Genomic DNA, 144,179 nt, shown 5'->3' with positions numbered 1-144,179 from the left:
AGCGTGGCCCCCCGGACTGCCCCCTTGCCCCACGGAGGGACCCACCACCTGCACCATGACCCCCACCACACCCTGGCCTTCAGCGGGGGCTCCCAGATGCGAGTACAGTATGCAGGCTCCGGCTCCGAGGGGCCCCTGACTAAGAGAGAGGAGGGCCGGCCCAGAGAGCTGCACAATGGAGAGCTGGAGAAGAGGGGCCGCTTTGAGAGGAAGGAAAGCAAAGGAGCCCCATCCTCATCCTCCTCTTCTTCCTCCTCTTCCTCTCATCACCAGCTCCACCAGCAGCAGAGCTCCCACCATCACTATGAGACCTATACCTCCCATGATGCCTCAGGGCTACGGACCTCTCTCATGCTCGTCCCCAACAGTCACGGAGGACAAGACCACCAGAGTCCCGAAAGACTACCCCTCTCCTCTGCCTTGCACCCAGAGAAAGGCAGCCTCCTCCTGGGTAAACCTGTGTACCGCACCTCTTCCTCCACCTCCTCCACGTTCACCTTTCCCTCTGCGCTCAATGTGGAGAGTCTTAAGGCAGCCGTCAGCTCCCTGTCCCCCCACACTCACACAGTCATCCAGCCCACACACAACGCCAGCGATGCATCGCCCCTCTCCCTAGGCCAACTCTCCGCCAACTTCTACCAGGCTGGCCCAGGTGGGCAGCCCATCATCGGCTATCTGTCTGGGGGTGCAGGGGGGCAACAGTACCACACCAGTCTGTCCCAGCACCTGCTCATCCCAGGGGCCTCAGGGTCTCAACCTATCATCATCCCCGTCAGTGGGGCCGGGGTCACCAGCCTGGAGGCTGGCCATACTGCCCACATAGCCACCACAAGCCAACCACAGCCCTTCCCTGCCACACTCCCCCACGCCTACGTCGCCGCCACCACTAACCCCAGAGAGGAGCATCTATTTGAGGTCCCGGCCCCCTATCCTCCTCTGTCCCACCCTGCTGGTGCAGGGGGGAGCATGGTCCAGGCCCAGCTACACCTCCCGGTGGTCCCAACCCCCCAGGCCCCCTCCTCAGCCACCTCCTCGGCCCCCTCAGGCTCCTCGCTGCCCGCCTACTTTATCAAGGGCTCCATCATCCAGCTGGCGGACGGGGAGCTGAAGCATGTGGAGGACCTGAAGACGGACGACTTCATCCAGAGCGCTGAGATCAGCAGCGAGCTGAAGATAGACTCGTCCACCGTAGAACGCATCGACGACAGCCACACCTCCAACTTCGCCATCGTACAGTTCTCCGTGGGCGAGCACCGCGCTCAGGTAAGAGAACGCTTTTGTTTATATAACTTCATAAATAACAAACAAACTCTAATCATGTTTGTGCATCAATATAACATTGATATTCACAAGTGGGCAGAGGTGATAACCAGTGCCTGCGCACGTCAATCGATTATTGAATAACTCCCTGTGTGTTTATACTAGAGACTTACTGTGTCTTGTAGTGGCTGCAACTCAAGCCTCTCTTTCCACCGATATAAAGCCTGCAACTGTGTCTTGTAGTGGCTGCCTGCACCTGTGTCTTGTAGTGGCTGCCTGCACCTGTGTCTTGTAGTGGCTGCCTGCACCTGTGTCTTGTAGTGGCTGCCTGCACCTGTGTCTTGTAGTGGCTGCCTGCACCTGTGTCTTGTAGTGGCTGCCTGCACCTGGGGCTTGTAGTGGCTGCCTGCACCTGGGGCTTGTAGTGGCTGCCTGCACCTGTGTCTTGTAGTGGCTGCCTGCACCTGTGTCTTGTAGTGGCTGCCTGCACCTGTGTCTTGTAGTGGCTGCCTGCACCTGTGTCTTGTAGTGGCTGCCTGCACCTGGGGCTTGTAGTGGCTGCCTGCACCTGGGGCTTGTAGTGGCTGCCTGCACCTGTGTCTTGTAGTGGCTGCCTGCACCTGTGTCTTGTAGTGGCTGCCTGCACCTGTGTCTTGTAGTGGCTGCCTGCACCTGTGTCTTGTAGTGGCTGCCTGCACCTGTGTCTTGTAGTGGCTGCCTGCACCTGTGTCTTGTAGTGGCTGCCTGCACCTGTGTCTTGTAGTGGCTGCCTGCACCCGGGGCTTGTAGTGGCTGCCTGCACCCGGGGCTTGTAGTGGCTGCCTGCACCTGTGTCTTGTAGTGGCTGCCTGCACCTGGGGCTTGTAGTGGCTGCCTGCACCTGTGTCTTGTAGTGGCTGCCTGCACCTGTGTCTTGTAGTGGCTGCCTGCACCCGGGGCTTGTAGTTGCTGCCTGCACCCGGGGCTTGTAGTGGCTGCCTGCACCAGGGGCTTGTAGTGGCTGCCTGCACCTGTGGCTTGTAGTGGCTGCCTGCACCTGGGGCTTGTAGTGGCTGCCTGCACCCGGGGCTTGTAGTGGCTGCCTGCACCTGTGTCTTGTAGTGGCTGCCTGCACCCGGGGCTTGTAGTTGCTGCCTGCACCTGGGGCTTGTAGTGGCTGCCTGCACCTGGGGCTTGTAGTGGCTGCCTGCACCTGTGGCTTGTAGTGGCTGCCTGCACCAGGGGCTTGTAGTGGCTGCCTGCACCTGGGGTTTGTAGTGGCTGCCTGCACCTGGGGCTTGTAGTGGCTGCCTGCACCTGGGGCTTGTAGTGGCTGCCTGCACCTGGGGCTTGTAGTGGCTGCCTGCACCTGTGTCTTGTAGTGGCTGCCTGCACCCGGGGCTTGTAGTGGCTGCCTGCACCTGTGGCTTGTGAAGGCGCTGTTTGTCAACACATGAGAGGATCCGGACAAGAAATCAAATCAAATCAAATCATCTGTAAAACCCAAACTGTTTGAGCGACAAACTAATAAGCATTGAAAGGGGAGACTCACACAAACAACACAAAGGTGTTGGTTATTTTGCTCTATGACCCATACAAGTTTCAGAGGAGTCGTCACCTTTTTGGGGGTGGGGGGGGGGGGGGGGGGTACCATACCTCAAACTGTTTTTAATTACAACAGATTCTGTTCCAACAACCCTGGGCCCAACTCATTGGAATGTCCCCACCCCATGGCCCAAATATAGGATGGTATCCGTGATTGGGCGTTGCATACTGTCGGCCTATCATATGGGCTGGAATTAGGCACCTTTTTACCATGAATCTGGGAGAGAACAGGCCATGGTGATGGTTCGGTGATGTGTTCAGGACAGAGGCTGAATGGTTTAGTCTACTGGAATAGATGAAGGGGGCTGTCAGCTGGGAGAGACAGACATTCACATCCACATATTTTAGATCTCCCCTCTTTATGAATCTTTTCACAATGAATGAATTACATTTCATATTCGTGTCAAATCACCAATTGGCAACTGTAAAGGGTTGCATCAATCGAATCTGGTATCAGGATAAAATGTGATTCAAAGTCACCGAATATACTTTAAATATTTTTATTTAACATAAGTGATAAATGGTAAATGCAATTCTCGTATATACGGGTTCACTGTATCACCACGCAGGGTAAAGCAGAGAACTGACTGAAATAGTACAGACATCTTCTTTTATACTGTGACAGATGTAGTTCCAACTTTAGAGTTGGCCTGTCACAGTAGAGGCTTAGCGTGGTTTAAACTTGCTAGCCTATCGGTGGTGCCCAGGCTGGTCCCAGCCTCACAGCACACAGGATCCAGATATCCGGAAGTGTTTGTTGTGAAGTTTGAGCTAAGTTGCCGGTGGCTACACTGCTCAGTTCCTGTTTTCTTGTTATTCAGCAGTCACGCTATGTTTTGTGATTAACATGTCCTATTTCTATAAGGCCTATATTTTTGTTAAAAGGAGAACAAAACCATCCTTCACACAACCCATCTCATATGGGATTTATTGACACATAAACATTTATTATTTGTATGTATTTCCATCTCTGTCATATGAAACCGCTGGCATGTGTGGTGCGCATTAGACTGGTGTTTTCCCGCTACTGTAACGCTCGTCTTCCTCCTCGTCTGAAGAGGAGCAAGGATCGGACCAAAATGCAGTGTGGGTTGAATACATAATAATTTGAATAATAATAACGAAGACGAAAAAACACTTGAACAAACTACAAAATAATAAACAACGTTAACAGACCTGAACTTGAGAATACATAAAACATGAACGCACGAACAGGTAGGAAAAAACGAACGAAACGAAACGAAACAGTACCGTGTGGTGAAACAGACACAGCAACAATCACCCACAAACAAACAATGAGAACAGCCTACCTTAATATGGTTCTCAATCAGAGGAAACGTAAAACACCTGCCCCTGATTGAGAACCATATCAGGCTAGATAACAATGAACCCAGCATAGAAGCACATAACATAGAATGCCCACCCAGCTCACGTCCTGACCAACTAAACAAGACTCAACAAAGGAAATAAGGCCCAAATCAGCTCATCAACTCAGCCAGGGAAACACAAACAGTAGCCTATGATGCGTTTCCACACCTTTCATTATGTGACAATGGATAGGCTAACGGGTAGCAGAATGTAGCCTATTGGATTATCATCAGATAACATGGGGCCTATAATTGTAACCATCGATGGGCACTAGATTATCACCAGTTGATGTCTCGTTAAACCATCAATACAAACTACATTCACCCGCACAGCTCATCTCCATAGCAACCATTATTGTTCCCACTAATAACCGCACCTTAGTCCCACCTGCAACCAAAGTCTTTCAATATGTGTTCCCCTCTGATTGCTATTGTCATGGGAACAACGTAGTCCTTTTTGAACAGGTTGATTTATCTTTTTCATTCAGTAAAATTGAAATAAAGTATTTTCTTGTTTACCACAGCAACTCTACTGTGGCAATTTACCCGACACTTTGTATAAATGGAAAATAATGTTATTTTTTTCATTAGTTTCCCATTTATGTAATCCATTAAATACAACTGTATATGAAATTGTCTGGTATGGTCATATATTTTCAAGATCGGGGATAAAATATACCTGGACTGTCCATATTGTAAATGTGCCATTCATGCGCCATTTGCACTCAATTCTATAGTCTACCTCACTATTCTCAATTTAATATTGTCTTTACATCTGATTATGATTAGTGTTGATAGGTGACAGTAGGCTATAGTTTAGGTGTTGTCTCCTATATGATTAGTGTTGATAGGTGACAGTAGGCTATAGTTAGCACCTTTTAACCTGTGTTATTAAGTGTTGATGTGTATGGCTGCATTTCAGATCCATTTTGTACGAGGGGGAGGGGAGCGAGAGAGCGAGAGAGAGAGAGAAAGTGAGAGAGAGAAAGTGAGAGAGAGAAAGAGAGAGAGAGAGAGAGTGTGAGATAGAGAGAGAGAGATAAAGAGAATGATTTTGATAGAAAGCTCTGATCCCAATGACTCGACTGCCCCCGCAACGCACGGAGAGAAAGAGAACTGCACATTTTGATGCAGCAGGAAAAAATCTCTGCGACAAAAGAGTGATCAAGTTAAGATCCGACATCTGTATCTCTCAGATATAGGACAGACATACCTTATTCCTTATTATTCCTTTTTTGACTGTCTGTTTTGCCATGTACAAATGTGTTATTCAATGCCTTTCTATGGGCTAAAGCAGTAAGACCAAATGTTTCATCAAATAATTGTATATACCTACAGGGGTCCAAAAATGCTTAATCAAATGGCTAAATGATCCATTTTATGCCCATCTTATAACAATTCCATGTTAGCTTAGTAGATATTGCGATCTAAGGGCTTAGACCTGTGCCTAGAATGAAATGAAATGTTTACATCAAGAACACAATGTATTTATATCACGTTTAATCCATATTATGGATCAGCTTTTTCCATTTTGGGGGTTTTGTTTGAGCCCTCTCTCTCTCTCTCTCTCTCTCTCTCTCTCTCTCTCTCTCTCTCTCTCTCTCTTTCTCTCTCTCTCTCTCTCTCTCTGTCTCTCTCTCTCTCTCACTCTCTCTCTCTCTGTCTCTCTCTCTGTCTCGTTATCTCCCTCCCCTCTCTCTCTCCCCCTCACCCCCCCTGTCCCTCTCTGTCTCTCTCTCTCTCTCTCTGCCTCTCTCGATCTCTCTGTCTGTCTGTCTGTCTGTCTGTCTGTCTGTCTCTTTCTCTCTCTCTCTCTCTTTCTCTCTTTCTCTCGTTCTCTCTCTCTCTTTCTCTCTTTCTCTCGTTCTCTCGTTCTTTCTCTCTCCTTATGTCTCTCTCTCGTTCTCTGGCCTAACTCCATTCCTCCTGTCTCTGTCTCTGAAACAAGGTCAGCATCTGAGCATTGCTGTCTTTTCACTCTTCTCGTCTTCTGTGGTTTACTGATGTTTCCTTGAGATGGTTTCTTCTCTGAGTTTATGTATATGATGTCTGATGTTTAACTTGTTTTTCTCCTGTCTGTTCTCTCTCTCTCCATCTCACCCCCCTCTCCTCTTGTCGTGGAAAATCGTATTACAAATATAACACTTACAAGAACTTGTGAATTCAATATAGGCTTTTAATACAAAATATCAGAAGCCATGTCAGTCCGCGGAAAAGACCAACTTCCATAAGCACTGGCTCTGTTCTTATACACATACATCAAATGAGTCCATCCCACATGCAAATGAAGTTCCTTCCCTTAGTCCATCTGCCACCATTATCTTTTAGTTTAAGCTTCCTGCTTGTTCTCGCCCAATAACGCCCATATCTGCTTTCAGTTAGGTTATAATAGTGGCAGGACCCCTTCTTGTCCTAAAAATAATATATGTCTATCTATCCTATGGGCCTATGTCTTTGGCCTTCGTACTTATGTTTAGCTTGGTGTGCTCTTCGGTATGTTTGCCCTTATTAGGATCAGCAGACTATGTGTCCCTCTAACATTAGTGTGTCCAGCTGTCCTATGCCCCTATGTGTCGCCTTCTCCTCCTGTGGTCTGATGTACAAATTTATATCTGTCCCTATATGTACCATTTACTCCCACACTCTCAATCTCTTTTATTATCTCTCCCCTCTCTCCCCCAGGTGAGTGTGGAGGTGCAGGTGGAGTATCCCTTCTTCGTATTCGGCCAGGGCTGGTCGTCGTGCTGCCCGGACCGGACCACTCAGCTGTTAGAACTACCCTGCACCAAGCTCTCAGTGGGGGACGTCTGCATCTCCCTCACCCTGAAGAACCTGAGGAACGGTTCACTGAAGAAGACCCAGCAGACCCAGAACCAGGCCATGGAAATCACTACTAGCTGCAACATGGGCTCCATCCACGGGCCCCTCAAACCCTCCAGGTCGTCCCGGGGTGGAAGGGGGTTAGCCAGGCACGGGGAGCAGGAGAACGGGGTGGGCCATAGAGGCTCCAGTGGGGGAATGGTGGTTGAAGGTGTTCAGTTCGCCTCAGAGAATGGGGAACGGAGGTTCGGCGTCGGGGGGGAGGCCAACTTGAAAGGAGGCCAGCCTGGAGATTCAGAATCCAGCAGGGGTGCATCCAAGCCGGCGAGCCGCAAGAGGAGGTGGTCGGCCCCCGAGGGCCGTCAGGTGGAGAGGAGCGAAGAGGTGCCCCAGTTGACTCTACCCAAACCTTCCTTTATCACTCAGGAGGTAAAAATCAGCATCGAAGGCAGGTCAAATATAGGCAAGTAGTGAAGGCAGGAGATTAAAACAAGACTGTAAATTCAAATAGGGATTGGAGGAGAGATGAAAAAAAGAAAGGATGCCCTCATAAATGTTTTATTTGAACTACTTTGTTTTAGATTTGTTTCTTGTTTATATTTTCTATCCGGATTACTGTAGGCTAAATTTGACCCATGTTATCACCTTACATTAATTCCATGTTAAAATAACATTGTAGTAGATGCGTTCGGCATTACGTAAACGAGCAAACGGTGCAATTGCTTAGGGGTTTTTCAACAAATCTCTGGGCAAGGGGTTTTGTGAAGTATAGTACATGTTTTAATGGTGGGTTTGTGGCATGCAAGAGCGCTGCTTGATACCTCTCTGGTCATTTGATGGCTGCAGGTGGACAACTGAATGAAATATGTAAGTTAGCTTTCCTATAGGGCCTAGGACATGACTAAGCTGCCATAATGTAGACCGGTGAGTGAGATCACTTCCTGGTAGAGGGCACTACTGACGAGAGTGTTCAGGATGTCTGGACGGAATCACTCTCCACGCCACCCGTTGCCATGGTGGCAGACTGAGTTGATATGATGTCATGTATCCCGAGCGACTCAATACGTCTTTAGATAAAACACAGTAAAAAAGGACTTTAACAAATTGAAACCCTCATGAACAGAAGAGGATGTATAATAACACCTTTGTGTGTCTCTGACAGAAGGTTAGAACTACACATCTAATCCTAAACAAGGGGTCACCAGATGCCTCGACACTCATCCACCTAGACCACTCAGCTAGGTGATGTCACCCAGCAGGGCCAGACCAGCCAGGCGAGGTCATCAGGCCGCGCCACTAGGCCACCATAAAGAGAGAACTCTTCCTTCCTTTGTTATGTTTGGGTGACAGTGGAGTCATTATGTTATTATTCTTGAAACGTTCTGAGTTGATAATGATATATTTAAATGATTGTCTAAAACTTTGAGGTCAGGGGTCACATACTGTATGTATAATTTGATCCAGGGTGGTTAAGTAAAGTGTTTATGTTATTCCTTTATACATACATTACAATCCCACTGAGTTGATGAACTATGGGATTATTCAAAGGAAGATGATTTTTACTTGGTGCAACCTTTACATTTTTATGGCAGAAAGAAAGAGCTTACGTCTCAAATGGTCCCCTATTCCCTATATAGTGCACTGCTTTTACTAAGGCTCTATCCTTATGGGCCCTAGTCAAAAGTAGTGCACAATATAGGGAATAGGGGCCATTTGGAACGCAGTCAGAGAGTCACTGTAGAGTCTTTAGAGAGAGACAGTATGTTGTCTTGAAGCACTTGCATTTGCACACCTGTCACACTCACCAACTGATAATAACACAACTATTATTATTATTATTATTATTATTGTTATTGTTGGTCTCTCTTCATTAACACAGTACTGTATGTTTTTGATATTTTACCTTGAGGAAGAAGTAGAACTCTGTGACAGCAGCACTTTAGAACAGTGAAGGGGTCATGATGATTTCATAGGGTAATGATGACGTCATGGGGTCACAAAGTCACTTGACCTTTGACAGGGATGAATGTGACAGGTGATGAAGCGAGTGCCAGTTAGGAGAGGGAAAGAAAGTGAGAAAGAAAACAGAGGAATATAGAGGACTATATAATAGCAGAAGAGTTTTTTTTTGTTAAGGCACTTTCCTCCAATCAGAACATGCTCTTCAAAATATGGGTGTGGTCAAAAAATGACACATTACTGCCTTTTCAAGGAACTCAAAATGTCAATCAAGTCCAAAAGGAGATTGGACAAAGGATGGGAATAGGCAGGAACTATGTACAGGTATGCTGTGGACGAGACGGAGAGAGTTATAGACGCTCTAGACACAGAAATGTTGAAGTGTGTCATATACATAATGTATGTACGGGAAGTGTGCATGAATGTAGGTATGTGTAAGTACACACACACCAGAGGAGGCTGGTGGGGGTAGCTACAGGAGGACATGTTCATTGTAATGGCTGGAATGGTATAGATAGAACTGAGTCAAACACACTGTTTCCAGGTGTTTGATGTGTTTGGTAACATTGCATTGTTTCCATTCCAGCCATTACAATGAGCCCGTCCTCCTATAGCTCCTCCCACCAGCCTCCTGTGACACACACGGAATACAGTACCTACACAGACAGGCACTCTCCTGGAGGTGAGGGAGGACTGTATGTATTTCATACTTGTTGATATACGTTTAATATGTATCCAAATACTTTCGTTGCATAGATGTTTCCCCTTGATGATATAGAGAAGCCAATATATTTGAGTAGGAAACTAAGACGATAGTGATTCTCAGTGGTCTGTGCAGCGTGTGTTTCTTTGTGTGTGTGTGTGTGTGTGCGTGTGTGTATGTGTGTGTGTGTGTGTGTGTGTGCGTGCGTGCGTGCGTGTGTGTGTATAGAAATGTCATATAAGTTAATTTGATATATCCCATGTTAAATGTCCAGGGTTCCTGTTTTGGGAGTTCTACTTAAGAGAATCTTGCAATTTGCACATCTGGTGAGGTAGTCAGTTGGGTGACATGACTTTCTAGCTGTGTATGAAATGGCGCCCTCTTCCCTATATAGTGCACTGAGCAAAAGTAGTGCACTATATAGGGAATAGAATGCCATTTCAGATACACCTATGTTTTCAGCCAGGTTGCACACACAAACACACACACTCACACAAACACACAGTGAGCGGAAACCATAGAGATAGGTAGAGGACTCATCTTTGTATCGGTGCCATTATAGTGTCTGTGACAGCCTCAATGGCGCTGTCCATGCTATCTCCATTTTAAAGTAGTCAATTGTCATCTTCACTATTGGCTGGTCCCTCCTGATGACCCAGTTGGACATGACTCCAACAGGGTCACCAGGAGGCATCATCCAATGAAGTTGGAAGTCCCACCCAGTTGACTACATTAAAATGTTGGAATCCCTCAATGGCGCTACCCATGCTAATACGACCTTTTGGCCACTAGAGGCCTCTATCATTCTCTATGGCTGAAACCCCATTTTACTGAAATGTAGCAGTTACTTAACAAGTGCGCTCCCTGCTGATTGGCTCTGATAATCTTGACTCTGCTCCTCATTGGACAACCACACTGTCAATCACATCTGTGGCATGTCCAAGTCCCACCCACTTGTTGGGGGTTTGGTTGAGAGACAGTGTGGAGATGTGTCGGTCGGTCTTGGAGCCGGGGGCGGGGCCACCAGCAGGTACACCTGTTGAGCTCTCTGATTGGACTAGATGTTCAGGTGTGTTTAGGTGGTAGAAGATGTGGCAGAGTAGGAGAAGTATGTAGAAGTTGCTTTTAGCCACTGATGTAGGTTCAGATGATGAGTTGATCCTCCTAAAGGTTCGTGTTAGGTGTGGGTGTAGGGGAATCTGATCCTAGATCTGTGGTTAAGAGGAACTCCTACCTGGAGGGTGCGGGTGATTGCCGTGGTGATGGACAGATGGTTGTGTGACTTGGACGGATGGACGGATGGATGGTAAAGTCAGATGGATGGTGGTGGCGGTGGTGGGGAGTGAGTAGACACCCTGTATAAGATTTGAAAATGCTTTATTGTTTTGAATAAAACAGGGTTTCTCAGATCAACACCACGGCAGTGCATCTTCATTTTTTCTTTTATAACATTCTTTGACTATGTCTTCTAGAGCTAGTTTCTGTGTGTGTGTGTGTGTGTGTGTGTGTGTGTGTGTGTGTGTGTGTGTGTGTGTGTGTGTGTGTGTGTGTGTGTGTGTGTGTGTGTGTGTGTGTGTGTGTGTGTGTGTGTGTGTGTGTGTGTGTGTGAGTGTGTGTGTGTTTGTGTGTGTGTGTGTGTGTGTGTGTGTGTGTGTGTGTGTGTGTGTGTGTGTGTGTGTGTGTGTGTGTGTGTGTGTGTGTGTGTGTGTGTGTGTGTGAGTCTTTTTGCAAGGACTGGATGGATATAATGTTTTTTTTTGCTTCTAGAGCTTCACCTTGGTAAAATAGCAGATATTTAAACCGTTGCATATATGGTTTTGCATTCATACACATTGAACCAAAATGAGACCCTGGTTAAGTCTTGTTCTAACTGACTAACCCCTACCTAAATGGGACAATTCAGTAAAACAACGACACACACTTACACCCCTCACCAATCAAAACCTTTCAGGTAAAGTTTTCTAGTGCAAATGTAAAGCATCACGGCAGGGGTGTGGCGGCTGCTTTCCAATAGTTAGACAACAAGCATCTAGCCAGCATATGTGTAACTGTGGATTTGAGGGGTGAAACTGTGTCTCTAGAGATGGGGGGTGAAGCTGTGTCTCTAGAGATGGGGGGTGAAGCTGTGTCTCTAGAGATGGGGGGTGAAACTGTGTCTCTAGAGATGGGGGGTGAAACTGTGTCTCTAGAGATGGGGGGTGAAACTGTGTCTCTAGAGATGGGGGGTGAAGCTGTGTCTCTAGAGATGGGGGGTGAAGCTGTGTCTATAGAGATGGGGGGGGGAAGCTGTGTCTCTAGAGATGGGGGGTGAAACTGTGTCTCTAGAGATGGGGGGTGAAACTGTGTCTCTAGAGATGGGGGGTGAAACTGTGTCTCTAGAGATGGGGGGTGAAGCTGTGTCTATAGAGATGGGGGGGGAAGCTGTGTCTCTAGAGAGCCATTAACAAACCAGCCTAGTCATTTTAGCACCTTTCACTTCCTATTAAGATGTTGCAGTTGCACAGCCTGCCATTCAGAGAATTCAGGGAGATTCTCACATATGCAGTGACAGACAGTCCAATATGGACTACAGTGCCCATAATGCTACACCCACTAGTGTAGCATTTAACCTCTGACCCCTAGTTCAGGTACCCATGACGACCCCATAGCCATCCAGCCTCTCTCATACACTCACTAGAACCTCAGCAGCAAGTTAGTTAGTGTAACCTCGGCAACCGCTATCTACCTTCTATATGGCATGGCCTTATAGACTGAGTGTTCAAAATATAACATGACTTAGACTGACCAGGTACGGCAGGCAGTAGGTGCAAGGCGCACTGGTTTGTGTGAAGAACTGGAACGCTGCCAGGGTTTTTCATGCTAAACAGTTTCCTGTGTGTGTCAAGAATAGTCCACCACCCAAAGGACATCCAGCCAACTTGACACAACTGTAGGAAGCATTGGAGTCAACATGGGCCAGCATTCCTGTGGAACATTTTTGACACCTTGTAGAGTCTATGGGGGCGCAACTAAGTGTGTGTGTGTATATATATATATATATGTAGAAGGTGTTCTTAATGTTTTGTACACTCAGTGTATGTGCAACTGCCTATTTCTTCCCCCAGCACAGTTTCCTTTCACTCTCTAGTTCCCACACACACAGTCACGCTGTATTTTTGTTTAGAGACATATTAAGTAACAGTGTTCATGCTCCAGTGGAAATTGTTGCGTGTTGAGATCAGTGTGACGGGAACCCAGAGATTCAGCTGGTTAAACACACAGGAATCCACATCCGCCCCATCCTCGATATCAGCTTAGCTCAGCTTCACAATCAAAGCAGTGTGTCAAGTTAGTTGAAGGGGTGAGAGGCCTAGTGGACAGGGTCAGGTTAGTTGGGTTGGTGAAAGGCCTAGTGGACAGGACACGGTCAGGTTAGTCGGAGGGGTGAGAGGACTACTGGACAGGGTCAGAGGCCTAGTGGACAGGGTCAGAGGTCCGAGACCTAGTGGACAGGGTCAGAGGTCCGAGACCTAGTGGACAGGGTCAGAGGTCAGAGGCCTAGTGGACAGGGTCAGAGGTCAGAGGCCTAGTGGACAGGACAGGGTCAGAGGCCTAGTGGACAGGGTCAGAGGCCTAGTGGACAGGGTCAGAGGTCCGAGACCTAGTGGACAGGGTCAGAGGTCAGAGGCCTAGTGGACAGGACAGGGTCAGAGGCCTAGTGGACAGGGTCAGAGGCCTAGTGGACAGGGTCAGAGGTCCGAGACCTAGTGGACAGGGTCAGAGGTCAGAGGCCTAGTGGACAGGGTCAGAGGTCAGAGGCCTAGTGGACAGGGTCAGAGGTCAGAGGCCTAGTGGACAGGACAGGGTCAGGTTTGTCGGAGGGGTGAGAGGACTACTGGACAGGGTCAGAGGTCAGAGGTCAGAGGCCTAGTGGACAGGGTCAGAGGTCCGAGACCTAGTGGACAGGACAGGGTCAGGTTTGTCGGAGGGGTGAGAGGACTACTGGACAGGGTCAGAGGTCAGAGGCCTAGTGGACAGAACAGGTAGATTGTAGAGGGCAGGACTCAAAGTAAGGGCCATGCAGTCAGGAGATTTAGCATAATGTATATTAAATATAGTGGACTGCTATAAGGTTGTAGTAAGGTTGTATTAAAGTTGTACTACGGTTGTGGGAGGATAAAATACAGTTGTAATCAGATGCAGGGGAGAGCAGATCTTGTGGCAACTACACATTGGTAGTCTGCCGTTATTTTTTATTTCTAGTTCAGGAAATCCCAGGTAGTCACCGTTGTTATCAGGATAATGATTCCTGTTGCCTTTGGAATCATACTGTATGTGCAGTAGTTGTCTTTGTTGATCATTTTTCTCTCCAAAGTGTGTGTAGCATTGTCCGTACCCCTTTACTGGGGCCCTAAAATATCTTCAATCTCATTAGACTCACACTAGACTGATTCAGGAAGGATTAGTGCAGAGTAGGTGAATGAAAATGGAGATGGACAGGGCGTGTTGTCTGTGTGTGTAGCTGAAACCAGACAGGATATGCTGGCCTACCGCTATGTAGAAGTCTGTCTCTGACCTCACTGAATGGAATTCTTTGTCAGTCAACGCTCCAGCTAGCAGTTCATTTGTAGTCGGGCTCTCTATTTCAACAAGCTGGATACTGTAAATTCTACATTCTGCAGTCCAGGAAAACTATGTCAGTCCCAAAAAAGTTGTATAAAATAAAAATATGGGGGGGAAAAGGTGGATGTCAGAAAGGAAGACAGAGACAGGCTCTTGGCTAGGGAGAGGTGTACTGTACTTGGGGTTGCAAAGCTACTGGTAATTTAAAAAGGTTACCGGAATCTTCAGTAATTTTGGTAATTAACAGAAAATGTATGTCAATCTATCGTAACTTTGGTAATTTATACTTGAATAACTTTTTAAAAAAGGTATTCATATATAGTATTAATTGTATTTATATCTGTGTCCATATTGTCCATGAGTTTCTGGTAGATAGACCATATGGTTCAAGAAAAAATTGCCTAATTAATGAAGAAAGCGTCTAATCAACAATGGCAGTATTTAAAATGAACTCTGCAACTCTGCCAACTAGTGGCTTTCTTTACAACTGACTCCAGTGTGACACCAAAACATTGACAACAAATACATATTGACATAGTCTACTAAATGAAAGTGTGTAAAAAACAAAATTATAGATATTTCATATTTTCATACTGAAACGCCAATGTTATTCTCTAAATTGATGGTTTATATTTAAGATGATGTTTTACAGCTTTTTCATATTTAAAAAAAATATATATATATTATTATTATTTAATATATTTCACATGTGATAAGGCCAGCGAGAGGGCCAGAGATAATAACAGATGTGATAAGGCCAGCGAGAGGGCCAGAGATAATAACAGACGTGATAAGGCCAGAGATAATAACAGACATGTGATAAGGCCAGAGATAATAACAGACATGTGATAAGGCCAGAGATAATAACAGACATGTGATAAGGCCAGCGAGAGGACCAGAGATAATAACAGACATGTGATAAGGCCAGCGAGAGGCCCAGAGATAATAACAGACATGTGATAAGGCCAGAGATAATAACAGACATGTGATAAGGCCAGAGATAATAACAGACATGTGATAAGGCCAGTGAGAGGACCAGAGATAATAACAGACATGTGATAAGGCCAGAGATAATAACAGACATGTGATAAGGCCAGCGAGAGGGCCAGAGATAATAACAGACACATGTGATAAGGCCAGCGAGAGGGCCAGAGATAATAACAGACACGTGATAATCTGAAATACCCCAAAGGGCCACCAGATGTCTGGTGATAAATGACATAAAATCCTTGAAAGATACCAAAAATCTGGTAGGTTACTGGTAAAATGTGAAAGTTTCCAGTAATATACCCTTCATTTGCAACCTTAACTGTACTTGCTTGGAGAGACATTCTTGGGATGCTTGCGGTGTAGTGTGTAGTGAGAGGTGGTATGATGGTAGTACTATGATAGGTCAGGTGGATTTCTGCTGTTTATAAAGCCTCTGCTGAAATAAGGAACTTGACTGTTTCAGAAGGAAGATGGACGTTGTGTACTGGTACTCTGGCCTGGCCTCAGCCCAGTTTATACTGTCTGGTGTGGTGATTGACATGTTTGACGAAGCATAGTTACATACAGGTACATGGATATATATATATGTGTGTGTGTGTGTGTGTGTGTGTGTGTGTGTGTGTGTGTGTGTGTGTGTGTGTGTGTGTGTGTGTGTGTGTGTGTGTGTGTGTGTGTGTGTGTGTGTGTGTGTGTGTGTGTGTGTGTGTGTGTGTGTGTGATGTTCTCTCCTATGGACTCTGATCACTAGCTCTAACACTCATAAGGTTCACAGAGAAAAGACAGATAACAGTCATTATTACCTCGTGTATTAGTGGGGACCACTTTTGTAAAACCAACCAATAAAGATGCACATAGTCGACTAACAGCGTAGACTTGATACTGTTTCCAGCACTTTCTAAACCCAGAGGAACGGATCTGGTCTAAACCCTCAGACCAAGGCCTTTCCCAGAGGTATAACATTCATTCAATTCAGACAGAGAATGAATGGGAGAGAGAGAGAGAGAGAGAGAGACATGGGAGAGATTGTTCAGATTAATTTCTTTGCACATGGCCTGGTTGAAAAACCGTAGTGTTTCCACTCTTCGCTCCATTTCGCCTAGCGTCCGACACGTTCTTGGGTCCAACGTGTTGAGACGCGAGGCGGTTTCTTGGTTCCGTGTTTCTAAACAGAAGGGCCTTTTTCATGGACACACCCACTTTTCTGTGTTCAATTTGGTCCTATAGTATAAAAGACCTTTGGTTTCTTTATTAATTTACTTTTTTCGGAATAGATGGGTTAGCTGACAACGTCATGAACACTATGGGCATGCTTCAAAGGGGCAGAAGTCCATGTGTTGTGGTTCTGGATGGCCAGATAGCTAGCAACAATGACAAGAAGATTCCATGTGTTGTGGTTCTGGATGGCCAGATAGCTAGCAACAATGACAAGATTCCATGTGTTGTGGTTCTGGATGGCCAGATAGCTAGCAACAATGACAAGAAGATTCCATGTGTTGTGGTTCTGGATGGCCAGATAGCTAGCAACAATAACAAGAAGATTCCATGTGTTGTGGTTCTGGATGGCCAGATAGCTAGCAACAATGACAAGAAGATTCCATGTGTTGTGGTTCTGGATGGCCAGATAGCTAGCAACAATGACAAGAAGATTCCATGTGTTGTGGTTCTGGATGGCCAGATAGCTAGCAACAATGACAAGAAGATGCCATGTGTTGTGGTTCTGGATGGCCAGATAGCTAGCAACAATGACAAGAAGATTCCATGTGTTGTGGTTCTGGATGGCCAGATAGCTAGCAACAATGACAAGAAGATGCCATGTGTTGTGGTTCTGGATGGCCAGATAGCTAGCAACAATGACAAGAAGATTTCATGTGTTGTGGTTCTGGATGGCCAGATAGCTAGCAACAATGACAAGAAGATGCCATGTGGGGAATCGTAGGTGGTTCGTTTCAGCAAGTTTTATCTTGTTCTTGATACAATGTCTTGTTTTGACTGATGTCACATCTATGCTAATATGGCAAAAATTTGCTAGCTAGCTAACCAACAACTGTAACGATGTATTTGAGAGACAACACGTGCTCATTGTGCAAATATATTTAAGTTTTCAAAAAACAATAGGGACAAAATATAGTTTACATGTTATCAACAATCTAAGCCAACCCCGTCTGTTCTGCCCCATAGTTGCGCACGCGCGCGTTTTGTTGCTAAACAACCAACCCGTCTATAGGACCTTTTCCGGTTTCCACTAATTACCAGAGCCACAAAGTAAATATTGGCTATAAAATGCATGTAAACACAAATGACCTTTTTATTCTTAATTTGAGGTTAGGCATAAGGTTAGCAGTGTGATTAAGGTTAGGGTTAGGTTTAAAATCCCATTTTAAGAAGATCATTTGTTGAAATGGGTGGGGCTTATGACTTTGTGACTGTGGTAACTAGTGACAACCACCTTTTCCTTGTGTTGGTCTCCTTTGTAGCACTCGAGACGTGAATGGACGTCTGTTTAGGGAATGTGTCATGTGACTTTCTGATAAGCCTCCTCATTGGAGGAGCACACCCAGCTGACCTTGTCTGTTTTTATTGGCTTATTTACTTCTTGCACAAATATCTAATAAAATGAATGTTGGTTTGAGCTTCAGCGTTTCAAAATGAAAAGTAATGTGTTGTTGTTTTCATTGTTTATTGCCATGTTGTAGTTTTACTTTTGTTTCTTTCTTGGCAAAAAGATTTTTGCACCTTTTTGGTTTTAAATTGAACAGAATTCAATCAGGATTCCTTTGTTGAAACTCGACTGTTGTTTGACGTCTTGTCAATAAATGTCCGTACCGCTGGATAACCAACTCAGGCAGAGAAAACGTAAACACGTCCACAAACCTAATGGTTAAGTTTCACCTCGATTCAATGTGGATGGGCTGTTCGATATGGATTATTACTATTTTGACTGATTATATTTATATAATAAATATATAAATATAATGCATTGTATGGATTATTATTCTGATATTTTTATATGCTGGAGATGGCTGCATGCTCTCAATATGTAGGTTCAGTAAGGATAAACGGGTTGTTCTGGTCCTGCAGTGAAGTAGCATCATCTATCTACAATGACCAGCTGACAGACAAACATACAGTCACTCACTCTGACCTCTCACCTTTGACCCCTACACACTGAAGGCCAGGGATGGGTCGTCGGTCAGCTGGGGTTCATTAAATGTTGTCTGTCTGGTCACAACACACAGCCTAGTGGTTAAAGACACGCCTGGGACTCTGGTCAAACTGGACATGCGGGGACATTCGCATTGCTGACTGCCAGTCACTCGGAGAAAGAACTGAGACACAACACAAGAGCTGTTAAGGCAGGCAAGGAAAGACATGATAGCCATAGCAGGCCAGAACCATCCAACAACCAACTCCTGTTGTTAAGATGCTGTATTAAAACAGCACCAACCTCAGTGTCTGTCACTGTCCTCAATAGCAACACTGTCCTCAATAGCAACACTGTCCTCAATAGCAAACCAAATGGTCAGTGTATTAGAGATCTGTAAGAACACACCTCTTAAGAAGAAAAAAAGAAAAGAAACCTTGAAATTTCTTCAAGAAATGGGCAAATAAATGTGCTTAGATTTTTTTTAAATGTTGCCAATGAATAATCTATCAAATATTGTAGGCTACTTCTGTAATATAATATTTCAAACAAACATACATAGCCCATACATCCCCCACTCCTCAACCCAACTGACAATGTTTAATAAAAGAGGGAGCAAACCAAAAACAAAGACGTTGTCATGGTTTCAGCACCAAGACAGGACATGCTTTCTCCAGGATACACGGCCCCTGTGTTTGTATCGCTGAGTTCTGGAATCATAGAAAACAGGAGCTCCTCCTAGTGTCTGCCCAGTAACATTACACCACACTTCCTGCTTACTGTGGCCTACAACCCTGTTGGACAAGGTGTCTTGTCTTAACTGGTGTCTTGTCTAAACTGGTGTTGAAGGAGGAGAGAAAACAACGGGTGGTACATTACAACTTGTTACGCATGCATTTCAACTTCCTGGTTCTTTTAGCTGTTGTTATTGTTTTTGTTTAGAGTTAAAACCTACAGGACTGTAGCTCTCCAGGAAAAGGGTTGGAGTTTAAACTACAGGACGGTAGCTCTCCAGGAACAGGGTTGGAGTTTAAACTACAGGACGGTAGCTCTCCAGGAACAGGGTTGGAGTTTAAACTACAGGACGGTAGCTCTCCGGGAACAGGGTTGGAGTTTAAAACCTACAGGAGGGTAGCTTTTTAGGAACAGGGATGAAGTTTAAACCTACTGGATGGTAGCTCTCCGGGAACAGGGTTGGGGATTAAACCTACAGGAAGGTAGCTTTCCAGGAACAGGGTTGGAGTTTAAAACCTACAGGAGGATAGCTCTCCAAGAACAGGGTTGGAGTTAAAACCAACAAGACAGTAGCTTTCCAGAAACAGGGTTGGAGTTTAAACTACAGGACGGTAGCTCTCCAGGAACAGGGTTGGAGTTTAAACTACAGGACGGTAGCTCTCCAGGAACAGGGTTGGGGTTTAAACCTACAGGACGGTATCTCTCTAGGAACAGAGTTGGAGTTAAAACCTACAGGACGGTTTCTCTCCAGGAACAGGGCTGGAGTTAAAACCTACAGGAGGGTCTCTCTCCAGGAACAGAGTTGGCGTTTAAAACCTACAGGACGGTAGCTTTCCAGGAACAGGGTTGGAGTTTAAAACCTACATGAGAGTAGCTTTCCAGGAACAGGGTTGGAGTTAAAACCTACAGGAGAGTAGCTTTCCAGGAACAGGGTTGGAGTTAAAACCTACAGGAGAGTAACATTTCAGGAACAGGGTTGGAGTTTAAACCCACTGGACGGTAGCTCTCCAAGAACAGGGTTGGAGTTTAAACCTGCTGGACGGTAGCTATCCAAGAACAGGGTTGGAGTTTAAACCCACTGGACGGTAGCTCTCTAGGAACAGGGTTTGAGAGCCCTGCTCTATTGTATGGAAATATTGTGCAGTATTGGCTAGCCCAGCATTTCCCAAACTAGGTCCTGGGGACCCCAAGGGGTATATATATAAAACCACAGTCAGTAAAATATAAAACCTCAGTCAGTAAAATATAAAACCTTACTCAGTCAGTAAAATATAAAACCTTACTCAGTCAGTAAAATATAAAACCTTACTCAGTCAGTAAAAAATAAAACCTTACTCAGTCAGTAAAATATAAAACCTTACTCAGTCAGTAAATATAAAACCTCAGTCAGTAAAATATAAAACCTTAGTCAGTAAAATATAAAACCTCAGTCAGTAAAATATAAGACCTCAGTCAGTAAATATAAAACCTCAGTCAGTAAATATAAAACCTCAGTCAGTAAAATATAAAACCTTACTCAGTCAGTAAAATATAAAACCTTACTCAGTCAGTAAAATATAAAACCTTACTCAGTCAGTAAAATATAAAACCTTACTCAGTCAGTAAATATAAAACCTCAGTCAGTAAAATATAAAACCTTAGTCAGTAAAATATAAAACCTCAGTCAGTAAAAAATAAGACCTCAGTCAGTAAATATAAAACCTCAGTCAGTAAATATAAAACCTCAGTCAGTAAATATAAAACCTCAGTCAGTAAAATATAAAACCTCAGTCAGTCAGTAAAATATAAGACCTCAGTCAGTAAAATATAAAACCTCAGTCAGTAAAATATAAAACCTCAGTCAATAAAATATAAAACCTCAGTCAGTAAATATAAAACCTCAGTCAGTAAAATATAAAACCTTACTCAGTCAGTAAAATATAAGACCTCAGTCAGTAAAATATAAAACCTCAGTCAGTAAATATAAAACCTCAGTCAGTAAAATATAAAACCTCAGTCAGTAAAACATAAGACCTCAGTCAGTAAAATATAAAACCTCAGTCAGTAAAATATAAAACCTCAGTCAGTAAAATATAAAACCTCAGTCAGTAAAATATAAAACCTCAGTCAGTAAAATATAAAACCTCAGTCAATAAAATATAAAACCTCAGTCAGTAAAATATAAAACCTCAGTCAGTAAAATATAAAACCTCAGTCAATAAAATATAAAACCTCAGTCAGTAAAATATTAAACCTCAGTCAGTAAAATATAAAACCTTACTCAGTCAGTAAAATATAAAACCTTACTCAGTCAGTAAAATATAAAACCTTACTCAGTCAGTAAAATATAAAACCTCATTCAGTAAAATATTAAACCTCAGTCAGTAAAATATAAAACCTCAGTCAGTAAAATATAAAACCTCAGTCAGTAAAATATAAGACCTCAGTCAGTAAAATATAAAACCTCAGTCAGTAAATATAAAACCTCAGTCAGTAAAATATAAAACCTCAGTCAGTAAAATATAAGACCTCAGTCAGTAAAATATAAAACCTCAGTCAGTAAAAAATAAAACCTCAGTCAGTAAAATATAAAACCTCAGTCAGTAAAATATAAAACCTCAGTCAGTAAAATATAAAACCTCAGTCAATAAAATATAAAACCTCAGTCAGTAAAATATAAAACCTCAGTCAGTAAAATATAAAACCTCAGTCAGTAAAATATAAAACCTTACTCAGTCAGTAAATATAATACCTTACTCAGTCAGTAAAATATAAAACCTCAGTCAGTAAAATATAAAACCTCAGTCAGTAAAATATAAAACCTCAGTCAATAAAATATAAAACCTCAGTCAGTAAATATAAAACCTCAGTCAGTAAAATATAAAACCTTACTCAGTCAGTAAAATATAAGACCTCAGTCAGTAAAATATAAAACCTTACTCAGTCAGTAAAATATAAAACCTTACTCAGTCAGTAAAATATAAAACCTCCGTCAGTAAAATATAAAACCTCATTCAGTAAAATATTAAACCTCAGTCAGTAAAATATAAAACCTCATTCAGTAAAATATTAAACCTCAGTCAGTTAAATATAAAACCTCAGTCAGTAAAATATAAAACCTCAGTCAGTAAAATATAAAACCTTACTCAGTCAGTAAAATATTAAACCTCAGTCAGTAAAATATAAAACCTCATTCAGTAAAATATAAAACCTCAGTCAGTAAAATATAAAACCTCAGTCAGTAAAATATAAAACCTCAGTCAGTAAAATATAAAACCTCAGTCAGTAAAATATTAAACCTCAGTCAGTAAAATATAAAACCTCAGTCAGTAAAATATAAAACCTCAGTCAGTAAAATATAAAACCTCAGTCAGTAAAATATAAAACTTCAGTCAGTAAAATATAAAACCTCAGTCAGTAAAATATTAAACCTCAGTCAGTAAAATATAAATCCTCAGTCAGTAAAATATAAAACCTCAGTCAGTAAAATATAAAACCTCATTCAGTAAAATATTAAACCTCAGTCAGTAAAATATAAAACCTCAGTCAGTAAAATATTAAACCTCAGTCAGTAAAATATAAAACCTCAGTCAGTAAAATATAAAACCTCAGTCAGTAAAATATAAAACCTCAGTCAGTAAAATATTAAACCTCAGTCAGTAAAATATAAAACCTCAGTCAGTAAAATATAAAACCTCAGTCAGTAAATATAAAACCTCAGTCAGTAAAATATAAAACCTTACTCAGTCAGTAAAATATAAGACCTCAGTCAGTAAAATATAAAACCTTACTCAGTCAGTAAAATATAAAACCTTACTCAGTCAGTAAAATATAAAACCTCCGTCAGTAAAATATAAAACCTCATTCAGTAAAATATTAAACCTCAGTCAGTAAAATATAAAACCTCATTCAGTAAAATATTAAACCTCAGTCAGTTAAATATAAAACCTCAGTCAGTAAAATATAAAACCTCAGTCAGTAAAATATAAAACCTTACTCAGTCAGTAAAATATTAAACCTCAGTCAGTAAAATATAAAACCTCATTCAGTAAAATATAAAACCTCAGTCAGTAAAATATAAAACCTCAGTCAGTAAAATATAAAACCTCAGTCAGTAAAATATAAAACCTCAGTCAGTAAAATATTAAACCTCAGTCAGTAAAATATAAAACCTCAGTCAGTAAAATATAAAACCTCAGTCAGTAAAATATAAAACCTCAGTCAGTAAAATATAAAACTTCAGTCAGTAAAATATAAAACCTCAGTCAGTAAAATATTAAACCTCAGTCAGTAAAATATAAATCCTCAGTCAGTAAAATATAAAACCTCAGTCAGTAAAATATAAATCCTCAGTCAGTAAAATATAAAACCTTAGTCAGTAAAATATAAAACCTCAGTCAGTAAAAAATAAGACCTCAGTCAGTAAATATAAAACCTCAGTCAGTAAATATAAAACCTCAGTCAGTAAATATAAAACCTCAGTCAGTAAAATATAAAACCTCAGTCAGTCAGTAAAATATAAGACCTCAGTCAGTAAAATATAAAACCTCAGTCAGTAAAATATAAAACCTCAGTCAATAAAATATAAAACCTCAGTCAGTAAATATAAAACCTCAGTCAGTAAAATATAAAACCTTACTCAGTCAGTAAAATATAAGACCTCAGTCAGTAAAATATAAAACCTCAGTCAGTAAATATAAAACCTCAGTCAGTAAAATATAAAACCTCAGTCAGTAAAACATAAGACCTCAGTCAGTAAAATATAAAACCTCAGTCAGTAAAATATAAAACCTCAGTCAGTAAAATATAAAACCTCAGTCAGTAAAATATAAAACCTCAGTCAGTAAAATATAAAACCTCAGTCAATAAAATATAAAACCTCAGTCAGTAAAATATAAAACCTCAGTCAGTAAAATATAAAACCTCAGTCAATAAAATATAAAACCTCAGTCAGTAAAATATTAAACCTCAGTCAGTAAAATATAAAACCTTACTCAGTCAGTAAAATATAAAACCTTACTCAGTCAGTAAAATATAAAACCTTACTCAGTCAGTAAAATATAAAACCTCATTCAGTAAAATATTAAACCTCAGTCAGTAAAATATAAAACCTCAGTCAGTAAAATATAAAACCTCAGTCAGTAAAATATAAGACCTCAGTCAGTAAAATATAAAACCTCAGTCAGTAAATATAAAACCTCAGTCAGTAAAATATAAAACCTCAGTCAGTAAAATATAAGACCTCAGTCAGTAAAATATAAAACCTCAGTCAGTAAAATATAAAACCTCAGTCAGTAAAATATAAAACCTCAGTCAGTAAAATATAAAACCTCAGTCAGTAAAATATAAAACCTCAGTCAATAAAATATAAAACCTCAGTCAGTAAAATATAAAACCTCAGTCAGTAAAATATAAAACCTCAGTCAGTAAAATATAAAACCTTACTCAGTCAGTAAATATAATACCTTACTCAGTCAGTAAAATATAAAACCTCAGTCAGTAAAATATAAAACCTCAGTCAGTAAAATATAAAACCTCAGTCAATAAAATATAAAACCTCAGTCAGTAAATATAAAACCTCAGTCAGTAAAATATAAAACCTTACTCAGTCAGTAAAATATAAGACCTCAGTCAGTAAAATATAAAACCTTACTCAGTCAGTAAAATATAAAACCTTACTCAGTCAGTAAAATATAAAACCTCCGTCAGTAAAATATAAAACCTCATTCAGTAAAATATTAAACCTCAGTCAGTAAAATATAAAACCTCATTCAGTAAAATATTAAACCTCAGTCAGTTAAATATAAAACCTCAGTCAGTAAAATATAAAACCTCAGTCAGTAAAATATAAAACCTTACTCAGTCAGTAAAATATTAAACCTCAGTCAGTAAAATATAAAACCTCATTCAGTAAAATATAAAACCTCAGTCAGTAAAATATAAAACCTCAGTCAGTAAAATATAAAACCTCAGTCAGTAAAATATAAAACCTCAGTCAGTAAAATATTAAACCTCAGTCAGTAAAATATAAAACCTCAGTCAGTAAAATATAAAACCTCAGTCAGTAAAATATAAAACCTCAGTCAGTAAAATATAAAACTTCAGTCAGTAAAATATAAAACCTCAGTCAGTAAAATATTAAACCTCAGTCAGTAAAATATAAATCCTCAGTCAGTAAAATATAAAACCTCAGTCAGTAAAATATAAAACCTCATTCAGTAAAATATTAAACCTCAGTCAGTAAAATATAAAACCTCAGTCAGTAAAATATTAAACCTCAGTCAGTAAAATATAAAACCTCAGTCAGTAAAATATAAAACCTCAGTCAGTAAAATATAAAACCTCAGTCAGTAAAATATTAAACCTCAGTCAGTAAAATATAAAACCTCAGTCAGTAAAATATAAAACTTCAGTCAGTAAAATATAAAAAACCTCATTCAGTAAAATATTAAACCTCAATCAATAAAATATAAAACCTCAGTCAGTAAAATATTAAACCTCAGTCAGTAAAATATAAAACCTCAGTCAGTAAAATATAAAACCTCAGTCAGTAAAATATTAAACCTCAGTCAGTAAAATATAAAACCTCAGTCAGTAAAATATAAAACTTCAGTCAGTAAAATATAAAACCTCATTCAGTAAAATATTAAACCTCAGTCAGTAAAATATAAAACCTTACAAAATGCACAGGCTTTATCTGTTATCTGGAAAAGAGAAAACCGTACTTGTTTTCTTTTGTTTCCATATTCGTGCATTTTGTGTAAAATATTGTACTTGCACTAGCTTTTCATATAAAAATCTTATAAAGGTTACAATTGAAATTGTGGTGTGTCTATTTGTAGGATACACTCGTCTCAAGTTTCTTGGATTCAATGTTTATTTCTTTAATCGTGCTTGCAGGTTTTCTAGTTCAAATGTATTTCATTGTTATAACAAATAATAAAACAATATTTGATCCAGGTTGTGAATACATTTGTTTTTGATAAAATAAGATAGTCTTTATTCCAGTACTACTTTATTGTTTTATTATAAACTGGTTGGTTCGAGCTCTGAATGCTGATTGGCTGACAGCCGTGGTATATCTCACCGTATACCACGGGTATGACAAAACATGTATTTTTACTGCTCTAATTATGTTGGTAACCAGTTTATAATGGCATTAAGGCACCTCGGGGGGTTGTGGTATATGGGCAATATACCACGGCTAAGGGCTGTGTCCTAGCACTCCGCATTGCATCGTGCATAAGAACAGCCCTTAGCCGTGGTATATTCGCCATATACCACACCTCTTCAGGCCTCCTATTGCTTTATTGTACACGTACTAATAAAAGAACAGTGCCAATTGGAAGTTCAGGCCTTTTGATCACAGTCTGCATAACCCAAAACAAATTCTGCAGCACTCATTTTCCAGATGCACTCTTCAGTAACTATGAGAGGAATGTACAGTAGACAACACATCTGTGGCTTGTTTGGTCTACAGAGGTTCTGTGGAAATAATGCTCTCCTGCCAGCAGACATCACTACCATGAACCTCTACATCCAGACACCACCAGATATCTGACACCACCAGACATCACTTCCATGAACCTCTATGTCCAGACACCACCAGAAATCTGACACCACCAGATATCTGACACCACCAGACATCACTTCCATGAACCTCTATGTCCAGACACCACCAGATATCTGACACCACCAGATAGCAGACACCACCAGATATCTGACACCACCAGATAGCAGACACCACCAGATATCTGACACCACCAGATATCTGACACCACAAGATAGCAGACACCACCAGACATCACTACCATGAACCTCTACGTCCAGAAACAACATGAGAACCTTTCCATTTCAACAAAAAAACGTTGTAATCTTGGCTAACTCATTGTAATTCTACTAATGCACACACACATGTGCCAGGTGCACACATGCACACATAAATATACACATACATGCACACATCCATGCTGCATCACATCTGGACATGATTGAAAGTCCCATAGGGCGGCGCACAATTGGCACAGCGTTGGTATGCATCATACCTGGGATCATTCATCTGAGTTAGTGGCAGCTTGAGAGGAGAGAAGAGCAGATATCAAGCACCACCAGATATCAAACACCACCAGATAGCAGACACCACCAGACATCAGACACCACCAGAAGTCTGACACCACTAGATATCAGACACCACCAGATAGCAGCCACCACCAGATATCAGACACCACTAGATATCAGACACCACCAGATATCAGACACCACCAGATATCAGACACCACCAGATATCAAACACCACCAGATAGCAGACACCACCAGATATCAGACACCACCAGATATCAAACACCACCAGATAGCAGACACCACCAGACATCAGACACCACCAGATAGCAGCCACCACCAGATATCAGACACCACCAGATACCATACACCACCAGACATCAGACACCACCAGATATCAGACACCACTAGACATCAGACACCACCAGATACCATACACCACCAGACATCAGACACCACCAGATATCTGACACCACCAGATAGCAGATATCAGACACCACCAGATATCAGACACCACCAGATATCAGACACCACCAGATATCAGACACCACCAGATATCAGACACCACCAGTATCATACACCACCAGACATCAGACACCACCAGATATCAGACACCACCAGATAACAGACACCACCAGATATCAGACACCACCAGTATCAGACACCACCAGATAACAGACACCACCAGATATCAGACACCACCAGTATCAGACACCACCAGATATCAGACACCACCAGATATCAGACACCACCAGATATCAGACACCACCAGTATCAGACACCACCAGATATCAGACACCACCAGATAACATACACCACCAGATATCAGACACCACCAGATATCAGACACCACCAGATATCAGACACCACCAGATATCAGACACCACCAGATATCAGACACCACCAGATAACATACACCACCAGATATCAGACACCACCAGATATCAGACACCACCAGATAGCAGACACCACCAGATATCAGACACCACCAGATATCAGACACCACCAGATAACAGACACCACCAGAAATCAGACACCACCAGATAACAGACACCACCAGATATCAGACACCACCAGTATCAGACACCACCAGATATCAGCGGAGGTCCCCCAGGATATCTCTGATGCTGTTCTCTACGTCTCCTCTGTAGGGAACATCCACCGTCCGACCTTCTGACGCCCCGCAGAGGGAGAGGAGAACATCAGCACCAACTCAGTGTACGTATCTGATGAGACAACATTCAAGGGATGTTACTGATCATGATTACAAATCCTTTTAAGCAGGCCCCCTCACAGTTCCATTCAACAGGTCCATAGCAGGCCCCCTCACAGTTCCATTCAACAGGTCCATAGAAGGCCCCCTCACAGTTCCATTCAACAGGTCCATAGCAGGCCCCCTCACAGTTCCATTCAACAGGTCCATAGCAGGCCCCCTCACAGTTCCATTCAACAGGTTCATAGCAGGCCCCCTCACAGTTCCATTCAACAGGTTCACAGCAGGACCCCTCACAGTTCCATTCAACAGGTTCATAGCAGGACCCCTCACAGTTCCATTCAACTGGTCCATAGCAGGCCCCCTCACAGTTCCATTCAACTGGTCCATAGCAGGCCCCCTCACAGTTCCATTCAACTGGTCCATAGCAGGCCCCCTCACAGTTCCATTCAACAGGTTCATAGCAGGCCCCCTCACAGTTCCATTCAACAGGTTCACAGCAGGCCCCCTCACAGTTCCATTCAACAGGTCCATAGCAGGCCCCCTCACAGTTCCATTCAACAGGTCAATAGCAGGCCCCCTCACAGTTCCATTCAACAGGTCCATAGCAGGACCCCTCACAGTTCCATTCAACAGGTTCACAGCAGGACCCCTCACAGTTCCATTCAACAGGTCCCTAGCAGGCCCCCTCACAGTTCCATTCAACAGGTCAATAGCAGGCCCCCTCACAGTTCCATTCAACAGGTTCATAGCAGGCCCCCTCACAGTTCCATTCAACAGGTTCACAGCAGGCCCCCTCACAGTTCCATTCAACAGGTCCATAGCAGGCCCCCTCACAGTTCCATTCAACAGGTCCATAGCAGGCCCCCTCACAGTTCCATTCAACAGGTCAATAGCAGGCCCCCTCACAGTTCCATTCAACAGGTCCATAGCAGGCCCCCTCACAGTTCCATTCAACAGGTCCATAGCAGGCCCCCTCACAGTTCCATTCAACAGGTCAATAGCAGCCCCCCTCACAGTTCCATTCAACAGGTTCATAGCAGGCCCCCTCACAGTTCCATTCAACAGGTTCACAGCAGGCCCCCTCACAGTTCCATTCAACAGGTCAATAGCAGGCCCCCTCACAGTTCCATTCAACAGGTCAATAGCAGGCCCCCTCACTGTTCCATTCAACAGGTTCACAGCAGGCCCCCTCACAGTTCCATTCAACAGGTTCACAGCAGGCCCCCTCACAGTTCCATTCAACAGGTCCTTTAACAGACAGTCCATATGGACTGACTGTAGGTGACTGTGTACTTGGTCACCCCCTACGTGTTTCTTCATGGCAGTGTCAGAGCTCAACCCATAGAACAGCTTGACCTTTCTTTCCATCCGTCTGGACGACCTCACTCAGGCACCGGTCGTGTCCCGCCTGCATTCCTCCGTCCTCACCATGCCAGCGTAGATGAAGATGGGAAGCCTAACTGCAACAAGCCATGGACAGGTTCATAAACAAATAAATCAATTGGTGTTCTCCAACCTATTAGATTGTAATGTGGTTTTATTACTTTGCAATTTCAATAATGGTTTGTATTTATAGTATCAAATCATGGTGTTTGCTTCGTTCCTTTGCATGGTGACACCCTGCTTCCTACTTTTGCATAGTGACACCATGCTTCCTACTTTTACATAGTGACACCCTGCTTCCTACTTTTGCATGGTGACACCCTGCTTCCTACTTTTGCATAGTGACACCATGCTTCCTACTTTTACATAGTGACACCCTGCTTCCTACTTTTGCATAGTGACACCCTGCTTCCTACCTTTGCATAGTGACACCCTGCTTCCTACTTTTGCATGGCGACACCCTGCTTCCTTCCTATACATAGTGACACCCTGCTTCCTACCTTTGAAAAGTGACACCCTGCTTCCTTCCTATACATGGTGACACCCTGCTTCCTACTTTTACATAGTGACACCCTGCTTCCTACTTTTGCATAGTGACACCCTGCTTCCTACCTTTGCATAGTGACACCCTGCTTCCTACTTTTGCATAGTGACACCCTGCTTCCTACCTTTGCATAGTGACACCCTGCTTCCTACTTTTGCATAGTGACACCCTGCTTCCTACCTTTGCATAGTGACACCCTGCTTCCTACTTTTGCATGGCGACACCCTGCTTCCTTCCTATACATAGTGACACCCTGCTTCCTACCTTTGCATAGTGACACCCTGCTTCCTTCCTTTACATAGTGACACCCTGCTTCCTACCTTTGCATAGTGACACCCTGCTTCCTTCCTTTACATAGTGACACCCTGCTTCCTTCTTTTGCATAGTGACACCCTGCTTCCTTCCTTTGCATAGTGACACCCTGCTTCCTTCCTTTGCATAGTGACACCCTGCTTCCTTCCTTTACATAGTGACACCCTGCTTCCTACTTTTGCATAGTGACACCCTGCTTCCTACCTTTGCATAGTGACACCCTGCTTCCTACTTTTGCATAGTGACACCCTGCTTCCTACCTTTGCATAGTGACACCCTGCTTCCTACTTTTGCATGGCGACACCCTGCTTCCTTCCTATACATAGTGACACCCTGCTTCCTACCTTTGCATAGTGACACCCTGCTTCCTACCTTTGCATAGTGACACCCTGCTTCCTTCCTTTACATAGTGACACCCTGCTTCCTTCCTATACATAGTGACACCCTGCTTCCTTCCTTTGCATAGTGACACCCTGCTTCCTTCCTTTGCATAGTGACACCCTGCTTCCTTCCTTTGCATAGTGACACCCTGCTTCCTTCCTTTGCATAGTGACACCCTGCTTCCTTCCTTTGCATAGTGATACCCTGCTTCCTACCTTTGCATAGTGACACCCTGCTTCCTTCCTTTGCATAGTGACACCCTGCTTCCTTCCTTTGCATAGTGACACCCTGCTTCCTACCTTTGCATAGTGACACCCTGCTTCCTTCCTTTGCATAGTGACACCCTGCTTCCTACTTTTGCATAGTGACACCCTGCTTCCTACTTTTACATAGTGACACCCTGCTTCCTACTTTTGCATGGCGACACCCTGCTTCCTTCCTATACATAGTGACACCCTGCTTCCTACCTTTGCATAGTGACACCCTGCTTCCTTCCTTTACATAGTGACACCCTGCTTCCTTCCTTTGCATAGTGATACCCTGCTTCCTACCTTTACATAGTGACACCCTGCTTCCTTCCTTTACATGGTGATACCCTGCTTCCTACCTTTGCATAGTGACACCCTGCTTCCTTCCTTTACATGGTGACACCCTGCTTCCTTCCTTTGCATAGTGACACCCTGCTTCCTTCCTTTGCATAGTGACACCCTGCTTCCTACCTTTGCATAGTGACACCCTGCTTCCTTCCTTTACATGGTGACACCCTGCTTCCTTCCTATACATAGTGACACCCTGCTTCCTACCTTTGCATAGTGACACCCTGCTTCCTACTTTTGCATGGCGACACCCTGCTTCCTTCCTATACATAGTGACACCCTGCTTCCTACCTTTGCATAGTGACACCCTGCTTCCTTCCTTTACATAGTGACACCCTGCTTCCTTCCTTTGCATAGTGATACCCTGCTTCCTACCTTTACATAGTGACACCCTGCTTCCTACCATTACATGGTGACACCCTGCTTCCTTCCTATACATAGTGACACCCTGCTTCCTACCTTTGCATAGTGACACCCTGCTTCCTACTTTTGCATGGCGACACCCTGCTTCCTTCCTATACATAGTGACACCCTGCTTCCTATCTTTGCATAGTGACACCCTGCTTCCTTCCTTTACATGGTGACACCCTGCTTTCTTCCTTTGCATAGTGACACCCTGCTTCCTTCCTTTGCATAGTGATACCCTGCTTCCTACCTTTACATAGTGACACCCTGCTTCCTACCTTTGCATAGTGACACCCTGCTTCCTTCCTTTACATGGTGATACCCTGCTTCCTTCCTTTGCATAGTGATACCCTGCTTCCTACCTTTACATAGTGACACCCTGCTTCCTACCTATACATAGTGACTCCCTGCTTCCTTCCTATACATAGTGACACCCTGCTTCCTTCCTTTGCATAGTGACACCTTGCTTCCTTCCTTTGCATGGTGACACCCTGCTTCCTTCCTTTGCATAGTGACACCCTGCTTCCTTCCTTTACATAGTGACACCCTGCTTCCTTCCTATACATAGTGACACCCTGCTTCCTACCTTTACATAGTGACACCCTGCTTCCTTCCTTTACATAGTGACACCCTGCTTCCTTCCTTTGCATAGTGACACCCTGCTTCCTACCTTTACATAGTGACACCCTGCTTCCTACCTTTGCATAGTGACACCCTGCTTCCTACCTTTGCATAGTGACACCCTGCTTCCTACCTTTGCGTGGTGACACCCTGCTTCCTTCCTATACATAGTGACACCCTGCTTCCTTCCTATACATAGTGACACCCTGCTTCCTTCCTTTACATGGTGACACCCTGCTTCCTACCTTTGCATAGTGACACCTGCTTCCTTCCTTTACATGGTGACACCCTGCTTCCTTCCTTTGCATGGTGATACCCTGCTTCCTTCCTTTGCATGGTGATACCCTGCTTCCTTCCTTTGCATAGTGACACCCTGCTTCCTTCCTTTGCATGGTGACACCCTGCTTCCTTCCTTTGCATGGTGACACCCTGCTTCCTTCCTTTGCATGGTGACACCCTGCTTCCTTCCTTTGCATGGTGACACCCTGATTCCTTCCTTTGCATAGTGACACCCTGCTTCCTACCTTTGCGTGGTGACACCCTGCTTCCTTCCTTTGCATGGTGACACCCTGCTTCCTTCCTTTGCATGGTGACACCCTGCTTCCTTCCTTTGCATGGTGACACCCTGCTTCCTTCCTTTACATGGTGACACCCTGCTTCCTTCCTTTGCGTGGTGACACCCTGCTTCCTACCTTTGCATAGTGACACCCTGCTTCCTTCCTTTACATGGTGATACCCTGCTTCCTTCCTTTGCATAGTGACACCCTGCTTCCTTCCTTTACATGGTGACACCCTGCTTCCTTCCTTTACATGGTGACACCCTGCTTCCTTCCTTTACATGGTGATACCCTGCTTCCTTCATTTGCATAGTGACACCCTGCTTCCTTCCTTTACATGGTGACACCCTGCTTCCTTCCTTTACATGGTGACACCCTGCTTCCTTCCTTTACATGGTGATACCCTGCTTCCTTCCTTTGCATAGTGACACCCTGCTTCCTTCCTTTACATGGTGACACCCTGCTTCCTTCCTTTACATGGTGACACCCTACTTCCTTCCTTTACATGGTGACACCCTACTTCCTTCCTTTGCATAGTGACACCCTGCTTCCTTCCTTTACATGGTGACACCCTGCTTCCTTCCTTTACATGGTGACACCCTACTTCCTTCCTTTACATAGTGACACCCTGCTTCCTTCCTTTACATGGTGATACCCTGCTTCCTTCCTTTGCATAGTGACACCCTGCTTCCTTCCTTTGCATAGTGACACCCTGCTTCCTTCCTTTGCGTGGTGACACCCTGCTTCCTTCCTTTGCATGGTGACACCCTGCTTCCTTCCTTTACATGGTGACACCCTGCTTCCTTCCTTTGCATAGTGACACCCTGCTTCCTTCCTTTGCGTGGTGACACCCTGCTTCCTTCCTTTACATAGTGACACCCTGCTTCCTTCCTTTGCAAAGTGACACCCTGCTTCCTTCCTTTGCATAGTGATACCCTGCTTCCTACCTTTGCATAGTGACACCCTGCTTCCTACCTTTGCATAGTGACACCCTGCTTCCTTCCTTTGCATAGTGACACCCTACTTCCTTCCTTTACATGGTGATACCCTGCTTCCTTCCTTTGCATAGTGACACCCTGCTTCCTACCTTTGCATAGTGACACCCTGCTTCCTTCCTTTGCGTGGTGACACCCTGCTTCCTTCCTTTGCATGGTGACACCCTGCTTCCTACCTTTGCATAGTGACACCCTGCTTCCTTCCTTTACATGGTGATACCCTGCTTCCTTCCTTTGCATAGTGACACCCTGCTTCCTACCTTTGCATAGTGACACCCTGCTTCCTTCCTTTGCGTGGTGACACCCTGCTTCCTTCCTTTGCGTGGTGACACCCTGCTTCCTTCCTTTGCATGGTGACACCCTGCTTCCTTCCTTTGCATAGTGACACCCTGCTTCCTTCCTTTGCGTGGTGACACCCTGCTTCCTTCCTTTGCATGGTGACACCCTGCTTCCTTCCTTTGCGTGGTGACACCCTGCTTCCTTCCTTTGCATAGTGACACCCTGCTTCCTACCTTTGCATAGTGACACCCTGCTTCCTTCCTTTGCGTGGTGACACCCTGCTTCCTTCCTTTGCATGGTGATACCCTGCTTCCTTCCTTTGCGTGGTGATACCCTGCTTCCTACCTTTGCATAGTGACACCCTGCTTCCTTCCTTTGCGTGGTGATACCCTGCTTCCTACCTTTGCATAGTGACACCCTGCTTCCTTCCTTTGCATAGTGACACCCTACTTCCTTCCTTTACATGGTGATACCCTGCTTCCTTCCTTTGCATAGTGACACCCTGCTTCCTACCTTTGCATAGTGACACCCTGCTTCCTTCCTTTGCGTGGTGACACCCTGCTTCCTTCCTTTGCATGGTGACACCCTGCTTCCTACCTTTGCATAGTGACACCCTGCTTCCTTCCTTTACATGGTGATACCCTGCTTCCTTCCTTTGCATAGTGACACCCTGCTTCCTACCTTTGCGTGGTGACACCCTGCTTCCTTCCTTTGCGTGGTGACACCCTGCTTCCTTCCTTTGCATAGTGACACCCTGCTTCCTTCCTTTGCGTGGTGACACCCTGCTTCCTTCCTTTACATGGTGACACCCTGCTTCCTTCCTTTGCGTGGTGACACCCTGCTTCCTTCCTATACATAGTGACACCCTGCTTCCTACCTTTACATAGTGACACCCTGCTTCCTTCCTTTGCATAGTGACACCCTGCTTCCTACCTTTGCATAGTGACACCCTGCTTCCTTCCTTTGCATGGTGACACCCTGCTTCCTTCCTTTGCATGGTGACACCCTGCTTCCTTCCTTTGCATGGTGACACCCTGCTTCCTTCCTTTGCATGGTGACACCCTGCTTCCTTCCTTTGCATAGTGACACCCTGCTTCCTTCCTTTGCATGGTGACACCCTGCTTCCTTCCTTTGCATGGTGACACCCTGCTTCCTTCCTTTGCATAGTGACACCCTGCTTCCTTCCTTTACATGGTGATACCCTGCTTCCTTCCTTTGCATAGTGACACCCTGCTTCCTTCCTTTACATGGTGACACCCTGCTTCCTACCTTTGCATAGTGACACCCTGCTTCCTTCCTTTGCGTGGTGACACCCTGCTTCCTTCCTTTGCGTGGTGACACCCTGCTTCCTTCCTTTGCATAGTGACACCCTGCTTCCTTCCTTTGCGTGGTGACACCCTGCTTCCTTCCTTTACATGGTGACACCCTGCTTCCTTCCTTTGCGTGGTGACACCCTGCTTCCTTCCTATACATAGTGACACCCTGCTTCCTACCTTTACATAGTGACACCCTGCTTCCTTCCTTTGCATAGTGACACCCTGCTTCCTACCTTTGCATAGTGACACCCTGCTTCCTTCCTTTGCATAGTGACACCCTGCTTCCTACCTTTGCATAGTGACACCCTGCTTCCTTCCTTTACATGGTGATACCCTGTTTCCTTCCTTTGCATAGTGACACCCTGCTTCCTTCCTTTACATGGTGATACCCTGCTTCCTTCCTTTGCATAGTGACACCCTGCTTCCTTCCTTTGCGTGGTGACACCCTGCTTCCTTCCTTTGCGTGGTGACACCCTGCTTCCTTCCTTTACATAGTGACACCCTGCTTCCTTCCTTTGCATAGTGACACCCTGCTACCTTCCTTTGCATGGTGACACCCTGCTTCCTACCTTTACATAGTGACACCCTGCTTCCTTCCTTTGCGTGGTGATACCCTGCTTCCTTCCTTTACATAGTGACACCCTGCTTCCTACCTTTACATAGTGACACCCTGCTTCCTTCCTTTGCATGGTGACACCCTGCTTCCTACCTTTACATAGTGACACCCTGCTTCCTTCCTTTGCATGGTGACACCCTGCTTCCTACCTTTACATAGTGACACCCTGCTTCCTTCCTTTGCATGGTGACACCCTGCTTCCTACCTTTACATAGTGACACCCTGCTTCCTTCCTTTACATAGTGACACCCTGCTTCCTTCCTTTGCATGGTGACACACTGTTGCAGGAGAAATACAGCCCTTTAAGCGTTGCTACAGAGGCCATATGGGTTTGTTATGGCTGTTTCTACAATACTAACAAAGAGAAAAATACTGTATCTCAAACAGCTTCACTTCCTGTACTTAATTGTTCCCTGACCCAACCACACGACAAGTAAATGTGTGTGTGTGTGTGTGTGTGTGTGTGTGTGTGTGTGTGTGCGTGCGTGCGTGCGTGCGTGCGTGCGTGCGTGCGTGCGTGCGTGTGTGCGTGCGTGCGTGTGTGTGTGTGTGAAAGGCTTTGAGGCCGTGGGTGGAGTTTGCAGACTCGATGACATCGCTAAGTTGGGAGTAGCCACCCCAGTCTTGATACGGGTGGTACACGCTGACCCTGGACATGAAGAGGTTCACACTGACCCTGGACATGAAGAGGTTCACACTGACCCTGAACATGAAGAGGTTCACACTGACCCTGAACATGAAGAGGTTCACACTGACCCTGAACATGAAGAGGTTCACACTGACCCTGAACATGAAGAGGTTCACACTGACCCTGAACATGAAGAGGTTCACACTGACCCTGGACATGAAGGTCATTCATTATTACAGATAGATGTCATATTGTGATTCCTCACCCTGGTTGCTGCATCATCCCTTCATGCTACGTTAAAGAGTTGATTCAATGGCTTTGCTTATTGCCCCAAGCAGTTAGTGAGCTTGGTGTGTGTGTGTAAAGATGGAACAGATGTGGACAATCTCCTTGCCTCCGAGGGAGGAACACTTAGACTGATGCACCCACCTGGCCCCTGGGGGGAAGGTTTAGACTGATGCACCCACCTGGCCCCTGGGGGGAAGGTTGAGACTGATGCGCCCACTTTGCCCCTGGGGGGAAGGTTAGACTGATGCACCCACCTGGCCCCTGGGGGAAGGTTTAGACTGATGCACCCACCTGGCCCCTGGGGGAAGGTTTAGACTGATGCACCCACCTGGCCCCTGGGGGAAGGTTTAGACTGATGCACCCACCTGGCCCCTGGAGGGAAGGTTTAGACTGATGCACCCACTTGGCCCCTGGGGGGAAGGTTAGACTGATGCACCCACCTGGCCCCTGGGGGAAGGTTTAGACTGATGCACCCACCTGGCCCCTGGAGGGAAGGTTTAGACTGATGCGCCCACTTGGCCCCTGGGGGAAGGTTTAGACTGATGCACCCACCTGGCCCCTGGGGGAAGGTTTAGACTGATGCACCCACCTGGCCCCTGGAGGGAAGGTTTAGACTGATGCACCCACCTTGCCAGGGGGAACACTTAGACTGACGCACCCACCTGGCCCAATGCCCACTTTGATGATGTCAGCGCCAGAGAGAATGAGCTCCTCCACCATCTCCGCTGTCACAACGTTGCCAGCCTGCACACACACACACACACACACACACACACACACACACACACACACACACACACACACACACACACACACACACACACACACACACACACACACACACACACACACACACACACACACACACACACACACAGGTCCCCAAAGCACACACTTCCTTGGGTCGCTCCTCTTTTCAGTTCGCTGCAGCGACTGGAACGAGCTGCAAAAAAGATACTCAAACGGGACAGTTTTATCTCCATCTCTACATTCAAAGACTCAATCATGGACACTCCTACTGATACTTGTGGCTGTTTTGCATGATCTATTGATGTATCTACCTTCTTGCCCTTTGTGCTGTCTGTGCCCAATAATGTTTGTACCATGTGTTGTGTTGCTACCATGTTGTGTTGCTGCCATGTTTTGTTGCTGCCATGTTGTTGTCATGTTTTGTTGCTACCACATTGTGTTGCTACCATGTTGTGTTGCTGCCATGTTGTTGTCATGTTGTGTTGCTGTCATGTTGTCATGTTGTGTTGCTACCACATTGTGTTGCTACCATGTTGTGTTGCTGCCATGTTGTTGTCATGTTGTGTTGCTACCACATTGTGTTGCTACCACATTGTGTTGCTACCATGTTGTGTTGCTGCCATGTTGTTGTCATGTTGTGTTGCTACCACATTGTGTTGCTACCATGTTGTGTTGCTGCAATGTTGTTGTCATGTTGTGTTGCTGTCATGTTGTCATGTTGTGTTGCTACCACGTTGTGTTGCTACCATGTTGTGTTGCTGCCATGTTGTTGTCATGTTGTGTTGCTACCATGCTGTGTTGCTACCATGCTGTGTTGCTACCATATTGTTGACATGTTGTGTTGCTGCCATGCTGTGTTGTCATGTTGTGTTGCTGCCATGATGTGTTGTTGTATTAGGTCTCTCTTTATGTAGTGTTGTGGTGTCTCTTGTCGAGGGAGGGAAGGAGGGAGGGAAAGAGGAAGGGAAGGGAGGGAAAGAGGGAGGGAAGGGAGCGAAAGAGGGAGTGAAGGAGGGAGGGAGGGAGGAAGGGAAAGAGGGAGGGAAGGGAGCGAAAGAGGGAGTGAAGGAGGGAGGGAAGGGGAGGGGAGGGAGGGAGGGAGGAAGGGAAAGAGGGAGGGAAGGGAGCGAAAGAGGGAGTGAAGGAGGGAGGGAAGGGGAGGGGAGGGAGGGAGGAATTGAAAGAGGGAGGGAAGGGAGCGAAAGAGGGAGTGAAGAAGGGAGGGAAGGGGAGGGGAGGGAGGGAGGAATTGAAAGAGGGAGGGAAGGGAGCGAAAGAGGGAGTGAAGGAGGGAGGGAAGGGGAGGGGAGGGAGGGAGGAATTGAAAGAGGGAGGGAAGGGAGCGAAAGAGGGAGTGAAGGAGGGAGGGAAGGGGAGGGGAGGGAGGGAGGAATTGAAAGAGGGAGGGAAGGGAGCGAAAGAGGGAGTGAAGGAGGGAGGGAAGGGGAGGGGAGGGAGGGAGGGAGGAAGGGAAAGAGGGAGGGAAGGAAGGGAGCGAAAGAGGGAGTGAATGAGGGAGGGAAGGGGAGGGGAGGGAGGGAGGGAGGAAGGGAAAGAGGGAGGGAAGGGAGCGAAAGAGGGAGTGAAGGAGGGAGGGAAGGGGAGGGAAGGGAGGGAAGGGAGTCTCAACTTCAGCATCTAATCCTATGCCATACAGCATCATATAGATCAATAGGCTACTGCCATCTCCTTTCACATCTAAACACTGATCTCTACTGTTACTGCAGTCTTCCTGTTCTGCTGCAGGATGTCCAATCCACAGTACTAGTGCATGTCTGTAGATCTCTATGTGTACGTGATCATGTTCATCCATACATTCAATACTGAAGTCTGTGTTAAATTATCATTTTTTTCCACTGATGTAAAAAAGAGAGGGTGTAAAACATACAAGCGCTGAGCGAAAGTGTCAACAGTAGTAGCAATACTCACGCCATTTGCACACACTGTATATAGACTTTCTTTTTTTTGTATTGTATTATTGACTGTACGCTTGTTTATTCCATGTGTAACTCTGTGTTGTTGTTTTTGTCGCACTGCTTTGCTTTATCTTGGCCAGGTCGCAGTTGTAAATTAAAACGTGTTCTCAACTGGCCGACCTGGTTAAATAAAGATGAAGTAAAAATAAAATAAAAACATGTGTAGTGGAGGTCAGCTGTAAACAGTGTGTCACAAGGCAGACGCTGAATCAACCAGTAGGCTGTCCATACAGACAGTTAGATACTACAGCTGAGCTGACTGGCTGCAGGCACTGAATGACTGAAAACTTGGAACAAAAGGGCTAAAAAAAGATGCTTACCCCATGTTACACCCCATGTTACACTCCATATTACACTCCATGGTACACTCCATATTACACTCCATATTACACTCCATGGTACACTCCATGGTACACTCCATGTTACACTCCATGGTACACTCCATGGTACACTCCATGTTACACTCCATGTTACACTCCATGGTACACTCCATGGTACACTCCATGTTACACTCCATGTTACACTCCATGGTACACTCCATGGTACACTCCATGGTACACTCCATGGTACACTCCATATTACACTCCATGTTACACTCCATATTACACTCCATATTACACTCCATGTTACACTCCATGGTACACTCCATGGTACACTCCATGTTACACTCCATGGTACACTCCATGGTACACTCCATGGTACACTCCATGTTACACTCCATGTTACACTCCATGTTACACTCCATGGTACACTCCATATTACACTCCATGTTACACTCCATATTACACTCCATGTTACACTCCATGGTACACTCCATGTTACACTCCATGGTACACTCCATGTTACACTCCATGGAACACTCCATGTTACACTCCATATTACACTCCATGGTACACTCCATGTTACACTCCATGGAACACTCCATGGAACACTCCATGTTACACTCCATGTTACACTCCATGGAACACTCCATGTTACACTCCATGTTACACTCCATGTTACACTCCATGGTACACTCCATGTTACACTCCATGGAACACTCCATGGTACACTCCATGTTACACTCCATGCTACACTCCATGGTACACTCCATGGTACACTCCATGTTACACTCCATGTTACACCCCATGTTACACTCCATGTTACACTCCATGTTACACTCCATGGTACACTCCATGGTACACTCCATGTTACACTCCATGTTACACCCCATGTTACACTCCATGTTACACTCCATGTTACACTCCATGGTACACTCCCTGTTACACTCCATGTTACACTCCATGTTACACTCTATGGTACACTCCATGTTACACTCCATGTTACACTCCATGTTACACTCCATGTTACACTCCATGTTACACTCCATGGTACACTCCATGTTACACTCCATGTTACACTCCATGGTACACTCCATGGTACACTCCATGTTACACTTAATGGTACACTCCATGGTACACTCCATATTACACTTAATGGTACACTTAATGGTACACTCCATGTTACACTCCATGGTACAGTCCATATTACACTCCATTGTACACTCCATGGTACACTCCATGTTACACTCCATGGTACACTCCATGTTACACTCCATGTTACACTCCATATTACACTCCATGTTACACTCCATATTACACTCCATGTTACACCCCATGGTACACTCCATGTTACACTCCATATTACACTCCATGTTACACTCCATGGTACACTCCATATTACACTCCATGTTACACTCCATGGTACACTCCATGTTACACTGAATGGTACACTCCATGTTACACTCCATGGTACACTCCATGTTACACTTAATGGTACACTCCATGTTACACTCCATGGTACACTCCATATTACACTCCATGTTACACTCCATGGTACACTCCATATTACACTCCATGTTACACTCCATGGTACACTCCATGTTACACTTAATGGTACACTCCATGGTACACTCCATATTACACTCCATGTTACACTTAATGGTACACTCCATATTACACTCCATGTTACACTCCATGGACCACTCCATATTACACTCCATGTTACACTTAATGGTACACTCCATGGTACACTCCATGTTACACTCCATGTTACACTTAATGGTACACTTCATGGTAAACTCCATATTACACTTAATGGTACACTCCATGGTACACTCCATGTTACACTCCATGTTACACTCCATGTTACACTCCACGTTACACTCCATGTTACACTCCATGAAACACTCCATGTTACACTCCATGTTACACTCCATGTTACACTTCACATTACACTCCATGTTACACTTCACATTACACTCCATGTTACACTCCACGTTACACTCCATGAAACACTCCATGTTACACTCCATGTTACACTCCATGTTACACTTCACATTACACTCCATGTTACACTCCATGTTACACTCCATGTTACACTTCATGTTACACTCCATGTTACACTCCATGTTACACTTCACATTACACTCCATGTTACACTCCATGTTACACTCCATGTTACACTTCACATTACACTCCATGTTACACTCCATGTTACACTCCATGTTACACTCCATGTTACACTCCACGTTATACTCCATGTTACACTCCATGTTACACTCCATGTTACACTCCATGGTACACTCCATGTTACACTCAATATTACACTCCATGTTACACTCCATGTTACACTCCATATAACACTCCACGTTACACTCCATGTTACACTCAATATTACACTCCATGTTACACTCCATGTTACACTCCACGTTCCACTCCATGTTACACTCCATGTTACACTCCACGTTACACTCCATGTTACACTCCATGTTACACTCCATATAACACTCCATGGTACACTCCATGTTACACTCAATATTACACTCCATGTTACACTCCATGTTACACTCCATATAACACTCCACGTTACACTCCACGTTACACTCCATATTACACTCCATGTTACACTCCATGGTACACTCCATGTTACACTCCATATAACACTCCATGGTACACTCCATGTTACACTCAATATTACACTCCATGTTACACTCCATGTTACACTCCATATAACACTCCACGTTACACTCCAAGTTACACTCCATATTACACTCCATGTTACACTCCATGGTACACTCCATGTTACACTCCATATAACACTCCGTGGTACACTCCATGTTACACTCAATATTACACTCCATGTTACACTCCATGTTACACTCCATATAACACTCCACGTTACACTCCACGTTACACTCCATATTACACTCCATGTTACACTCCATGGTACACTCCATGTTACACTCCATATTACACTCCATGTTACACTTCACATTACACTCCATGTTACACTCCATGGTACACTCCATGTTACACTCCATATTACACTCCGTATTATACTCCATGCTACACTACATGGTACACTCCATATTACACTCCATGGTACACTCCATGGTACACTCCATGGTACACTCCATGTTACACTCCATATTACACTCCATTGTACACTCCATGTTACACTCCATTTTACACTCCATGGTACACTCCATATTACACTCCATGGTACACTCCATATTACACTCCATGGTACACTCCATGGTACACTCCAGTGTGTCTGATACTCTACAGGAGATACTAATGTAGCATATCACGTGTGCTGGCCCCTGGAGGTGGTTATTAAATGTTTTGTGTGTCTCTGTGTTATCCCGGTAGGCCGTCTGTTGGTGAAATGTGTTCTCACTGACATTAAGCATTTAGATGTTCTGAGAAACATCCTCCTGTCTCGTGATGCCCACTGCCTTGACACACAGTAACCTCTGAACCAAACCTTTGTCTCCTTCACCATGAGAAGGTCACTCACTCCCTTGAATCCCTCCCTCTCTTTCTTGGTCTTATACAACTCACGTATACAGACACTGTACTCAAGCAAACACTCTCTCAAAGGAATCAAGTACTATGACAAGTCTTCCTTATTGTGATACACTTTAGCCAATAAATCAATACCAGCCACTACAACTAGATCACAAGATGTTCCCTGTAATAATGCCAGGGGTACAAACAAACAGCACACAGCGAACCCAGAGGAACACGATCCACAACTCCCAGTCCCCTACCCCTTGTCCCCTACCCCCTGTCCCCTACCCCCTGTCCCCTACCCCCAGTCCCCTACCCCTTGTCCCCTACCCCCTGTCCCCTACCCCCTGTCCCCTACCCCCAGTCCCCTAACCCCTTGTCCCCTACCCCCTGTCCCCTACCCCTTGTCCCCTACCCCCTGTCCCCTACCCCCTGTCCCCTACCCCCTGTCCCCTACCCCCAGTCCCCTACCCCCAGTCCCCTACCCCCTGTCCCATACCCCCAGTCCCCTACCCCCTGTCCCATACCCCCTGTCCCCTACCCCCTGTCCCCTACCCACAGTCCCCTGTCCCCTACTGCCAGTCCCCTACCCCCAGCCCCCTATCCCCTGTCCCCTACCCCCTGTCCCCTACCCACAGCCCCCTGTCCCATACCCCCTGTCCCCTACCCCCTCTCTCCTAATCCCAGTCCCATACCCCCTGTCCCCTACCCCCTGTCCCCTACTCCCAGTCCCCTACCCCCAGTCCCCTACCCCCTGTCCCCCACCCCCTGTCCCCTACCCCCTGTCCCCTACCCCCTGTCCCCTACCCACAGCCCCCTGTCCCCTACCCCCAGTCCCCTACTCCCAGTTCCCAGTCCCCCAGCCCCCTGTCCCCTACCCCAAGCCCCCTGTCCCCTACCCCCAGCCCCCTACCCCCAGTTCCCCAGTCCCCCAGCCACCTCCAGGCCAACCTCTGACCTGTTCTTCAGACTGCTTCTCTTGGGTCTGAACAGGACATCCGTAAAGTCCAGTTTGAGGTCTGTGTCTACACGAGGCATGGTTCCTGGGTTATGGAGGATCATTGAGGAGGTTATTCTGAGGCAGCAGGCTGTTGTGTTTTTCGTAGGCACCAAGCCCCAGACCGCAACCTCCAGGAGCGGATTTATAGTGTATGGTCGCCCTCCCAGCCCCCCTGGAATCTCCTTCTCTTTCTCCTTCACCCTCGCTCTCCCCTATCCTTTGTTGTTCTCCCTTTCACCTCCGTCTCTCTCAGTGGAGTGGGCGCAGCAGCTGTGGCAGCCGCAGACGTTGCTTGTGCGGGCAGATTAAGCACACACATCTTGTAAACATACACTACCGGTCAAAAGTTTTAGAACACCTACTCATTCAAAGGTTTTTCTTTATTTTTTTTTACTATTTTCTACATTATAGAATAATAGTGAAGACATCACAACTATGAAATAACACATATAAAATCATGTACTATCCAAAAAAGTGTTTAACAAATCAAAATATATTTTATATTTGAGATTCTTCAAATAGCCACCCTTTGTCTTGATCACAGCTTTGCACACTCGTGGCATTCTCGCAACCAGTATACTATAGTCCAGCAGAGTATAGTCCAGAATTGTATAGTCCAGTAGAGTATAGTCCAGTATAGTATAGTCCAGAATTGTATAGTCCAGTATAGTCCAGTATACTATAGTCCGGTAGAGCATAGTCCAGTAGAGTATAGTCCAGTAGAGTATAGTCCAGAATTGTATAGTCCAGTATAGTCCAGTATACTATAGTCCGGTAGAGCATAGTCCAGTATAGTATAGTCCGGCATAGTATAGTCTGGTATAGTATAGCCCAGTATAGTATAGTCCAGTAGAGTATAGTCCAGCATTGTATAGTCCAGTATAGTCCAGTATACTATAGTCCGGTAGAGCATAGTCCAGTATAGTATAGTCCGGCATAGTATAGTCTGGTATAGTATAGCCCAGTATAGTATAGTCCAGTAGAGTATAGTCCAGCATTGTATAGTCCAGTATAGTCCAGTATACTATAGTCCGGTAGAGCATAGTCCAGTATAGTATAGTCCAGTATAGTATAGCCCGGCATAGTATAGTCTGGTATAGTATAGCCCAGTATAGTATAGCCCAGTATAGTCCAGTAGAGTATAGTCCGGTAGAGTATATCCCAGTATAGTATAGCCCAGTATAGTCCAGTAGAGTATAGTCCGGTAGAGTATATCCCAGTATAGTATAGCCCGGTATAGTATAGCCCAGTAGAGAGAGAGAGAGAGAGAGAGAGAGAGAGAGAGAGAGAGAGAGAGAGAGAGAGAGAGAGAGAGAGAGAGAGAGAGGGAGAGAGAGAGAGAGGGAGGGAGAGAGAGAGAGAGGGAGAGAGAGAGAACTGAGGAGAGAGAGAGAGAGAGAATTGAGGAGAGAAGAATAGATAAGGAGAGTCTGGTTCTCAGTTGGTACAGCATTGCTTGAGTTTGATTCTCACGGAGGAACAGTGCTAAAATATTAGCAAATTTCACAACGTGTTCATTACTTTCAGATGGACCATGTCTGGAATGAGACATGGCGGATAGGAATGGTGAACCCCACAAGGACCTCCCCCTACATTCTACAACACACACAAATTGTACTTGAGAACATACTCACTATGGCCAGAAGGGGTCACAATAGCTAAGGAAATACAGCCTCATGCCCTGTGTTTTGGTAGTGACAGCCTCATGCCCTGTGTTTTGGTACAGTGACAGCCTTATGCCCTGTGTTTTGGTACAGTGACAGCCTTATGCCCTGTGTTTTGGTACAGTTACAGCCTTATGCCCTGTGTTTTGGTACAGAGACAGCCTTATGCCCTGTGTTTTGGTACAATTACAGCCTTATGCCCTGTGTTTTGGTACAGAGACAGCCTTATGCCCTGTGTTTTGGTACAGGTACAGCCTTATGCCCTGTGTTTTGGTACAGTTACAGCCTTATGCCCTGTGTTTTGGTACAGAGACAGCCTTATGCCCTGTGTTTTGGTACAGGTACAGCCTTATGCCCTGTGTTTTGGTACAGGTACAGCCTTATGCCCTGTGTTTTGGTACAGAGACAGCCTTATGCCCTGTGGTTTGGTACAGGTACAGCCTTATGCCCTGTGTTTTGGTACAGTGACAGCCTTATGCCCTGTGTTTTGGTACAGGTACAGCCTTATGCCCTGTGTTTTGGTACAGAGACAGCCTTATGCCCTGTGTTTTGGTGCAGTGACAGCCTAATGCCCTGTGTTTTGGTACAGTGACAGCCTTATGCCCTGTGTTTTGGTACAGGTACAGCCTTATGCCCTGTGTTTTGGTACAGTGACAGCCTTATGCCCTGTGTTTTGGTACAGGTTCAGCCTTATGCCCTGTGTTTTTGTACAGAGACAGCCTTATGCCCTGTGTTTTTGTACAGAGACAGCCTTATGCCCTGTGTTTTGGTACAGGTACAGCCTTATGCCCTGTGTTTTGGTACAGTGACAGCCTTATAACCTGTGTTTTGGTAGTGACAGCCTCATGCCCTGTGTTTTGGTAGTGACAGCCTCATGCCCTGTGTTTTGGTAGTGACAGCCTTATGCCCTGTGTTTTGGTACAGGTACAGCCTTATGCCCTGTGTTTTGGTAGTGACAGCCTTATGCCCTGTGTTTTGGTACAGTGACAGCCTTATGCCCTGTGTTTTGGTACAGTGACAGCCTTATGCCCTGTGTTTTGGTACAGGTACAGCCTTATGCCCTGTGTTTTGGTACAGGTACAGCCTCATGCCCTGTGTTTTGGTACAGGTACAGCCTTATGCCCTGTTTTGGTACAGTGACAGCCTTATAACCTGTGTTTTGGTAGTGACAGCCTCATGCCCTGTGTTTTGGTAGTGACAGCCTCATGCCCTGTGTTTTGGTACAGAGACAGCCTCATGCCCTGTGTTTTGGTACAGGTACAGCCTTATGCCCTGTTTTGGTACAGGTACAGCCTTATGCCCTGTGTTTTGGTACAGTGACAGCCTTATGCCCTGTGTTTTGGTAGAGTGACAGCCTTATGCCCTGTGTTTTGGTACAGGTACAGCCTTATGCCCTGTGTTTTTGTACAGAGACAGCCTTATGCCCTGTGTTTTTGTACAGAGACAGCCTTATGCCCTGTGTTTTTGTACAGAGACAGCCTTATGCCCTGTGTTTTGGTACAGGTACAGCCTTATGCCCTGTGTTTTGGTACAGGTACAGCCTTATCCCCTGTGTTTTGGTACAGTGACAGCCTTATGCCCTGTGTTTTGGTACAGTAACAGCCTTATGCCCTGTGTTTTGGTACAGGTACAGCCTTATGCCCTGTGTTTTGGTACAGGTACAGCCTTATGCCCTGTGTTTTGGTACAGGTACAGCCTTATGCCCTGTGTTTTGGTACAGTAACAGCCTTATGCCCTGTGTTTTGGTACAGTGACAGCCTCATGCCCTGTGTTTTGGTACAGGTACAGCCTTATGCCCTGTGTTTTGGTACAGTGACAGCCTTATGCCCTGTGTTTTGGTACAGTGACAGCCTTATGCCCTGTGTTTTGGTACAGGTACAGCCTTATGCCCTGTGTTTTGGTACAGGTACAGCCTTATGCCCTGTGTTTTGGTACAGGTACAGCCTTATGCCCTGTGTTTTGGTAGTGACAGCCTTATGCCCTGTGTTTTGGTACAGTGACAGCCTTATGCCCTGTGTTTTGGTACAGTGACAGCCTTATGCCCTGTGTTTTGGTACAGTTACAGCCTTATGCCCTGTGTTTTGGTACAGGTACAGCCTTATGCCCTGTTTTGGTACAGGTATAGCCTTATGCCCTGTGTTTTGGTACAGTTACAGCCTTATGCCCTGTGTTTTGGTACAGGTACAGCCTCATGCCCTGTGTTTTGGTACAGGTACAGCCTCATGCCCTGTGTTTTGGTACAGAGACAGCCTTATGCCCTGTGTTTTGGTACAGAGACAGCCTTATGCCCTGTGTTTTGGTACAGTGACAGCCTTATGCCCTGTGTTTTGGTACAGTGACAGCCTTATGCCCTGTGTTTTGGTACAGTGACAGCCTTATGCCCTGTGTTTTGGTACAGTGACAGCCTTATGCCCTGTGTTTTGGTACAGTGACAGCCTTATGCCCTGTGTTTTGGTAGAGTGACATCCTTATGCCCTGTTTCTTGGTACAGGTATAGCCTTATGCCCTGTGTTTTTGTACAGAGACAGCCTTATGCCCTGTGTTTTGGTACAGAGACAGCCTTATGCCCTGTGTTTTGGTACAGGTACAGCCTTATGCCCTGTGTTTTGGTACAGTGACAGCCTCATGCCCTGTGTTTTGGTACAGTGACAGCCTCATGCCCTGTGTTTTGGTACAGTTACAGCCTTAGGCCCTGTGTTTTGGTACAGTGACAGCCTCATGCCCTGTGTTTTGGTAGTGACAGCCTCATGCCCTGTGTTTTGGTACAGTGACAGCCTCATGCCCTGTGTTTTGGTACAGGTACAGCTTTATGCCCTGTGTTTTGGTACAGGTACAGCCTTATGCCCTGTGTTTTGTTACAGGTACAGCCTTAGGCCCTATGTTTTGGTACAGGTACAGCCTTATGCCCTGTGTTTTGGTACAGTGACAGCCTTATGCCCTGTGTTTTGGTACAGTGACAGCCTCATGCCCTGTGTTTTGGTACAGGTACAGCCTTATGCCCTGTGTTTTGGTAGTGACAGCCTTATGCCCTGTGTTTTGGTGCAGAGACAGCCTTATGCCCTGTGTTTTGGTACAGGTACAGCCTTATGCCCTGTGTTTTGGTACAGCGGGGTACTGAACTTTGTGATATGGCTTAGTAATATTCCAGGTACATTTTCAAAATCCAGGTTTGAACTTTATCTAAACTCTCCTCTCCATAAAACTGTGATAACCTCACAGCGATAACGGCGATAACTGTGATAATCCCACAGCGATAACTATGATAACTGTGATAACCTCACAGCGATAACTGTGATAATCCCACAGCGATAACTGTGTTACCTGTGATAATCCCACATTAATAACTGTGATAGCTGTGATTGCCTCACAGCGATAACTGTCATAATCCCACAGCGATAACTGTGATAACTGTGATAATCTCACAGCGATAACAGTGATAGCTGTGATAACCTCACAGCGATAACTGTGATAACCTAAAGCATATACAGTCCTGTGAAAAAGTATTTGCCCCCTTTCTGATTTTCTCTATTTTTAATATTTTTGATACTGAATGTTATCAGATGCATGGTCTTCAACCAATCGCTGCCCGCCCATCTAGCATCACTACTCTGGATGGTTCTGACTTAGAATATTTGGACAACTACAAATACCTAGGTGTCTGGTTAGACTGTAAACTCTCATTCCAGACTCACATTAAGCATCTCCAATCCAAAATTAAATCTAGAATCGGCTTCCTATTTCGCAACAAAGCATCCTTCACTCATGCTGCCAAACATACCCTTGTAAAATTGACTATCCTACCGATCCTTGACTTCGGTGATGTCATTTACAAAATAGCCTCCAACACTCTACTCAGCAAATTGGATGTAGTCAATCACAGTGCCATCCGTTTTGTCACCAAAGCCCCATATACTACCCACCACTGCGACCTGTATGCCTGTAAGCTGTCAGAGCAGCTTACCGATCATTGCACCTGTACAGAGCCCATCTGTAAATAGCCCACCCAACTACCTCATCCCCATACTGGTATTTATTTGTTTGCTCTTTTGCACCCCAGTATCTCTACTTGCACATTCATCTTCTGCACATCTATCACTCCATTGTTTAATTACTAAATTGTAATTATTTTGCCACTATGGCCTATTTATTGCCTTACCTCCCTAATCTTACTACATTTGCACTCACTGGATATAGACTTTTCTGTTGTGTTATTGACTGTATGTTTGTTTATCCCATGTGTAACGCTGTGTTGTTTGTGCCGCACTGCTTTGCTTTATCTTGGCCAGGTCGCAGTTGTAAATGAGAACTTGTTCTCAACTGGCCAACCTGGTTAAAACTTCTTAAGGCTAGGGGGCAGTATTCGGAAGTTCGGAAGACTGGCGTGCCCAAAGCAAACTGCCTGTTTCTCAGGCCCAGAAGCTAGGATATGTGTATATTGGTAGCATTGGTAGCGTAATTGGTAGCATTGGATAGACAACACTCTGAAGTTTCCAAAACTGTTAAAATAATGTCTGTGAGTATAACAGAAGTGATTTGGCAGGCGAAAACCCGAGGTCAATCCATCCAGAAAGTGTTTTTTTTAGGTCACAGGCCATTCAAATGCTTGTCTATGGAATATTCAAAGGAAATCCTCCCAGATTGTAGTTCCTATTGCTTCCACTAGATGTCAACAGTATTCAGAAAGGGTTTCAGGCTGGTTTTTGAAAAATGAGTTAGTAGTTGTAGTTTTTCAAGGTGGCTCTCATTTTGACTGTAGTCTTGTGGCGCACGTGGATGAGGATGCGCACGTGGATGAGGACGCGCACTTCGTTATTTATCTCCGGTATTGAACATACTACATTCAGTCTTAAATTTGATTGTTTATTTACATATTAGGGTACCTGAGGATTGATTAGAAACGTTGTTTACCTTGTTTGGATGAAGTTTACCGGTAAATTTGGGATTGCTTTGTCTGCATGTTGAACGACTGGAACGGGTGGATTACTGAATCAAACGCGCCAACTAAACTGACTTTTATGGGATATAAAGGACTTTATCGAACAAAACACCCATTTGTTGTGTAGCTGGGACCCTTGGGATTGCAAACAGAGAAAAATCTTCAAAGGTAAGTTATTTATTTTATCGCTATTTCTGATTTTTGTGATGCCTCTGCTGGTTTGGACAATGTTTTTAATACTGGTGTACACGGGGCGCTTTCCTCAGATAATCGAATGGTATGCTTTTGCCGTAAAGCCTTTTTGAAATCTGATAAAGTGGCTGGATTACAAGAAGTTAAGCTTTTAAACGATGTAAGACACTTGTATTTTCATGAATGTTTAATATTACGATTTTTGTATTTTGAATTCCGCACTCTGCAATTTCACCGGATGTTGTCGAGGTGGGGCGCTAGCGTCCCACCTAGCCCAAAGAGGTTTTAAATAAAGGTGAAATAAAAAATAAATAGATTTTCAACCAAAACCTAATATTAGATAAAAGGAACCTGAGTTTACAAATAACACAATAATTACATACTTACATACTTAATTGCATACATACTTAAGCAGTATCTAAAATATTCCAAAGTTGAGAAAATGTTAAAGGGGTAAATACTTTTTCACATCATTGTATAGTCAACTCATCTTTGACCCCTTGTACAGTATAACCCTCTTATTGTTCCTTATCAGGAGACAGAGACACAGCAACACACTGCCCTGCATTGATAAGTCAGCAAGATAAGCCAGTCAGCCCATGTCTTATGCAATATTCAATTAGAAGTGGGGCAGTCTGTGTTACAGAATGTCCACCATAAGAACCTGTGTCAGCATGTTGGAGCTGAAGATGAGGCGTCAGGTCTGCCTCTGTGTCTACTGTGTAATACATTGTTAGATTTTATGACACTGGAGAGATAGATAGATATTGCCTGTAGGTGAAAGTTCAAGTGGGGGTCACCATTGCTGCATGTATGGAGGGAGGGTGACCTCAATAAAACTCAATGTTACCCACTTTTTTATTTTATGAAAGGGCTTACCTACCTATTACATTGAAGTGTGTTTTCACATTAGGGTTTACTTATCTAGTTTCCTGTTTTTATATTAGGGTTTACCCATCTAGTTACCTGTTATTTTATTAGGTTATACCCATCTAGTTACCTGTTATTGTATTAGGTTATACCCACTGTTTCTTTACCACTTTATTCCTGTGTATCACTGCAATAAATAGAAAATAAGTCTTTTATGTCTTTCCCTCCAAACTCCATTCTCGTGTTAGAGAATAACACAGAGGAAAGACGTTACTGTGTCACTGACATGCAGTCATAGAGAGGGCCCTTGTGAGACCTTATGCTGACACATGCACATTTGTTGCCTGCTGGAGGTCATTTTGCAGGGCTCTGGCAGTGCTCCTCCTTGCACAAAGGCGGAGGTAGCGGTCCTGCTGCTGGGTTGTTGCCCTCCTACGGCCTCCTCCGCGTCTCCTGATGTACTGGCCAGGTTGTTTCCTGCTTTGAATTTGATTCTTCTTCTAGAACACCTTCCATAAGCAAGGTTCCACGGCTATCTACTATTATAGTACACACTGCACTATACAGGCCATAGCATGTCATTTCAGACGTAGACCAAGTATCTATAAGTGAAAAGTAATGAAGTCTTTAATAAGTTGGCTAGAAAGACATGGAAGTATGTATATTAAAGGAAGGAATGTTAGTTGTTCACTTCATGTTTTTTAAAATATTGTTCTCTTTCTGTAATGCCACTCTCTTTCTGAGAACAACAACTATACTCGTAGAAAAAAAGGGTGCTAACTAGAACCATAGAAGCTTGTCCCGATAGGGGTACCCTTAATGGTTCTAGGTAAAACCCTCTGCAAAATGTTCTACCTAGAATCCTCTGTAAATGGTTCTACCTAGAACCCTCTGCACATGGTTTTACCTAGAACCCCCCTGTAAATGGTTCTACCTAGAACCCTTTATAAATGGTTCTACGTAGAACCCTTTATTAAGGCGTCTACCTAGAACACCTTCAATCTTCTAATCTAAGTGTTCTAAATAGAACTCTCATCAAGGAGTTAGAACCCTTTTATCTTTTGGTACAAAATGTACATTCTAAACTGAACACTTTTTCTAACTAAAACCCTGAGAGGACTTGAACTCACCAACCATCAAGGAGTTGCATGCAATTAAATGCATTACATTTACACTGAAACCTCCAGCCTCTTTCTCTGCATGGGCCTGTGAGTTAAACTACTGATGCCTAAGCCCTTGTAACCCATCTCTGACTAGCCATGAGTGTCTGAAGAGAACTTTGAGACTATAAACTCAACAGAGGTGAAACCCATCTCTGACTAGCCATGAGTGTCTGAAGAGAACTTTGAGACTATAAACTCAACAGAGGTGAAACCCATCTCTGACTAGCCATGAGTGTCTGAAGAGAACTTTGAGACTATAAACTCAACAGAGGTGAAACCCATCTCTGACTAGCCATGAGAGTCTGAAGAGAACTTTGAGACTATAAACTCAACAGAGGTGAAACCCATCTCTGACTAGCCATGAGAGTCTGAAGAGAACTTTGAGACTATAAACTCAACAGAGGTGAAACCCATCTCTGACTAGCCATGAGAGTCTGAAGAGAACTTTGAGACTATAAACTCAACAGAGGTGAAAGTTGGATGGATTATAAAAATAATGACTACACATGGATTATTAGACTACCGGATCTCTAGTTTACTTCTCTCTCGCGAACTCTCGTTTTCCCCCTTTCCTCTCTCTGATAACCTCCATCTTTCCTCTCTCTGATAACCTCCCTCTTTCCTCTCTCTGATAACCTCCCTCTTTCCTCTCTCTGATAACCTCCCTCTTTCCTCTCTCTTATAACCTCCCTGTTTCCTCTCTCTGATAACCTCCCTCTTTCCTCTCTCTGATAACCTCCCTCTTTCCTCTCTCTGATAACCTCCCTCTTTCCTCTCTCTGATAACCTCCCTCTTTCCTCTCTCTGATAACCTCCCTCTTTCCTCTCTCTGATAACCTCCCTCTTTCCTCTCTCTTATAACCTCCCTGTTTCCTCTCTCTGATAACCTCCCTCTTTCCTCTCTCTTATAACCTCCCTGTTTCCTCTCTCTGATAACCTCCCTCTTTCCTCTCTCTGATAACCTCCCTCTTTCCTCTCTCTGATAACCTCCCCCTTTCCTCTCTCTTATAATCTCCCTCTTTCCTCTCTCTGATAACCTCCCTCTTTCCTCTCTCTGATAACCTCCCTCTTTCCTCTCTCTTATAACCTCCCTCTTTCCTCTCTCTGATAACCTCCCTCTTTCCTCTCTCTTATAACCTCCCTCTTTCCTCTCTCTTATAACCTCCCTCTTTCCTCTCTCTTATAACCTCCCTCTTTCCTCTCTCTGATAACCTCCCTCTTTCCTCTCTCTGATAACCTCCCCCTTTCCTCTCTCTGATAACCTCCCCCTTTCCTCTCTCTGATAACCTCCCTCTTTACTCTCTCTCTCTCCTGTTCTCTGTGTTAACCACTCCCTAATATGTCACGTAGTACATGTTGCCACTCATTGTGTAAGCCTACAGTATAGTGTTTTACTGCCAGTTATGTAATGAGGAATTTATGCAATCATATAGCATTTCACTTAAATACATTTTTGATTGGACTCTTGGACAAAATAAGCCATGTAATGTTTGTGTTTCTTCTATATTATTTTAAAGACAGATTATAGTTTTATGCTGATATTAACACTTTTGTCATACATTATATTTTCATTGTCAGACATAATGCCCACAAGCTTGTTATAGTTTAACATTGTTCTCTGACACCACTAATACATGTTGCCTGTATGCTTTAGACCAACCACACTGTAATGGTCACAGGGCAGCGACAGATATGACTGTTGCTGCGTCACAGAGCAGAACACACTAGATCAAGGGTGGGCAACTCCAGTCCTGTTTGCTAGGGATGGAGGAAAAAGTGTGCCACCAATCAGGCCCTTGAGGACTAAAATTGCCCATCTCTGTACTAGATTAAGTTTCTATCTGCATCTGGGTTACTGGCTGCCTAAGGCCTCGTGGCTAGACACGACAAAAGGCAGCCTCCTCAACTGCGTTCACACAGGCAGACCAGATTTTTGGTATTTTGACCAAATCAGATCAGCTCTGAAAAAAATATTAAAGAATCCTTAATGGAATGGACCACCGAACAGCTGTAAATATTGCAGATTGTGCCTTTAAAGTCAGTCACCCTCACTACTCATTCAGGACCCTCCCTCTGTTCCAGCTGTCATCAGTGTCCTTGGAGTTTCTTTAACAGTATTGATGTTGCCTGACACTGTGTGTGTGTGTTGTCAATACAGATAGTGGATCAATACTCTGCAACGTTGTATGAGGTCACCTCCCCTCGCTCGCCAAACTGTTTAATCACAGTGAAGCAAAGCGTATCCTAAAAGAATCACTAGTAAACAGTAATGTCTGTAATTTGACTGTATGCGTTCTGATAATGAAATGATCAGTACATCAACATACAGAAACTTTAATGACAGGCAACACCATCATTCATTTACTGAGATCTGATTAAAAGCATAGCAGGCATTACCTTTGACCTTATGAGTTTAGTAATCTTCAATCACAAAGCACCCCGTCATTTAATCCCATATCTTTATCTGACCTGTCAACTGTGAACTTCCCCACTGGCAGTAGTGAATGTGAGTGTTGCCAGGGTAACTTCAGATCAACACTGTCAAAGCCATGAATAAAAAGGATTAACTAAAAAAATGTTTTTTTTAAACTCAGTCAGAAAAGTAATGTTTAAAAAAAACAACTTTATTAACACTTTTCTCATTCAAAGAAATAACATACAAAAGATCCAAAGTAATTTCTTTCTACATTTACAGAGCATAGGTTTTTGCTTCAAAAAAACAGAAACAAATCCTACTTGTACAAAGTGAACAAAACCATCAAGCCCCTGCAGTGACAATGTGCCAAACGGTTCCAGCAATAAAGAAAACATTCTTCATCATCTTTCAAAACAAAGAAAGTCTGTGCAAAGAAATAATGCATACCAAAAACACGATGTGAGTGAGTCTCAAAATGGCACCCTATTCAGTGCACTACTTTTGACCAGAATCCTATGGACCATGGTCAAAAGTAGTGCACTACGTAAGGAATAGGGTGCCATTTGGGAGACACACCCATGTTGCTACATTAATAAGGCAAAACCCTACAGATAATTCACTTGGGAAGCTTCCTTGGTAAAGTGATTGTAGATAGAAAAATATATATATTCCACACAAGAAATAAATCAAAAAGGCTTTTCAAAAAGCAGCCAGTATTGCACTGATAGACTAGTACCCTTTAATAATGAAATCATAAGGAACTCACTAGTTGACCACATAAAAACAGAAATACTGATCACAGAATACACAGTAGTGGCTGATCCCAGATCTGTTTGTGTTGTATAAATAACTCCTATGGTCTGGGTTAGTGATGCAACACAAACAGATCTGGGATCAGGCTAGAAAAACAGCCTTAGCAATAAATAAAATCACAGATTACTTACTGAGTACATGTTATTTTTGGGGACCTGCATTTCTGCGGGTTCCTGTTCATATGGGATAAAATAATGAATGGATGGAAGTCATGGAGTTCCGTTTGAATCGGGTCTTTCTTCTAAGGGAGGGTCATTCAACCATTTCTCTTTCCCTGTCAAAGTTCTGGTTTGGTTCCAGAACCCAGCTACACATGAAGAGAATAATACTGGGCTTATCGTCAAGACTTACCCACAGCGGCATCCCAAATGACATGCTGTTCCCTATATAGTGCACTACTTTTGACCAGAGCCCAAAGTAGTGCACAACATATAAGGGATAGCATGCCATTTTGGACACATTCCATCTCTAAATCAGAATGCTGTGCTGTGCTAGGGTCGGGCTGCTTCCTACCCCTCAAATAACTTCTCATTGGCATGGAAACCATAGGAACCACATGGAAAAACAAACAACTAAACAGGAAAATAAAAATAAAAAAAGAAACGCATTTCACTCCATTAGAACCATAAAATGAGATTCTCAAAGCTTAAAAGAAACAGTTTAAAAATGTAAATGAAAGTTTAAAACTGAATGACTATCTACGTTGCCTTACTCCTCTCCTAGAACACAGAACGTCCTCATATTGTACAAATGCTGCAGGTGATGAACCTGATAGATAATTCACGTTCTGTAGACCAATATGGAGAAAAAAATCAATCAAAAACGGTGAAATAAATCAAAATAGCGCCACTAATTCAGATCAGATCAACTGATGAAATTAGATTAAAACTAAATAATAATACGCAATAAACCTAAATCTAAAATGGAGGGGAAGTATTAAAAAAAATCCCAAGTCCATCATTGGTTTAAAAATAATCCATATCATTGACAGTGTGGAGTGGAGAAAATACCACCGTCAGGTAGAGTGGCAAGGTGAAAACAACACAACAGAACCCAATGCTGTTGGAAGTGGACTGGGGTGCTTCCCAAACTGCACCCTAATCCCCATGTAGTGCCAGGGAGCCATTTGGTACACAGCCTGGGAGTGGTGAAGTGGTTTTATGTCTCTGTGTGGTAGATGTTGTTGGAGTCGTGTTGGCTGTTGGTATTGCAGTAGTCCTTGGTGTGGCAGGTGTGTCCTAGACCACACATAGCTCTGTGGATGGGGCCGGGGCTGTCGTCGCCATCGTGAGAGGTGGTGGTGGTGAAGTTCAGAAGACTGGTGCAGGTGGGGAGGTAGACATGCTGCACGTGTTCCACCTCCGACCGACACACCGGACACGACTGGGGAGCGGACAAAGGAAGAACAGAAAACATTTGAGGTACAGGACAGGTACAATACATTCTGTAGACAGTAAGCACATTAAGAGGTCGAGTTGTGCATGCAGATCCACAATGCTACAGAAAGCATGAACCACCACCAGCCCTGGGCTGCAGAATGGACCCGGTAGCCAACCAATCATATTTCAGACACCCAGAACACCGACCAACAATACTAACCAGTCTGTCAAAGTGATGGAGCAGGGATAGTGGAAACGCACTCCATTCTCATTTAGCCAGTCAATTGTATTGAAGTCACGTAAAAGCCTGTTAATTAACCAACCGGGACCTCCAGATCAAATTACCCACGATACACTCTGTTCAGACGAAGATGGTAGAAGATGGTTAAAAGTATTTTATAAGGGGGCGGCCATCTTAGAAAGTGAGTACATTTTTTTTGGGGGGGGGGGGGGGTGGACATCTTCTGTCCTCTCCCTCTCCTCTCAATGTGTTTGGGCCTAGCCATCACATGACACGTTTCCTTGTGGATTTAATGGAATAGAGATTTGTTGGCCTGCTGCCGGCAGCTTTAATCCACAGCCACTAATTCGCCATCTGAGACGGCAGTTCAAGCAAAGTTGGGCACATTTAGGAGATTAGTGGGTGGGACAATCAGGTTAGCTGCATGAGCAAAACACTGGATCGTTTTTTTAAAAGCCTTAAAAGTGAGGAGAGTGACTCAGGAGAAAAGTCAAGTATTCTCCTGGAATCAGAACGCTCTGACACTCATGGTATTACACAGCTAGAACCACAGAGTCTGGACAACCACCACTAACACAGACTGTGGCTAGGTTCCAATACTCCTCAACAGCTTCCTTCCTTCCCAAGTGGTCTTTCCTACAATGGCACAAAGGACGGGATGTGTTTCTGTCCTACTGCTGTAGTGTATTAAGACCAAGCTGAAATAGGGCCTCGTGAAAGATGAGAATGGGAAGACATTTAAACCTAGTGAGACAGCTGAGTATTCTGGGGGTTGACGGAAGTGGTGGCATCCAAATGTCTTGACCAACGGTCGACTTGACCAAAAACCATCAACAACTAAATGAATGTGCAGAGATGAAAATGTTTTCTGGAGTCCTTCTCTATCATTGATTGGTAGTAGCTTCTCAATGGAGCCAAGACCACCATGCAGGAATTAACATGTGTGTTGAGATCATTTTCAACCAATTACAAGTAGTCACTTCTATCTGGGTCTCTTTACCTGTAGTTGGTTTGCGCAGGTCTGGCAGCACACCATGTGTCCACAGGGGCAGAAGGCTGAGTCAATCTCCTCCACACAGCACAGCATACACAGCAGAGCCTCTCTGAGCTTCTCTAGTCTCTCCAGCAGCGCCCTGCTCTGCTGACAGCTCCCACAGTCCTCTCCCAGCCCCTCCTGGCCACGCAGCGGACTGCGCCCCGACGGCGTCCTCTCGCCGCCCGCCGCCATGATGCCGGCGTTGTAGAGCGTCCGGCGTGCGTAGTCGTAGACCTCCTTGGAGGTGCGTCGGATGTCGAAGACGTACTTCTTGCCCAGGTTGATGTTCTCGTTGAGGAAGAGAGACGCCAGGTGACCCTTGAAGTCACGGCTGTACTGCATCATCACCGCACTGGTCACCGTGTCACACCTGGGAGGAGAGAGGAAGACATTACTAACCAGGAAGTCATGAGGATGAAGAATCAATCTCATTCTGTGTTCATCTGTCAACTGAATGTTAGACACTATTTTCAAATCAATGTTTCTCCATATCTCTTTTGGCTCTAAACCTATACAAGGGTTGTGGTTAAATGGTATATAGCTAAGGTAAAAATGTTGCATGTTTGAGTCTGGGAGAATATTTGCATTCTGGCTAACCCTAACATCCTGTAAGTTCTCCTAACCTGTTATGTAAGTTCTCCTAACCTACTAGAAAAAGTCCAATCTGTCCGTAGCTGTATACCATCTAGTCAAAACCCTTTAAAGTGGGTTGATCACGTTCAACAGCAGAACGGGACTGTAGAAATCCTCTACACTGACAGACACTGTTACTGCTGTAGGTTCTACAGAACAGGCACATCTGCACAAACTGAGGATTACGTGGTGAAAACCCCCACACAATAGAGAGGTAATCTATGGTCCTTTGTGACTATTGTAAGACAATCTTTGCTATTGCACAATTGAAAACAGCTGACATCCAATTTTCCAGGAAGAAGCACTTTTAGTTGAATTAATATCAACACTAAGACTGTCTCTTCATGTCCTGTACTGCCTACGGCTTCATCAAGATCAGGACATGTCCTGTACTGCCTATGGCTTCATCAAGATCAGGACATGTCAAAGCACACTGTGAATCTGTAGATGAGGAGGCAGTTTGTTGACGACACTAAGGACCAAAGCACACTGTGAATATGTAGATGAGGCAGTTTGTTGACGACACTAAGGACCAAAGCACACTGTGAATCTGTAGTTGAGGAGGCATTTTGTTGACGACACTAAGGACCAAAGCACACTGTGAATCTGTAGATGAGGAGGCAGTTTGTTGACGACACTAAGGACCAAAGCACACTGTGAATCTCTAGATGAGGAGGCAGTTTGTTGACGACACTAAGGACCAAAGCACACTGTGAATCTCTAGATGAGGAGGCAGTTTGTTGACGACACTAAGGACCAAAGCACACTGTGAATCTCTAGATGAGGAGGCAGTTTGTTGACGACACTAAGGACCAAAGCACACTGTGAATCTCTAGATGAGGAGGCAGTTTGTTGACGACACTAAGGACCAAAGCACACTGTGAATCTGTAGATGAGGAGGCAGTTTGTTGACGACACTAAGGACCAAAGCACACTGTGAATCTGTAGTTGAGGAGGCATTTTGTTGACGACACTAAGGACCAAAGCACACTGTGAATCTCTAGATGAGGCAGTTTGTTGACGACACTAAGGACCAAAGCACACTGTGAATCTGTAGATGACGAGGCAGTTTGTTGACGACACTAAGGACCAAAGCATACTGTGAATATGTAGATGAGGAGGCAGTTTGTTGACGACACTAAGGACCAAAGCACACTGTGAATCTCTAGATGAGGCAGTTTGTTGACGACACTAAGGACCAAAGCACACTGTGAATCTGTAGATGAGGAGGCAGTTTGTTGACGACACTAAGGACCAAAGCACACTGTGAATCTGTAGATGAGGAGGCAGTTTGTTGACGACACTAAGGACCAAAGCACACTGTGAATCTGTAGATGAGGCAGTTTGTTGACGACACTAAGGACCAAAGCACACTGTGAATCTGTAGATGAGGAGGCAGTTTGTTGACGACACTAAGGACCAAAGCACACTGTGAATCTGTAGATGAGGCAGTTTGTTGACGACACTAAGGACCAAAGCACACTGTGAATCTGTAGATGACGAGGCAGTTTGTTGACGACACTAAGGACCAAAGCACAGTCTCAGTGAATGTGTACAACTACAGATCCGGATGCATATTCAGGGAGCAGAACCATGATAAAACAGAGCAGAACGTTGAGTCTTCAGAAACACCACCGTTTAAGAGATGAGAATGATACCTAACTGGACTGAAATGGGGAAGTGTAATGGTTGACTGGTGGACACCCCCTAGGCAGTATAAAGTCACGCCAGACTGGTTCAGGAACTCTTTGTGTCTTCAGAAGGTTGTAGAGTCAGGTGAGTAAGTGATCACAGACCATGTAGGGGATGGTAGTGTAAACAAACATGTGGTCAACACATTAACATGACAGTGAAGCCCTGTCAATGTGTCTGTACTATACTCAGAGGCTCTCATTTTAACTCTACCAAATGGTTTGCGGAGAAGTCAGTCCCTTAGGTTTTCATCATGGAACATGTGATCAACAATGCCTTTGATCAGTTGGTGATCCAATCTAACTCCACAGATCCAGTATGATGATTATATGCAGAGTGTACAATTGGACTCCATGTATTTGTGTTCTGGCTTCCCACAAGGTAACCCTCTCCACTCGCCTGTAGAAGGCGTGTGTCTCAGTGATGGCCCGGTACAGTCCGCTTGCTGCCCGGTTGCTGATCAGCTTGAATAGCAGAACCACACTGTCGCTGGTATCCTTGGTCACCGTCAGGTAAACACTCTTCCCTGACTGGGTGGCTGTTTGGATTATAGGATAGCTGATCCTAGAATGGATGAAAAAAAAACTGAATTTAGAAACAGTATTCTTTCACCTGAAATCCTGTAACATTACACCTTATCGCACAATAATAAAACAAATATAGAATTAAAGTTGCATGATGACAATCTCAGATTTCCTGGAAGGTAAAGTTAGCGGGTCAGATGGACTTTACGCTTCATACATATGGACGGTACAGTAAAGGTAGAGTATTTATGGACAGTAAAGGTAGAGTATTTATGGACAGTAAAGGTAGAGTATTTATGGACAGTAAAGGTAGAATATTTCTTGGAGGCAATCTGAACTATGTACAGTAGATTGTGTATTGTGCACTATGCAACCCACATGCCAAGCGCTCTGGTGACATTGTTTTGGAAGATATGTCAGTGTTCTGACTGCACTAGAGATGGCGCAGTTGGTTATGGTGAAGACCCTTCATTTACCTGTTGACCAGGCTCAAGTCCTCTTTACAGACAGCGATGCCTTCAGGGCGTACCCCTATGGCCAGCCTCTGTCCCTCTGCGTCCCTGGCCCAGTGCCACTCCACCCCGTAGTGCTCCAGGCTGGACACCAGCTGCAGGGCCTGGTACTCCACTGACCCCGGGCTCTGACCCTCCAACGCCTTGTGCTTAGAGATGATACTGTGGCGAGAGAGAGAGAGGGAGATGGCAGTGTTACTAATGGTTCACATGCAGAGCCTCATTGCTTCAAAGGGTTCACACAAAGAGCCACTGTGCTTCAAATAGCTAATGTTCTGCATTCATTTCCTGGGAGGGCTGTGAGAAAACGGTAGAGAAACATCTTCACACAACTGAGAAAAGTGACAGACTGCTGGTAATGAAGTCATGAACATCACTACCCATGGCCATCTAGAAGACATGAAGGGTTCTAACACCAGCCATACAGTCAATCCAGCAGCCAGGATGAGGTTTAAACCACTGCTCCAGGAATCACTCAATGGCCAGTCAGTATGTCAGTTGCACCACAAGGCAAGCACCAAGGTCCCAGTTACTACAGACAGCACCAAGGTCCCAGTTACTACAGACAGCACCAAGGTCCCAGTTACTACAGACAGCACCAAGGTCCCAGTTACTACAGACAGCACCAAGGTCCCAGTTACTACAGACAGCACCAAGGTCCCAGTTACTACAGACAGCACCAAGGTCCCAGTTACTACAGACAGCACCAAGGTCCCAGTTACTACAGACAGCACCAAGGTCCCAGTTACTACAGACAGCACCAAGGTCCCAGTTACTACAGACAGCACCAAGGTCCCAGTTACTACAGACAGCACCAAGGTCCCAGATACTAGACAGCACCAAGGTCCCAGATACTAGACAGCACCAAGGTCCCAGATACTACAGACAGCACCAAGGTCCCAGATACTAGACAGCACCAAGGTCCCAGTTACTACAGACAGCACCAAGGTCCCAGTTACTACAGACAGCACCAAGGTCCCAGATACTAGACAGCACCAAGGTCCCAGATACTACAGACAGCACCAAGGTCCCAGATACTACAGACAGCACCAAGGTCCCAGATACTACAGACAGCACCAAGGTCCCAGATACTACAGACAGCACCAAGGTCCCAGTTACTAGACAGCACCAAGGTCCCAGTTACTAGACAGCACCAAGGTCCCAGATACTAGACAGCACCAAGGTCCCAGTTACTACAGACAGCACCAAGGTCCCAGTTACTACAGACAGCACCAAGGTCCCAGATACTAGACAGCACCAAGGTCCCAGATACTAGACAGCACCAAGGTCCCAGATACTACAGACAGCACCAAGGTCCCAGATACTACAGACAGCACCAAGGTCCCAGATACTACAGACAGCACCAAGGTCCCAGATACTACAGACAGCACCAAGGTCCCAGATACTAGACAGCACCAAGGTCCCAGATACTAGACAGCACCAAGGTCCCAGTTACTAGACAGCACCAAGGTCCCAGATACTAGACAGCACCAAGGTCCCAGTTACTACAGACAGCACCAAGGTCCCAGTTACTACACAGCACCAAGGTCCCAGATACTAGACAGCACCAAGGTCCCAGTTACTACAGACAGCACCAAGGTCCCAGTTACTACAGACAGCACCAAGGTCCCAGTTACTAGACAGCACCAAGGTCCCAGATACTAGACAGCACCAAGGTCCCAGATACTACAGACAGCACCAAGGTCCCAGATACTAGACAGCACCAAGGTCCCAGTTACTAGACAGCACCAAGGTCCCAGATACTAGACAGCACCAAGGTCCCAGATACTACAGACAGCACCAAGGTCCCAGATACTACAGACAGCACCAAGGTCCCAGATACTACAGACAGCACCAAGGTCCCAGATACTACAGACAGCACCAAGGTCCCAGATACTAGACAGCACCAAGGTCCCAGATACTAGACAGCACCAAGGTCCCAGATACTACAGACAGCAAACTGAAGCACCAAGGTCCCAGATACTACAGACAGCAGACTGAAGCACCAAGGTCCCAGATACTACAGACAGCAGACTGAAGCACCAAGGTCCCAGATACTACAGACAGCAGACTGAAGCACCAAGGTCCCAGATACTACAGACAGCAGACTGAAGCACCAAGGTCCCAGATACTACAGACAGCAGACTGAAGCGCCAAGGTCCCAGATACTAGACAGCAGACTGAAGCACCAAGGTCCCAGATACTAGACAGCAGACTGAAGCACCAAGGTCCCAGATACTAGACAGCAGACTGAAGGGAAAATATCTTCATAAGAATTCCATCATATCTTTATGAATCCTATTACCCCGGGAGGGAGGGAACTCATATTTCCATAGTTCTACAGAGACCTCATGTGATTGGGATTGAGATTATAGAGAGGAAGGAAGGGTCCTTCCTGAGCCGTCAGTCTGTCACCCGGAGAGCAGATTTTATAATATAATCTCATCATCCCCTTATCTGAGCAAAAAATAATAAGGGAATCAATTACTATAATGTAATGTGAGCCTCTGTCCTGTCCTGCTAGCAATCCTCTCATCACTATGTGTGCAGTGTGAAATCAAGTGTATGAACTGAGCTATTATTGCCCTAGCATTACTCATGGACTGAACCTCGGCCCCCCCCTCAGTTCCATAGGAACCTCGCCCCCCCCCCCCCCCCCCCCCTCAGTTCCATAGGAACCTCGCCCCCCCCCCCCCCCCCCTCAGTTCCATAGGAACCTCGCCCCCCCCCCTCAGTTCCATAGGAACCTCGCCCCCCCCCTCAGTTCCATAGGAACCTCGGCCCCCCCCTCAGTTCCATAGGAACCTCGGCCCCGCCACGCTCAGTTCCATAGGAACATTACTCATCCAGCTATACGGGGGTACTGATGTCGACTCCCAACAACTGTTTCTGTCTATGAAATGCATCACCAATACATTTCCTCTAACAGACAGCTTGGCTGTTCGGAAACTTTCACAACAGTGATAATATTTCCCTGCTGCAATTTCTTTACTATGGTAAAATGATCCGTATGTATGCATTTTATTATTGTTGTTGGCTCACAGTCATTTGAAAGTGGTTTACAAATTAAATTTGAGCGCAGCTGTAAATGGTATCACAAAATGAGTTAAACACAGTACAGACATTGGTTAAGTCTTCCTCCAAAGACAAAAGATTGATTATGAGGGGGGGGAACGTCTAGAACATCACCCATAGTGCAATAGAAGTTTGCTATCGGCAATTACTCAAAACAACAGGGCTGACGGAAATCACCAAATGGGTTATTATAATTGACGATACATTAACAAGACAACTTCTTGTCCATATTAGCCTGATTAGAGCCAGTCCATTGGCATTTGCATTTCCCCTCCAATTATGATGTCAGGAGGATCATAGTTTGTGTGTGCTTGTCTTGCATGTGTGTCCTAGAGTGTGTGTGTAAACACAGCGATAGAGCGGTCCTCCTCTGACCTAGTATGAACAGTCCCTAGTTTAGCTTGGCCTCCGCCCAAACTGTCGGTCTTCTCAAACTGTTGACTTAACCAGTCAACGAGCTGCTGAGCTACGCTCTAATCGCTGGCTTGGCTCTCCCAACCATGTTATTGTTATTGTACAGACAGACAGACAGACAGAGAGACAGACACAGAGACAGAGACAGAGAGAGACACACAGAGACAGAGAGAGACACACAGAGACAGAGAGAGACACACAGAGACAGAGAGAGACACACAGAGACAGAGAGAGACACACAGAGACAGAGAGAGACACACAGAGACAGAGAGAGACACACAGAGACAGAGAGAGACACACAGAGACAGAGAGAGACACAGACAGAGAGAGACACAGACAGAGAGACACACAGAGAGAGACACAGAGACAGAGAGTTTTTTTTCTGAGGTCTTGGCTGATTTATTTTGATTTTCCCATGAGTTTGAAGGTAGGCCTTGAAATACATCCACAGGTACATCTCTAATTGACTCAAATGATGTCAATTAGCCTTTGGGAAAGCTTCTAAAGCCATGACATCATTTTCTGGAATTTTTCAAGCTGTTTAAAGCCACAGTCAACTTAGTGTATGTAAACTTCTGACCCACTGGAATTGTGATACAGTGAATTATAAGTGAAACAATCTGTCTGTAAACAATTGTTGGAAAAAGACTTGTGTCATGCACAAAGTAGATGTCCTAACCGACTTGCCAAAACTATAGTTTGTTAACAAGAAATTTGTGGAGTGGTTGAAAAACGCGTTTTAATGACTTCAACATAAGTGTATGTAAACTTCCGACTTCAACTGTACCATTCCCTTTTCAAGTATTGATTTGTATGATTTAGTCTTTTCACAATGTGTAGGACAGTTACCTGGCGAGAACTCAATAACCCTGCTTGCTTTGGTGAAATTCCCTGTTAGGTGTTCAGTTCCATGCCTGAACAGGTTTGGTCCCTGAGAGAGAAAATCAAGTGGCTACATGGTAGAAACATGGGGAAGAGAGGGTCTCTGTAGAGGGGTCCTTGTGAGCATGTGTGGTATGCTCCAAAATGGCACCTTATTACCCATCTAGTGCACTACTTTTGACCAGAGCCTATGGGGAAATAGGGTGCCATTTCCTTTCCATCTGTTGCTCATCTCATGTTGGGTGACATCACGTGGGACAAACTGTTGTTTGAATTGCAAACCAACCTCGGCTCCATGGTAGAAACATGGGAGGGGAACATGTTTTCTTTCTGTACAGCGAACCTCGTGACCATGTCTTTTCTTTTAGTTTCCTCTTAGTCTGTCTTTTGCGCATGGCGACTGACACGTGGGCATGAGATTCGAACTTTGTTCCGATTACAAAGCAAACAATTTCTGGGGACTTCCAAACTCTGCTGCTGTCTGCAATGTCAGTGTAACTGATATCAGGTTCCCATGGCACTGCATGTTTCTGTCAGCTGCACACGACAGACTGATTCATATTCAAAAAGGTAGGCTAAGTAGAGGGAAATGTTACGGCTTGGAGCAACTCATGGGTTAGGGTGCAAATCCTAGAACCTATTTTACACCTAAATGTTTGTTTTGAGCAGCTACCATGTGTTATTGGGAATAGGAACACAGCTAAGTCTAGGTAACACTGTTGGTAATAAATGATGAAAGGTTTGACGTGTTCTGGGATGAATTTTCAAACATTCTGAATTGGGACGGGAAAGGGAATATTCCTCTTTGAAGCACCTGATTGTTAGATGTCCAACCGACGTTTGATGAATCATTAACAACACATCTGTCACTTGGTTCAGCTAGATGTTGATACTTTCATATCATGAGCCTCTAATAACATATCTGTTCACTAAGCCAGCCAGCGACCTTGTCAAGGGTAGCTTTGCTTTCAATATTTCAACCGTGTATTCATGTCCTGCAAACTCCATTCAATTAGCACAATGGCTAGAGCTTCAACCCTGTTTTGACACGCCACAGGTGTGTGTCTGTGTGTGTGTGTGACACATTTTACTATACTTGTGAGAACCAAAAGTACTCACAAGAATAGTAAACTAACTAAAATTCAGAAGTGAGGCCATTTTTGCCAGCTATTTCAAGCTTAGGGTTAGGTTCGGTTTAGGGGAAAAGTCAAAATAGGATCTTGAATGGGAATCAACTGTTGGTCCCCAAAAAGTCCTCAAGCATAGTAAGACATAGCTGTGTGTGTGTGTGTGTGTGTGTGTGTGTGTGTGTGTGTGTGTGTGTGTGTGTGTGTGTGTGTGTGTGAGCCTTCATGTCCCCCAGGTGTCCCCTGGCCTTACCTGTTGACTGTTGCCGGGCAGGGTTCGCTCCCACACAGCTCAGAGTACCAGTACTTGGCTGTGTTCTGGTTGTAGTCTCTGAACTCGGCTTGGGCCAGCAGGGCACTCAGCTCCTCAGCCTGCCCCGAACACATCCTCAGGTGGCCGCTGTGGAGGTTCTCCTTGACCTGCATGAAGAACACATGTCTGGTGGAGGGAAGAGAGAGGGAGGGAATGTTAGAAATGAACTGGAACAGGTAATGATTGGAGAGGAGTGGTGCACAGGGCCTGGAACCAAACAGGTAGTGATTGGAGAAGAGTGGTGCACAGGGCCTGGAACCAAACAGGTAATGATTGGAAAGGAGTGGTGCACAGGGCCTGGAACCAAACACGTAGTGATTGGAAAGGAGTGGTGCACAGGGCCTGGAACCAAACACGTAGTGATTGGAGAGGAGTGGTGCACAGGGCCTGGAACCAAACAGGTAGTGATTGGAGAGGAGTGGTGCACAGGGCCTGGAACCAAACAGGTAGTGATTGGAGAGGAGTGGTGCACAGGGCCTGGAACCAAACACGTAGTGATTGGAGAGGAGTGGTGCACAGGGCCTGGAACCAAACAGGTAGTGATTGGAAAGGAGTGGTGCACAGGGCCTGGAACCAAACACGTAGTGATTGGAGAGGAGTGGTGCACAGGGCCTGGAACCAAACAGGTAGTGATTGGAAAGGAGTGGTGCACAGGGCCTGGAACCAAACACGTAGTGATTGGAAAGGAGTGGTGCACAGGGCCTGGAACCAAACACGTAGTGATTGGAAAGGAGTGGTGCACAGGGCCTGGAACCAAACACGTAGTGATTGGAAAGGAGTGGTGCACAGGGCCTGGAACCAAACACGTAGTGATTGGAAAGGAGTGGTGCACAGGGCCTGGAACCAAACACGTAGTGATTGGAAAGGAGTGGTGCACAGGGCCTGGAACCAAAAAGGTAATGATTGGGGGGAGCAGGTGGAAGCTAGAGGTTGGGTTACACACAGAGCAGGTGTGTGTGTGTGTGTGGGGGGGGGGGGGGACAATAGGCCTAGAGCACCTGATGGTTGTTCACTCATTGACACCTGTACAGCTCACTTTCTCTCTCACACCAACACACGTTATGACTGACAGCTGACCTCCAGCTTACCAAAGCCATACTCCTCAAAGTAGTACTCTGTTCCGCTTTCTAGTTCCCCACGGTCATTGATGCCAGGAATAGAATGAGGAACACGAGTAGAGTTAAAAAGTAAAAGCTGTTCCCAGTCAGACAGTGCGTGACGTGGTCTGACTTTTAACCCAGTGACTCAATCAGTCAGCGACTAATTATTTAACCTGTATTTAACTAGGCAAGTCAGTTAAAGAACACATTCTTATTTTCAATGACGGCCTAGGAACAGTGTGTTAACTGCCTTGTTCAGGGGCAGAACGACAGATTTTTACCTTGTCACTGTACACACACAAAGACGCACACACACACAGAGCTCTAGCTCTTATCACAGTGTAAGAGGAGTCAGCAGCCAGCCCTGTAAAGCTTCTGCATTGCTGCCTATTCACAGTAGTGTGCTGCGGAGCGATAAGCAGACAAGGTTCTACTGCTGTGGTGTTGTAACAGTGGGGTCTGGGCACCATTCAGCCAATGGCCTCTCTTGTTCTCCCTCTCTCATTCTTAAAAAATAAGTCTGGTTATATACCAAAACAAGCCCACACAAAGACACGGCTAAATCAACGTAATAATGCCGCAGCGTGGTAAGCTTGTTCTTAGTGAGGTAAGGATCCTCCCATGTTGTTGCTAAACACTTGTTATTGTGCTGAATTCAACATGGAGGGATAGTAGACCTCGGGAAAGAAACTGGATTTTTTTTTAAAAGAAAAAATAATGAATAACAATAGACATAAACATGGAATACTGTGAACATTGGACTGGTACAATCACAGGCATGGAGGCTTTTACATTATTTCCCCCCGAAAGCTCAGAACAACATTTATTAGTTCCTGTATATATATATATATATATATATACTGCTCAAAAAAATAAAGGGAACACTTAAACAACACAATGTAACTCCAAGTCAATTACACTTCTGTGAAATCAAACTGTCCACTTAGGAAGCAACACTGGTAGACAATACATTTCACATGCTGTTGTGCAAATGGAATAGACAAAAGGTGGAAACTATAGGCAATTAGCAAGACACCCCCCAAAACAGGAGTGATTCTGCAGGTGGTGACCACAGACCACTTCTCAGTTCCTATGCTTCCTGGCTGATGTTTTGGTCACTTTTGAATGCTGGCGGTGCTCTCACTCTAGTGGTAGCATGAGACGGAGTCTACAACCCACACAAGTGGCTCAGGTAGTGCAGTTCATCCAGGATGGCACATCAATGCGAACTGTGGCAAAAAGGTTTGCTGTGTCTGTCAGCGTAGTGTCCAGAGCATGCAGGCGCTACCAGGAGACAGGCCAGTACATCAGGAGACGTGGAGGAGGCCGTAGGAGGGCAACAACCCAGCAGCAGAACCGCTACCTCCGCCTTTGTGCAAGGAGGTGCACTGCCAGCGCCCTGCAAAATGACCTCCAGCAGGCCACAAATGCGTATGTGTCTGCTCAAACGGTCAGAAACAGACTCCATGAGGGTGGTATGAGGGCCTGACGTCCACAGGTGGGGGTTGTGCTTACAGCCCAACACCGTGCAGGACGTTTGGCATTTGCCAGAGAACACCAATATTGGCAAATTCGCCACTGGCGCCCTGTGTTCTTCACAGATGAAAGCAGGTTCACACTGAGCACATGAGCACATGTGACAGACGTGACAGAGTCTGGAGACGCCGTGGAGAACGTTCTGCTGCCTGCAACATCCTCCAGCATGACCGGTTTGGCGGTGGGTCAGTCATGGTGTGGGGTGGCATTTCTTTGTGGGGCCGCACAGCCCTCCATGTGCTCGCCAGAGGTAGCCTGACTGCCATTAGGTATCGAGATGAGATCCTCAGACCCCTTGTGAGACCATATGCAGACACATGCACATTTGTGGCCTGCTGGAGGTCATTTTGCAGGGCTCTGGCAGTGCTACTCCTTGCACAAAGGCGGAGGTAGCGGTCCTGCTGCTGGGTTGTTGCCCTCCTACGGCCTCCTCCACATCTCCTGATGTACTGGCCTGTCTCCTGGTAGCGCCTCCATGCTCTGGACACTACGCTGACAGACACAGCAAACCTTCTTGTCACAGCTCGCATTGATGTGCCATCCTGGATGAGCTGCACTACCTGAGCCACTTGTGTGGGTTGTAGACTCCGTCTCATGCTACCACTAGAGTGAGAGCACCGACAGCATTCAAAAGTGACCAAAACATCAGCCAGGAAGCATAGGAACTGAGAAGTGGTCAGTGGTCACCACCTGCAGAATCACTCCTTTATTGGGGGTGTCTTGCTAATTGCCTATAATTTCCACCTTTTGTCTATTCCATTTGCACAACAGCATGTGCAATTTATTGTCAATCAGTGTTGCTTCCTAAGTGGACAGTTTGATTTCACAAAAGTGTGATTGACTTGGAGTTACATTGTGTTGTTTAAGTGTTCCCTTTATTTTTTTGAGTAGTGTATATATATGACACTGAGGCCACGAAATAGACTAATTCTCTCCCATTAAAAAGGAGTGTGAACATGAGAACTGTGGCCTTGTCTCAGACCTGCAACTGGAACTGAAAACCAGCACAAACCCGTCAGGCAACCCACCAGCCTCCTTCCTCCCCACCAGCCTCCTTCCTCCCCACCAGCCTCCTTCCTCCCCACCAGCCTCCTTCCTCCCCACCTGCCTCCCCACCTGCCTCCTTCCTCCCCACCTGCCTCCTTCCTCCCCACCTGCCTCCTTCCTCCCCACCTGCCTCCTTCCTCCCCACCAGCCTCCTTCCTCCCCACCAGCCTCCTTCCTCCCCACCAGCCTCCTTCCTCCCCTCCAGCCTCCTTCCTCCCCTCCAGCCTCCTTCCTCCCCTCCAGCCTCCTTCCTCCCCTCCAGCCTCCTTCCTCCCCTCCAGCCTCCTTCCTCCCCACCTGCCTCCCCCACCTGCCTCCCCCACCTGCCTCCCCCACCTGCCTCCCCCACCTGCCTCCCCCACCTGCCTCCCCCACCTGCCTCCCCCACCTGCCTCCCCCACCTGCCTCCCCCACCTGCCTCCCCCACCTGCCTCCCCCACCTGCCTCCCCCACCTGCCTCTTTCCTCCCCCACCTGCCTCTTTCCTCCCCCACCTGCCTCTTTCCTCCCCCACCTGCCTCTTTCCTCCCCCACCTGCCTCTTTCCTCCCCCACCTGCCTCTTTCCTCCCCCACCTGCCTCTTTCCTCCCCCACCTGCCTCTTTCCTCCCCCACCTGCCTCCTTCCTCCCCCACCTGCCTCCTTCCTCCCCCACCTGCCTCCCCACCTGCCTCCTTCCTCCCCAAACAGGATCCAGTCAACTGGATCAAACGAGACCAGACTCCCTTGTTTTCCTCACACATAATGTAACTTGGCATACCGAGCCCATCTGTACAAATGAATACCACAACTATGCAACATCCCTAACACAAAGCTATGTAACATACAACTCCAACGGTGTATGAATGTGTTACAGTGAGATGTACTGTCAACTCTGCTTGGTCTCTTCCTGCCACCCCCGTGCTGATGGCTGAAAGCACCCATGCAGGAAAATGCTTGCCACACTGGTTTTAGTCAGACAAACATTCTAATTTAGCTAGCAAACAATCCCATCTCATCTTGAACGCGCCAACTGTCTTGTTTTTTTTGCAGATTGCATATTTCAGGCAGAAAACATAATAGATCCAGAGTCTGGACTCCAGACAGTAACAGTGCTATTTTTGTATCAAGGATGAGTTCACTTTGGAGCCAGTCCAGCATTCGCACATAAGTAGCACAGATTGCTAGCTAGCCAGCTAACGTTAACTAAGTGATCATGTGATGAGGGCTTCTTGCTTGGTGAAGTGTACTTTGGATTACTTCTGTTTTCAAATATGCTGTCGCTGGCACGCTACTCACCGTCAAACCACCATGCCTACTCTCACGCTGTGACTTACGGGCTGAATGATGTTCAGAGCAGCTCGTAGAGTGCCCTCTTCAGGCAACCATTGAAAATGTATACAAATTAGCAGACCTATTTTTGTTCATTCTATGTACAGTATATAATCTTGGTGCATTACATATGGAATAAAGACCGATACAAATATTTATGTGAAAGGCTAATATCACCGATAATATCAGTCAACAGATCTAGTGGTCGGGCTCTAAACTGCCGTCTGTTTCCCTATTGTGCTAGGCCCAGCAGCAGGACTCATGTGACCAGCAGGACCTGTCTGGATGTAAACAACGGGCTCTGACTACCTGGGGCTTACTATCAGTCACGGCCCTGCCTGGCCTGACTGCTCTCCTTCCCTCTCCCTCGTCACCCCGGGGTCGCCAGCTAGGCGCTCCGCCTTACGTGACTAATTTTGGAAACACAAAGCCAATTGAAAAGGAACACTTCTCCTGTAGCTCTACCCCGTGCAGTCCAACTCTTTTATACCCCCCACCCAATACTGGGTTTAATCTGGGCTCAGAACATGAGCTAAATGACCATGTCTGGGTGTATACAGTATCTGGAACATCCTCGTAATAAGAACTTAAATACTAGGTAGGTATTGTCGTTAAGGACAATGTATAGGAAACAGTCACAAGTCTAGTCTAACTTGTACAGCAAGTCGACACAAATCAACGTCCAGGGCAGCAGGGCATGAGTCTCCCCTCATCCACCATGCTTTGATGTGAACTGTAGAGGGTGGTGATGAGGAGGGTGTGAGCTGGTCCGACTGTCCTCTGTGCAGGATCTCGACTGGTACACGGCTCAAACATGAACTCCAACAACATCTGGGAACGCCAGGCTGCAACGCCAGGCTGCATCAGTGGTGCCCAGACTGCCAACAGCACACATCATGACACCAGTCACTACCCTGCCCACACACAACCTACCAGTCACTACCATAGACAGTAACCATCTGTCCAGGTAGAAGGACACTGTTGCCCACACTACCAACCATCTGTCCAGGTAGAAGGACACCGCTGCCCACACTACCCGCCATCTGTCCAGGTAGAAGGACACCGCTGCCCACACTACCCGCCATCTGTCCAGGTAGAAGGACACCGCTGCCCACACTACCCGCCATCTGTCCAGGTAGAAGGACACCGCTGCCCACACTACCCACCATCTGTCCAGGTAGAAGGACACCGCTGCCCACACTACCCACCATCTGTCCAGGTAGAAGGACACCGCTGCCCACACTACCAACCATCTGTCCAGGTAGAAGGACACCGCTGCCCACACTACCCGCCACCTGTCCAGGTAGTAGGACACCGCTGCCCACACTACCCGCCACCTGTCCAGGTAGTAGGACACCGCTGCCCACACTACCCACCATCTGTCCAGGTAGAAGGACACCGCTGCCCACACTACCCACCATCTGTCCAGGTAGAAGGACACCGCTGCCCACACTACCCACCATCTGTCCAGGTAGAAGGACACCGCTGCCCACACTACCCACCATCTGTCCAGGTAGAAGGACACTGTTGCCCACACTACCCACCATCTGTCCAGGTAGAAGGACACTGCTGCCCACACTACCCACCATCTGTCCAGGTAGTAGGACACTGCTGCCCACACTACCCACCATCTGTCCAGGTAGAAGGACACTGCTGCCCACCATATGTCCAAGGAGAAGACCTGTTGAATATTTTACAGGTATTTTACAAAATATTCCATCCCGAGTATAAATCACTTATCTCCTTAAAGACATTTTATGAGCCCCACATTAAGACATTTATGATCCCAAGCCCCAAAAAAGCCTGTTATCCAATACACAGCTAGGCTACTGCACATTAGACACACACACACACACAGAGAACAAAAATAAAACGCGACAAAGATTTTACTTTGAGTTCCTGTTCATATAAGGAAATCAGTCAATTGAAATAAATAAGCTAGGCCCTAATCTATGGATTCCACATGACTGGGAATTCAGATGTGCATTGGTTGCTTGTTTTTGTTTTTTTAAAGAGGTAAGGGCATGGAACATAAAACTATGTTATTTTTTTCTCTGGAAAAGAGAGCGGGTTTGGGCTGGAAATCTCTAACCTGGTTGCCGCTATTCAACTCTAACACAGACGGACAAAACAGCAGGGCTTCTAGTTAAGCCTGCAGGGAATCTGATATTGGAACAGAAAACCCTTAAACGTCCTCCTCTCTGCTGGCCCAGTTTAAATACAACTGGGATGAACACAGCGTCTTTAAGGCTTTCATTACTGTCAAGGAACACCTGCTCTCAGACCAGTGGACCGCATGGTACATTTACTGTTCAGACACACACACACACACACCACCGCGGGCAATGGATGACAGCGGGGGCTCCAACACAAAGTAATCTGTTCTATTGCTGGAATGTTAAAACACTTGACTGCATACCTGGAATAATTCAATTAAAGTGCACCATAGACGGAGGGGGGAATATGGTTCAATGATCCCTATGTGTGACAGCAGATGGAAGATGGAGAGGAGGAGGAGGAAGAAGAGAAAGGGGGAAGTGCACTTGAGTTATGATTTTATTAGTGACATATTTTAACTGTGTTTTAGATGTTGTCAACGTTAAATGACTTCACCAAATAGGCTATATAGTGCATTTCACATGCTCTCCTCTCTTCACGTCAGTACTTTTTCTTACTTAACTAAATTAAGAGTAAACAAGTTCTCAAAATTAGCCAAAAACAAATGAAACAATTGTTTCAACTGGACTTCTCCTCTCAGTAGTAACATAGAACACATCAGAACGTCACAGAGTTCTCAGTTTCCAGAAGAACATAAAGTCTGTGTGAAATGAAACCAAAAACCTCTGCCTTGCGACTGCACCACATCAGCCAATGAGAAGTGTCTGTTTCAGAGCTCACAGGGCCAGACTCTACACAATGTGGTTTGTTGGAGTAACAATAACACAGCCCAAAGCTGTGGTGCTAGAGGTCACTCCCAGTCAACGATCTCTAATAACCCCATTCCATGGACCAGTTTGACTCACCGTCTCTCAATGAAAACTTCACAATTTACACTCTCCAACACAAGGCTGTTAATCGGCTCGTTTAAGCAACGGAAAGAGGGACAAAACACTAAATAAATAAGAAAATTATTCACACGCCGACTGAATTCCTGAATCCAAAGAGTGGCATTTTGAGGCGAACAAATAAGTTGTTTTTGTAAGCTAAAACACCCTCTGGTTATGGGAACATAACGGAGTGTAGAAGGGCAAAGGTCACACACACAGCCCAGAACCAGCCACAGACATCCTTCCTGGCCGGGAACTAATGCTATGGGTGCAAACTAGATCTACGAGGGACTGATTGATACTTGAGTTCAGAGACCTTAAAAGCAGTTTTTTTTTTTTAAGTTTGGGGAAAAGGACAGGGGCTGACTGTGGAAACCATCTTGTCTCCTAAACTAAGGCAAATGGATATAATGCTAACAACGAATGGTCTTCAATTCCGTGAAAAACATCCATCAGACTTGTTGTTGTGACAATATCTAGGTTCTGCAGACATGTAAAGACACTATGGAGTTGGCAGGGCTCAATAATACACTACGGCTCTCCGAGGGGGTTTAGGGGGAGCATATCAAAGCACAAAAACCATGTGACTTCTGCATTTGCACCCAAATTAAACTGACAAAAGTCTCAAACGTTCCTCTCTCACTAGGCTAACTGAATTCACAGATATATTAAACCAAAGTAAAAGCAACAATGTCAAAGATTCTAGTGATTTACAGTTCATATAAAGGAAATTAGTCAACTGAAATAAATGAATTAGTCCCTAATCTATGAATTTCACATGACTGGGAATACAGATATGCATCTGGTCACAGAAACCTTAACAAAACAGTAGGGGTGTTGATCCTAAAACCAGTCAGTATTTGGTGTGACCATCATTTGCCTCATGCAGTGTGACATCTTTCACAGAGTTAAATCAGGCTGTTGACTGTGGCCTGTGAAATGTTGTCCCACTCCTCTTCAATGGCTGTGTGAAGTTGATGGATATTGGTGGGTATTGGAACACGCTGTCGTATATGTTGATTCAGAGCATCCCAAACATGCTCAATGGGTGACATGTCTGGTGAGTATGCAGGCCATGGAAGAACTGGGACATTTTCAGCTTCCAGGGATTGTGTACAGATCCTTGCGACATGGGGCCGTGCATTATCATGCTGAAATATGAGTTGATGGTGGCGGATGAATGGCACGACAATGGGCCTCAGGATCTCGTCACGGTATCGCTGTGCACTCAAATTGCTATCAATAAAATGCAATTGTGTTCATTGTCTGTAGCTTATGCCTGCCCATACCATAACCCCACCATGGGGGACTCTGTTCACAACGTTGATGTCAGCAAACCGCCCGCCCACGTTCACACCATACATGTGGTTTGCGGTTGTGAGGCAAGTTGGAAGTACTGCCAAATTCTCTAAAACGACATTGGATGAGGCTTATGCCTCATCCAATTGCACGTTCCTTCAAAACTTGACAGTTGTGGCATTGTGTTGTGTTACAAAACTGCACATTTTAGAGTGGCCTTTTGTCCCCAGAACAAGCTTCTTGATATGCCACACCTGTCTGGTGGATGGATTATCTTGGCAAAGGAGAAATGCTCACTAACAGGGATGTAAACACATTTGAGCACAACATTTAAGGGAAATAAGGTTTGAGTATGGAACATTTCTAGAATCTTCTATTTCAGCTCATGAAACATGGGACCAACGCTTTACATGTTGCCTTTATATTTGTGTACTAACAAATCAACTAGACTCTGATTGAAGGACAATTAACTGAGTCCGAGAGGTCATGCAAACCCAAGAAAGCATGCATGTTACTGCCATTCAAAACCCAGCCAGAATGCCCTTCCATTTTGAACCCAGTATTAGCAGAATTCACCCGTCAAATTGCTTAAAGGCTTTAAGTCCCTTCTACAGATTCTATTTCTAAGGAAAAGGAACTAAAAACGTCCCTTTTCTCATTCATGGCAGTGGTCTATATTAATGGCTGTGCCCTCTGGATTGCTACCCCCCCCCCCCCCCCCCGACCAACCGTTGGCCTAATCGGAATGCTAAACAACAAGGAGTGGAAAACATGTTAATTTAGACCAGCATGACACAGACGGCACTACCGCTGGGCTAGCGAGGGATGACGAGGCAGACGGCACTACCGCTGGGCTAGCGAGGGATGACGAGGCAGACGGCCCTACCGCTGGGCTAGGCAGACGGCCCTACCTCTGGGCTAGGCAGACGGCCCTACCTCTGGGCTAGGCAGACGGCCCTACCTCTGGGCTAGGCAGACGGCCCTACCTCTGGGCTAGGCAGACGGCCCTACCTCTGGGCTAGGCAGACGGCCCTACCTCTGGGCTAGGCAGACGGCCCTACCTCTGGGCTAGGCAGACGGCCCTACCTCTGGGCTAGGCAGACGGCCCTACCTCTGGGCTAGGCAGACGGCCCTACCTCTGGGCTAGGCAGACGGCCCTACCTCTGGGCTAGGCAGACGGCCCTACCTCTGGGCTAGGCAGACGGCCCTACCTCTGGGCTAGGCAGACGGCCCTACCTCTGGGCTAGGCAGACGGCCCTACCTCTGGGCTAGGCAGACGGCCCTACCTCTGGGCTAGGCAGACGGCCCTACCTCTGGGCTAGGCAGACGGCCCTACCTCTGGGCTAGGCAGACGGCCCTACCTCTGGGCTAGGCAGACGGCCCTACCTCTGGGCTAGGCAGACGGCCCTACCTCTGGGCTAGGCAGACGGCCCTACCTCTGGGCTAGGCAGACGGCCCTACCTCTGGGCTAGGCAGACGGCCCTACCTCTGGGCTAGGCAGACGGCCCTACCTCTGGGCTAGGCAGACGGCCCTACCTCTGGGCTAGGCAGACGGCCCTACCTCTGGGCTAGGCAGACGGCCCTACCTCTGGGCTAGGCAGACGGCCCTACCTCTGGGCTAGGCAGACGGCCCTACCTCTGGGCTAGGCAGACGGCCCTACCTCTGGGCTAGGCAGACGGCCCTACCTCTGGGCTAGGCAGACGGCCCTACCTCTGGGCTAGGCAGACGGCCCTACCTCTGGGCTAGGCAGACGGCCCTACCTCTGGGCTAGGCAGACGGCCCTACCTCTGGGCTAGGCAGACGGCCCTACCTCTGGGCTAGGCAGACGGCCCTACCTCTGGGCTAGGCAGACGGCCCTACCTCTGGGCTAGGCAGACGGCCCTACCTCTGGGCTAGGCAGACGGCCCTACCTCTGGGCTAGGCAGACGGCCCTACCTCTGGGCTAGGCAGACGGCCCTACCTCTGGGCTAGGCAGACGGCCCTACCTCTGGGCTAGGCAGACGGCCCTACCTCTGGGCTAGGCAGACGGCCCTACCTCTGGGCTAGGCAGACGGCCCTACCTCTGGGCTAGGCAGACGGCCCTACCTCTGGGCTAGGCAGACGGCCCTACCTCTGGGCTAGGCAGACGGCCCTACCTCTGGGCTAGGCAGACGGCCCTACCTCTGGGCTAGGCAGACGGCCCTACCTCTGGGCTAGGCAGACGGCCCTACCTCTGGGCTAGGCAGACGGCCCTACCTCTGGGCTAGGCAGACGGCCCTACCTCTGGGCTAGGCAGACGGCCCTACCTCTGGGCTAGGCAGACGGCCCTACCTCTGGGCTAGGCAGACGGCCCTACCTCTGGGCTAGGCAGACGGCCCTACCTCTGGGCTAGTGAGGGAGGACGAGGCAGACGGCCCTACCTCTGGGCTAGTGAGGGATAACGAGGCAGACGGCACTACCTCTGGGCTAGCGAGGGATAACGAGGCAGACGGCACTACCTCTGGGCTAGTGAGGGATAATGACGTAGACAGCACACATTCATTGAGGGGGCCAAGTTCCAACAATAGAATTAAAACAACTGGAGCAGTGATGACATTCTACTTATTCTATGGGGCCCCAGCTTAATCCCTGCCTTGCTCTCACCCAAACAGACATGACCACTCCCATCATCTCCTAACCAATGGATGGATTTATCAGGACGTTTCATAAAGAGGGATGTTTGTTGTTTGAGCGAACAGCTTTAAAAACAAATATGAAATCTACTACTCCTCCGAGAGTTCAGAAATTACAACCAAATGCAGAAGTAGCTCTATGAAACTGCACAGATCTGGTCAGTGAACACACACACATAAACATCAAGACTGCCTCAACTCAAACCATGGTCAGAGACAGAGTCCGTCTAAGTGTGAGAGCAACAAAAATAGATGGGGGTTGAGAGTAGAGAAAACATCTCTCCCACTAGCAGGCAGTCGGCTGCATTAGGCAGACAGGGTGTTTCAGAAGCTACCCAGGCGGAGCGGTGTAGAGAGATGCTGTGATCTAAGCTACAGGATTAGGATGGGGGTGTATTTGATGTTCGGAGGAACCACACAAATCACACTGAACTGAGCCTGTGCTACAGACCAAAGGCCTGAGTGTGTATTTATAGAAAGCTTTCTATTTTTTTTTTATGTGGGAGTGTGTGTGAAATTCATTAGAGATCATTTTAAAAGACGTCCTGCAGCGATTTTTGAACTTTGACTGTTGGAAAGCGATATCCAAAGTATAAATACAATGAAGTACACACACTAAAGGATTAAAAAAATAACTATTGGGCAAACCTCAAGGAGTTGGTCTGATGGGAGTCCGTGATGTCATCCCTAGCTTGAGGAACAAGCCCCCCCATGTCATAACATACCTGGACCACCTATTAAGATGGGCCTTTGTTGGAGGCAAAGTATAAATGCTATGAAAAGTTGGGGCTTGCATGTACGTTTTAAAGTTGGTTTCGTGTTAAATGGTTTAAGCGCTAGAGCGGGCGGAATAAATATTATAATAATAATGATGAGTTTGTAAGAAATCTAGAGTAGCTTTCCTTCAGCAAGCAAACTAATAAGAAGAGTGTAGAGCGCTGCGGATCCCGACAGAGCACTGCTGCAGTCGCCATCTTTCATTCTGCGGTTGGGAGCGGGTGGTCAGATCAGACAAACTTGGAATGGAAATATATTTTGTGTTGTCCCGCAGATTATTTGGAAACGGTCGTCTTTCTGCGCGTTAAGATTACCTATTGTATTAACAAGTCACACCTGTCTCATTATTCACTGCTTCAAGTTAAGTAGCCTACTGTGGTCTCAATGAAATAGAGTGGGGGGGGGGGGGGGGGGTGAAGCAAGGGGGCAGTCATCTTTCCAAGGATATGTACTTCCTAAATATGAGGATTAGGATAGTTAACTACATTGCCCCAAAATAAATAAATATTGATCGCCCATACATGTCTGTCTGAAAATCGTCCCACGCCTAAAAAGGTAAGCTATAAAACGAAGCTCAAGTGAAAGTGAAAGTCTCACCAATTCTGCTCTCTTCAAACTACGTCTAGCCTACTCGCTGATATAGCGCCGTAATACCGAAAGCTTAATATAAAATGGCCACGTGAAAATCTCTGGTAATTTAACCTATTTCTTAGGTATTTTTGCACATTTCAATATTGCCAATTGCTGAGTCTTCACATGAGCCTAAAATAACATTGTGGGATCAGGTCTTGTGGTAGTGTTAATGAAACGTTTACTGTTGACAGGAGAACAAGAGGAGACAATATGACGAGGTGGATAATTATATAATAAGGCCGTTTAATTACATGTAAAGATATCTTAGTAAAATCTTGCAGCAAGGCTCTTTCATTCTGACTCCTAGTGAATCGTCCGGAAAAGAGGGAGTTTCCAGAAATGTTCAGTACTATATAGACAACAAGCAAAGTAGGTAGATCTGCGAGTCCGGCCTTCCAGTTGGTCGATCTGGGTCTTGGGTATTCCTGATCAGGCCTGGTGTCCACGTTCCATTGGTTCCTGAGAGTTCTTTGTCCTGAGGTCCAACCATGGGTTGGGTGTGTCTGTGTGATTGTCATGGGGGAGGGGAATTGTGGGTGCCGTGTATATGTCCTATGTGTCCAGCATATGTCCAAGAGAAAGAGGGGGTGTGTATGTTGTGTCAACTTATAGGTAATGTTGAGAAGTTGTTAAAACAAGTTACCAATATCTAATACAATTTCTTACAGTAGCGAGTGGGAGCCCGACAGAAAGACAGCTGGTGTGGGCGGGAGTGGGACGAAAAGCTGCAGGTGCGAGCGGGGTGAATAAATCAGTCCTGTGCAGACTACTAGAGTTAGCCAAGCGCACACAAAAAGGCGCAAGCTTACAATAATGGGATAGCAGCAGGATTTGGTGATGATTCTGTAAATTTAAGCGCTCCAGCTTATGTAAGCAGCTTTTTATTTGTATTCTGTGAGTGCAGAGTCCACCATATGCTACGTAACAGGGTGAGAGAGAGGCCCGTGTATATGGGTAGCATGTATATGCGTGAGTGAATGTGTACAAACTGGCATTCTGCGTGCGTCTTTACCCACTAAGGACAATTAACACGCTCTCCAGCATTTGTTACTACAGACTGCAGGCTTTCCTGTACCAGGACATGATGTTTGTCTGTGTGTGTGTGTGTGTGTGTGTGTGTGTGTGTGTGTGTGTGTGTGTGTGTGTGTGTGTGTGTGTGTGTGTGTGTGTGTGTGTGTGTGTGTGTGTGTAGCTGTGAGGGTAAGTGTGAGCATGCCTATAATGCTGGAAAATCCCCCTGGGCCAGGTCACCATTCAGCACTGTCACTTGCCAAGAACACTCAGTTCCATTGGTGGATATTAGTTTGTGAGCATGTTCCATTGGTATATAGTTGTTTCTGAGAGTCATCCTTCACTAGTAAACTATTGGCTGGGGTCTCTCTCATACACCAACTGGCAGTGCAACACTTGTAGCAGAACAAGCGGATAGATTAGGAATAGAGCACATGCAGAGGAGAGATGGAGGAATGGGAGTTGGACACAGTCACGCCTTCCACTTACTTAGATGTTCTGCTCTCACTGTGAGAGTCTACTGGTCGGGTTGGGTGCTATCCAGACGGTCATACTGTTTCTGTACCATACCAGGGTATAAGGTATTACCGGAAGTGCACACAAGGGGCGCTATTTCTTACAAATGTTGACGCACAAAACAATTTAGGCAACAACAGGGATTTTGATACAGGAGGGGATTGAATGTCTCTGCTATAAACATAAAGCTTGATCTTGACATCAACCACTTAGCTAGCAAGTTAGCAAACCAAATGCATAGCTGGAGCCCTGAGCTGAATATCATTCATTTAACACATCTTATATATTTCTACTTAACTTACAAGCAGTGGCGTAGCACTCCTGTCCGTTTGTGGTCGGAGTGTGACAGGCAGAGACAGCAGTAGTCTGACTGGGTGACGGGCGGAGGGAGACAGCAGTAGTCTGACTGGGTGACGGGCGGAGGGAGACAGCAGTAGTCTGACTGGGTGACGGGCGGAGGGAGACAGCAGTAGTCTGACTGGGTGACGGGCGGAGGGAGACAGCAGTAGTCTGACTGGGTGACGGGCGGAGGGAGACAGCAGTAGTCTGACTGGGTGACGGGCGGAGGGAGACAGCAGTAGTCTGACTGGGTGACGGGCGGAGGGAGACAGCAGTAGTCTGACTGGGTGACGGGCGGAGGGAGACAGCAGTAGTCTAACTGGGTGAATACCCCTCACCTTTTCCTTACCCTCATCTATCCCTTTCCTCTCCCCAACTCCACAGGCACACTGTCCAGTCTTAAAGACACACACAGTCCATCCTGAACCCCCCCCCCCCCCCCGAAAGCGCACCAGACTGTGTAGTCTGTCAGCCCTCCAAGTCAGGAGTAAGAGGAGAGAGAGCAGTAGTGTGTGTTTGGAGTCCAGACAGAAGTAGGGAGGCTGCTGGCCATGAGGGATAGACCTCTGTTTACTGAACAGTTACTGGCCAACCGTACACACACAGAGACACAGAGAGAGGAGAAGCTCAGGGGCTCTGCTCCCCACACACAGAGACACAGAGAGAGGAGAAGCTCAGGGGCTCTGCTCCCCACACACAGAGACACAGAGAGAGGAGCGGAGAAGCTCAGGGGCTCTGCTCACCACACACAGAGACACAGAGAGAGGAGAAGCTCAGGGGCTCTGCTCCCCACACACAGAGACACAGAGAGAGGAGAAGCTCAGGGGCTCTGCTCCCCACACACAGAGACACAGAGAGAGGAGCGGAGAAGCTCAGGGGCTCTGCTCCCCACACACAGAGACACAGAGAGAGGAGAAGCTCAGGGGCTCTGCTCCCCACACACAGAGACACAGAGAGAGGAGAAGCTCAGGGGCTCTGCTCCCCACACACAGAGACACAGAGAGAGGAGCGGAGAAGCTCAGGGGCTCTGCTCCCCACACACAGAGACACAGAGAGAGGAGAAGCTCAGGGGCTCTGCTCCCCACACACAGAGACACAGAGAGAGGAGAAGCTCAGGGGCTCTGCTCCCCACACACAGAGACACAGAGAGAGGAGAAGCTCAGGGGCTCTGCTCCCCACACACAGAGACACAGAGAGAGGAGAAGCTCAGGGGCTCTGCTCACCACACACAGAGACACAGAGAGAGGAGAAGCTCAGGGGCTCTGCTCCCCACACACAGAGACACAGAGAGAGGAGAAGCTCAGGGGCTCTGCTCCCCACACACAGAGACACAGAGAGAGGAGAAGCTCAGGGGCTCTGCTCCCCACACAGAGACACAGAGAGAGGAGCGGAGAAGCTCAGGGGCTCTGCTCCCCACACACAGAGACACAGAGAGAGGAGAGGAGAAGCTCAGGGGCTCTGCTCCCCACACACAGAGACACAGAGAGGAGAAGCTCAGGGGCTCTGCTCCCCACACACAGAGACACAGAGAGAGGAGAAGCTCAGGGGCTCTGCTCCCCACACACAGAGACACAGAGAGAGGAGAAGCTCAGGGGCTCTGCTCCCCACACAGAGACACAGAGAGAGGAGCGGAGAAGCTCAGGGGCTCTGCTCCCCACACACAGAGACACAGAGAGAGGAGAGGAGAAGCTCAGGGGCTCTGCTCCCCACACACAGAGACACAGAGAGGAGAAGCTCAGGGGCTCTGCTCCCCACACACAGAGACACAGAGAGAGGAGAAGCTCAGGGGCTCTGCTCCCCACACACAGAGACACAGAGAGAGGAGAAGCTCAGGGGCTCTGCTCCCCACACACAGAGACACAGAGAGAGGAGAAGCTCAGGGGCTCTGCTCCCCACACAGAGACACAGAGAGAGGAGCGGAGAAGCTCAGGGGCTCTGCTCCCCACACACAGAGACACAGAGAGAGGAGAGGAGAAGCTCAGGGGCTCTGCTCCCCACACACAGAGACACAGAGAGGAGAAGCTCAGGGGCTCTGCTCCCCACACACAGAGACACAGAGAGAGGAGAAGCTCAGGGGCTCTGCTCCCCACACACAGAGACACAGAGAGAGGAGAAGCTCAGGGGCTCTGCTCCCCACACACAGAGACACAGAGAGAGGAGAAGCTCAGGGGCTCTGCTCACCACACACAGAGACACAGAGAGAGGAGAAGCTCAGGGGCTCTGCTCCCCACACACAGAGACACAGAGAGAGGAGAAGCTCAGGGGCTCTGCTCACCACACACTTTTCTACTCTAACATTGAGTTATCTGATGCCTCTCCTGGCAGACAGACTGACTGGGGTTAGAATCAGCTTTTAATGATACAGGATCTCCCACAGCTGTGGAAAGATAGACATGATGATATTAATGTGAATACTGCATGCAAAGCTGTTTTTCTGCGACGGGCAGGCGGTAGAGAGGGAGGGTTAACACTGAGATCAGAGCGCCCTATAAATAACATCAAAAGAGAAGCCTAGTTGAGAATCTGTGTCCCAAACAGCACCCTATTCCCTTTATAGTGCACTGCCCATAGGTCGCTGGTCTAAAGAAGTGCACTATATAGGGAATAGGGTTCCATGAGGGATGCAGTCAGGACTTCTCAATAGAGGACCTAAAAGGGCTGGGGGAGGAGGAGGAGAAGAAAAAACAAAGCCAGGATCAAGGTCCTGTTATCTATCAGCCTGAAGTCAGCGTGTCAAAGGTCCTGTTATCTATCAGCCTGAAGTCAGCGTGTCAAAGGTCCTGTTATCTATCAGCCTGAAGTCAGCGTGTCAGAGGTCCTGTTATCTATCAGCCTGAAGTCAGCATGTCAGAGGTCGTGTCAGAGGTCCTGTTATCTATCAGCCTGAAGTCAGCGTGTCAAAGGTCCTGTTATCTATCAGCCTGAAGTCAGCGTGTCAAAGGTCCTGTTATCTATCAGCCTGAAGTCAGCGTGACAAAGGTCCTGTTATCTATCAGCCTGAAGTCAGCGTGTCAGAGGTCCTGTTATCTATCAGCCTGAAGTCAGCGTGTCAGAGGTCCTGTTATCTATCAGCCTGAAGTCAGCGTGTCAAAGGTCCTGTTATCTATCAGCCTGAAGTCAGCGTGTCAAAGGTCCTGTTATCTATCAGCCTGAAGTCAGCGTGTCAAAGGTCCTGTTATCTATCAGCCTGAAGTCAGCGTGTCAGAGGTCCTGTTATCTATCAGCCTGAAGTCAGCGTGTCAATCAATCAATCAAGTTTATTTTATACAGCCCTTCGTACATCAGCTAATATCTCGAAGTGCTGTTCAGAAACCCAGCCTAAAACCCCAAACAATGCAGGTGTAGAAGCACGGTGGCTAGGAAAAACTCCCTAGAAAGGCCAAAACCTAGGAAGAAACCTAGAGAGGAACCAGGCAAAAGGTCAAAGGTCCTGTTATCTATCAGCCTGAAGTCAGCGTGTCAAAGGTCCTGTTATCTATCAGCCTGAAGTCAGCGTGTCAAAGGTCCTGTTATCTATCAGCCTGAAGTCAGCGTGTCAGAGGTCCTGTTATCTATCAGCCTGAAGTCAGCGTGTCAAAGGTCCTGTTATCTATCAGCCTGAAGTCAGCGTGTAAAATGTCCTGTTATCTATCAGCCTGAAGTCAGCGTGTCAAAGGTCCTGTTATCTATCAGCCTGAAGTCAGCGTGTCAGAGGTCCTGTTATCTATCAGCCTGAAGTCAGCGTGTCAGAGGTCCTGTTATCTATCAGCCTGAAGTCAGCGTGTCAAAGGTCCTGTTATCTATCAGCCTGAAGTCAGCGTGTAAAATGTCCTGTTATCTATCAGCCTGAAGTCAGCGTGTCAAAGGTCCTGTTATCTATCAGCCTGAAGTCAGCGTGTCAAAGGTCCTGTCATCTATCAGCCTGAAGTTAGCGTGTCAAAGGTCCTGTTATCGATCAGCCTGAAGTCAGCGTGTCAAAGGTCCTGTTATCTATCAGCCTGAAGTCAGCGTGTCAGAGGTCCTGTTATCTATCAGCCTGAAGTCAGCGTGTCAAAGGTCCTGTTATCTATCAGCCTGAAGTCAGCGTGTCAAAGGTCCTGTTATCTATCAGCCTGAAGTCAGCGTGTCAGAGGTCCTGTTATCTATCAGCCTGAAGTCAGCGTGTCAGAGGTCGTGTCAGAGGTCCTGTTATCTATCAGCCTGAAGTCAGCGTGTCAGAGGTCCTGTTATCTATCAGCCTGAAGTCAGCATGTCAGAGGTCCTGTAATTTATCAGCCTGAAGTCAGCGTGTCAAAGGTCCTGTTATCTATCAGCCTGAAGTCAGCGTGTCAGAGGTCCTGTCATCTATCAGCGTGTCAAAGGTCCTGTTATTTATCAGCCTGAAGTCAGCGCGTCAAAGGTCCCGTTATTAATCAGCCTGAAGTCAGCGTGTCAAAGGTCCCATATCTATCAGCCTGAAGTCAGCGTGTCAAGGGTCATGTTACCTATCAGCCTGAAGTCAGCGTGTCAAGGGTCATGTTATCTATCAGCCTGAAGTCAGCGTGTCAAAGGTCCTGTTATCTATCAGCCTGAAGTCAGCGTGTCAAAGGTCCTGTTATCTATCGGCCTGAAGTCAGCGTGTCAAAGGTCCTGTCATCTATCAGCCTGAAGTTAGCGTGTCAAAGGTCCTGTTATCGATCAGCCTGAAGTCAGCGTGTCAAAGGTCCTGTTATCTATCAGCCTGAAGTCAGCGTGTCAGAGGTCCTGTTATCTATCAGCCTGAAGTCAGCGTGTCAAAGGTCCTGTTATCTATCAGCCTGAAGTCAGCGTGTCAAAGGTCCTGTTATCTATCAGCCTGAAGTCAGCGTGTCAGAGGTCCTGTTATCTATCAGCCTGAAGTCAGCGTGTCAGAGGTCGTGTCAGAGGTCCTGTTATCTATCAGCCTGAAGTCAGCGTGTCAGAGGTCCTGTTATCTATCAGCCTGAAGTCAGCATGTCAGAGGTCCTGTAATTTATCAGCCTGAAGTCAGCGTGTCAAAGGTCCTGTTATCTATCAGCCTGAAGTCAGCGTGTCAGAGGTCCTGTCATCTATCAGCGTGTCAAAGGTCCTGTTATTTATCAGCCTGAAGTCAGCGCGTCAAAGGTCCCGTTATTAATCAGCCTGAAGTCAGCGTGTCAAAGGTCCCATATCTATCAGCCTGAAGTCAGCGTGTCAAGGGTCATGTTATCGATCAGCCTGAAGTCAGCGTGTCAAGGGTCCTGTTACCTATCAGCCTGAAGTCAGCGTGTCAAAGGTCCCGTTATTAATCAGCCTGAAGTCAGCGTGTCAAAGGTCCCATATCTATCAGCCTGAAGTCAGCGTGTCAAGGGTCATGTTACCTATCAGCCTGAAGTCAGCGTGTCAAGGGTCCTGTTACCTATCAGCCTGGAGTCAGCGTGTCAGAGGTCCTGTTATTTATCAGCCTGAAGTCAGCGTGTCAAAGGGCCCGTTATCTATCAGCCTGAAGTCAGCGTGTCAAAGGGCCCGTTATCTATCAGCCTGAAGTCAGCGTGTCAAAGGTCCCGTTATCTATCAGCCTGAAGTCAGCGTGTCAAAGGTCCTGTTATCTATCAGCCTGAAGTCAGCGTGTCAAAGGTCCTGTTATCTATCAGCCTGAAGTCAGCGTGTCAAAGGTCCTGTTATCAATCAGCCTGAAGTCAGCGTGTCAAAGGTCCTGTTATCTATCAGCCTGAAGTCAGCGTGTCAAAGGTCCTGTTATCTATCAGCCTGAAGTCAGCGTGTCAAGGGTCCTATTACCTATCAGCCTGAAGTCAGCGTGTCAAAGGTCCTGTTATCTATCAGCCTGAAGTCGGCGTGTCATAGGTCATGTTATCGATCAGCCTGAAGTCAGCGTGTCAAGGGTCCTGTTACCTATCAGCCTGAAGTCAGCGTGTCAAAGGTCCTGTTATCTATCAGCCTGAAGTCAGCGTGTCAAGGGTCCTGTTACCTATCAGCCTGAAGTCAGCGTGTCAAAGGTCCCGTTATTAATCAGCCTGAAGTCAGCGTGTCAAAGGTCCCATATCTATCAGCCTGAAGTCAGCGTGTCAAGGGTCATGTTACCTATCAGCCTGAAGTCAGCGTGTCAAAGGTCCTGTTATCTATCGGCCTGAAGTCAGCGTGTCAAAGGTCCTGTTATCTATCAGCCTGAAGTCAGCGTGTCAAAGGTCCTGTTATCTATCAGCCTGAAGTCAGCGTGTCAAAAGTCCTGTTATCTATCAGCCTGAAGTCAGCGTGTCAAAGGTCCTGTTATCTATCAGCCTGAAGTCAGCGTGTCATAGGTCCTGTTATCTATCAGCCTGAAGTCAGCGTGTCATAGGTCCTGTTATCTATCAGCCTGAAGTCAGCGTGTCAAGGGTCCTGTTATCTATCAGCCTGAAGTCAGCGTGTCAGACGTCCTGTTATTTATCAGCCTGAAGTCAGCGTGTCAAAGGTCCCGTTATCTATCAGCCTGAAGTCAGCGTGTCAAAGGTCCCGTTATTAATCAGCCTGAAGCCTGCGTGTCAAAGGTCCTGTCATCTATCAGCGTGTCAAGGGTCCTGTTACCTATCAGCCTGAAGTCAGCGTGTCAAGGGTCCTGTTACCTATCAGCCTGGAGTCAGCGTGTCAGAGGTCCTGTTATCTATCAGCCTGAAGTCAGCGTGTCAAAGGTCCTGTTATCTATCAGCCTGAAGTCAGCGTGTCAAAGGTCCTGTTATCTATCAGCCTGAAGTCAGCGTGACAAAGGTCCTGTTATCTATCAGCCTGAAGTCAGCGTGTCAGAGGTCCTGTTATCTATCAGCCTGAAGTCAGCGTGTCAGAGGTCCTGTTATCTATCAGCCTGAAGTCAGCGTGTAAAATGTCCTGTTATCTATCAGCCTGAAGTCAGCGTGTCAAAGGTCCTGTTATATATCAGCCTGAAGTCAGCGTGTCAGAGGTCCTGTTATCTATCAGCCTGAAGTCAGCGTGTCAGAGGTCCTGTTATCTATCAGCCTGAAGTCAGCGTGTCAAAGGTCCTGTTATCTATCAGCCTGAAGTCAGCGTGTAAAATGTCCTGTTATCTATCAGCCTGAAGTCAGCGTGTCAAAGGTCCTGTTATCTATCAGCCTGAAGTCAGCGTGTCAAAGGTCCTGTCATCTATCAGCCTGAAGTTAGCGTGTCAAAGGTCCTGTTATCGATCAGCCTGAAGTCAGCGTGTCAAAGGTCCTGTTATCTATCAGCCTGAAGTCAGCGTGTCAGAGGTCCTGTTATCTATCAGCCTGAAGTCAGCGTGTCAAAGGTCCTGTTATCTATCAGCCTGAAGTCAGCGTGTCAAAGGTCCTGTTATCTATCAGCCTGAAGTCAGCGTGTCAGAGGTCCTGTTATCTATCAGCCTGAAGTCAGCGTGTTAGAGGTCGTGTCAGAGGTCCTGTTATCTATCAGCCTGAAGTCAGCGTGTCAGAGGTCCTGTTATCTATCAGCCTGAAGTCAGCATGTCAGAGGTCCTGTAATTTATCAGCCTGAAGTCAGCGTGTCAAAGGTCCTGTTATCTATCAGCCTGAAGTCAGCGTGTCAAGGGTCATGTTACCTATCAGCCTGAAGTCAGCGTGTCAAGGGTCATGTTACCTATCAGCCTGAAGTCAGCGTGTCAAAGGTCCTGTTATCTATCAGCCTGAAGTCAGCGCGTCAAAGGTCCCGTTATTAATCAGCCTGAAGTCAGCGTGTCAAAGGTCCCGTTATTAATCAGCCTGAAGTCAGCGTGTCAAAGGTCCCATATCTATCAGCCTGAAGTCAGCGTGTCAAGGGTCATGTTACCTATCAGCCTGAAGTCAGCGTGTCAAAGGTCCTGTTATCTATCAGCCTGAAGTCAGCGTGTCAAAGGTCCTGTTATCTATCGGCCTGAAGTCAGCGTGTCAAAGGTCCTGTTATCTATCAGCCTGAAGTCAGCGTGTCAAAGGTCCTGTTATCTATCAGCCTGAAGTCAGCGTGTCAAAGGTCCTGTTATCTATCAGCCTGAAGTCAGCGTGTCAAAGGTCCTGTTATCTATCAGCCTGAAGTCAGCGTGTCATAGGTCCTGTTATCTATCAGCCTGAAGTCAGCGTGTCATAGGTCCTGTTATCTATCAGCCTGAAGTCAGCATGTCAAAGGTCCTGTTATCTATCAGCCTGAAGTCAGCGTGTCAAAGGTCCTGTTATCTATCAGCCTGTAGTCATCGTGTCAAAGGTCCTGTTATCTATCAGCCTGAAGTCAGCGTGTCATAGGTCCTGTTATCTATCAGCCTGAAGTCAGCGTGTCATAGGTCCTGTTATCTATCAGCCTGAAGTCAGCGTGTCAAGGGTCCTGTTACCTATCAGCCTGAAGTCAGCGTGTCAAAGGTCCCTTTATCAATCAGCCTGAAGCCTGCGTGTCAAAGGTCCTGTCATCTATCAGCGTGTCAAAGGTCCTGTTATCTATCAGCCTGAAGTCAGCGTGTCAAGGGTCCTGTTATCTATCAGCCTGAAGTCGGCGTGTCATAGGTCATGTTATCGATCAGCCTGAAGTCAGCGTGTCAAGGGTCCTGTTACCTATCAGCCTGAAGTCAGCGTGTCAAAGGTCCTGTTACCTATCAGCCTGAAGTCAGCGTGTCAAAGGTCCCGTTATTAATCAGCCTGAAGTCAGCGTGTCAAAGGTCCCATATCTATCAGCCTGAAGTCAGCGTGTCAAGGGTCATGTTACCTATCAGCCTGAAGTCAGCGTGTCAAGGGTCCTGTTACCTATCAGCCTGGAGTCAGCGTGTCAGAGGTCCTGTTATTTATCAGCCTGAAGTCAGCGTGTCAAAGGGCCCGTTATCTATCAGCCTGAAGTCAGCGTGTCAAAGGTCCCGTTATCTATCAGCCTGAAGTCAGCGTGTCAAAGGTCCTGTTATCTATCAGCCTGAAGTCGGCGTGTCATAGGTCATGTTATCGATCAGCCTGAAGTCAGCGTGTCAAGGGTCCTGTTACCTATCAGCCTGAAGTCAGCGTGTCAAAGGTCCTGTTATCTATCAGCCTGAAGTCAGCGTGTCAAGGGTCCTGTTACCTATCAGCCTGAAGTCAGCGTGTCAAAGGTCCCGTTATTAATCAGCCTGAAGTCAGCGTGTCAAAGGTCCCATATCTATCAGCCTGAAGTCAGCGTGTCAAGGGTCATGTTACCTATCAGCCTGAAGTCAGCGTGTCAAAGGTCCTGTTATCTATCAGCCTGAAGTCAGCGTGTCAAAGGTCCTGTTATCTATCGGCCTGAAGTCAGCGTGTCAAAGGTCCTGTTATCTATCGGCCTGAAGTCAGCGTGTCAAAGGTCCTGTTATCTATCAGCCTGAAGTCAGCGTGTCAAAGGTCCTGTTATCTATCAGCCTGAAGTCAGCGTGTCAAAGGTCCTGTTATCTATCAGCCTGAAGTCAGCGTGTCAAAGGTCCTGTTATCTATCAGCCTGAAGTCAGCGTGTCAAAGGTCCTGTTATCTATCGGCCTGAAGTCAGCGTGTCAAAGGTCCTGTTATCTATCGGCCTGAAGTCAGCGTGTCAAAGGTCCTGTTATCTATCAGCCTGAAGTCAGCGTGTCAAAGGTCCTGTTATCTATCAGCCTGAAGTCAGCGTGTCAAAGGTCCTGTTATCTATCAGCCTGAAGTCAGCGTGTCAAAGGTCCTGTTATCTATCAGCCTGAAGTCAGCGTGTCAAAAGTCCTGTTATCTATCAGCCTGAAGTCAGCGTGTCAAAGGTCCTGTTATCTATCAGCCTGAAGTCAGCGTGTCATAGGTCCTGTTATCTATCAGCCTGAAGTCAGCGTGTCATAGGTCCTGTTATCTATCAGCCTGAAGTCAGCGTGTCAAGGGTCCTGTTATCTATCAGCCTGAAGTCAGCGTGTCAGACGTCCTGTTATTTATCAGCCTGAAGTCAGCGTGTCAAAGGTCCCGTTATCTATAACCCCAAAGTCAGCGTGTCAAAGGTCCCGTTATTAATCAGCCTGAAGCCTGCGTGTCACAGGTCCTGTCATCTATCAGCGTGTCAAAGGTCCTGTTATCTATCAGCCTGAAGTCAGCGTGTCAAGGGTCCTGTTACCTATCAGCCTGGAGTCAGCGTGTCAGAGGTCCTGTTATTTATCAGCCTGAAGTCAGCGTGTCAAAGGGCCCGTTATCTATCAGCCTGAAGTCAGCGTGTCAAAGGTCCCGTTATCTATCAGCCTGAAGTCAGCGTGTCAAAGGTCCTGTTATCAATCAGCCTGAAGTCTTCGTGTCAAAGGTCCTGTTATCTATCAGCCTGAAGTCAGCATGTCAAGGGTCCTGTTACCTATCAGCCTGAAGTCAGCGTGTCAAAGGTCCTGTTATCTATCAGCCTGAAGTCGGCGTGTCATAGGTCATGTTATCGATCAGCCTGAAGTCAGCGTGTCAAGGGTCCTGTTATCTATCAGCCTGAAGTCAGCGTGTCAAAGGTCCTGTTATCTATCAGCCTGAAGTCAGCGTGTCAGGCCATTCACTAGAGAAGTTTCAACATGCTTTTTTTGGAAAACAGGATCATTTCTTCTCTATTTTGTTTGTGGAAAAGATGAACGATTTCAAAAATGAGGCTGACAAAATACAGAGCTAAGAGCATATTAAATGAGATAAAATAACTATAAAAAGACCAGTGTGAAAGGCTGTTAACTCATGCATATTTTCTGAGTATGTAGTAAAAGCATTTTAGCATTTAAATAAATTCGCAACGGTGAGATGTGCCTTTGAGACTTTGTCAAAAGCCAAAAGAAACTAAAAAAACAAATGCACAAGAACGCTTCTCCTTAAATGAGAAAGTCAACAAAAGAAAAGAAACCAACAGCAAAAAGCAACAACAAATGTTGAAGTGAGCCCACTTCTCCTTCATTCACTTGAATGAGAGCCAGCAGGGAAGGTCTGGGGAGGGCTGTATAGCTCAGCAGGCAGGACCAGGCAGGCATAGGGACCCTGTGGCATCAGCAACAGGGCCTTTAAAGAGTTCACATTTCCTGGCGGCCTCCCGCCCTGCTCCGCTTGGCTCCACAATGACCTGTAGTAACCCTGTGTGCTGCGGGGTTACTGTAGTTCGCTCCACTGTAGAGCCTAAGCAGGAAGTCACAACTAACTTCACAGGATACAGTAGCTACAGTACAGTGCTGAATGATCTGGTTGTTTACCGTCTCCTCCTACAGCACATGACTGGAGTCAGAGGGAATCTGAACAGTTAAGGGTTGAGTTAGAGATTTTGTAATATGAATATTTAATGAGTAACATGACCTAGATTTACTTTGCTTTCTTTTCCAATCATAACAAGACGACGTAAGGACCATAAAGAATGACTCTTGTAATAAGATGGTAAGTGTGTGTGTGAGAGATACAGAATATCCATACCTCGTCTGTTCCTGGAGTATGAGATGTGGTTCCACAAAGAACTTGACTCGAAGCCGGAGTCGGCAGGGAGTCAGATTGTCCATCTGCTGACAGATTCTGTTCCTGAGGTTGAGCCACAGGTTCTCTCCTTTACTGCCCGAGAACTGCAGGCCAAAGTAGTCCACCTCTATGATTCCCAACTTCCTACACACCTTTAGAATAGAAGAATTCAGTGTATTAGGTTAAACAGAGCAATCAGGGGGAAACCAGTCAACAGAATAGTCATTCTATCAAAGTAAAACCTCAGTTGATTTGGTTTGTTAAGGCCTAAAAAAAAGTTTAGCGCATTTTCGATAAAACACGAGATTGAGATCACCATGTTTTTGCCATTGACTCTGTGGCTCGTACACATCAATATGCAGGCCGTAAAGCCAGTGGGAGCGTTGATGGAAAATACATTGGGATCTTTTTCATCTGGTAATACAACTCACCTCGAGTGCTTCCCACGCGTCTCTCAACAGCGACAAGAAAGAAACAGAGTTACATAACGTCAAGGACAGCCTACTTCCAGACGGGACGGAGTTACATAACGTCAAGGACAGCCTACTTCCAGACGGGACGGAGTTACATAACATCAAGGACAGCCTACTACCAGACGGGACGGAGTTACATAACGTCAAGGACAGCCTACTACCAGACGGAACGGAGTTACATAACGTCAAGGACAGCCTACTACCAGACGGGACGGAGTTACATAACGTCAAGGACAGCCTACTACCAGACAGGACGGAGTTACATAACGTCAAGGACAGCCTACTACCAGACAGGACGGAGTTACATAACGTCAAGGACAGCCTACTTCCAGACGGGACGGAGTTACATAACGTCAAGGACAGCCTACTTCCAGACCTGACGGAGTTACATAACGTCAAGGACAGCCTACTACCAGACGGAACGGAGTTACATAACGTCAAGGACAGCCTACTACCAGACAGGACGGAGTTACATAACGTCAAGGACAGCCTACTACCAGACAGGACGGAGTTACATAACGTCAAGGACAGCCTACTTCCAGACGGAACGGAGTTACATAACGTCAAGGACAGCCTACTACCAGACAGGACGGAGTTACATAACGTCAAGGACAGCCTACTACCAGACAGGACGGAGTTACATAACGTCAAGGACAGCCTACTTCCAGACAGGACGGAGTTACATAACGTCAAGGACAGCCTACTTCCAGACGGAACGGAGTTACATAACGTCAAGGACAGCCTACTACCAGACAGGACGGAGTTACATAACGTCAAGGACAGCCTACTTCCAGACGGAACGGAGTTACATAACGTCAAGGACAGCCTACTACCAGACAGGACGGAGTTACATAACGTCAAGGACAGCCTACTTCCAGACGGGACGGAGTTACATAACGTCAAGGACAGCCTACTACCAGACGGGACGGAGTTACATAACGTCAAGGACAGCCTACTACCAGACGGGACGGAGTTACATAACGTCAAGGACAGCCTACTTCCAGACGGAACGGAGTTACATAACGTCAAGGACAGCCTACTACCAGACGGAACGGAGTTACATAACGTCAAGGACAGCCTACTACCAGACGGAACGGAGTTACATAACGTCAAGGACAGCCTACTTCCAGACAGGACGGAGTTACATAACGTCAAGGACAGCCTACTACCAGACAGGACGGAGTTACATAACATCAAGGACAGCCTACTTCCAGACGGGACGGAGTTACATAACGTCAAGGACAGCCTACTACCAGACAGGACGGAGTTACATAACGTCAAGGACAGCCTACTTCCAGACAGGACGGAGTTACATAACGTCAAGGACAGCCTACTACCAGACGGGACGGAGTTACATAACATCAAGGACAGCCTACTACCAGACAGGACGGAGTTACATAACGTCAAGGACAGCCTACTACCAGACAGGACGGAGTTACATTACGTCAAGGACAGCCTACTACCAGACAGGACGGAGTTACATAACGTCAGGGACAGCCTACTACCAGACGGAACGGAGTTACATAACGTCAAGGACAGCCTACTACCAGACAGGACGGAGTTACATAACGTCAAGGACAGCCTACTACCAGACGGGACGGAGTTACATAACGTCAAGGACAGCCTACTACCAGACAGGACGGAGTTACATAACGTCAGGGACAGCCTACTACCAGACGGAACGGAGTTACATAACGTCAAGGACAGCCTACTACCAGACGGAACAGAGTTACATAACGTCAAGGACAGCCTACTACCAGACGGAACGGAGTTACATTACGTCAAGGACAGCCTACTACCAGACAGGACGGAGAATGAGGACTAGTATGTATGATTTAGAATGCATAGAACTCATTAGAAAACAACTCCATTAAAGCATCCGATAAATTCACATTGGTTCCTTTTATTTCCTGGTTTGAGGACTAACTTTACATCCTTTTTTTCACCTTTATTTAAGCAGGTAGGCCAGTTCTCATTTACAACTGCGACCTGGCCAAGATAAAGCAAAGCAGTGCGACAAAAACACAGAGTTACACATAAACAAACGTACAGTCCATAACACAATAGAAACATGAATCTATGTACAGTCTTTGGCACCAGCAGTTCTGTGCACGCGTGATTGTAATTTATGTGAAAATGTATCACTAGCCACTTTAAACAATGCCACTTAAAATAATGTTTACATACCCTACATTACTCATATCATATGTATATGTATATACTGTACTCTATATAATCTACTGCATCTTGCCATCTTTATGTAATACATGTATCACTAGCCACTTTAAACTATGCCACTTTACGTTTATATACCCTACATTACTCATCTCATATGTATATACTGTACTCTATACCATCTACTGCATCTTGCCTATGCCGTTCTGTACCATCACTCATTCATATATCTTTATGTACATATTCTTTATCCCTTTACACTTGTGTGTATAAGGTAGTAGTTGTGGAATTGTTAGGTTAGATTACTCGTTGGTTATTACTGCATTGTCAGAACTAGAAGCACAAGCATTTCGCATTAACATCTGCTAACCATGTGTATGTGACAAATACAATTTGATTTGATTTATTAACTCTTTCAAAACGGATTTCGCAGCAATTTGGAACTATTGTATATTCGATGTTGATCTAGTCAACAATGGGAACCCTCATTCAAGCTTCCCAATAACATTGCCAATTTGCCAAGCATGCACCGGGGAACCAAATGAACTGAAGTAACCTTGGCTTGACAAAGCCTTTCATCGCGAATATACTACCAGGAAACAACTCCCTCAGAAAGAACCTTAATAGTAAGTTACCTATTTAGGAAATCACCAACTTAATGAGTTTGATTGTGTCATCAGGAAAAAACATTTTTTGGGGGGGCTATTTCACGGAAAATATAGCCAACTTATTTTCGACCAAAGCAACATTGTTGCACGATAGAGGAAGCTCATTTGTATTGCTGTGTCATTTTATTTTGTTTTTTAACAATAATACTTATTTGTAATGCTGTGTGTGACAATGTAGAGTAGTCTATCCTGTGACAGACAATGCAATTTCGAGATAACTGACATCGGCAGAAAATCTAGCAAAAACACATTGAACTTCGCCTTTACATTAACATTTGGATTCATCACCTCGGCAAACCAACACACGCGCTCATGCTGCCAAGTGTTGCGTTTCAATCTCAACATTTCACTGTAAATTACACTTGCGGGACAATATAACCTGGAATTTGACACAAATGGGTTTGTAAAGTATTAACAACCTGAAAGGGGGGGAATTTAATTAGTATCGACTATCCATACCTTATTCAGACAGTCTTCACCATTCGCCTTCGTATCAACTTCCACTTCCATAACCACCGAATCCGGACGGGTAACATGGCAAAGCATTTTGGCAATCTATTACTTTAGCTTTGGTCTATACCTCTCTTTAGAAAATGTAAAATAAACAACCTCGGTATCCCTCCTTTTGAGACCCTACATCAAGCTTTCGTTCACTTTCTAAGCCCTCTCACTTTGTGTGACAAACACTACCTTCCAGCTGTAGGATATCAATTGCTATGCCAAAGCACTGTTTACTCGGAAGCAGCCAATGACAGAGCATTTAGCATATTCTCAGCCACAAACCTGCCAACCGGGAGCCCCCGTCATGTCAGAACGAGACCGTGGCTTTACAACGCATGACGAGGACAGCCAAGGCGCCCCCTTCTGAGTACGCAGCTAATTTCACCTTCCATAAATATACGGAACCTTCACCTGCTTAGGAAGCGTTGACTATCCATGGAAATATCTGAGTAGAGTTGCTCTGAGTAAGTTGAGAGCTGCATATGAATTAATAATGCATTGAAATACTGATAGAATATAGCAACAGTGGAGAACTATGTGGCCCCAACCATTTATTTCTGTGCTTGCTTTCAAAAGCATCTGAATTGTTAATGCTAAAAGCTCCCATTGTTTTTGCCCAAATACGCTTCCTTGCCCCTTGAGCAAAGTCTATTCCTGTAAGTTGTCCTACGGCTAGTTAGGCATACCTGTCTCTGTGTTGTTGACGTTCAGCAGCCTACTGTATAGCCTGTGTCAGACAACATGTGTTTCACACACAGCAGTTGTTTTTCATCTTCACCTTTCTGCAACGGCTCTTAGTTACTTCTTGTGTGAGCTTCACTAGTTATATGTGATTTAAAAGGTGACTGTTTCTTCTTCGTGTGTTTATAAATCTCCTATCATGACAGACAGGCACAATAGGATGGAAACGTATCAACCTGTTATTGTATGGTTATAATGAACTGCCCTCGTTCCCACAGAGAAACACGCATCCTATACCACAAGCCCCATGTTCACACATTGATGTGCTTGACACCAGTAAAAATGCAGCTGTATATTGGTGTGCATGTGTGTGGATGATTGTAGGGGCAGACTGTCAACGACCAACATCCATACTGACATAAAAATACAATTGAAGTCTGTCAAAGCTGCATGGTAGTCGGATGCAAATTAAGTACTTAAAATGTCCTGCTTTTCTTTTTCCATTTGAATTTTTCACAGAGAGGGACATTTGAAAGGGACATTGGCCTCAAAATGTCATCCACCAAGTATTGCTTTGAAAAGAACTGTCTGGGACAATAACTGTATAAATTGGTCTGTGACCCTGATGTTCTACTGACTTTAAGATTGGATAGCAGGAGAGATGTAATGTAATGTGATGTGACTGAGTGACTGAGTGACTGAGTGAGAGGCATCACAGCTTCCTGAACTGTGTTGTCAGTACATTAGTGTGGTGTTCAACTCAGCCAGCTGTTTGACCTTGTGCACCCTTCCAAAGGACATCAGGGAGCTGGGCTGCCTGCCCATGGAGTCTACCGGTCAGAAACTATGTGTCCTGATGCAGCCTGCCTGCCCATGGAGTCTACCGGTCAGAACCGATGTGTCCTGATGCAGCCTGCCTGCCCATCGAGTCTACCGGTCAGAAACTATGTGTCCTGATGCAGCCTGCCTGCCCACCGAGTCTACCGGTCAGAAACTATGAGTCCTGATGCAGCCTGCCTGCCCATCGAGTCTACCGGTCAGAAACTATGAGTCCTGATGCAGCTAGTCTGGTGTTGAAACTATCAGTGTTCTGATGCAGCTAGTCTGGTGTTGAAACTATCAGTGTTCTGATGCAGCTAGTCTAGTGTTGAAACTATCAGTGTTCTGATGCAGCTAGTCTAGTGTTGAAACTACCAGTGTTCTGATGCAGCTAGTCTACTGTTGAAACTACCAGTGTTCTGATGCAGCTAGTCTAGTGTTGAAACTATCAGTGTTCTGATGCAGCTAGTCTGGTGTTGAAACTATCAGTGTTCTGATGCAGCTAGTCTGGTGTTGAAACTATCAGTGTTCTGATGCAGCTAGTCTGGTGTTGAAAGTATCAGTGTTCTGATGCAGCTAGTCTGGTGTTGAAACTATCAGTGTTCTGATGCAGCTACTCTGGTGTTGAAACTACCAGTGTTCTGATGCAGCTAGTCTAGTGTTGAAACTATCAGTGTTCTGATGCAGCTAGTCTGGTGTTGAAACTATCAGTGTTCTGATGCAGCTAGTCTGGTGTTGAAACTATCAGTGTTCTGATGCAGCTAGTCTGGTGTTGAAACTACCAGTGTTCTGATGCAGCTAGTCTAGTGTTGAAACTATCAGTGTTCTGATGCAGCTAGTCTGGTGTTGAAACTATCAGTGTTCTGATGCAGCTAGTCTGGTGTTGAAACTATCAGTGTTCTGATGCAGCTAGTCTGGTGTTGAAACTATCAGTGTTCTGATGCCGCTAGTCTGGTGTTGAAACTATCAGTGTTCTGATGCCGCTAGTCTGGTGTTGAAACTATCAGTGTTCTGATGCAGCTAGTCTAGTGTTGAAACTACCAGTGTTCTGATGCAGCTAGTCTGGTGTTGAAACTATCAGTGTTCTGATGCAGCTAGTCTAGTGTTGAAACTATCAGTGTTCTGATGCAGCTAGTCTGGTGTTGAAACTACCAGTGTTCTGATGCAGCTAGTCTAGTGTTGAAACTATCAGTGTTCTGATGCAGCTAGTCTGGTGTTGAAACTATCAGTGTTCTGATGCAGCTTGTCTGGTGTTGAAACTACCAGTGTTCTGATGCAGCTAGTCTAGTGTTGAAACTACCAGTGTTCTGATGCAGCTAGTCTGGTGTTGAAACTATCAGTGTTCTGATGCAGCTAGTCTGGTGTTGAAACTACCAGTGTTCTGATGCAGCTAGTCTAGTGTTGAAACTATCAGTGTTCTGATGCAGCTAGTCTGGTGTTGAAACTATCAGTGTTCTGATGCAGCTAGTCTAGTGTTGAAACTACCAGTGTTCTGATGCAGCTAGTCTAGTGTTGAAACTATCAGTGTTCTGATGCAGCTAGTCTGGTGTTGAAACTATCAGTGTTCTGATGCAGCTAGTCTAGTGTTGAAACTATCAGTGTTCTGATGCAGCTAGTCTGGTGTTGAAACTACCAGTGTTCTGATGCAGCTAGTCTAGTGTTGAAACTATCAGTGTTCTGATGCAGCTAGTCTGGTGTTGAAACTATCAGTGTTCTGATGCCGCTAGTCTGGTGTTGAAACTATCAGTGTTCTGATGCCGCTAGTCTGGTGTTGAAACTATCAGTGTTCTGATGCAGCTAGTCTAGTGTTGAAACTACCAGTGTTCTGATGCAGCTAGTCTGGTGTTGAAACTATCAGTGTTCTGATGCAGCTAGTCTAGTGTTGAAACTATCAGTGTTCTGATGCAGATAGTCTGGTGTTGAAACTATCAGTGTTCTGATGCAGCTAGTCTAGTGTTGAAACTATCAGTGTTTTGATGCCGCTAGTCTGGTGTTGAAACTATCAGTGTTCTGATGCAGCTAGTCTAGTGTTGAAACTACCAGTGTTCTGATGCAGCTAGTCTGGTGTTGAAACTATCAGTGTTCTGATGCCGCTAGTCTGGTGTTGAAACTATCAGTGTTCTGATGCAGCTAGTCTGGTGTTGAAACTATCAGTGTTCTGATGCAGCTAGTCTAGTGTTGAAACTATCAGTGTTCTGATGCCGCTAGTCTGGTGTTGAAACTATCAGTGTTCTGATGCCGCTAGTCTGGTGTTGAAACTATCAGTGTTCTGATGCAGCTAGTCTGGTGTTGAAACTATCAGTGTTCTGATGCAGCTAGTCTGGTGTTGAAACTATCAGTGTTCTGATGCAGCTAGTCTGGTATTGAAACTATCAGTGTTCTGATGTGTGTGTGGTGTGCCTGTATGCGTATCTGAATGAGTCCCAAATGGCACCCTATTCCACATGTCGGCCACTACTTTTGACATGAGCCCTATCCGCCCTGGTCAAAAGTAGTGCACTACAAAGGGAAAAAGTGTCCCAAATGGCACCATTATTCCCTTTGTAGTGCACTACTTTTGACCATACAGATGAGTGGCTATTCAACACCACCACATGATAGAAGAGAGGAGATTTGATTTGGAAGTGATCTGCAGATCAGTCTCCCAGGGACTAGTCCCTGTCCACAGACAGACCCTCACACTAAGACACCACCGGAGGAACACACACGCATACAGGCACGCACACGCACACACACACACACACACACACACACACACACACACACACACACACACACACACACACACACACACACACACACACACACACACACACACACACACACACACACACACACACACACACACACACACTTTTGCTGAAACCTCAACACAGTTTACTCTCCTGTTCTCCCATGACCAGGATGTTTGCCAGTGAGACATATTGTGATGTCATCACTGTAGAATTAGTACTACGTTTACCGTGACTGCAGTCTGGCCTTCCAATGATGTGTTCAGATTACCCTGAGGTAACCCTAACCCTGAGGTAACCCTAACCCTGAGGTAACCCTAACCCTGAGGTAACCCTAACCCTGAGGTAACCCTAACCCTGAGGTAACCCTAACCCTGAGGTAACCCTAACCCTGAGGTAACCCTAACCCTGAGGCATTGGAGTTGATATACACTACTCACATTGTTTACATTTCCTTTTTGCTGCTTTAACTCTCAGGAGGAGGTCTCTGTGCACCTGGATGCAACATCAACTCTCAGGAGGAGGTCTCTGTGCACCTGGATGCAACATCAACTCTCAGGAGGAGGTCTCTGTGCACCTGGATGCAACATCAACTCTCAGGAGGAGGTCTCTGTGCACCTGGATGCAACATCAACTCTCAGGAGGTCTCTGTGCACCTGGATGCAACATCAACTCTCAGGAGGAGGTCTCTGTGCACCTGGATGCAACATCAACTCTCAGGAGGATGTCTCTGTGGACCCGGATGCAACATCAACTCTCAGGAGGTCTCTGTGCACCTGGATGCAACATCAACTCTCAGGAGGAGGTCTCTGTGCACCTGGATGCAACATCAACTCTCAGGAGGAGGTCTCTGTGCACCTGGATGCAACATCAACTCTAAGGAGGTCTCTGTGCACCTGGATGCAACATCAACTCTCAGGAGGAGGTCTCTGTGCACCTGGATGCAACATCAACTCTAAGGAGGTCTCTGTGCACCTGGATGCAACATCAACTCTCAGGAGGTCTCTGTGCACCTGGATGCAACATCAACTCTCAGGAGGAGGTCTCTGTGCACCTGGATGCAACATCAACTCTCAGGAGGAGGTCTCTGTGCACCTGGATGCAACATCAACTCTCAGGAGGAGGTCTCTGTGCACCTGGATGCAACATCAACTCTCAGGAGGAGGTCTCTGTGCACCTGGATGCAACATCAACTCTAAGGAGGTCTCTGTGCACCTGGATGCAACATCAACTCTCAGGAGGTCTCTGTGCACCTGGATGCAACATCAACTCTCAGGAGGAGGTCTCTGTGCACCTGGATGCAACATCAACTCTCAGGAGGAGGTCTCTGTGCACCTGGATGCAACATCAACTCTCAGGAGGAGGTCTCTGTGGACCTGGATGCAACATCAACTCTCAGGAGGAGGTCTCTGTGGACCTGGATGCAACATCAACTCTCATGAGGAGGTCTCTGTGCACCTGGCTGCAGGAGGAGGTCTCTGTGCACCTGGCTGCAACATCAGTGTAAAACAAGATAGGCTCTGATTGTGATCAGGTATTTATACCAGTGATGCAGAAGCTGCAGGCATAGAGCAATACATCAAAGGTAAACTAGCTAGTATTAACCGGTACGCCATAGAGACAGCCTCTCAATACATCAAAGATAATCTAGCTAGTATTAACCGGCACGCCATAGAGACAGCCTCTCAATACATCAAAGATAAACTAGCTAGTATTAACCGGCACGCCATAGAGACAGCCTCTCAATACATCAAAGATAATCTAGCTAGTATTAATCGGTACGCCATAGACACTCAATATATCAAAGGTAAACTAGCTAGTATTAACCGGTACGCCATAGAGACAGCCTCTCAATACATCAAAGATAAACTAGCTAGTATTAACCGGTACACCATAGAGACAGCCTCTCAATACATCAAAGATAATCTAGCTAGTATTAACCGGTACGCCATAGAGACAGCCTCTCAATACATCTACAGTATGTGACCTTCCATTAAAGCAGAGCAATGAGAAAACCATGGCTTTTGATCATCTCTTCCAATGTATTTTTAAGATCTCTTCTAAGTTGAGTTGTTCAGAATGTCCAATATCTTTGGTGCAGGGCTGTAGGAGGAATACTTTTATTCTGCCATGTGGGAGCGTGTGAATCGGCCCTGTTGTATTTCACTGTAAGCAGGGGGGACAGTAAATGATTCCAGCAATGCCACTGTAACTCCCCAGGGTGTGTGTGTGTGTGTGTGTGTGTGTGTGTGTGTGTGTGTGTGTGTGTGTGTGTGTGTGTGTGTGTGTGTGTGTGTGTGTGTGTGTGTGTGTGTGTGTGTGTGTGTGTGTGTGTGTGTGTGTGTGTGCGGATTGCAGCTGGCAAGCATACAGGCTAAATGTGCTCAGAATCCAATCACTCAGAGATGTAATGACATTAAGGAAACTCATCATGAAAACAACATGAGACCCATCTGTGTCAGTGGAGGCTGGTGGGAGGAGCTACAGGAGGACGGGCTCATTGTAATGGCTGGAATGGAATACCTCTGATACACAGAGAAGCACAAAGAAGCCCCGTCTGATATCCATAGCTGCGGGAAGTAGGGCTGCTGAGGGTGTTGCAGCACCCCCTGGAAAATCGGAATACATATCATTTTTTAAAATCATATTTTTGGAAAAAAAAGTTTTTATAAAAGTAGCGCACTGGGCCTTTAATAGTCCTGCATAAGTCGACCCCCCCCCCCAAACTACTTCACGCGGCTATGCTGATATGTACCCTCATCAATCAGGTACTGTATATCAAAAGATGCATGTGCTTTCAGTACAGCTGCACACTTACATGTTATCAGACGGCTCTCTAGATTCAGCAGTACCGAAACTGACCCATATAACACTGTACCTGCTGTGGTGTTTCATATTCATAGGGAAATGGAAATGATTTACAGTATAATCAATAACACCAATTAGGATTCACATTGAATCAAATGTTAAAAAATTGAGATTCTTGAACACTAGACAAAAGCCTTATTTGTATGTGTATTTATTATGGATCCCCATTAGTTCCTGCCAGGGCAGCAGCTACTCTTCCTGAGGTCCAGCAACATTTAGGCAGTTATATACAATTAAAAATATTACATGACATTACATTTCATAACACTTTACCCAATACATTTAGTGTGTTCCCTCAGGCCACTACTCCACTATCACATATTTACAATACAACATCCATGTGTACGTGTGTGTAGAGTGCCTGTCTTATCATGTGTATGTGTGTCTGTGTCTGTGTGTGTGTGTCTCTTCACAGTACCCGCTGTTCCATAAAGTGTATGTAGTACTGTGCGACTCCCATAGTCTGTTCTGGACTTGGGGATTGTGTAGAGATTACGTTAGTGTGGGGTATACATGGGTGTCCGAGCTGTGTGCCAGTAGTTTTAACAGACAGCTCAGTGCATTCAGCATGTCAACACTTCTTTAAAAAAACAAGTAGTGATGAAGTCAATCAAATCAAATCAAATGTATTTATATAGCCCTTCGTACATCAGCTGATATCTCAAAGTGCTGTACAGAAACCCAGCCTAAAACCCCAAACAGCAAGCAATGCAGGTGTAGAAGCAATCTCCTCCTCTTTGAGTCATGAGAGATTGACATGCGTATTATTAATGTTAGGTCTATATGTACATTTAAGGGAAAGTTGTACTGCCCTGGGCCAGTTGTCATTTTCCGAGGTCCCTCTTTGTGACACCTGACCACACGACCGAACAGTAGTCCAGGTGTGACAAAACTAGGGCCTGTACGACCTGCCTCGTTGATAGTGTTGTTAAGAAGGCAGAGCAGCCTTCTCTCCATCTTAGCTACTGTTGTATTAACATGTTTTGACCATGACAGTTTACATTCCAGGGTTACTCCAAGTAGTTTAGTCACCATAACTTGCTCAATTTCCACATGATTTATTACAACATTTAGTTGAGGGTTAGGATTTAGTGAAGGATTTGTCCCAAATGCAATGCTTTTAGTTTAAGAAATACTTAAGACTAAATTATTCCTTGCCACCCATTCTGAAACTAACTACAGCTCTTTGTTAAGTGTTGCAGTCATTTCACTCGCTGTAGTAGCTGACATGTATAGTGTTGAGTCATCCGCATGCATAGACACACTGGCTTTACTCAAGGCCAGTGGCATGACATTAGTAAAGATAGATAAAAGTAAGGGGCCTAGACAGCTGCCCTGGGAAATTCCTGATTCTACCTGGATTATGTTGGAGAGGCTTCCATTAAAGAAAACCCTCTGTGTGCTGTTAGACAAGTAAGTCTTTATCGACAATATAGCAGGGCGTGTCTAGCCATAACACGTACATTTCTCCATCAGCAGACTATGATCGATAATGTAAAAAGTCTAACAAAACAGCTGCCACAATCTTTTTATGTAAGTGCCGTGCTTGTTGAATGTCCTTCCCTATAAGCGTGCTGAAAGTCTGTTGTAAATTTGTTTACAGTAAAATAGCATTGTAACAGGCTGATTGGTCAGCTATTTGAGCCAGGAAAAGGGAGTTTTACTATGCAGAATTACTTTTGCTTCCCTCCAGGCCTGAGGGCACACACTTTCTAGTAGGCTTAGATTGAAGATATGGCAAATAGGAGTGGCAATATTGTCTGCTATTATCCTCAGTAACTTTCCATCCAAGTTGTCAGACCCCGGTGGCTTGTCATTGTTGATAGACAACAAAAAAAAATCACTTCTTCCACACTGACTTTAGAGAATAAAAAATGACAATGCTTGTCTTTCATAATTTGATCAGATATACTTGGATGTGTAGTGTCAGTGTTTGTTGCTGGCATGTCATGCCTAAATTTGCCATACTCGCCAATTAAAACATCATTAAAGTGATTGGCAATATCAGTGGGTTTTCTAATGGATGAGCCATCTGATTCAATAAATGCTGGAGCAGAGTTTGCCTTTTTGCCCAAAATTTCATTTAAGGTGCTCCAAAGCTTTTTACATTTACATTTAAGTCATTTAGCAGACGCTCTTATCCAGAGCGACTTACAAATTGGAAAGTTCATACATATTCATCCTGGTCCCCCCGTGGGAATTGAACCCTCAACCCTGGCGTTGCAAGCGCCATGCTCTACCAACTGAGCCACACGGGACCACTGCCCATGTGGCTTTTTACTATCATTGTTTATGTCCTTTATATGTGTTTCATAGTATTTCAGTTGAAAAGACACTGTAAAGACATGCTGGTTCACCTTGCTTACTTTTGGGGGGGAGGAGGGACTTTTGTTGCCCTTGAACTAGCTCGACCTATAAACCTAAACCATTATTCATTGTTTTTTTAGTGTGGGATTGGTACTGTATGATGACATCATCATATGTCATCATATATATCATTCTCTTCAAGGCACTAGAACATTAAAGCATCATCAGGATTCTATCTGTGATATCACCCACTTTTCCATACAAGATGTGTCACTGATGCAGTGATTATGTCATAAAGGACCAGGACAGGCCATGCTCTCAGGTTGTTGTGTTTCCGTGGTAACGTTCATTTGTTTCATTGCATCTCTGTACAGCAACAGGCAGCTTCACCAGGGAGTTCTTTCTTCTTGGGTAACTATGATGAAGAAAGGCCGGAGGTTCAGCTGTGTCTGCTTTGAGGGAAAAAGCAGAAAACCAATCCCAGACACGCCATATGAAAGATGGACAATCGACAAAGGACTCAGACATCTTGCTGGCTGTCACAAGTCTGTTTAAGTCAGATCTGGTCATCTGGGCTGAGAATACAGGATGCGTGATCGTCTGGGCTGAGAATACAGGATGTGTGGTCGTCTGGGCTGAGAATACAGGATGTGTTGTCGTCTGGGCTGAGAATACAGGATGTGTGGTCGTCTGGGCTGAGAATACAGGATGTGTGATCGTCTGGGCTGAGAATACAGGATGTGTGATCGTCTGGGCTGAGAATACAGGATGTGTGGTCGTCTGGGCTGAGAATACAGGATGTGTGATCGTCTGGGCTGAGAATACAGGATGTGTGGTCATCTGGGCTGAGAATACAGGATGTGTGATCGTCTGGGCTGAGAATACAGGATGTGTGGTCGTCTGGGCTGAGAATACAGGATGTGTGATCGTCTGGGCTGAGAATACAGGATGTGTGGTCGTCTGGGCTGAGAATACAGGATGTGTGATCGTCTGGGCTGAGAATACAGGATGTGTGGTCGTCTGGGCTGAGAATACAGGATGTGTGGTCCACTTTCTGTCTGTCTCACCCTCAGCAGACACAAGCAGCACAGGGACAGGGTGCTGGCTGATAGAGAGGACATCATCTCCCTATCAGAGGTCACACAGGGCTCGGACTCTTGGAACACCCTTGGAACACAGACACCTCTTAGGACAGACAGGCAGATAAACCAATAGAATTGATGGATGTCCCCTTATCCCCACAGAAGCGGGAGGTGAAGGTGGTGCAGGACCCGCCCCATGCCTGGTGTCCCTTCTCTCGTAGCTATCTGAGTGGTAGAGTGGTGTACGCTCAATCAAATCAAATCCTTAATGTATTTATATAGCCCTTCTTACATCAGCTGATATTTCAAAGTGCTGTACAGAAAAAAAAAACCCAGTTGTCTCTGGCCCATGACGTTGCGTATGGAGCTAGTGGACATGGGAGGGGAGAGCGGCGACGAGACTCAGGTTAGGTACAGGGCAGAGTTGAGCCTGTCTGAGGGCAACACACAGGTGGCCTTGGGGGTGTGGCTCCTAGGGGTGACACACTGATAGATTATCACCATGGCTAATACTAGAAATGATCAGATCTGGGTTCAACTAGTATTTATTACATTTAATACTTCTTTAGTGGCGCTTGATTGAGTTTGCCTGAGCTTTCCCATCCTTATGACTGGGCTCTCTTAATATCATGAAGCCATGCTAGGACATGTAGCCCATTGGAGACTATATCTAACAGGTTAAATGTCTTAACAGGTCAAAAAGGTATGTGTTGTTTTCTCTGTTTCAGCTCCCTCTCAGGAGCCTTGACTGGGCCATGACTAGATCAAAGGGAGAGGACGAGCTCACTACTATAATGCTTGAAACAAAGAAAGTATTTTAGCATATTCTTTAGCGTGTAGAGTTGTTGTTTATGAGGAAACATTATTTAATTTTTGTGTTGCAGCCAAGTGTAGCATATTTCCTTTCATTCACATAGCAGCTGGGTATATGAGATTGCCAAGACTTGAAATATCCCTATTCCCATCACAGAGTCTCCTGTTACACATTTGTCATTGAAGACCGATTAAGCTTTAAAAATGCATCCGTGAGTAACAATCAATCATTTTGAAACACTGGGTGGTGTTTGAATTGTGATACTCCAAACATAATTCATGAAGACTTTTCCTCACAACAACAGCACAATGAATACAACGTAATCTATTTTACTATTAGAAGGCAGAATATACAGTACATTAATTTATGTATTGCGTTTGCATATCGATTCATTTTGCCACGTGTCTCACTGACTCAAAAGGTCAGGTGCAAATTAGTAACTCAACCTCTTTCATCTCTATCATCTTCCTTCTCACTCTGTCATCCTCTGTCTGAGGTAATGTGACAACAGCACACACACACACACACACACACACACACACACACACACACACACACACACACACACACACACACACACACACACACACACACACACACACACACACACACACACACACACACACACACACACACACACACACACACACACACACACACACACACATACACACACACAACCACCCATTCACTGCTACTGATCGACAGGCTAGCTAGCCCATCATTCATCAGTCAGCGCAGCCTGGGTCTCTGGCCTTGTCTCTGTTGGCAAAAGCAATTTGTGACGGTTGCACCTGGAGACAGGTCTGATTGTTCACTAAAAGCTGGAATCCAGGAGAGGGGAAGTGATTGTTCACTAGCAGCTGGAATCCAGGAGAGAGGAAGTGATTGTTCACTAACAGCTGGAATCCAGGAGAGGGGAAGTGATTGTTCGCTAACAGCTGGAATCCAGGAGAGGGGAAGTGATTGTTCACTAACAGCTGGATTCCAGGAGAGAGGAAGTGATTGTTCACTAACAGCTGGAATCCAGGAGAGAGGAAGTGATTGTTCACTAACAGCTGGATTCCAGGAGAGAGGAAGTGATTGTTCACTAACAGCTGGATTCCAGGAGAGAGGAAGTGATTGTTCACTAACAGCTGGATTCCAGGAGAGAGGAAGTGATTGTTCACTAACAGCTGGATTCCAGGAGAGAGGAAGTGTTTTATTGCCAGATCAAACATGGGGAAAGGAATCCAGTTGCTGCAGTAGGAGATGGTATATCTACTAACCCTGCCTACTGCAGTAGGAGATGGTATATCTACTAACCCTGCCTACTGCAGTAGGAGATGGTATATCTACTAACCCTGCCTACTGCAGTAGGAGATGGTATATCTACTAACCCTGCCTACTGCAGTAGGAGATGGTATATCTACTAACCCTGCCTACTGCAGGAGGAGATGGTATATCTACTAACCCTGCCTACTGCAGTAGGAGATGGTACGGTATATCTACTAACCCTGCCTACTGCAGTAGGAGATGGTACGGTATATCTACTAACCCTGCCTACTGCAGTAGGAGATGGTATATCTACTAACCCTGCCTACTGCAGTAGGAGATGGTATATCTACTAACCCTGCCTACTGCAGTAGGAGATGGTATATCTACTAACCCTGCCTACTGCAGTAGGAGATGGTATATCTACTAACCCTGCCTACTGCAGTAGGAGATGGTATATCTACTAACCCTGCCTACTGCAGTAGGAGATGGTACAGTATATCTGCTAACCTTGTCTACTGCAGTAGGAGATGGTACAGTATATCTACTAACCCTCTCTCTGGGCCTGAGAGTATAGCTTACTCCCTGGAACTACGGACCTCCAGGCTCCTAGGCCTACACTCCCTGCCCGGGCAAAAACCCCTCTCTCTGGGCATGAGTCCCAGCCGGGGCCACACCTCTCCGTAACCTCGTCCGCCAGGCGAACTGGGACACCCACTCTTAAGCACCCCTCCTCGGACACTAATGTATATAGCCCCGCTGTCACGAACCACATGCACCTGGTAACCTGAAACAGGCTTTGTGCACCTAGTGACCCAAAACAGCCTCTGTGCACCTGGTGAACTGAAACAGCCTCTGTGCACCTGCTTTCCGCTCAGAGAGAAACGGGGTGAACTGTCTCCCAAAGGGGCTCCACCGATAGAGGCAAATCCACATGGGGCGAGAGGAACCGTCTGTCCAAACACAGGCCAAAGGCCGGCCGACGGGGGCCCTCCCAGGTGGATAACGAATGCCAATCGGTCAGTAGGAATGAACACATGTATCAGCCATGCTGGAATCATCACAGGATCCAAGGAACCAACCCAGCAATCAATTTGCACCAACCTAGGAGTGTCTCTATCCGGTTCCATTTACGAGATATTCATGGTTCTGTATTGAAGAACCGGGTTGCCGGAGGGTTGGGGCCCAAACAGGAATTAGAACCAGGAGTTGCCTTCCACATCGGCTCTAGGGTGGCCGCCCACACCCCCACCCTCCCCGCCCAAGTGGGGAAAAAGACAAGAAGTCGTCTCTATCCGGTTCTATTTCTGAGAAATCAGGGTTCTCAATGTGTTGAAAACCAGGTTTCTCAAATCGCGCCGGTACCTGTCTGGCGAGTCTGGAACTGAGTGGGGTTACTACGGGACAGAACCATTACGGACATAAGCCCTGGCACCCACAGGGCTTCTGTGTTGCCCCACCAGAGGGGGGCAAATTCCCCAACCCCCGTTTTCGTCTTTAACCATTAATAACTCGAAAGTAAAAATCCAATCTGGACGGGGGGGTTTCACGACGCGCATTTTCATGTAATCAAAACAGTTTTTCGATAAAATGTTGTAAAATAAAAATGTGTTAGAAGGTGATGAAAATAAGTACAGGGGGAGGGGGGAGGGCCTTCCGGGTGGGCTGGGCCCCTTCTGACCATGTGTAACTGTAGCCCACCTCGAGAAGTCTTTTTAATAATTTGCTGAGAACTCTGAAGAATGGTCCAAAAAATGTAAAAGTATACATTTCTCTCTTTCACTCCAGAGACTAAGTCCAGCCGTGCACCTGGTGATTGAACAGGTTACCAGGTGTACATTTTTTTAATGGTTTTTAATGGCTTTAGGGGGGTGTTATGGGTCCATGGCAAGGTAGGGACCCACCCGGGTCCTGCCAATGGGGGGCGCCACTGGTCGTTTTTGCCGTTTTCAACCATCAGCACCAGGGAACCCAATGTAATTCAATGACAGAGCTCTGCTGAAAAATGGCCAAGTCCAGCTTTAGACTATGTCCAGCCGTGCCCCTGGTGATTGAACGGGTTACCAGGTGTCGAGCCTCTACAGGCTAACTCCAGACCTCCATGCCTCTGGGCCTATTCTCTCTGCCCTGCCTGCCTGCCTGCTCACCTGTCCTCCCCCTCGAACTGTCACTTCAGCTCGGTGCACCTGGTACCCTATAACACCCTGGTTATTCAGACCCCTAGGCCTCCATACATTCTCAACCGTGACCAAATGACACACACAGACAAGGATGAGATTCAAAGAAATGTACTTTATTTATCAGTGAATCATGGATTGATTTGTCCCTTAATTAGTAACCGGGCCCGGCTGGCATTAGGAGGCAAATTATGGTACCGGTAAAACCGTGCCTGCATGGCCAGAGAGTGAGACTCATGGCCTGCCACGGCGCCGTGGTCTGTAACCGACTCTTGATTAAAGTTCATTGTAGTAATGCTTCGTCGAAGTGTACCGAAGGTCACTTTACTTCCAATGCTGAACTCAGCAAATATCTGGGCCACATCCTCCCCGAGATTATCGTACGTTTTGCCGCAGGATGTGCAAAAGAACGGCTCTATGTCTGAGGTGATGCCACTCAGATGAGGCCTGATCTGATGGAAGCGTTTAAGCCAGCAGCATACCACCCTGCATACCACTACTGGCTTGCTTCTGAAGCTAAGCAGGGTTGGTCCTGGTCAGGCCCTGGATGGGAGACCAGATGCTGCTGGAAGTGGTGTTGGAGGGCCAGTAGGAGGCACTCTTTCCTCTGGTCTAAAAAATATCCCAATGCCCCACTGCCCTGTGTAGGGTGCCGTCTTTCGGATGGGACGTTAAACGGGTGTCCTGACTCTCTGAGGTCATTAAAGATCCCATGGCACTTATCGTAAGAGTAGGGGTGTTAACCCCGGTGTCCTGGCTAAATTCCCAATCTGGCCCTCAAACCATCATGGTCACCTAATAATCCCCAGTTTACAATTGGCTCATTCATCCCCCTCCTCTCCCCTGTAACTATTCCCCAGGTCGTTGCTGCAAATGAGAACGTGTTCTCAGTCAACTTACCCGGTAAAATAAAAAATAAAAATAAAAGTGTATTCCTCCTCCGACATCACAATTCTGCACTCCCCGAAGCTATAGTTCGTTTTGTGGCTTGCAATGAACAGCTTGTAACCCCCACTTCCCTGGGTTCCTTCTGTAAAATCCCTCTCACTGAACATGGTGACTGGGGATCGCCTAGTGTCATTAAATATGACCAACCGGCTGGTTATGACAGCCGCAAAACCTACACCTGTCAGAGCAGGCTCGGACTTCCAGTCTATTGACAACCGAAGGAATAGCCTGATTTAGCTCAACAAACCGGCTTAACTCCTCAGCGCTGAGCACCTCGTCTCTAAAGCGTTTGCAAAATTTTGCCCTGTGCATTGCCTGGGTCTGCCGTGAATTCCGATCCATCTTTGCCAAGCAGAGTAACACCTTTCTAATTCCACCGGCTTTAGCCCGCAGACTCTTCGGTCGGAACTACAGAAGATACTTCAGAAAACGTTGAATATCGGCATAGATTTTTAACGTGGATGGTGCCAAACCACGGTCTTCAGTTTGGCTATACCACTCAGACACATGTCTGTAATTAGCTAGAGAACACAGTCCTTCATCGGCCTTGCCCTCTGACATAATGTGGAGGAATTCCCTTACTCGGGATAGACTGGAGCGACTATTGTCAATGTGTTTCACTGAAGGGTTTTTACCCAGAATGATGCCTTCATATTCGGTCAAAATGTCATGTTTTTCAATTTGCTTCCGACTCACCGTCGACCTCATCACTCTCGCTGTCCGTTGATGTCCTCCCGACGCAGCCTTGCTCCCTCGGTTCCAACCGTGTTCCACCACCGCTCTGACTGGTTAGCTGCGCCCCCGCCTGCTCACCCTCGTCCCCCAGCTGCTGCGCCGCCACCGCCGCCTGCTCACCATCGTCCCCCAGCTGCTGCGTCGCCACCGCCGCCTGCTCACCCTCGTCCCCCAGCTGCTGCGCGCCACCGCCGCCTGCTCACCATCGTCCCCCAGCTGCTGCGTCGCCACCGCCGCCTGCTCACCCTCGTCCCCCAGCTGCTGCGCCGCCACCGCCGCCTGCTCACCATCGTCCCCCAGCTGCTGCGTCGCCACCGCCGCCTGCTCACCCTCGTCCCCCAGCTGCTGCGTCGCCAACGCCGTCTGCTCACCCTCATCCCCCAGCTGCTGCACCGCCACCGCCGACTGGTCACGTTTATCCCCCAGCTGCTGCACCGCCAAACGCTCACTACCACCCCCCGGGAAAGTCCCAGGGTTCTCTCAGGGCTCCAGCCGCTTTCCACCATCATCATTCTGCTGCATGTACTGCCCTGATTCGGGCTGCTGTCTGTCAGTCGAAAGCCGGCTCGCTAGCATAGCGTGCTTCCATTCGATAGTACCAGACTTAAGTTCATGGGTGACTTTTAAATGTCGGTCTATTCACCCGATGTTCTGCTTGGGACAAAGCCCACAGTCGTGTTTTCATCTGCTGTTCATAGCTTCTCTCTCCTGCCTGCCTGCGTGCGTGAGTCCCTGTTTTCTCCACCGACCAACAAACTAACCCTAACACTATCCCTCACCCCAACCCTCACCCTATCCCTCATCCTAAACCTATCCCTCATCCAACCCTCACCCTATCCCTCATCCTAACCCTCATTCTAACCCTAACACTATCCCTCACCCTAACCCTCACCCTATCCCTCATCCTAACCCTCACCCTATCCCTCACCCTATCCCTCATTCTAACACTATCCCTCACCCTATCCCTCATTCTAACACTATCCCTCACCCTAACACTATCCCTCACCCTATCCCTCATTCTAACACTATCCCTCACCCTAACACTATCCCTCACCCTATCCCTCATCCTAACCCTAACACTATCCCTCACCCCATCCCTCATTCTAACACTATCCCTCACCCTAACCCTCACCCTATCCCTCATTCTAACACTATCCCTCACCCTAACACTATCCCTCACCCTAACCCTCACCCTATCCCTCACCCTATCCCTCATTCTAACACTATCCCTCACCCTAACCCAACTGTGGGTCTATTATGGGATATAAAAGATCATGCAAAGAATGTCAATGGGAAAATCCAGACAGAACTGACAGGGAGAGAGAGAATGATAGAGAATCATAAATCAACCACATGGGGGGGGGGGGGAACTATCTCATCAAGACTGAGCCTTGATATTTACCCTGAAGGCAGTAACCTGGTGAGTTAATGGTGAAGGTGCTTAAAGATGGCGGCCCCCATGTACTTACCACATATGCCTCGTTTGCTAAGTTTGTCGTATTGTACATTGCTCTCAGTTACTCTTTTTTTCATTTTTTTTATCGGCATTAGCGCAGTATACATGATCCCATTTCTAGCTCCAAGACGGTGGCAAAAAATTACAAAAAACTATTGATTGCGCTGATTTACTGGCACATTTGAACCATGTCGCACGCCGTAGTTGAAAAAGCCAAAAGTCAGCTTAAACATTGATGTCACCTGAATTCTGCCATCTGTATACATCTTCTCCATTGCTAATGATCGTCTCATCAGCCAGATGATGCTACTGAACCACTGAAGATGATTCAACCACAGAATTAGACAGGGTTTAACACCATTAGCCTGGAATTTATTTCACCTTTATTTAACCAGGTAGACTAGTTGAGAACAAGTTCTCATTTGCAACTGCGACCTGCCAAGATAAAGCAAAGCAGTGTGACACATACAACAACACAGAGTTACACATGTAATAAACAAAACATACAGTCAATAATACAGTAGAAAATAAGTCTACATAGTGTGTGCAAATGAGGTAATCCAAACTAATAAGCTCTGAATGGTGAAACAGAACAAATGGTGAACAGTTTGGAATCTTTAATGCTAGTGTAACGGATGTGAAATGGCTAGCTAGTTAGCGGGTACGCGCTAGTAGCGTTTCAATCAGTTACGTCACTTGCTCTGAAACCTAGATGTAGTGTTGCCCCTTGCTCTGCAAGAGCCGTGGCCTTTGTGGAGCGATGGGTAACAACGCTTCGTGGGTGACCGTTGTTGATGTGTGCAGAGGGTCCCTGGTTCGTGCCCGTGTCGGGGCGAGGGGACGGTTTAAAGTTATACTGTTACACTACTGCTATTGGTCAGTGGAATCCAGGCTGTAACACTACTGCTTTTGGTCAGTGGAATCCAGGCTGTGACACTACTGCTATTGGTCAGTGGAATCCAGGCTGTAACACTACTGCTATTGGTCAGTGGAATCCAGGCTGTAACACTACTGCTATTAGTCAGTGGAATCCAGGCTGTAACACTACTGCTATTGGTCAGTGGAATCCAGGCTGTAACACTACTGCTATTGGTCAGTGGAATCCAGGCTGTAACACTACTGCTATTGGTCAGTGGAATCCAGGTCTCTTCAAAGTCCCCAAGTCCAGAACAGACTATGGGAGGCACACAGTACTACACAGAGCCAGAACTACTTGGAGCTCTATTCCACATCAGGTAACTAATGCAAGCAGTAAAATCTGATTTCAAAAACAGATAAAAGAAAAACACATTATGGAACAGCGGGGACTGTGAAGCAACACAAACATAGGCACAGACACACACACACTATAACATACACACTATACACACATACACATGTATTTAGTACTGTAGATATGTGATAGTGGGGGATTAGGGTCCTCAGGGCACACAGTGTCCTGTGAAATCTATTAATTCTGCCTTGGCAGCAGCTAATGGGGATCCATAATAAATACAAATACTACTGCTACTGCTATTGGTCAGTGGAATCCAGGCTGTAATGCTACTGCTATTGGTTAGTGGTTCAGTCCAATAGCCAATTAGATATGAATTTGATGACACTTTTTATGAGGCACATATTTTGGAAATCACCGACATATTATGTTTTATTAGTTCATTTATAATGCCATATGATACACGTACTGTATAGTTAGTGCATTATAACAGTTGCTATAGCTGTCATAAGAACGCAAGTGTTAATTAAGAAAATAGAAATTCAACATACGAGCTTGTCCAATCACCACGCTTACTACTGCCAATTGCAACGTTTCAGAATCTCCTAAAAAAAAAATCCACATTACTTCAAAATCCTACATTCTGTCATCAATTTGAAATTGAATGAAATCAATGAATAATGAACAATAAAAATTCAGTTGATGACCCATGGATTCTATAGGATTTCATCAAAGGTTTTATTTAAAAAAATTCAACTGCATTTGCATCTGGGTTGAATAATTCACAATTAAATAAGATATCAGTATTGGAAAAGTTGTTAACTGTGTGAGAGCATTTTTCAGACCAGGTAGCTGTTACTCTTTCTAAAGTCAAGACATAACTTAATTTATTGATAAGACAGAGAGCACAATTTGCCATCCATCGAGTTACCATTACTTCCATGGTAATCGTCCCAGCTGTTTACTGGCCAATACGCTATGCAGTAATGATCAATTAGCTGATACCTAGTGGACAAAACATGAAGAACACCTGCTCTCACCTGCTGAATCCAGGTGAAAGCAATGAGCCCTTATTGATGTCACTTGTTAAATCCACTTCAGTCAGTGTAGATGAATGGCAGGAGACAGGTTAAAGAAGGATTTTTAAGCCTTGAGACATGGATTGTGTATGTGTGCCATTCAGAGGGTGAACGGGCAAGACAAAAGATTGAAGTGCCTTTGAACAAGGTATGGTAGTAGGTGCGGTTTGTGTCAAGAACCGCAATGCTGCTGGGTTTTTCATGCTCAATAGCTTCCTGTGTGTATCAAGAATAGTCCACCACCCAAAGGACATCCAGCCAACTTGACACAACTGTGGGAAGCGTTGGAGTCAACATGGGCCAGCATCCCTGTGGAACGCTTTGGACACCTTGTAGAGTTCATGTCCCGACGAATTGAGGCTGCTCTGTGAGCAGCACAGGGGGTTACAACTCAAATTAGGAAGGTGTTCCTAATGTTTGGTACACTCAATGTATAACAACTATTGAATCTGAAACGGGGTAATTACTATCGAAACCCACATGAATCTATCAAAGATTCTCCCGCTTCTATAAAGAACTTTACACCTCTGATTGTAAATTCACATCAAGCCACACTAAGTCCTTTCTAAAATAATTAAGAACTCGTCTTCTCTCAACAGATGAAGCTGCCTCGCTGGGAGCCCAAATCTCTCTCAGTGAACTCATTGGAGCATTGGATAGCATGAATAAAGTCAAATCACCTGGATAGGATGGTATTTCCCCTGAGGTGTATTTAACATTTTGGGATCAATTAGGTCCACTATTGCTCGAAATGATTAACACAGCCATTCACAGAGGTTCATTTGGAATAGATGTGAATACAGCACAGCACTAATTTACCTTCAATAAACTATCTTTGATAAACACAAATATTTAACAGTTTTCCAAAATGTTGTCATCCCGTCTCGACTTACTTACCAAAATTGGTCCACACAGACCAAAGCAGGTTTGTTTGAAAAAAAATATAAGTTTATCCTCTGATGACCTCTGTCGACTATTACATATCTTAAACTCTTCATCAGAAACAACAGCTCCATGGGCTGTATTATCTCTCGATGTTGAAAAAGCTTTTGATAGACTTCTTATCTCTGGTCTGTCTTGAAACATATGGGAATTGGCTCCAATTTTCCCTCAAATCTACTGATCACTTCATCTAATTATATGCGGACGATATTTTACTATATCTAGACAATGTATCTCAATTGCTCCCAAATGCATTGAAGATCATACAGCACCAGTCAAAAGTTTGGACACACCCACTTATTCAAGGGTTTTTCTTTTTTTTTTACTATTTTCTACATTGTACAATAATAGTGAAGACATCAAAACTATGAAATAACACATATGGAATCATGTAGTAACCAAAGAAGTGCTTAACAAATCAAAATATAATTTCTATTTGAGATTCTTCAAAGTAGCCACCCTTTGTCTTGATGACAGCTTTGCACACTCTTGGCATTCTCTCAACCAGTTTCACGAGGTAGTCACCTGGAATGCATTTCAATTAACAGGTGTGCCTTCTTAAAAGTTTATTTGTGGAATTTCTGTTCTTCTTAATGCGTTTGAGCCAATCAGTTGTGTTCTGACAAGGTAGGGATGGTATACAGAAGCTAGCCCTATTTGGTAAAAGACCATGTCCATATTATGGCAAGAACAGCTAAAATAAGCAAAGAGAAATGACAGTCCATCATTATTTTAAGACATGAAGGTCAGTCAATCCGGAAAACCTGTGAGCTTAAAATAGCATTTGAACAAATTACGGACCTGAAAAAAGTCCTGACTTTTCAAAAAAGTTCTTGTTTCCCTACCTTTTCAGGACATTAACGTGAAATGTTAGGACATTGGGCTCCTGATAATCTAGGAAAACAAGTGCACATGTCACAAACATACAAAAACACACACGTGTCACACACACACGTGTCACAAACACACATTCACAGACCATTTCAGAGAAAGAGAGAGTGTCCAGTGAACATCTTTCACCCTTCGTCTTCCAAGTCACGCCACTCATGTGACAGCACTCTAATTTAAGCTGTGAGGGTGTCCTCCCTCAGTTAAATATTAACAGGTTCAATGGAGAGATGGACTTTAAATTCAATAAATGACAAACTTCTCTGGAGGACAAATGTGACCTTGTGTGATTATTTTATTATCTCATACTCAATAGGCTTCAAGGTTGATTTAAAATGGTTGGAGGCAATGTTACGTTGAAATAAAGTGTAGAAAATGGAGCTCAACTCCACCCAGTAAATATCCATCACGGGAGAAGGTTGTGATGTGTAGCTTGTCTGTTAAAAAGGTTATGCCTGAGCCCCAGTCTCAGCAGCCTCCCAGACAGACTGACTGACTGACAGACCAGTAAATATCCATCACGGGAGAGCAGTAGAGGGCCTCAACAGTACTTCCCACCCATCTATGCATTAGATATTTCCCAGGAAGTACTTTGTACTGTAGAGGAGCTATCTATATGCAGTTATTCTAACTTATATTCAAGGACTTTTTCCATTAGCATGGATGCTATGACAGAGAGTTTAACACCCTGACATATTGACGAGACTGACACCTCATATTTCTCTCTGAACGCTGAGAGCAGAATACCAGCGATCCAAAGCAGACTTGAAAAAAAACATGTGAGGGGAAGGCTCAACACACACACACACACACGCATGAGCACACACACACACACATACCACACACACACGCACACATGAACACACACACACGCGCGCGCGCGCGCACACACGCACATGCATGAGCACACGCACACATGCATGCACACACACACACATGCACGCACACACACACACATGCATGAGCACACACACACATGAACACACACACGCACACACATGAACACACACACACATGAACACACACACGCATGCACGCACACACACACACGCATGCGCACACACACAAACACACGCACACACACACATGCACACACACACGCATGCGCACACACACATGAACACGCATGCACACACACACACATCCACACACACACACACGCATGCACACACACATGCACGTACATACACACGCACACACACACACGCATACACACACATGCACACACACATGCACGCACATACACACGCATGCACACGCACACACGCATGCACACGCACACACGCACACACACGCACACACAACTAGTACACACACTGTACTAGGCTCTGGTCCTGTCCGGTAATATGGACTAGACTAGAGGATATGGTCAAGTGCAGCAAAGAGAGCAGCACGCCTTGTCCTTAACTACACATACAGAACTAACATCAGCAACATGCAGGCCAGTCTTTCCTGGTTGAGGGTTGAAGAGATTAACTGCTTCTCGTCTAGTTTTTATTAGAAATATTACTGTAATTCAAATTCCATATTATCTGTATAATAAAATCATATTCAGCTCAGACACCCATACATACCCCACAAGACATGTCATCAGGGGTCTCTTCAGACACCCATATATACCCCACAAGACATGTGATCAGGGGTCTCTTCAGACACCCATACATACCCCACAAGACATGTCATCAGGGGTCTCTTCAGACACCCATACATACCCCACAAGACATGTGATCAGGGGTCTCTCCAGACACCCATACATACCCCACAAGACACGTCACCAGGGGTCTCTTCAGTCACCCATACATACCCCACCAGACACACCACCAGGGGTCTCTTCAGACACCCATACATACCCCACCAGACATGCCACCAGGGGTCTCTTCAGACACCCATACATACCCCACCACACATGGCACCAGTGGTCTCTTCAGACATCCATACATACCCCACAATACATACCACCAGGGGTCTCTTCAGACACCCATACATACTCCACAAGACATGTCACCAGGGGTCTCTTCAGACACCCATACATACCCCGCAAAACATGTCACCAGGGGTCTCTTCACAGTCCCCAAGTCCAAAACGAATTCACGGCAACACGCGGTATTATAGAGCCATGATCGCATGGAACGCCCTTCAATCTCCCATTACTCAAGGAAACAGCTAAATTACCTTCAAAAACAGATTAAACAACATTTCATGCAACGGTGGGGACTGTGAGGGGACAGAAACACAGGCACACACAGACACACACATACACATTCTCACACACATTATGTTTTACTTGTATTGTTTGTATATCGTTGTATTTGTCTATCAGTGTATTTGTATATCAGTGTATTTGTATTTGTCTATCAGTGTATTTGTATTTGTCTATCAGTATATTCTTGCACCATGCAATCAATTATCACTTCTAAACATGTATTTTTCTCAGGCAGCCTGCAGCATTGTCTATTTTTCTGGCGCACATGATAGAAAGTTGGTGGTTGGAGCATGTCTCTGGAGCCGGTGAGTCGGAGGAGCACGTATTTATCCTGATGTAGAATTCATTGCGGCCAGCAGGTCAAACCAATTACTAAACTGAACGAGCCATTCGGAAAAACAAATCATGAGTCAGTAAAAATAGTCATTAAAAAATAAATAATAATTTGCGAACTGCACATAACTAACACACACACACACACTGGCATCGTGAGGGAGAAGAGAACTCTGGCATCGTGAGGGAGCAGAGAACTCTGGCATCGTGAGGGAGGAGAGAACTCTGGCATCGTGAGGGAGAAGAGAACTCTGGCATCGTGAGGGAGCAGAGAACTCTGGCATCGTGAGGGAACAGAGAACTCTGGTGTCGTGAGGGAACAGAGAACTCTGGTGTCGTGAGGGGGGGTGGATGTTGGCATCGTGAGGGAACAGAGATCTCTGGTGTCGTGAGGGAGGGGTGGATGTTGGCATTGTGAGGGAGCAGAGAACTCTGGTGTCGTGAGGGAGGGGTGGATGTTGGCATTGTGAGGGAGCAGAGAACTCTGGTGTCGTGAGGGAGGGGTGGATGTTGGCATCGTGAGGGAGAAGAGAACTCTGGTGTCGTGAGGGAACAAAGAACTCTGGTGTCATGAGGGAACAGAGAACTCTGGCATCGTGAGGGAGGGGTGGATGTTGGCATCGTGAGGGAGAAGAGAACTCTGGTGTCGTGAGGGAGGGTGGATGTTGGCATCGTGAGGGAACAGAGAACTCTGGTGTCGTGAGGGAGAAGAGAACTCTGGTGTCGTGAGGGAGCAGAGAACTCTGGTGTCGTGAGGGAACAGAGAACTCTGGCGTCGTGAGGGAGGAGAGATCTCTGGTGTCGTGAGGGAGGGTGGATGTTGGCATCGTGAGGGAACAGAGAACTCTGGTGTCGTGAGGGAAGGGTGGATGTTGGCATCGTGAGAGAGTGGGGCACTCTGGTGTCGTGAGGGAGGGGTGGATGTTGGCATCGTGAGGGAGAAGAGAACTCTGGTGTCGTGAGGGAAGGGTGGATGTTGGCATCGTGAGAGAGAGGGCACTCTGGTGTCGTGAGGGAGGGGTGGATGTTGGCATCGTGAGAGAGTGGGGCACTCTGGTGTCGTGAGGGAGGGGTGGATGTTGGCATCGTGAGAGAGTGGGGCACTCTGTGTCGTGAGGGAAGCGTGGATGTTGGCATCGTGAGAGAGTGGGGCACTCTGGTGTCGTGAGGGAAGGGTGGATGTTGGCATCGTGAGAGAGTGGGGCACTCTGGTGTCGTGAGGGAGGGGTGGATGTTGGCATCGTGAGGGAACAGAGAACTCTGGTGTCGTGAGGGAGGGGTGGATGTTGGCATCGTGAGGGAACAGAGATCTCTGGTGTCGTGAGGGAGGGGTGGATGTTGGCATTGTGAGGGAGCAGAGAACTCTGGTGTCGTGAGGGAGGGGTGGATGTTGGCATTGTGAGGGAGCAGAGAACTCTGGTGTCGTGAGGGAGGGGTGGATGTTGGCATCGTGAGGGAGAAGAGAACTCTGGTGTCGTGAGGGAACAAAGAACTCTGGTGTCATGAGGGAACAGAGAACTCTGGCATCGTGAGGGAGGGGTGGATGTTGGCATCGTGAGGGAGAGGAGAACTCTGGTGTCTTGAGGGAGCAGAGAACTCTGGTGTCGTGAGGGAGGGTGGATGTTGGCATCGTGAGGGAACAGAGAACTCTGGTGTCGTGAGGGAGAAGAGATCTCTGGTGTCGTGAGGGAGCAGAGAACTCTGGTGTCGTGAGGGAACAGAGAACTCTGGCGTCGTGAGGGAGGAGAGATCTCTGGTGTCGTGAGGGAGGGTGGATGTTGGCATCGTGAGGGAACAGAGAACTCTGGTGTCGTGAGGGAGGAGAGATCTCTGGTGTCGTGAGGGAGGGTGGATGTTGGCATCGTGAGGGAACAGAGAACTCTGGTGTCGTGAGGGAAGGGTGGATGTTGGCATCGTGAGAGAGTGGGGCACTCTGATGTCGTGAGGGAGGGGTGGATGTTGGCATCGTGAGGGAGAAGAGAACTCTGGTGTCGTGAGGGAAGGGTGGATGTTGGCATCGTGAGAGAGAGGGCACTCTGGTGTCGTGAGGGAGGGGTGGATGTTGGCATCGTGAGAGAGTGGGGCACTCTGGTGTCGTGAGGGAGGGGTGGATGTTGGCATCGTGAGAGAGTGGGGCACTCTGTGTCGTGAGGGAGGGGTGGATGTTGGCATCGTGAGCGAGTGGGGCACTCTGGTGTCGTGAGGGAGGGGTGGATGTTGGCATCGTGAGAGAGTGGGGCACTCTGTGTCGTGAGGGAAGCGTGGATGTTGGCATCGTGAGAGAGTGGGGCACTCTGGTGTCGTGAGGGAAGGGTGGATGTTGGCATCGTGAGAGAGTGGGGCACTCTGGTGTCGTGAGGGAGGGGTGGATGTTGGCATCGTGAGGGAACAGAGAACTCTGGTGTCGTGAGGGAGGGGTGGATGTTGGCATCGTGAGGGAACAGAGATCTCTGGTGTCGTGAGGGAGGGGTGGATGTTGGCATTGTGAGGGAGCAGAGAACTCTGGTGTCGTGAGGGAGGGGTGGATGTTGGCATCGTGAGGGAGAAGAGAACTCTGGTGTCGTGAGGGAGCAGAGAACTCTGGTGTCGTGAGGGAACAAAGAACTCTGGTGTCGTGAGGGAGGGTGGATGTTGGCATCGTGAGGGAACAGAGAACTCTGGTGTCGTGAGGGAGAAGAGAACTCTGGTGTCGTGAGGGAACAGAGAACTCTGGTGTCGTGAGGGAGGGGTGGATGTTGGCATCGTGAGAGAGTGGGGCACTCTGGTGTCGTGAGGGAGGGGTGGATGTTGGCATCGGGAGAGAATGGGGCACTCTGGTGTCGTGAGGGAGAGGTGGATGTTGGCATCGTGAGAGAGTGGGGCACTCTGGTGTCGTGAGGGAGGAGTGGATGTTGGCATCGTGAGAGAGTGGGGCACTCTGGTGTCGTGAGGAAGGGGTGGATGTTGGCATCGTGAGAGAGTGGGGCACTCTGAATGATGAATTGGCACTGGGAGACAAGGACAAGCATGGTGCGACTCCACATGGCCAAGAGACAGACAGACAGACCGAAAGACAGACAGACAGAGAGAACGACATAGAAGGGGAGTAATAGAAGTTGGGAAGGAGACAGAGAGATAGGGGGGTAGAGAGAGAGACAGGGAGAGGGAGAGGGGGGAGGGATAGAGAGAGGGAGGGAGAGAGAGAGAGGAGGTGGGATAGAGAGAGAAAGAGAGAGAGGATGTGGGATAGAGAAGGGGAGTGTGGGAGAGAGAGTGAGAGAGGTAGAGGGGGTGGGTGGGAGAGTGAGAGGAAGTGGGATAGAGAGACAGAGGTAGAGGGGGTGGGAGAGAGAGGGGGAGAGTGTGGGAGAGAGGGGTGGGTGAGAGAGGGGGAGTGTGGGAGAGAGACAGAGAGGTAGAGGGGGGTGGGAGAGAGGGACTGTGGGAGAGAGACAGAGAGGTAGACGGGGTGGGAAAGAGAGGAGGACTGTGGGAGAGAGGGAGTGTGGGAGAGAGACAGAGAGGTAGAGGGGTGGTGGGAGAGAGAGAGAGAGAGAGAGGGTGAGAGAGAGAGAGACGGGGGAGTGTGGGAGAGAGAGAGGGTGGGAGAGAGGGGAGAGAGAGGAGGGGGAGTGTGGGAGAGACCGACAGAGGTAAAGGGGGTGGGTTGGTGGGAGAGAGACAGGGAGGTAGAGGGGTGGTGGGAGAGAGAGGGGGAGTGTGGGAGAGAGAGAGGCGAGTGTGGGAGAGAGGGGGGGTGGGAGAGAGAGAGAGGGGTGGGTGGGAGAGAGAGACAGAGAGAGAGAGGATGAGTGTGGGAGCGAGAGAGGGTGGGAGAGAGAGAGAGAGGGGTGGGAGAGACAGAGAGAGAGACAGGAAGTGTGGGATAGAGATAGAGAGTCAGACAGAGAGAGGGGTGTATGAGAGAGTGAGAGAGAGAGAGGGGGAGTGTGGGATAGAGATAGAGAGAGGGGTGGAAGAGAGGGGGAGTGTTGGAGGACAAAGAGGAGTGTGATGAATGACCCCAGTGGCAGTGCAGCTGATTCCATGGCAGGCGTGATGTAGCTGTCAGGGATAGAGACAGGATGTAGCTGTCAGGGATAGAGACAGGATGTAGCTGTCAGGGATAGAGGCTGGATGTAGCTGTCAGGGATAGAGGCTGGACGTAGCTGTCAGGGATAGAGGCGTGATGTAGCTGTCAGGAATAGAGACAGGATGTAGCTGTCAGGGATAGAGGCTGGACGTAGCTGTCAGGGATAGAGGCTGGACGTAGCTGTCAGGGATAGAGGCTGGATGTAGCTGTCAGGGATAGAGGCGTGATGTAGCTGTCAGGGATAGAGGCTGGATGTAGCTGTCAGGGATAGAGGCTGGACGTAGCTGTCAGGGATAGAGGCTGGACGTAGCTGTCAGGGATAGAGGCTGGATGTAGCTGTCAGGGATAGAGGCTGGATGTAGCTGTCAGGGATAGAGGCTGGATGTAGCTGTCAGGGATAGAGGCTGGATGTAGCTGTCAGGGATAGAGGCTGGATGTAGCTGTCAGGGATAGAGGCTGGACGTAGCTGTCAGGGATAGAGGCTGGATGTAGCTGTCAGGGATAGAGGCTGGATGTAGCTGTCAGGAATAGAGGCGTGATGTAGCTGTCAGGGATAGAGGCTGGACGTAGCTGTCAGGGATAGAGGCTGGATGTAGCTGTCAGGGATAGAGGCTGGACGTAGCTGTCAGGGATAGAGGCTGGATGTAGCTGTCAGGGATAGAGGCTGGACGTAGCTGTCAGGGATAGAGGCTGGATGTAGCTGTCAGGGATAGAGGCTGGATGTAGCTGTCAGGGATAGAGGCTGGATGTAGCTGTCAGGGATAGAGGCTGGATGTAGCTGTCAGGGATAGAGGCTGGATGTAGCTGTCAGGGATAGAGGCTGGACGTAGCTGTCAGGGATAGAGGCTGGATGTAGCTGTCAGGGATAGAGGCTGGATGTAGCTGTCAGGGATAGAGGCTGGATGTAGCTGTCAGGGATAGAGGCTGGATGTAGCTGTCAGGGATAGAGGCTGGACGTAGCTGTCAGGGATAGAGGCTGGATGTAGCTGTCAGGGATAGAGGCTGGATGTAGCTGTCAGGGATAGAGGCTGGACGTAGCTGTCAGGGATAGAGGCTGGATGTAGCTGTCAGGAATAGAGGCTGGACGTAGCTGTCAGGGATAGAGGCTGGATGTAGCTGTCAGGGATAGAGGCTGGATGTAGCTGTCAGGGATAGAGGCTGGATGTAGCTGTCAGGGATAGAGGCTGGACGTAGCTGTCAGGGATAGAGGCTGGATGTAGCTGTCAGGGATAGAGGCTGGATGTAGCTGTCAGGGATAGAGGCTGGATGTAGCTGTCAGGAATAGAGGCTGGATGTAGCTGTCAGGGATAGAGGCTGGATGTAGCTGTCAGGAATAGAGGCTGGACGTAGCTGTCAGGGATAGAGGCTGGATGTAGCTGTCAGGGATAGAGGCTGGACGTAGCTGTCAGGGATAGAGGCTGGATGTAGCTGTCAGGGATAGAGGCTAGATGTAGCTGTCAGGAATAGAGGCTGGACGTAGCTGTCAGGGATAGAGGCTGGATGTAGCTGTCAGGGATAGAGGCTGGATGTAGCTGTCAGGGATAGAGGCTGGACGTAGCTGTCAGGGATAGAGGCTGGACGTAGCTGTCAGGGATAGAGGCTGCTGCACGTGGAGAGAGAAAAATCTCATGACATCACTGGCTGGCCGGAATGCTTGTGTAATTTGTGTGTGTACTGAACTTTGTGTGTGTGTGTCCATGTCAGCACATTGCTGAATGTATTGTGGAATGTATGACTGTATGTGTGCGTGTTTAATGTCTACTTGATGTGCCTGCATGCGAGTGTGTGTGTGTTTGTGTGTGCATGTGTGTGCCCGCCCGCATGCGTGCATGAGTGCGTGCGTGCGTGCGTGCTTGCGTGCGTGCGTGCGTGCGTGTGTGCGTGTGTGTGTGTGTGTCCGCCCGCGTGCGTGCGTGTGTGTATGTGTGTGGAAAAGCAGGGTGGCGTCCTGCTACACAACACAAGGCTGCAGCTCCATGATGGATGATGATGATGAGAGAACACATGATGTTCCCCTGCTGCCACACGTTGTTCCTCTTTAAACACGCCGAGCTTAGAACACGAACAAAGACCTGTGATTCATGGGCAGAAAGTGGAATGGTTTAATTCAGTAAAACACACACAGTTTTATATTCCATGCATTCATTTCCATTCCATCTATAGTATTGTATTTATTTTCCACCATTTTATGACTGTGTCTGATTTTTCTGAAAGATTAAAAGGTCATTCGGTGTAAAGCTGGGTACTGGGTATTTAGTCGGCTCTAGTCCTGTCTGAATGGGTACTGGGTATTTATAGTCCTGTCTGAATGGGTACTGGGTATTTAGTCGGCTCTAGTCCTGTCTGAATGGGTACTGGGTATTTATAGTCCTGTCTGAATGGGTACTGGGTATTTATAGTCATGTCTGAATGGGTACTGGGTATTTATAGTCCTGTCTGAATGGGTACTGGGTATTTAGTCTGGTCTAGTCTTATCTGAATGGGTACTGGGTATTTATAGTCCTGTCTGAATGGGTACTGGGTATTTATAGTCCTGTCTGAATGGGTACTGGGTATTTATAGTCCTGTCTGAATGGGTACTGGGTATTTATAGTCCTGTCTGAATGGGTACTGGGTATTTAGTTGGCTCTAGTCCTGTCTGAATGGGTACTGGGTATTTAGTTGGCTCTAGTCCTGTCTGAATGGGTACTGGGTATTTAGTTGGCTCTAGTCCTGTCTGAATGGGTACTGGGTATTTAGTTGGCTCTAGTCCTGTCTGAATGGGTACTGGGTATTTAGTTGGCTCTAGTCCTGTCTGAATGGGTACTGGGTATTTAGTTGGCTCTAGTCCTGTCTGAATGGGTACTGGGTATTTAGTTGGCTCTAGTCCTGTCTGAATGGGTACTGGGTATTTAGTTGGCTCTAGTCCTGTCTGAATGGGTACTGGGTATTTAGTCGGCTCTAGTCCTGTCTGAATGGGTACTGGGTATTTAGTTGGCTCTAGTCCTGTCTGAATGGGTACTGGGTATTTAGTCGACTCTAGTCCTGTCTGAATGGGTACTGGGTATTTAGTCAGCTCTAGTCCTGTCTGAATGGGTACTGGGTATTTAGTTGGCTCTAGTCCTGTCTAGTCCTGGGTATTTATAGTCCTGTCTGAATGGGTACTGGGTATTTATAGTCCTGTCTGAATGGGTACTGGGTATTTAGTCCTGTCTGAATGGGTACTGGGTATTTATAGTCTTGTCTGAATGGGTACTGGGTATTTATAGTCCTGTCTGAATGGGTACTGGGTATTTAGTTGGCTCTAGTCCTGTCTAGTCCTGGGTATTTATAGTCCTGTCTGAATGGGTACTGGGTATTTATAGTCCTGTCTGAATGGGTACTGGGTATTTAGTCCTGTCTGAATGGGTACTGGGTATTTATAGTCTTGTCTGAATGGGTACTGGGTATTTATAGTCCTGTCTGAATGGGTACTGGGTATTTAGTCGGGTCTAGTCCTGTCTGAATGGGTACTGGGTATTTAGTCTGGTCTAGTCCTGTCTGAATGGGTACTGGTTATTTATAGTCTTGTCTGAATGGGTACTGGGTATTTATAGTCCTGTCAGAATGGGTACTGGGTATTTATAGTCTTGTCTGAATGGGTACTGGGTATTTATAGTCTTGTCTGAATGGGTACTGGGTATTTATAGTCTTGTCTGAATGGGTACTGGGTATTTATAGTCCTGTTTGAATGGGTACTGGGTATTTAGTCTGGTCTAGTCCTGTCTGAATGGGTACTGGGTATTTATAGTCTTGTCTGAATGGGTACTGGTTATTTATAGTCTTGTCTGAATGGGTACTTGGTATTTATAGTCTTGTCTGAATGGGTACTGGGTATTTATAGTCCTGTCTGAATGGGTACTGGGTATTTAGTCTGGTCTAGTCCTGTCTGAATGGGTACTGGTTATTTATAGTCCTGTCTGAATGGGTACTGGATATTTATCCTTTCTACCTGCTTATACCTGCAATGACTGCCATAAATCTGCACTGTGGATGTAATGGGACTGTATCATGTCTTACATTATGGTGAGTTTGTACAGGTATGTTGGACTGTATCATGTCTTACATTATTCTTAACTGACTTGCCTAGTTAAATAAAGGTTAAATTAAATAAATACAAATAAAAGTGCTACTTTTGACACCATCAATCCCCACATTCTTTTGAAGAGATTAGAAACCCAAATTGGTTTACACGGACAAGTTCTTGCCTGGTTTAGATCTTACTGTATCTGTCGGAAAGATATCAGTTCGTCTCTGTGGATGGTATATCCTCTGACAAATAAATTGTAAGTTTGGTGTTCGGTTTTAGGACCACTATTGTTTTCACTATATATTTTACCTCTTGGTGATGTCATTTGGAAACACAATATTAACTTGCACTGCTACAGTATGCAGACGACACACAGCTGTACATTTCGATGAAACATTGTGAAGTCCCAAAATTGCCTACCCTGGAAGCCTGTGTTTCAGACATAAGGAAGTGGATGGTGGTAGATTTTTTTACTTTTAAACTCAGACAAAACATAGATGCTTGTTCTAGGTCCCAAGAAACAAAGAGATCTGCTGTTGGCTCTGACAATTAATCTTGATGGTTGTAAAGTCGTCTCAAATAAAACTGTAAAGGACCTCGGCGTTACTCTGGACCCTGATCTCTCTTTTGACGAACATATCAAGCATATTACAAGGACAGCTTTTTTCCATCTTCGTAACATTGCAAAAATCAGAAACCTAATCCATGCTTTTGTCACTTCTAGATTAGACTACTGCAATGCTCTACTCTCCGGCTAGCCGGAAAATGCACTAAATAAACTTCAGCTGTTTAGAACCCCAAAACTGTATCATATTACTCCAGTGCTAGCCTCTCTACACTAGCTTCCTGTTAAGGCTAGGGCTGATTTCAAGGTTTTACTGCTAATCTACAAAGCATTACATGGGCTTGCTCCTACCTGTCTCTCAGATTTGGTCCTGCCGGACATACCTACACGTACACTACGGTCACAAGACGCAGGCCTCCTTATTGTCCCTAGAATTTCTAAGCAAACATCTGGAGGCAGGGCTTTCTCAAATAGAGATACATTTTATGGAACGGTCTGCCTACCCACGTGAGAGACGCAGACTAAGTCTCAACCTTTAATTCTTTACTGAAGACTCATCTCTTCAGTAGGCCCTATGATTGAGTGTAGTTTGGCCCAGGGATGCGAAGGTAAACAGAAAGGCACTGGAGCGACGAACCGCCCTTGCTGTCTCTGCCTGGCTGGCTCCCATCTCTCCACTGGGATTCTCTGCCTCTGACCCTATTACAGGGGCTGAGTCACTGGCTTACTAGTGCTCTTCCAAGCCATGCCTAGGAGTGGTGCGTCACTTGAGTGGGTTGAGTCACTGATGTGATCTTCCTATCCGAGTTGGTGCCCCCTCGGTCTCGTGCGGTGGAGGAGATCTTCGTGGGCTGTACTCAGCCTTGTCTCAGGGTAGTACGTTTGTGGTCTGTTGAAATCCCTCCAGTGGTGTGGGGGCTGTGCTTTGGCAAAGTGGGTGGGTTTATATCCTGCCTGGTTGGCCCTGTCTGGGGGTATCGTCGGACGGGGCCACAGTGGCTCCCAACCCACCCCTCCAGTAGCTATGCTGCAATAGTCTATGTGCTGGGGGGGCTAGGGTCAGTCTGTTATATCTGGTGTAATTCTCCTGTCTTATCCGGTGTCCTGTGTGAATTTAGGTATGCTCCCACTAATTCTCTCTCTCTCCTTCTCCCTTGGGCCAGCCCTAGGACAATGCCCTCAGGACTACCTGCCCTCAGGACTACCTGGCCTGATGACTCCTGGCTGTCCCCAGTCCACCTGGTCGTGCTGCTTCAGTTTCAACTGTTCTGCCTGCGGCTATGGAACCCTGACCTGTTCACCGGACATGCTACCTTGTGCTGGACCGGCTCTTTTCAACTCTCTCTCTCTAGCTCACATGTTGTCTCTAACTCTGAATGCTCGGCTATGAAAAGCCAACTGACATTTACTCCCGAGGTGCTGATCTGTTGTACCCTCTACAACCACTGTGATTATTATTTGACCCTGCTGGTCATCTATGAACATTTGAACATATTTGGAGAACAATCTGGCCTTAATGGTCATGTACTGTTATAATCTCCAACCGGCACAGCCAGAAGAGGTCTGGCCACCCCTCAGAGCCTGGTTCCTCTCTAGGTTTCTTCCTAGGTTCCTGTCTTTCTAAGGAGTTTTTCCTAGCCACCGTGCTTCTACATCTGCATTGCTTGCTGTTTGGGGTTTTAGGCTGTGTATCTGTAATAGCACTTTGTGACATCTGCTGATGTGAAAAGGGCTTTATAGATAAATGTGATTGATTGATTGATTGACATTCACACAGTAGGCCTAGACAGACAACACACATCTGAGACGCTCACCACTTTCTGCTGATTGCAAAATCGTTTTTTAAATTAACAGCAATTTTGAAACCCATAGTGGAGTTAAAATCTGAAAGAGATTTCTGACAAAGATATGTATTGATTTATCTATGAAGACAGCTCTCGCCTCTAAAGGCTACGGTCCTCCATCGGCATATTCTCCCTCGGCTCTCCAATCAAACAAATAATTTCCTCGTTAATTTAGTCTCTTACCTTTCCCTGAGAGTTGTTATGCTTCATGCACTGTTACAGAGTACCCAGACACTGCACTGTTGTACTAGCCCCAAATGTATGTTGTAATTCTGTAGCTAACTCTGACATCTATAGTTGACTATATACTGAGTATAATAAACATTAGGCCTACCCATCAGCCCATGTTGACTCCAACGCTTCCCACAGTTGTGTCAAGTTGGCTGGATGTCCTTTGGGTGGTGGACCATTCTTGATACACAAGGGAAACTGTTGAGCATGAAAAAACTCAACAGCATTGCAGTTCTTCACACAAACCAGTGCACCTTGCACCTACTGGTCAGTCTAAGACATGTTATTTAATGTTTTAAACACTCAGTCTATAAGGCCATGCCATTGATAGAAGGTAGATAGCGGTTGCCGAGGTTAAACTAACTAACTTGCTGCTGAGGTTCTAGTGAGTGTATGAGAGAGGCTGGATGGCTATGGGGTCGTCATGGGTACCCGAACTAGGGGTCAGAGGTTAAATGATACACTAGTGGGTGTAGCATTATGGGCACTGTAGTCCATATTGGACTGTCTGTCACTGCATATGTGAGAATCTCCCTGAATTCTCTGAATGGCAGGCCATGCAACTGCAACTGAAAGGTGCTAAAATGACTAGGCTGGTTTGTTAATGGCTCTCTAGAGACACAGCTTCACCCCCCATCTCTCTAGACACAGCTTTCCCCCATCTCTAGAGACACAGCTTCCCCCCCCATCTCTCTAGACACAGCTTCCCCCCCATCTCTCTAGACACAGCTTCCCCCCATCTCTAGAGACACAGCTCCCCCCCCCCATCTCTCTAGACACAGCTTCCCCCCATCTCTAGAGACACAGCTCCCCCCCCCATCTCTCTAGAGACACAGCTTCACCCCCCCCCATCTCTCTAGACACAGCTTCCCCCCATCTCTCTAGACACAGCTTTCCCCCCATCTCTCTAGAGACACAGCTTCACCCCCCCCCCCCCCCATCTCTCTAGAGACACAGCTTCACCCCCCATCTCTCTAGAGACACAGTTTCATCCCCCATCTCTAGAGACACAGCTTCACCCCCCATCTCTCCAGAGACACAGCTTCACCCCCCATCTCTAGAGACACAGCTTCACCCCCCATCTCTAGAGTCACAGCTTCACCCCCCATCTCTCTAGACACAGCTTCCCCCCCATCTCTAGAGACACAGCTTCCCCCCCATCTCTCTAGACACAGCTTCCCCCCATCTCTCTAGAGACACAGCTTCCCCCCCATCTCTCTAGAGACACAGCCTCACCCCCCATCTCTCTAGACACAGCTTCCCCCCCATCTCTAGAGACACAGCTCCCCCCCCATCTCTCTAGACACAGCTTCCCCCCCATCTCTAGAGACACAGCTTCACCCCCCATCTCTAGAGACACAGTTTCACCCCCCATCTCTAGAGACACAGCTTTCCCCCCATCTCTCTAGAGACACAGCTTCCCCCCCATCTCTCTAGAGACACAGCTTCACCCCCCCATCTCTCTAGACACAGCTTCACCCCCCATCTCTCTAGAGACACAGCTTTCCACCCATCTCTCTAGAGACACAGCTTCACCCCCCCCCCCCCATCTCTAGAGACACAGCTTCACCCCCCCATCTCTAGAGACACAGCTTCACTTCTCCTCTCTAGAGACACAGCTTCACCCCCCATCTCTAGAGACACAGCTACCATACCCGTTGAATGGCAAACATACACAATCCATGTCTCAATTGTCTCAGGGTTTAAAAATCCTTCTTTAACCGGTCTCCTCCCCTTCATCTACACTGATTAAAGTAGATTTAACAAGTGACATTAATAAGGGATCATAGCTTTCACCTGGATTCACCTGTTTTGTGCAGATTAGTGTTAGGGGGCATGCATTTGGAGAGAGATAGGTGTACATGCTGGCAATATTCAGCTATAACAATATGCAACAATATTGCGTAACTTAGCACTTCTAATTTATTGCAAGTCTGTCATCCAATAATGATATTCATTTTATGGTGTTATTACGAACAAAGAGCAAAGAATCGAACTGGCTTTTGTCTTTTTGTCAAGAGTTTAGTGACCTAGAATAAGAAGCAGAAACCGGTTGTTGCTAATGGCTCCTGTACTATTCATCTGATCATTTTTCTTCAATATAAATCTAGCTGAACACTGTGATCTTCACAGAACTGTCTTGGCTTCCCTCCTTTCTGTCTCTGTTCTTAAAGCTGAACACTGTGATCTTTCACAGAACTGTCTTGGCTTCCCTCCTTTCTGTCTCTGTTCTTAAAGCTGAACACTGTGATCTTGCACAGAACTGTCTTGGCTTCACTCTGTCTCTGTTCTTAAAGCTGAACACTGTGATCTTTCACAGAACTGTCTTGGCTTCCCTCCTTTCTGTCCCTCTAGTCGTTCTGTGTACAGTAAATGGCTTATGCAAACTCATTATGTAAGCAAGACATTGTAACTAAGAAGTGAGAGGCATTATTGTGTATCTGTGTGCGTGCTTGCGTACATGTGTGCGTGCGTGCGTACATGTGTGCATGCGTGCGTGTGTACGTGCGTGCGTGCGTACGTGCATGCTTGTGACCACGCAGCACAACTCTCCTCAAATTACCTGGTGGTCAGTGTTCTGTGAAAGATTTTTGTGAACGCGAGAACGTTAGCCCTATCAGAGTTGGCTACAGCCCATAGCCTACAGCAGGGTTGGACAGGTGGTCCGCGAGCTAAAACCGGCCCGCGAGGGATTTATTTTCTCCCCTCCAAAGTTTTTTAATGTAAAAAAACACTGTAAAAGTAAAAAATAAAATAAAAACATGTGTGACTGTTTCTCAATGTAATCAAGGTATAAAATGATCATTGTTTTAAAATACAAACTCTTTTTGGGCTTAGTTGTGGTCAAATTGCTGTGTACAAATGATTCTAATTGTGTTCCGCGTTGAATAATTGTGTACAGCCTTGAATCCTCTTGGGTATGACGCTACAAGCTTGACACACCTGTATTTGTGGAGTTTCGTTATTCTCTGTAGATAATCTCAAGCTCTGTCAGGTTGGATGGGGAACGTTGCTGCACAGTTATTTTCAGGTCTCTCAAGAGATGTTCGATCGGGTTTAAGTCCACGCTCTGGCTGGGCCACTCAAGGACATTCAGAGACTTGTCCCGAAGCCACTCCTGCATTGTCTTGGCTGTGTGCTTAGGGTTGGTGTCCTGTTATAAGATGATCCTTTGCCCCAGTCTGAGGTCCTGAGCGCTCTGGAGCAGGTTTTCATCAAGCATCTCTCTGTACTTTGCTCCGTTCATCTTTCCCTCGATCCTGACTAGTCTCCCAGTCCCTGACACTGAAAACATTCCCACAGCATGATGCTGCCACAACCATGCTTCACCGTAGGGTTGGTATTAGCAAGGTCATGAGTGGTGCCTGGTTTCCTCCAGACGTGACGCTTGGCATTGAGGTCAAAGAGTTCAATCTTGGTTTCATCAGACCACAGAATCTTGTTTTTCATGGTCTGGGAGTCTTTAGGTGCCTTTTGGCAAACTCCAAGCGGGCTGTCGTGTGCCATATACTGAGAAGTCGGTTCCGTCTGGCCACTCTACCATAAAGGCCTGATTGGCAGAGTGCTGCAGAGATGGTTGTTCTTCTGGAAGGTTCTCCCATCATCACAGAGGAGCTCTGGAGCTCTGTCAGAGTGACGATCGGGTTCTTGACCACGTCTCTGACCAATGCCCTTCTCCCCCGATTGCTCAGTTTGGCCAGGTGGCCAGCTCTAGGAAGAGTCTTGGTGGTTTCAAACTTCTTCCATGCTGCAGAAATGTTTTGGTACCATTTCCCAGATCTGTGCCTCAACACAATCCTGTCTCGGAGCTCTACGGACAATTCCTTTGACCTCATGGTTTGGTTTTTGCTCTGACAGGCACTGTCAACTGTGGGACCTTACATAGACAGGTGTGTGCCTTTCCAAATTATGTCCAATCAATTGAATTTACCACAGGTGGACTCCAATCAAGTTGTAGAAACATCTCAAGGATGATCAATGGAAACAGGATGCACTTGGGCTCAATTTTGAGTCTCATAGCAAAGGGTCTGAATATTTACGTGAATAAGATATTTCAGTTTTTTATTTTTAATACATTTGCAAAAAAATCTACAAATCAGTTTTTGCTTTGTCTTTATTGGGTATTGTGTGTAGATTCATGAGAACTTTTTAAAATCAATTTTGGATTAAGGCTTTAACGTAACAAAATGTGGAAAAAGTCAAGGGGGCTGAATACTTTTCGAATGCACTGTATCAATACTGACACATGAAATATCTAGTTCAAATAAGGGAGAGGCGTTGTGCAGTGAGCTGTTGCTTTGTCTGTTTTTTGAAACCAGGTTTGCTGTTCATTTGAGCAGTATGAAATGGAACGGAGTCCCATGCAATTGTCGTGTCTTTGGCTATGCCGGATTAAGTGATATGACATGCTATTCTATAAAATCCTTTCTCTGTAATTAATATGACCTGATTAAGCTAATCATGTAAATGTAATTAACTAGAAAGTCGGGGCACCACAAAATAGTGTTTATAGAGCTGTTATCTTCCGAATAAACTCTTAAAGACCTAGTAATATTTTACATCAATAGCAGTCAATATTAATCGTCACCTTATTTCAGTCTTATCTGAACATCGTAGAATTATTGGTTATCTTCACGAACCCTGGCTAACAAGTTGAAACAGCAATACAAAATTGGGTTTAATTATTTATTTACTAAATACCTAGCTAATCACACAGAATTACATATACACAGAATGAATCATACATTGATTACAAATGATGTCATAAAGAAAAACGTCCCTAGCGGATGGAACAGATATGACAGCTGGTTAAACAAAGAAAAGGGGTTGGGTTTGAGTGAAAGAGCGGGAAGACTTGAGGAACAAAGGGAGAAGTGATGTCTCTATCGGGCCGTAGGCAGCTACTCTATCGTAAATACAGAATCTTATGCATTCTAAATTACCGCCCATTTGGAAAAGGAAAATGCAATAAATATTTACTCTGAGCTGCGCTTCAATAGGTTGGTGGTAGATGGAAGGCTGTGTTGCCCAACAGAGTCCTTTGAAGAGTGTCTCTGGTGGTGAACGGGATACGTTGTAGTGTCGTCGTTGCGTGGTAGATGGGATACTCTGTCCGTCCTTTCCTAGCCCATGTTTACAGCTGCTGTTGCTAACTCAACGGCTAGGATGTCTCACTTCTTTAGTGAGTAAGAGTTCAAAGTTTATACCATTCACAACCAAAGCTCACGCTGAAGTTGGCTTAGTTCTGTAGTTGACATGTTAGTCCTTTTCAACGTGTGGACCGTCGTCCTATCATCCTCGGAACAGGAGGTTACATTTTCGTCAAGGGCTTATAACGTGGAGGGAGAGAAGGGTGTGTTTCATAGTCTATAACCCATGTCTCTTCACAGGGGCGGGCCACTGATTGAGCAGAGCTCTAATCTTATAAAAAAACAATTCTCTCATTTGGAAGCTAAAATTGCATTTAATCTTTTTACAAATAGTTTCATTTAAATTGCATTTAAATTGCACAACAATTCCATGTGAATCTGATAACTATAATGTGTAGACTTTCCCAGATACAGTTTATGTCGTCCTGTCATCAGTCATAATGTCTCAGATGACAACCGAACTGACATCATATTCATTAAGTACCAACGCATATTTTCAATTGGTTCTATTACCGAAATATGGTTCCTTTCCCTCCACTTGTTTGATGTTCCCAGACTCTCTATGTTTAACAAAGGCTATTCAAGAGTCCTTCAGTAGAGCAAAGAGAGAGAGTGGAGAAAGGTATTTATGGGGGGGGTCATAAACCTTACCCACAGGCCAACATCATGACACAATAATGTCTCTATGTAATACTGTACGCTTTCTTGAATTTGTTCTAGATTCGGGGACTGTGAAAAAAAACCTGATGGCATGTCTGGTGGGGTAAGTGTGTGTGTTAGAGCTGTGTGTAAGTTGACTATGCAAAGAATTTGGCATTTTCAACACATTCATGTTTTTTTTTAAGAAGAAGTGATGCAGTCAGTCTCTCCTCAACTCGTAGCCAAGAGAGACTGGAATGCATAGTGTTTATATTAGACCTCTGATTACAATGAAGAGCAAGACGTGCCACTCTGTTCTGGGCCAGCTGCAGCTTAACTTGGTCTTTCTTTGCAGCATTTGACCACATGATTGGACAATAATCAAAATAAGACAAAACTAGAGCCTGCAGGACTTGCTTTGTGGAGTGTGGTGTCAAAAAAGCAGAGCATCTCTTTATTACGGACAGACTCCCATCTTTCCAACCATTGGCTCTATATGTTTTGACCATGACGTTTTCGAATCTCCTCAACTTGTTCAACAGCCACACCATTCATTACCAGATTCAGCTGAGGTCTAGCACTTAAGGAATGATTTGTACCAAATACAATGCTCTTACTTTTAAAGGTGTTCAGGGCCATTTTATTGCTGGCCACCCATTCCAAAACAGACTGCAACTCTTTGTTAAGGGTTTCAGTGGCTTCATTAGCTGTGGTTGCCGATGCGTATATGGTTGAATCATCAGCATACATGGACACACAGGATTTGTTTAATGCCAGTGGCATGTAATTGGTAAAAATAGGAAAGAGTAGAGGGCCTAGAGAGCTGTCACTATGGTACACTACACCGGATATGTTTGACATTAGAGACGCCTCCATTAAAGAAAACCTTCTGAGTTCTATTAGATAGTTAGGCCTGAATCCACCATAAAACATATGTTTTCTCAACAACAGGTTATAGTCAATAATATCAAAGGCTGCACTGAAATCTAACAGTACAGCTCCCACAATCTTCTTATCAATTTCTATTATTATCAGGCATTTGTGTCAGTGCAGTTACATGTTGAGTGCCCTTCTCTATAAGCATGCTGAAAGTCTGTTGTAATTTTGTTTACAGAGAAATAACATTGACCAAATACAAACACAATTGTTTCCAATAGTTTGCTAAGAGCTGGCAACAAGCTGATAGGTCTACTGTTAGAACCAATAAAGGCCACTTTACCACTCTTGGGTAGTGGCCCGAGGACAAACACCTTCCTCTAGACTCAGATTAAAGATATGACGGATAGGATTGGCCATAGAGTCAGAGTGTGTACTGAGAATGTACTGTACATGTCTGCAAATACTCAGACGTCTGTGAATACCCAGACATTGACAGCCACAGACGCCTGGGAGTCCGTGGTCATCAGATAGGTCAATCCTTGAATTGATTTCAACCCTATGCTCAAAAAAAATGCTAGGTTAAAAACAACCCATTTTCGGTTATTTGGTAACCCAGAACTGGGTGAATATTGGACAGACCACACGCAGAGTTATTTTTACCCAGCCAGTTGGGTTGCGTGAATAAACCAACACGTTGAGTTTGTTTGGATTACCCAAACATGGGTTTATTTAACGATCGTTTGTGTTTTTATTCACTTTCATGCTTGGTTGACCCAGCAGCTGGGTCTTTTTTAATGTAATTTATAGGTTATTTCATGATGTGTGTCCTATTAGGGGTGTGTCTTTCAGATAGTTATTTTGGGCCACCAATTAGAGTAAATTTCATTCCTGTTCATCATAATACGTTTTTACACTGCAAATCTCTATTTTCCTTTAATATTTTTGCACATGCAATTCTAATATAAAATTAATAACATCATTATTTGCATATTGTAATAAAGTAGTAACTATCGCAACATTTGGATAAGCATAGGCTCTTAAGAAACTCATACACTTCTGTGTTCAACCTTAACATGTGACGATAATACAACAGAACAGATGAACCGGACTGACATTTACTCTCACAGGTGGCCCAAAATAACTTCCTGAAAGTCACACCCCTACTAAGCCACGCCTCCAGTTTTATAATCGGACCAACTGGGTCATGACTCAATAACTCAGCATCAACAACCCAACCTTGCTCTTTTTATAGAAAACAACCCAACTAAGTGACCCAATCCCTGCAACCCAGCAGTTGGGTCATCCAAACAACCCAGCATTTGAGAGTGTATGCTTTTCTCGTTTTATGTTAGCTTGCCCTTCACAGCCAACTCTTAAATCACTTCCTTAACACATGCTGGGTTGGGTATCCACGACCCTGAAGATGAATAGTATATTCAGACACATTTCTCCTACATTCTTGGGATTTCATCCAGCATACAATGCACTCATAGTTCTGGCAACAAGTTAAATAGGCATTTTGGCACACAAACGGTAAATAAACCAACCAAGCATCACACCCATTTCATAATTAATCCAGACTTGGTTTATTTGGGTATATGCAGCCTCCAAGCTTTTGATGTTATATGTGTAACAGTTTTGTTTCTGTCCCTCTCCTCGCCCCAGGGACCCTCTGCACACATTGACAACAGCCACCCTCGAAGCATCGTTACCCATCGCTCCACAAAAGCAGAGGCCCTTACAGAGCAAGGGGAACAACTACTTCAAGGTCTCAGAGCGAGTGACGTCACCGATTGAAACGCTATTAGCGCGCACCCCCGCTAACTAGCTAGCCATTTCACATCGGTTACATACGCAGCCTCCAGGCTTTTTGATATTTTAGTTGTTTTGTTCTAAAGTTTTCTGTTTGTTCCATGAAATGACTAACTGCTGAACAACAAACATTACTCTATCAGATAATGAACGCAGAGCAGACCAGGGTTCAAATACTATTTGATATCCTTCAAATAATGTGATTGTTCGCTTGAGTCTGCCTGGTGTGCCAGATAGGTGGAGACTGCAATTTTGGGAGTATTCTATTGGTCCATTAAGCTAGGCAAACTCAATCAAGCACAGATAAACTATTTACAACAATTTCAAATAGTATTTGAACCTGGGTGTACCTACTACTCTAGCATAAGATACTGAGAACAGTGGGGGAAACTATTTCCTGTGAGGACAGACGCTGGGAGACGAGAAGCAAGTACAGGGAGTGAATATTTGATAAATAACAGACGTGAAACAAAACACTAACAGCGTCTGGACAGGGGAAACATAACGACAATAAATGCTGACACGGGGATCAAACTGAGGAAGTGACAAATATAGAGGAGGCAATCAATAAAGTGAAGGAGTCCAGGTGAGTCCAACGAAGCGCTGATGCGCGTAACGATGGTGGCAGCTGTGCGTAATGATGGGCATCCTGGCGCTCGAGAGCGGGAGGAGGTGTGACATTTCCATTCATTTAAGTTTTAATGAGACAACAGTAACTGTCTGTCTCAGTGAAGTTCAGTCATATTACAGACTCATATTAAGAACACATGTTGTACGTGACTGGGGTTGACCTTTCCACCTGAATTCCACTGGTGGATTAAGTGTATAGTAAGGACTTATTCTGTGTTTATACACTACCGGTAAAACGTTTTAGAACACCTACTCATTCAAGGGTTTTGCTTTATTTTTTACTATTTTCTACATTGTAGAATAATAGTGAAGACATCAAAACTATGAAATAACACATATGGAATCATGTAGTAACCAAAAAAGTTTTAAACAAATCAAAATATATAACAAATTTCAACAAAATGACTGGAGCTCTTATAGACTGTGGCTTTAAGAAGTAAAAGAACATTGGCAAATCTAGGATTTGAACTAGCCCAAAGGCCGAAAGATGGCAATATTGAGTTGTTTCATCTTACCCTCCAAAGGGAATGCATTTGGGCTAGATTTGAAACGTAGT

At 46.0% G+C, this 144,179-nt stretch overlaps 2 protein-coding genes and 1 long non-coding RNA gene across 3 annotated transcripts in view; 2 read left to right on the top strand and 1 right to left on the bottom strand.

Moving 5' to 3' along the window:
• LOC129830768 (ataxin-1-like) overlaps window positions 1–17,937 on the top strand; it is a 19,427-nt gene extending 1,490 nt beyond the window's left edge. Inside the window, exons 1-2 of the mRNA XM_055893469.1 lie at window positions 1–1,263; window positions 6,894–17,937. The exon at window positions 1–1,263 is cut by the window's left edge and continues 1,490 nt beyond it. Coding sequence (XP_055749444.1) covers window positions 1–1,263; window positions 6,894–7,502 — 1,872 coding nt within the window. The 3' untranslated portion in view covers window positions 7,503–17,937. The remainder of the gene's footprint in view (window positions 1,264–6,893) is intronic.
• Window positions 17,938–56,322: 38,385 nt separating this feature from the next.
• On the bottom strand, window positions 56,323–99,564 carry LOC129830766 (E3 ubiquitin-protein ligase MYLIP-A-like). The gene is made up of 7 exons (XM_055893468.1): window positions 99,181–99,564; window positions 95,367–95,557; window positions 68,717–68,902; window positions 62,930–63,127; window positions 62,329–62,493; window positions 59,569–59,974; window positions 56,323–58,331 (listed from the first exon to the last, which is right to left on the bottom strand). The coding sequence occupies exons 1-7, from the start codon at window positions 99,265–99,267 to the stop codon at window positions 58,107–58,109; spliced, it is 1,458 nt and encodes a 485-aa protein (XP_055749443.1). The 5' UTR covers window positions 99,268–99,564; the 3' UTR covers window positions 56,323–58,106.
• Window positions 88,299–88,992, top strand: LOC129830767 (uncharacterized). Its single transcript, XR_008755636.1, has 3 exons — window positions 88,299–88,355; window positions 88,724–88,913; window positions 88,964–88,992. It is a non-coding gene; the product is annotated as an uncharacterized LOC129830767 (long non-coding RNA).
• Window positions 99,565–144,179: the final 44,615 nt, after the last annotated feature.

The sequence above is a fragment of the Salvelinus fontinalis genome, chromosome 32, assembly GCF_029448725.1.
Source record: "Salvelinus fontinalis isolate EN_2023a chromosome 32, ASM2944872v1, whole genome shotgun sequence".
Taxonomy (NCBI): domain Eukaryota; kingdom Metazoa; phylum Chordata; class Actinopteri; order Salmoniformes; family Salmonidae; genus Salvelinus; species Salvelinus fontinalis.
This window is presented reverse-complemented; position numbering and strand designations above follow the sequence as displayed.

Coding starts and splice junctions, on each gene's coding strand:
- LOC129830766 (XM_055893468.1), bottom strand. CDS start 99,267: ATGCTTTGCCATGTTACCCGTCCGGATTCGGTGGTTATGGAAGTGGAA. Junction 95,558..99,180: donor GTGAAGACTGTCTGAATAAG/GTATGGATAGTC, acceptor TCTATTCTAAAG/GTGTGTAGGAAGTTGGGAAT. Junction 62,494..62,929: donor GACTTGAGCCTGGTCAACAG/GTAAATGAAGGG, acceptor CATCCATTCTAG/GATCAGCTATCCTATAATCC.